This window comes from Oreochromis niloticus, linkage group LG3, assembly GCF_001858045.2.
Source record: "Oreochromis niloticus isolate F11D_XX linkage group LG3, O_niloticus_UMD_NMBU, whole genome shotgun sequence".
NCBI lineage: Eukaryota > Metazoa > Chordata > Actinopteri > Cichliformes > Cichlidae > Oreochromis > Oreochromis niloticus.
In genome coordinates this window covers 50,936,769-51,051,935 of record NC_031967.2, presented here as the reverse complement: position 1 = coordinate 51,051,935, position 115,167 = coordinate 50,936,769, and the positions used below count along the sequence as shown (strand labels likewise).

General features: G+C 41.1%; 3 protein-coding genes across 6 annotated transcripts; all 3 read right to left on the bottom strand.

Moving 5' to 3' along the window:
• Window positions 1–7,274: 7,274 nt before the first annotated feature.
• On the bottom strand, window positions 7,275–18,553 carry LOC100691574 (uncharacterized). 2 transcript variants are annotated; one of them, XM_019360264.2, is made up of 4 exons: window positions 17,339–18,553; window positions 15,244–15,582; window positions 12,745–13,095; window positions 7,275–10,242 (listed from the first exon to the last, which is right to left on the bottom strand). In XM_019360264.2, the coding sequence occupies exons 1-4, from the start codon at window positions 17,430–17,432 to the stop codon at window positions 10,064–10,066; spliced, it is 963 nt and encodes a 320-aa protein (XP_019215809.1). In that variant the 5' UTR covers window positions 17,433–18,553; the 3' UTR covers window positions 7,275–10,063. The 2 variants fall into 2 exon arrangements, with proteins under 2 accessions (XP_019215809.1, XP_019215808.1); XM_019360263.2 differs by lacking the exon at window positions 17,339–18,553 and adding an exon at window positions 16,500–17,316 and having other exon boundaries at window positions 15,244–15,716.
• A 1,100-nt stretch (window positions 18,554–19,653) lies between these two features.
• Window positions 19,654–54,868, bottom strand: LOC102082963 (NXPE family member 3). 3 transcript variants are annotated; one of them, XM_019360261.2, is made up of 6 exons: window positions 54,635–54,868; window positions 27,940–28,395; window positions 26,836–27,125; window positions 26,357–26,427; window positions 21,457–21,663; window positions 19,654–21,365 (listed from the first exon to the last, which is right to left on the bottom strand). In XM_019360261.2, the coding sequence occupies exons 1-6, from the start codon at window positions 54,683–54,685 to the stop codon at window positions 20,758–20,760; spliced, it is 1,683 nt and encodes a 560-aa protein (XP_019215806.1). In that variant the 5' UTR covers window positions 54,686–54,868; the 3' UTR covers window positions 19,654–20,757. The 3 variants fall into 3 exon arrangements, with proteins under 3 accessions (XP_019215806.1, XP_019215807.1, XP_025761715.1); XM_019360262.2 differs by having other exon boundaries at window positions 27,940–28,389; XM_025905930.1 differs by lacking the exon at window positions 27,940–28,395.
• Window positions 54,869–68,444: 13,576 nt separating this feature from the next.
• LOC112845982 (NXPE family member 3-like) lies at window positions 68,445–106,041 on the bottom strand. Its single transcript, XM_025905150.1, has 6 exons — window positions 105,744–106,041; window positions 83,089–83,541; window positions 81,121–81,410; window positions 80,638–80,708; window positions 70,466–70,672; window positions 68,445–70,377 (listed from the first exon to the last, which is right to left on the bottom strand). The coding sequence occupies exons 1-6, from the start codon at window positions 105,840–105,842 to the stop codon at window positions 69,824–69,826; spliced, it is 1,674 nt and encodes a 557-aa protein (XP_025760935.1). The 5' UTR covers window positions 105,843–106,041; the 3' UTR covers window positions 68,445–69,823.
• Window positions 106,042–115,167: the final 9,126 nt, after the last annotated feature.

The following is a 115,167-nucleotide window of genomic DNA, read 5'->3' as shown; positions in this document are numbered from 1 at the left end:
GTAGTGGTTAAACTACACGCCTTTGGAGCAGAAGATCGCAAGTTCGATTCCTGCCTGGGGCGTCTGTATCCAGTAAGGGTCCTAAGGCTAGACCCCCTATGCTAAAAGTGAGCCTACCGCAGACATGAGCGAGACAGATAAATATGAAGGCATGCCGGCTCGGACGTCGCCCGGATCAACAAGGTCCGCGTCAGGTGTTGAGGAACCAGGGCACCCTGATGACAAGTGGGCTACTGGAACAAGAAGGCATCGGTGGGCAAGAGACGAAAATAGGGCGTTGTTGGAATGCTACTACGCAAGTAACCCTGGCGGAAGGGGTTACATGAATAGGATGAGGGACCTATGGATTCTTCGATACCCAACATCCACAATGACGGCGAAACAACTAGTAGCTCAGTGTTCCAACATTCGAAAGAAGGGACTGCTATCACAGCTAGAGATTGACGAGGTACAACATAAATGCTACGGCAAGGAGGAGTCAGGACGCCAGGTCAGGGGGGAGATATCATCACCCCCACCCGAGATTGGGTACATAGCCCCAAGTGCGATAAGAGAAGGATCGTTGAGTGCCAGAGGAACTGACCTGAAGGATAGGATCATGGCCAAGCTTGAAACCTGGATCCCCCGTAGCCGGTTACTAGGTCTGCTAGATGATGTTAACGCAGCACTACGGATGATACCTACAACCACGATTACCGACACTAACAAGCTGATCTACACTACGGCAGCAGTGATCAGTGAGATGCTTGGCTACAAGTTGAACAGCCACAAGGGGCAATACCCTCCATGGAGAAGGAGGCTAGAGGGCAAGATCAAAGTAGCACGGAGGGAGGTTAGCCAACTAACGGAGTTGCAGAAAGGTGCGACAAAGAAGGTGCATAAGAAATACAGCAAGCTGTCCATACCTGAGGCCTTGGAAACTGCCAAGCAAAGACTCACAGCCTTGGCCACCCGCTTGAGGAGGTACAGGAGAATAAACCAGCTGTTCTTCACAGAACCAGCAAAGGTGTACTCTCAGTGGCAAGGGAACAATAACAGAACAGCACCACCAAGGCTGGAGACGGAGCAATACTGGAAGAGCATATGGGAGAAGGACGCAACCCATAACGGCAATGCTCAGTGGCTAGTGGATCTGAGGGCAGACCATAGCGACCTCCCTGAACAGGGTCCAGTAACCATCACAGTGGCAGATATCCAAGAAAGGGTCTCCAGTATGAAGAGTTGGACAGCACCAGGGCCCGACATGGTTCACGCCTACTGGCTGAAGAAGCTGACTGCACTCCACGAGCGTCTGGCAGCACAAATGAACCAGCTGCTAGTTAACGAGAGACACCCGGAATGGCTAACCGAAGGTCGGACGGTCCTGATCCCCAAGGACCCCAAGAAGGGACTGGTCCCATCCAACTACCGACCAATAACCTGCCTCAGTACTACATGGAAGCTCCTGTCAGGCATCATATCGGCTAAGATGAACAGGCACATGGGTCAATACATGAGCGGGGCACAGAAAGGGATTGGCAAGAATACCAGAGGCGCAAAACACCAGCTACTGGTAGACAGAACGGTCAGCCGAGACTGCAAGACCAGACTGACCAACCTGTGCACAGCCTGGATTGATTACAAGAAGGCCTATGACTCAATGCCCCACAGCTGGATACTGGAATGCCTAGAATTGTACAAGATCAACAGGACCCTAAGAGCCTTCATCAGGAACTCAATGGGGATGTGGCGTACAACACTAGAGGCCAACTCCAAGCCCATAGCACAAGTCACCATCAAGTGCGGGATCTACCAAGGAGATGCTCTGTCCCCACTGCTGTTCTGCATAGGCCTGAACCCCCTCAGTGAGATCATTAACAAGACTGGCTACGGATACCGACTACGAAACGGAGCGGTTGTCAGCCACCTCCTGTACATGGATGACATCAAGCTGTATGCCAAGAGTGAACGAGACATCGATTCACTGATACACACTACCAGGCTATACAGCAATGACATTGGAATGTCGTTCGGACTGGAGAAGTGTAGTCGGATGGTAACAAAAAGAGGGAAGGTAGTCAGAACTGAGGGGATTGAACTACCAGAAGGCAACATTGCAGACATAGAGGACAGTTACAAGTACCTGGGGATCCCGCAAGCGAATGGGAACCATGAAGAGGGCGCTAGGAAAGCTGCAACCACCAAGTACCTGCAGAGGGTCAGGCAAGTCCTGAGGAGTCAGCTGAACGGTAAGAACAAGATCCGGGCCATCAACACCTACGCCCTGCCCGTGATCAGGTACCCTGCTGGGGTAATAGGCTGGCCAAAGGAGGAGATAGAAGCCACTGACATAAAGACAAGAAAGCTCCTTACCATGCATGGAGGGTTTCACCCCAAGTCCAGCACCCTGAGGCTGTATGCTAAGCGGAAGGAAGGGGGCCGGGGACTGGTGAGTGTCAGCACCACAGTCCAGGATGAGACAAGAAACATCCACGAATACATCACGAAGATGGCCCCAACTGACAGCGTGCTCAGTGAATACCTCAGGCAGCAGAAACCCAAGAAAGAGGAGGAAGGCGAGGAACCATCATGGAAGGACAGGCCCCTGCACGGTATGTACCACCGGCAGATAGAGGAGGTGGCTGATATCCAGAAATCCTACCAGTGGCTGGACAAAGCTGGACTGAAAGACAGCACAGAGGCACTAATCATGGCAGCACAAGAACAAGCTCTGAGTACAAGATCCATAGAGGCTGGGGTCTATCACACCAGGCAAGACCCCAGGTGCAGGCTGTGTAAAGATGCCCCAGAGACAATCCAGCACATAACAGCAGGGTGCAAGATGCTAGCAGGCAAGGCATACATGGAGCGCCATAACCAAGTGGCCGGCATAGTGTACAGGAACATCTGTGCCGAGTATAACCTGGAAGTCCCGAGGTCAAAATGGGAGATGCCCCCAAGGGTGGTGGAGAATGACCGAGCTAAGATCCTGTGGGACTTCCAGATGCAGACGGACAAAATGGTGGTGGCTAACCAACCGGACATAGTGGTGGTAGACAAACAGAAGAAGACGGCTGTAGTGATCGATGTAGCGGTTCCGAATGACAGCAATATCAGGAAGAAGGAACACGAGAAGCTGGAGAAATACCAAGGGCTCAGAGAAGAGCTCGAGAGGATGTGGAGGGTGAAGGTGACGGTGGTCCCCGTGGTAATCGGAGCACTAGGTGCGGTGACTCCCAAGCTAGGCGAGTGGCTCCAGCAGATCCCGGGAACAACATCGGAGATCTCTGTCCAGAAGAGCGCAGTCCTGGGAACAGCTAAGATACTGCGCAGGACCCTCAAGCTCCCAGGCCTCTGGTAGAGGACCCGAGCTTGAAGGATAAACCGCCCGCAGGGGCGTGCTGGGTGTTTTTTATATATATGTATATGTATATGTGTATATATATATGTTTTGCTTGATTAACATGTTTTACAAGTAAGAAAACGGTGCTAAATATACAATTGGTGTTAAATGTTAATGCTTTGACACAAATGTATCTTTTAATTTTTAAAACCACATAAAACAACCTTGCAAGTGTAGTTATACTTCCAGTCATTCATAAATATCACTCTGAATTGAAACAGTTGTCCTTTTGAACCACTAGATGTCAGTAAAGTGTTTCTCCACGGCCTGCAAGCACCTTCTATCATTTATCCGAGTTTTTTTATTTTCAGCCTAAAACATTTTAAGCAGGTTTTACTTAACTTTCATTATGTCCAGGGAACCTGTTCTTATGATGTTTCTTGATCTTCTCAAGCCGAAACATTAGAAATCAGGACTATGTTAAAATAAATAAATACAAAAATCTGTAATTACTAAACAGGTAAATCAATAATTTTGATAAACCACCTGAATTAAAGCTGAAAGTCTACACTTCAATCACACGTTGGTTGTCTGATTTAAGATCCACTGTTATGGTGTAAAGAGATTAAATTTAAAAAATATGTAATTGTCCAAATGCTTATGGATCTGACTTATGAACCTCTGTTATAGCTGCCTCATCACCAGGATGTTAATTGCAGTGGTTTCATCAAAGCGCTCAGTAGATCAGAGATACACAACATGTCCTTTCCCTCTGATGTGGCTCAACAAGTATATGTGATACTGATGGCCTGTTTCTGGCATACCCATGTTGGGTTAAAACAGTTTTATTTTCCAATAACAACTCACAAAAAGCACAAACAGTGCTGTGAAGAAATATTTGATCCTTCCTGATTTCTTAGTTTTCACATTCAGATATTTCAGTTTGTCAAATAAATTTTAATATTAGACAAAGATAACCGACAGAAATATAAAATTGAGTTTTTAAATGATGATTTTATTTATTAAAGGGAAAACCTTACCTGGCTCTATGTGAAACAGTAATTGCCCCCTTGTTACAGTAAATCATGAATTAACTGATGCTGGCATGCTACTTCTCCTCTGATCAGAGTAGATGATGGACATTGATTAAACTTCAGTGTCAACTCATGACAACTATGGTAGCAGAAACACTTTTTTCATTCTTCTTCACAATACACAATGATGCAGAAATAACCCAGAATTACACAGAATTAGAGCCCTGGATGTTTTTGAGTAGCACATATTTGTATCAGTTTGTCAGGTCCCAGGGTCAATGCTTGTAAGTGCCCTGTGTTGTAAAGCAAGTTGGGCTGGTGGTGGCTAAATAAATAAAGAGTTTCAAAATTGGAGATACGCTTTGTTTAAAAGAAAAATGAGAAAGGCAAGAAGCAGAGCAAGGGGAGATGAGGAGGAGCAGGAGGAGTTGTGTCCTGTTGTTGCTGCTGCAGAAGAGACGGGAAATGAGACACAACTTCAAATCAAACTCATGGTTTAGATGAAGCTATTCAGAGGGTACAGGAAAATCGATCATGTTATAAACATGAAAGGATAAATGATGCTCAGGTACGCTCAGGATTAAAGAACATCTGCTCTCAAAGCTTACTCAGACCCTTGTACTGGAGTGAGTAACCATGGTTACAGAAAGCCTCTCTCTGTCTGCCTCTCTGAAATGCTCACCATTCATAATAAACAACCTCCGGTTGTTATGTCCATGGAAAAAGAACTTGTAACTTTATTGACATGTTTATTTATAACATTAATTGCTCCAATACATAGAAAAAAACACGGAAATAATTAAGCTTTCTCTTGAGTGACCTACAGCTAGCAAGCCATTGTTGGCTTCCATTTTGCCCTTTGATCAGAATCAGAAAACTGTATTAAGCCCTAAAGAAAGAATCTGATATTTTTAATGTGTTCAAATATGTCATTAGTTGAGTCGATGAATAAAAAAAGTTGGTAAATAATGTGGTAAATACTTAATCATCACATCAGAAATTACAGATTTGGACAGAGTTTGATTGATGCATGCTGAGAGAGGACAAAAGGAGAGCGTGCAGGAGATTGATGAGGAGAGGTGAAGGAGAGGTCAGAGTCCAGACAGAGATGACACAGTTTAGAAAGGACCATCATGGCACAATAAGGAAATAGGCGAGCAGCACAAGAAAACTTTAAAAATTGAATTAAATACTGACAACTTTTCAACATGGAATCAACAACATTGTGGTTTTAATACTGCTGCTCAAAATAAAATTAAATAAATAAATGAAAATAAATAAATTCTAGCAAAGCTGAAAAACTCAAATTGTACTGTTTGTTCATTTCAGCATCATCCTGTGAAATTGAGGGAGTAACCATGGTTACAAAAGCCTCTCTGTTTCTGTCTGTCTGAAACTCTCACGATTCATCATAAACAACCACAGGTCATTATGTCCATGGAAAATGAAGACTTTTAATTGATATGTTTATTTATAGCACTAATTACTCCAATACATAGGAAAAAATGCACGCTGCATTACTAATGTTACTTTAGAAGAAAATAATAAAGCCCTCATTTGTGTGAACTAAATACTGACAACTGGTCAACAAGCAAAAGAAAACTATCATTAACCATAGGTATCTTTGAAACACTACCTATGTTATTGTGTGTGTGTGTGTGTGTGTGTGTGTGTGTGTGTGTGTTTGATATAATTATTATTATATATTGCATATGAGGCCACTCAATTAACAGTGGAGATAAGTTAGTGACCCAACCACCAAAAATTCCCAACACCTGTGTGACAGCCCCTCCTTTATCTGATTGCCTGTGGTCACACAGAATCCCCAAGAACCAGAGCAGGTATCCTGATATGTGCCGACCTATCCCAACCGGAAAACATCAATCATGGGGATCGGCACCCATGCAGAAGAGGCCAGCTGCCCGGCCCAGGCACAGCAACTGCCTCTGCAAGCACCCTGGGCAATAAAGGGATATTTACCATAGATATTTTAAAATGAAATGCCTGTAAAAGGTAACATAAATAAGATTTTTCCATTGTACTATTAATGGCATTGTCTGTTAATGATACAGAAAATATACACAATTTAGTTTTTTAGAGTTAAAGGAAATGTCCGTACTGTAAATGTTACTGTGGATCTACTGTAAATCTATTGAACTTTCGGTTTCACCGTTTATAGAAAAGTCTGTGAACTTCCTTAAAAATGTGGATAATGTACTGGCAGAAATTTTTAAATGGATTTTGTTTTCTTTAAACAGTGCAGGCTTAAGACACTTTACCATGGTGTTTGTAGATATCTTGTGGACAGTCTGCAGGGTATGTGTTGTTGTACACATTCACTGGGTATTTTCACACCAGTGGTTTTTAGCTCTTTTAAATCAAACTCTGGTTTGTTCGTTGTTCGCCTTGGTGTGGTTCGTTTCTGCAGGTGTGAACACAGTAATCGCTTGGGTGCAAAACCAAAACAACCGCACTGAGACCCTTCCAGAAGCCTCAAATGCTATTGATTCTTAATGTCTGTACAGGTTTGCAAGAAGCTGTGAAATGAATGCAAATTCTCCTTATTATCCAGTAGTGCAGAACACAGTGCCTTCTTCCTATATTTACTTTTGTTGCTTCCACCTCTGACACATCTGGTGAATAAGGGGACTGAACATTCTCACATGGTTTGTGGTAACACATTTAAGGTCATTTGGATTTTTCTTAGTGTAAAATAAATGAAAACACAGGGAAAAGCTGCAAGTTTACCAGTTCAGCAACTGACTAAATGAACTATAGATGTGAAAATTCCTGCTTGAGTCTGCTATCTGCTTTTAATGAGGTAGTTACTGCCAAACAGCTGCTGCAGCCTCTGGAAGACACTTCAGTCCACATGTTGGAGGTTTGAGTTGCAGAAAAGAATTTGGTGTCACACACAATCAGGTACACTTGTAGTAAACGTTTTAATACATAACTACAATCACATGTTACCCAACAGTAAGTTAAACACGTTGACGAGGTCGCAACAACAATTTACAGTCACAACAACACATTTACAGCATCAAACTAACATCTGAGCCAGGACTTCTGCATAATTTTAACCCTATAGTGCCCTTTGCATCATACTCGATACATGAGTTTCTGTGACCTCTATCTCATCAACTTGATCAATACTTGCCATAATGTTATGGACAAAACTCTTTTTTTTGTCTATAATTAAAATTACTATTGTTGTTAACAAAAAACTGCCAAAAATGCCCAATGTATGGAATGTGATGCAAAAAATATATAATAAAAATACATCATACACAACATGATATAGCAAAAAAATAAATGAATAAATAGAAATGGTGGATGTCGTTATAAGGGTTAATAAACATCTCAGTTCCCAAATATCTGAAGTTTCTGGCTATTTTTTGATGAGTTGGGTGTTACAGGGTTAACAATAAAAATACATTTTCTTTAAGATTTTAAGACTTCAGCAAATAAAAATTAAAACCAAACCTCTTATTAGTGCAACGAACCTTATAAATGACAGCATTTGATGCATTTTTTGGCACATGTGAATCTCTTTGGATTTTACACTGCTGCTCAGAGAAAACACTGAATTTTAAGACTGGCCATTGCAGGGACTTGAATGAATTTTTAAAGATGAATGGTGTTTATTGCTCTTAGTCATTTTGTATTTATTCCAATTCATGTTCTGTATAATTTTCTTTTTTTGCTTATGTAGAGTTACATTGGTGTCTTTATAGAACAAATCCTGATAGAAAAAAAATTAAAAAGCTGAATGATGGCAGTCATCAGCAGTAGATACAGCACAGCTTTACTGATACAGTGACTGTGTCAATAATATTGAACTTTAAGGACACTTTCTGTAGACATGAGTGTTTACCCAGAAATAAAATTGATTTTTAAAACATTGTTTTATACTATAATTATTTAGAACAAAGTAATGTGTATTAATAAATTACCTTTTCTAAATTGTGAGTTTTCTATGTGTAGAAATGCTGATTTTGATTTAAAACCTGCTGTTACTACCAACCCTTTCAAAACATAAAATAACACGAAAGAGACAGTGTAATTATGATGATGTTAGAAAAAAATGTAACAGGAGGAAAATTCAGAGTTTTCATTTCCAGGAAAGATGATTAAGGCTGATTCACTCAAAGCTGAGTGCTTCGACGGATAGTCATGAATAGATTAACCATGGCAACAGGTAAATACTCTACTTGAGTGCAGTGGACTGAGGGCTGTGCGTCATTGTAGGCCAGCGGTCCCCAAACTTTTTTGCGTCATGGACTGGTTTATGTCTGACAGTATTTTCATGGACCAGCCTTTAAGTTGTCACAGATAAATACAACAATATTAAAACCAGTACCGGTACCGGATAAAGAAGATTTATTCATAACACACGGGAAAAGACCCAGGGAAACCGAGATAATGATAAAATTGATTAAAAAAAATAACGATAAAAACTGATAAAAACCCTGAAAACCATAAACTTCACACCCGAGCCTCAGCTCTCAAGGCCCGGTACCAAATGACTCTTGGGCCGACACCAGTCCGTGGTGCGGGTCTTAGGGACCTCTGTTGTACACCATTATTTATATTTCTTTCACAAAAAAGGGAATAACTATTTTTTCCTGTTCAGGGTTGTTTACTCCTCATTTTAACTTCATTTTTACTCCAAAGCTGACAAACCTAGACTCCGGCCAAATGATGCATTTAATTTTTACATCTAATTAATCAACTAAAGTTACAAATATCAATCAAACAAAAAAGACACATTTTGTATCCAGTTAAACCAATTTTTGTGATTTCCGACACTTATACATACATGGGACATTTAAACATTTAATGACTACATTTCAACAAATAAACACATTTTTAACATGAAAAACAGTAAGAGTGCACTCGGATCGTCTGCAGCCTGGATTTAAAAACTCACTCTAAGCTACATTTATTTTTAGGTTTTTTTTGGATGTTGGAGAACCAGAAAATTCAACCACCATTGCTACGATTGCTGTCTGCATTAGTCACACTGCTATCGTGTGTAGTATTAAAACCACATAAAGTTTTCCTGTTTTTTTTTTAAAGCAACATGTTTTTTTTTTTTCTCAGAAAGCTCAGAAGCTGCACATGAAACAATAAAACTAATGCTAATGTAGACAGGAAACACTACATGTGGTAAGGCTAATTTACTTTTCCGATCATCTACCTGCTTCTCACCCTATCCCTTGCATCCTCCTCGTTACACTAGCACTCTTGCTATCCTTCTTCACTCAATCCACAGACCTTCTTTGTGGTCTTCCTCCATCTTCAAAAGCCTTTGTCCGGTATATACACTGTATCTCCACTTTAAGTGTCCAAACGGTTTCCACTTTGCTTTTTTTTCAGTCTCTAAACTGCTCAGCCTTACCTGTTCCTCTGATATACTAATTTCTAATTTTGTCCATTCTGGTCACTCATAGTCAAAATCTTAACATCTCCAACTCTCTCACCTTCAGCTCAGCCTGCTGTCTTTCTTTGCCATCATCCTCAAATCCTACATTAGAGCCAACCCTCAATGTTTGACCAAAAGAACCTCACAAAACATGTAACATACCACCTGGGCTCTTTACAGTTCATTTTAACAAACTCTTAAACATGAATGAATTACATGAATAGGAATACATTAATAACTAAACCTAACACTGAAGAAGTTCGAAAAGGTTACAGAAAAATGTTAGTTTTTAACAAGCAGGTTGGCTGTGCATGGAGCTGCCTTATGCCAGCCAAAACAATATTTCAAAATACCTATGATGACAACCATAATTCCCATAGCAAAAACAAGTGGCTGAAAAAACACAGATGGATCACATGCTTCCAAACTCTGGCCAACCTCAAACTCTTCTTCTACTGGTTCTGTAGGTGAGAATTAGAAGAGAGGTGTCAGACATGATCTACTATTATTGCTTTATAGAGTCTCATCAACAACATGTTTACAGAAAAATACATAAAATAAAATTAAAAGACAAATAAACCCATGTTTCTTTCTCACAACAACAATCTGACACCTGTACTACAAAGCAAGCTTTGGATCTCAAAGAGTCAACTCTGGGTTTTCAGTGTTGAGCTACATTCACAGTGGATTCTGATCAATGAAAAGTCAATGACACTGGATGACTTCAGATGAGTATAGGCAAAGTAACCTTCAACACAGGTGGGTCCAGATATAATCTTTTATTGAACTCTGCGGTGAGTGCTTGAAGCTACTACCAATGAGAATGCAGTATACCACTGAGTGATGTTTGACCTGGAAGTAAATACATTTGAGGGTTACCTAGACAACGGAATTATGGGATGTGTGCATGTGACCGGTTGTCCTTAAAGCAATATGCAATGACTTAATCACTTCCAGTTTGGACGCAGCTTTAGGAAAGTGGTTCAATTCTTTTTGGGCTACAACACCATGTGAACTTCAACTGCAGACTTAAGGCTGATCAGTCAGTTCTCTGGAAAATGGCATCACAATTTCTGGATTGAATCTCTCAGATCATGTTGATAGTAAAAAGTGCTAAAAGTTTTTAAGAATGTTTAAAATCTTTATATTGCCTTTCTGAGCATCAGTAAGAAATTCAAATACACTTTATTACCTACTCCATTAGGTACAGGATGTTCAGTTGCTCATCAGTCCAAATATCTCGTTACCCATTTTAATAGTTTCAACTGAATGAAATTAGGCACGGGGAAGAAAGGTGATATGAGTGACTTTTCAGTTTCAGTTTTTCAGAAACTGCTGATCTGCTGGGATATTTCAACACAACGATATCTAAGGTTTACAGAGGATAGCCACCCTCAAGTGACACCTAGAGGAACAGCAGTTTTAGCCATTTACATGTTGGCTTCATTTTTGAACACCTATGGATTGTAACTATATTCACGAGTAGCACAAGGCAAAATCATTCTTCAGGTTTGGTTAAAACATACAGTTATGTACATCAAAACCCCTTTAATCAAATGGAACACACAGTTGTAAGTAAGAATGTCACAACTAGTCAACTAGACAATTAAACATTGCTGTCCTCGGCAGTTTGGACCCCGAACACTGCTCAAAAACGTTCATCCTTACATTCACATCTACGGCCAATTTAGAATCACTAGTCAACAAAGCAAGCAAGTCTTTGGACTCAGGACGGAAGCAAGAAAAAACCCACACAGGTACAACGAAGGCTCCCTTACGTTTAGATATGGTCTAAACGAGTACTAAATCATTTGCCAGGAAAATCCGTAATAATTTTCTGACAGTCTTAAACTGATAAGTCTGTTAATCTGCACTTTAAGACATCCTGATAAATTTAACTTTAGACTTTTCTTTGGAAAGTCTGACATATATCTGAGCATACCTACTATTGCATGGCTCTTTAATGGCAGCTTTGTTGTTTTCAGCCTGTGTTATGATTTTAACAATTAGAGGTGGGTTTAAAAAATAAATTTCCCGATTCAAATCGATTTTAGTTTGAATAATGCGATATCGATTCATTAAATCATTAAATTAATTAAATCCTGAATTGATTTTTATTCCACACAAAGATGTACACACTTTGAGTCAAGGTGTAAAGATGTATTTCCTGCACAGTGCTCTCTCTCAGTGTACCCACAGACCAGTTTACCATAAAAAAAACTGTTTACTGTATGATTTGCTTACAAGTCTACTGTTGTGTGTCTGTTGTGTACAGTGCTGTCCACCACTATTTTTCTGTTTGTTTTTTTAATGACGAAAAAGCCTAATATCTTTTACAAATTATGCCAAATTACAAAACGCTTAGCTGTGTCTCTAATAAAAACCTCTCTAACTTTGCTCTGCTTCACTTCAGCAGCATCAGGTAATGTTCATATGTTGATTGATGGCTTTCTTACATTTTTGTTCTACTGCAGAATATTTTTAAGGTTATCTGCTATTCTCCTTTTTTATCCCGAGTTACTTTGACACAAAGGAATCTGCTGTGATGCTTACACCTCTGATGAAGTCTCACAAGTGTCAGCTTTGTTTTTATACAGATATAAAAATATGGGAAATGATCAGAAGTATAATATTTCTGACTGAGTCAAAATTGAATTGAATCGAATCAAATCGGGACTTTTGAATCCGAATTTAATCAGTAATTAAAATCAGTGACGATACCCAGCCCTTTTAACAGCTCATGTTACAGTTTTCACTCTGTTTGTAAGTCACTCTGCTGACAGTGGACAGAAGCTGTATTTCTGATTGTTTAAAGCAGCTAGATTAATAAACCCAGTGTTGACTTACTGATTTAATAACCACCTTCATGTGAAACCAAACAAAGGAAAAGATAATCTGGCTATGTTGAACTTGTTTTGTAGTACAGGCTCCAGGAAGAAGATTCATTTCTTCTACAAACTCACCCACTGTCAGCTTGATGATTTTGATGGGCGTAGTCTTCAAAATGGCTGCCTTAGAGTTGCTTGTTCCTACCTGGGTGACATGACACTCGTACGTTCCATCATCACCAAAAGTCGTGTCATACAGAAACAATGACAGTTCACCATTCTCCATGTCTGTATTTACTAGACGTACACGGTTCATATAATGTGGCGGCTGAGTGCTTGGATCAGATGCATTGCTCTGGTAAAAAAGTTCTTTTTCTGGATTCAAGTCAGATCTGATCCACATCACAGCTCCAATGGATTCCTTATTTGGAACCGCGCACGACAGAATGGCAATGTCTCCAGGTGCAACTAAGACTTTCATCGGTTCTGAAAGGGAGAGGAAACAACACAGAACAGAATGGTTTACAGCTTCTATGATACCAAGCGAACCAGAATACACTGTATGCTAAATACTAATAAAATTACTGAGAATCACATGAGGAGAAACTTTTAGAGATAATTAACTGCCCACAACAAAAATAGATATCAAATATAAATTTAAACCTTTCACAGTCTAACACTGGAGAAAATGTCTCCCTTCCTCAAACAGAAACTACCTGCTCAGTATCATCGATTAATTTTAGTTGATATTGTACACATGTTACATTGCAGTAAAAAAAACAAACAAACTGAATTACACTAACATGCTCCAGAGTGGTCAAAGTATCACTCTGGTTCCTATTTTTTTGGATTATGGTTCATTGTTGCTTATGTCACTCTTAACATTTCTATTTTGTTATATTAATTTCTACATTCATCGTGTCCTTTTATCTTACAAATTACAAAAAGAGTAGTTGTAAAACAGCAAACTGATCATCTGAAGAGATTTCAGAGATGATCACAGCACAGAAAAAACTTTAGTGAAGGTTATAAAGGTTTAAGGTTCTTATGGCCTCTGACAGTGGATTCATCTCTGTGCTTGTCATACTGGAACTCAGTGAGTGTTCAGTACTATTGACTATAATATTTTATTACGGTGATTAGAGGATAATGTAGGTATTACAGGTACTGTGCTGCAGTGGTTTTCACACAGGACTACATTAGGTGAGATATGCAAAAATTGCAAAAAACCCCAAAACAAAAACAGTGCAACAAAAGGCACAACAGAACAATGCAGACACAAGACAGTGCAGACACAATGACTGTGGGTTGTGCAAAAGTCTGAGCACTGTGCAAAATGTAACTTGGTGTATGAAGGTGTGTGCTTTTGTGTGTGTATAAGATTGTGCAGATACGTGCTTGAGGTAGTGACATGTATGAAGGTGTGCGCGTGTGTGTGTGTGTGTGTGTGTGCCAGTCACTGAGGGTTCAAGGGTCTGACGACCTGGGGGAAGAAACTGTTTCGCAGAGGGCCCGAATGCTCCGGTACGTCTTGCCAGAAGGCAGCAAGGTGAAGAGTGTGTGTGTGGGGTGTGTGGGGTCGTCCACAACTGTGCTTGCTTTGCAGATGCAGCGGGTGTGATAAGTCTCTGTGATGGAAGGAAGAGAGGCTCCCTGGTAAAGGCTGTGTTATCTGGCTCTATCTATCCATGAAGCCAGGTATCACAGACCAATTAGTTAAACTGCAGGAATGTCTTAAAGACATAAAGACCTGGATGGCCGCTAACTTTCTGCTTCTTAATTCAGATAAAACTGAGGTTATTGTACTCGGCCCTGAAAATCTTAGAAATATGGTATCTAACCAGATTCTTACTCTGGATGGCATTACCTTGGCCTCCAGTAACACTGTGAGAAACCTTGGAGTCATTTTTGACCAGGACATGTCCTTCAACGCACATATTAAACAAATATGTAAGACTGCTTTCTTCCATTTGTGCAACATCTCTAAAATTAGAAATATCCTGTCTCAGAGTGATACTGAAAAACTAGTTCATGCATTTATTACTTCCAGGCTGGACTACTGTAATTCATTATTATCAGGATGTCCTAAAAACTCGCTGAAAAGCCTTCAGCTGATCCAAAATGCTGCAGCAAGAGTCCTGCTGCTCACCTACGAGGTCTTAAATAGTCAGGTCCCATTTTTCCTTAATGACTTTATAGCACCATATCACCCCAATAGAGCACCTCACTCTCAAACAGCAAGCTTACTTGTTGTTCCTAGAGTATTTAAAAGTAAAAAGGGAGCCAGCTTTCATGACCCTCTACTGTGGAACCAGCTCCCAGTTTGGATCAGGTCACCCTGAATCCTTTCTTACTTGTGCTAGATGTGTTTACACACCTTTTTGCATTTAATTATTAGTTATTATTAATCCCTGACTCTCTTCCACAGCATCTACTCCCCTCACCCAGAACTGGTTATGGCATGTGGCCGCCCCTCCCTGAGCTTGGTTCTGCTGGAGGTTCCTTCCTGTTAATATTTTTTCTTCCCACTGTCAGCAAAGTGCTTGCTCATAGTGGGTCATATATCATATTTTCTCTGTTGTATTATTGTAGTACAGGCTTCACGAAGAGGATTAATTTCTTCTACAAACTCACCCATTGTCAGCTTGACAGTGTTGATTGGCTTGGTCTTCAAAATGGCCGCCTTAGAGTTGTTTTTTCCTCTCTGGGTGACATGACACTCATACGTTCCAATCTCAGCAAATGTTGCTTCCACTATAAACAAAGACGATTCACCATCCTCCAGCAGATGTATGCGTCTCAGAGAAGGTGACGTCTGAGTGTCTGGATCAGATGCATTGCTCTGGTAAAAAAATACATATTTTGAATTCAGGTAAGACCTGGTCCACATCACAGCTCCAATTGATTGATCATTTGGAACGTAACATGGCAGAATGACATTATCTCCAGGCAAAATGTTGAGGGTTGAGGAGTCTGAAAGAGACAGAAAATACAACACTGACCAGTAAGCTGGAGTTACAGCTAATATGATACCAAACAAACCAGAATACACTGCATGCTGAATATGAATAAAATTACTGAGAATCACATGAGGAGAATAATTTAGATTCCCCACAACACAAATAGATATCAAATATAAATTTAAACCTTTTACATGTAAGAATCCATTAGATCATGTAACACTGGAAAAGATGTCTCCCTCCCTCAAACAGAAACTTCCCACTCAACATGTTACATTGCAGCAAAAAAATCCCTGAAATGTTTGGTTCCAGCAGCCTCCTGTCAAAAGCTTTTAGACCCTACATGATGCGTCTCAGATAGGATGAGTCACCCACTTCACATCAAATCTACAGGTACCATTAGAGTTACCTGTACCTGAGCTGGACTGCAGTAAACATAGTTTAAATAAAAATCACATGTGAGCTTTAGACACAAACAGGTAAAGAGTGTAGTTGAAAGTATGGAAATAATTCAAAGACAAAGCATCAATGTAATTAACAAAAGAAAAAGCCTCTCCCATCATCGATTTGCCTTAAAAGTAACTCCACAGAAAAAACACTCTTATAACACTAATAGAAAATGTACAAATAAATACAAAAATGTCAAACATTTTTCATTTTCAGACAATAAGAGAGTACACTATATTATATTGACAGAAACTAGAATGATTTCAGTTTCTGTGAACACCTGGGGAATATCACACTGAAGTCTGACTTTTGTACTTTTAAGCTTTAATATCTGTAAAACCATTAACAATGATTTGCACAGTTTAACTAGAAGTTTATGCCTTAAATATGGAAATTTGTACATAAAATCTCAATCCCCTACCTGCTACACTGTGATTTTGAGAGTCTTTGAAATCTGCTGTCAAAGATGGGACACCCAATAATTTCCAGTATCCATCTTTCTGTGTGAGCTTCACCTCTGAGAGTTCACATTCATACAGCCATGCGATGTCCCTTAATGTGTTTTTTTTAGATAATAGAATTTTAAAATAGCCTCTACAAAGAGTCATATCAGCAAAATGTCTAACAACACCCTGATACCTGCTCATATGTAATTGAACATTTAATTTTTTCAAAAAAAACATTATTACAACAGGGACCTAAAAGTTTGCATAATGTACATTGAGAAGTTTATATTTGCCTTAATTTTTTCAGGCAAATCTGGGATGATCGGGTGAGAGGTATTTAATGATCCCCAAACTGAAAATCACTTGAATTAAAAGCCTTCCCAGCCGAGAGTATCTTCACAGATCCAACAGAAACATGTCTCATCGCTTTTGATATTTTTATTTTCATGATAAAAATAAAAAAATATTTCATGATTCCCCCTTTAATGCCTATTAAGGAAAATTGATCTTGAATCAATGAGTTTCGATGAAAAGAGCAACATTGTTGAAAAGCATTCTGAGTTTTTCTTCTGCATTTGATTCAAACTGAGGCTCTGCTGATTAGATATTTTTGTCCTGGTGATTCCTGATAGATGCTTCAGATGGTTTTCATTACTCACACGTGTGAACTTAACACCTATCTGTCCTCCACCTGTTGATATTTATCACTAAGACAAAAACGCTCTGTCAAAATCCACACACTAAGTGCAGCACACGAAGTATCTAACAGGAGAAATACGCATCTCTGTATATACATGTGTCGCTGCTGACTGCAAGTCTGACATCAGACATTCAGCCAAAAGAGCTGATTTACATCATTCTAATGAAAAACCTCACCTCCAGAAGATGATGATGGTGACAGACAAAGGAGAATCAAACCCAGCACGGCTCTTCTGGACATGTTCATCTTCGTCGGCAGTAGCAGTAACATCTGAAGAGCTGCTTCTTCTTCGTGCGTTAGGGTGCTGTGAGCACTTGTACTCTTGTCTAACTGGACACAGTCTCCACTGTTCAGTCGCAGGTTTTCTGCTTCAGCCCATCTGCCTCATCCTTCAGACTGGACGCAGAGTTGGAGGTTTGCTGCTCTCTACTGTTCATCTGTGAACTGCCTTAAATCCACATTCAGCTATTATTATATGAACATTGAAAGTGCACGAAATGGGGAGGGAGACTGCACATAAGATCAGATTTGTTAGGTTTTCCATATTTGAGACACTTGCATGTTTGAAATCCTCAAACAAATGTTAATATTTGGCAAGTATAATCCAAGGAAATAGAAAATGCAGCTTTGAAATGATGATTTCATTTGTTAAGGGGAAAAAAATTATCCTAACCTTCCTGGGACCACATGAAGAAGTAATCCTCCCCCAAACCTGGTATATGGTTATGTTACTACTGGCAGGGGCAATCAAACATTAGTAATAACTGTAAATGAGTCTTTCACATCACTGTGGAGGAATTTTACCCACTCTGCTTTGCACAATATGCAGCAAACTGAGAAACCAGGAGGAGGCTAAACACTTTTTACAGCACTGTGAATTGATTTACCGCCCTTTAATGTAAGCAAGATATACTTTATCTATGCTAGAAAATGAGATTTATATGTTTAATAACGATTTTTAAAAATAGTTGAGCGTTGAATTACACACACAGACAGCAGGGGGCGTCTGTTTCTGCTGTGATGAACACCATACAAGTAAAAAGAGATCATACTAAAGAATGTTGACTGATTCTTAGTCAGTGTTTCGCAACTGTGTTAAATGTGGACTCAGACAGAATCACTCATTTCAGAGCAGAGGATAGCACTGCCTTGCATGAACTTCATAACAAACATTCATAAAGCTGCTTGCAAATCAAGTAAAGACTTCAGTTCCCACAGTTTGATTCTCCTCTGGTTTAGTTTTAGTCTGAATTTGTCGTCAGTCTGACTTTGATGATAATCAGAGTTCTCTGGTGAAATGGCCCCCATGGCTCTGAGTTGTGTAAATCAGTATTTACACAACTGACAGAAGAAGACGGCCGTAATGATAGACGGAGTGGTCCTGAACGACAACAACATCAGGAAGAAGGAACACAAGAAGCTGGAGAAATAAAAAGGCCTCAGCGAAGAGCTGGAGAAGATGTGGAGGGTGAAGGTAACAGGAACAGCTAAGCGACTGCGCAGGACCCTCAAGCTCCCAGGCCTCTGGTAGATATTATCATATAATTATAAATTATTATTGTAAAATATGTAGATTTTATAAATATCCTGAACAGAAATATTAAGTTATTTAATTGCAAAGATGGTGACTAAAGTTTAAATTTCAGGTGGAAAAAATAAATTTCCTTAATTAAGGCATAAAAACTGTACTGGACCAAAATCAGGAATGTGCATAGTGCAGCAAACAGGGGCGGTCCTAGCATGTTTGCTGCCCTAGGCTCTGCAGTCATCCAGTTTCCTGTTTCTCCTTATGAATAAAAGATACATAAGCTAAGAGTGTTTCTCAAAACTGGGTTGGTAATTATAATCCCTTTGTCTTGTTTTCAGAACACATAAAATTTTAACGAATTTAAAATAATATTCTGCATATAAACCCATCAAATACATAATATTTTAGGTTGTTCGTTTGATATAAAACTGCTTCCAGGTTTGTCACACCAACTGTTTCACTTCATAGATGCTTTTCTGATCTAGTTATTTTTTTTTCTTAAAATCTAAAATTTTACAGTCCTACTATTTATTCTAATGTGATCTATCCTGAGGTCCCAAAGAAGGATTTACTTACTTGGACTAACATGAACAAAGAAAAAAGTCAAAAAATGCTTTCAGTGTCAAGTGCTTTCAACTAGGACATTTTGTTTATTTATTATATGTCATTAATTATATATAAAGTATTGAATTATTAGCGTCAACAGTGAGAGCACATTTATTCTCTTGGCATCTATAGCTCTAGTATCTCCAGTAGCCAGAGCTGGAGATTTTTATGAATGGGAGTCACTGGTAGGATCAAGAACAAGGGTGAGGGTGGTGGTGGCATTTGGAAAAAAAGTCAAAGAGAACATATGGTATTTAATTCTGTTTTAATTAAATGCTTATTTTGTATTATTTTTTTATAATTTAACATGTACTTTACAACGGACTAAACACATGACATGCTGCGCAAAGTATTCCCTTGAGTGGGTAGTAGGTACATTTATTGTTAGTATAACTCCAAAAATGGTGCTCCTGTGTGGTACCTCACAAAACCAAAGATTTTTTATTTTTTTTCAAAGCAGTTTTATTTATTTAACTTCACTTCTGAATATATTTGGCAAGCTAATGTAACAATAATCAGTATCTATCTGTATATTATGAAAATGATTTTAAAAGATAGTCAACTCAGGACAACCTCTCCAAATATTTCATACGCCACATAGTCACGTGACATTTTCCAAACACCTTTCAGACACAAATTAGCTAGCACAATGCAAGAGGAAAGGAAAAACTACTTCACACTCAATTCTCAACAAATCATGTCTGAGATCCTTCAGTTTATTTAGAAAAAAATAATTTTCTTTAGTAATCACCAGTTCACTCCAGCTAAGTTCAGTGAATAAGAAAAAAAAACACTTTGGTTTCCAAACAGACTGCAATGTGGAAAGTGTGTGAGGCATTCTCAGACACAGAATTACAAAATTTTGCAAAATCAAGAAACAAATTCAGGGCTTGCAGTCAACCATAATAACCAGCTGGATGGATGTAAGCCATCTTGATACAGATTTGGAGGATAACTTTGGTCTGCTTCCTTACCGGCCTCTCTCCACACTGACAACTAGGCCTATTAAAAGGAAAATAATGGGTTGAACCTTCAGTGAAGCACCAAATCCGAGTGATCTAATTGGTTGACCCGCACGATGGAAAATGTTTATAAATGGAGTACTGAAACAAATCTATTGGAGATTATGTATCAGAATTTCAGGAGTGGGACCACGCCTCCAAACACTCTCCTTCCGGTTGTCATCTGATCCCCCAGTTCTGCAAGCTGTTCATTCTGTTTTTACGTACCTCACCCTCCCTCCGTGTTCTCAATTCTTTAACTTCTTTATATTGTACTGTACAATATAAAGCGCCTTGAGGCGACTTTTGTTGTGATTTGGCGCTATATAAATAAAATTGAATTGAACTGAATTGAATTTTTCACACTTATTTAGTGCATCTGCCAGACCCAGGAATCATCGCCAAACCACTTCGAGGCCTTCCCCAAACCGCAGCTCAATTCATGTCCTTACATTCACCTTTACCCACTAAACACTGTCAAACCAAAAATGAGGAAGTCGGCCCAACTAGTGAATCCGCCCTTTGGAGGACATATGTATGACAACAGAACATTAATCATGTTCTTGATAACTGGAGGTTCTGGGTGCATGCTGTGTGGCAGGTGGTGGGCCAGAACCATCTCCCAGGCATCCACCAGATGGACATTCAATCCTTTGAATATAGCCTTGAGTGCCTTTACCCGCTGAAAAGTGTACCATTCGCTGTGGACAAATGCACCAAGAATTGTTGTATAAGGTTTGGGGTTTCCAGTCCGAATGACAACCACTGTGCCTGGAGCCCTGGACAGTAGCCGTACCACTGCACTGCGGATGGACATCAGTCGACGGATGTAGAACCCAATAGGGAAAGTGTCAAAGTGTGCCCAGATGCCAAAAACTACTACAGTGTTACTGCCTCCAACCACATTGTCCAGCTCATTGGCAATATAATGCAGCTCCATGGATGAGACTCTGACAGTACGTAGAGGAGGACCGTGGGTGCGATACCTCACAAAGATGTTATTTGCATAGTCCAGGGCCATTAAAGGTCCGGTTGATCTGTGGCTATGAAGGTTAAACTCCTTTAAATCTAAAAGAATTCCAAAGAGAATAAGTTAAACTACATAAATAAAATAGTGTAAATAAAATATTGTTGTTTGCCAGGTTTGCAGAGCAGCTACCTGGCAGTGCTGCATTAAGGTACTCAAACCACTGCCCCATTGTGGAGTCTCCATACATATAGACCTGCTTTCCTTTCAGACACTGAGTGATGGCTGAGGAAGTGTTGAACTGATGAACGGTGGTGCCACCTAGTGCTCGCCACACACCCTGGTAGTAATAGCCAGAGGGTTCAGACTCCACACTGCTGCTGTTCACCTCTAACTGACCTGGTAAGCAGTAAAACAGACAATTACGTGTGTTTTTTACTTAATATGAAAAAGAAACAAACAAAGTCTATTCTTAACCTGTCTGTAGCAATAAAACTTAAAATCTGGCAAATGTACTGCTTTTTTTGTATCTTTCTAATTTTGATTTCATAAAACATCTGGTCAATGTCATTTTCTGATCTTACATAATGGAATTGTATTAAATATGTTTAGGACTCTTTTTTGATTCTCCAACCGATCAATACAAATGCACTACCCTTGAGATTAACGCATGAGTGCATGTACAGCCAGCACCCAATAAATTACCACAGTACTGCAGTAGTTTAAAAGCTACAACTAAAATCATACACCAGATACTGTACCTCCCTCTGTATAACCGCACACTTCTTCGAGTTGGCTGTGAGCTCTGCCTGCCTCAGAGACTAAAGGACCTGCAGCACATGCTGCACCCAGGTGTCACTGTGGATGATGACGTCATCTAAGTAGGCAGCATATGCAGTGTGCAGACACAGCACCTGGTCGATGAGGTGCTGGAATGTAGCTAGGGCTCCAAACAAGCTGAATCGAAGTGGGACAAATTGGTACAAACTATACAGGGTGGAGAAGGATGTTTTTTCCTTAGACTCAGGAAACAAGGGAATCTGCTAGAAGCCCTTGGTCAAATGCATTGTCCTTAAAGATCAAGCAGTGCCTAACTGGTCCAGGAGCTCATTGACCCATGGCATGGGATAAGGAACAAACTGTGACACTTCATTCCCCTTGGGGTAGTCAACACACTGCCACACTGTCAGCCTGAGGATGGTAGACTGAACTGAATCAATGTCCAGTAATTTGTACTGCTCTTTTACTATGCAAGACATGAATGAGATGCTGAATCCGGAGACGACTTAAAACGGTGCCTCCACCAAACTCTTTCCAGAAATGGTGCACAGTCGCACTGCTTAGAGATATTACATTTTTTAATCGCCAGAACTAATACAAAGTGATATTCTCATGACCTCTGGTGAAATGGCCAGATCATGCCAATGTGCTCACATGGGACCTCCATTAATGGTAATGGATGCAAAGGTGCTTTTGTAATACCAGGCTGGTTAACCAGCTAACACTTCGGGCAGAATGCCCACCACCGGTGCACATCCACTCTGATGCCTTGCCAAAAAATCTGGCCATTTTTGACTTTTATCATATCCCATATGCCTTCCCATAGGGTTCTATGGGCTGCCTGGAAAATCATTTCCCGGCAGGTTTTTGGCACTAACAAGTGGGTGTGTTGGTATTCTGTGTGAGTGTCTCGACTCACTCAATACAGTCTATCTCTAATCAGTAGAGAATGTGTAAATGTCAGTTCTGTGTCAGGGTGCACCATGTGAACATCAATTTTTATTACTTAATCAAAGGCTAAGCGTAGGGTGTCAACACGAGACTGCTCACATGGAATTAATTGATTTGAGATTCAGCTTCAGATGCAGAAAAAAACAGGATTACTCCCTGAAATATGCAAATGTGCTCTTCAGTAAAGGGCCTCCAAACAACAAAAGTCCTCCAGAAGGCACAGCACCAGCTGCTCAATTAACGGGTGAGATGAACAAATTTTAGCATCAATATACTAAAAAGAAGCAGAGCAAATACATACGAAAGTTTCAACCTGTCTCAGCAATGCAATCCCCCCAGCATCCAACATCAACATGGAAGAGAGAAAGCAATCGCATTGCTTGGTAATGACAACAACTTATCATCCTTCTGGCAAAAAAGGGTAAGTGCGCAGTTTTGCTAAACCAGAGAGACTATAGTGATAAAACTTTGTCACTGCTCAGTGACCAAAATACTTGTGAGCCCCTGAAGCGAGACCCAAGAAGTGGTTACAGGAAGAGGGTGATAGATGACATTTAGAACAAGACAATGCTGTTGGCCCGACCTCATACAACAGGCTATAAACAGGGAATCTACACCAAGTCTGTATGGTTTACCAAAGATACATAAACAGATCTGTATGATCACCTCGGTCACCTATAACATCTTCAGGTTTCTGGCTTCGATCCTCAACCCGTTCGTAGGCAGCTCTGAACACCACATCCAGAACACTTTGGATTTTCTTAGGAAGGTGAGTGATGACATTATGGAGGCAGATAAAACCATGGTCTCGTAGAATTTTACATCTCGCTTCATTTGTGTTCCAGTCCCTGAAGCAGTGGAGGTATTTCGTAAGAGATTATAGGATGACCCCACCTTAGTGAGAGGACCACTCTCAGCACTGACCAAGTGTGTTTGCTTTTAGAACTGTGTCTGAATTCCACCTATTTCACATACGACGGTCAATACTACAAGGAGAATTATGGGTGCACGATGGCTTCCCCAGTTTCACCCATTGCAGTCAATTTGTTAATGGTGAGTGAGAAAGAGAGCTCTGCTGTCCTACACTGGAACACCATCAAATCATTGGTTCAGGTATCCATCTGTTCTCTCCTGCTTATTCTTTTCAGCATCCTGGGGGGGCTGGAGTTTATTCCAGTTAGGTCGAAAGGCAGGGTATACCCTCGACCAATGTTCCCTCTAATTTTTCACGTGTCTGAGCGAACACACAAACTCCCTGAGCGATCCCTTGGACCACTGTGAGCGACACCAGACGTGTGCACTGTGGTCACACCAGCATCTAATCCATCCAAGTTACATGGTTTATTAAAATAATCAAATTACAGCATTTACATTTATGTTAGACTACTTTTAATTAACTGCTTTAGCCCACTTACAATGAAAATGTAAAAAATCTTGTTCATGACCTGTGTAGTATGTTAACACTATTGGAAATAAAAATAACTTGAACTCCAATTTTGAAAATACAACTTTCTTTCTTTCTTTTTTTTTTTCTTTTTCATAAAGCTCTGACTTGTATTATGAGTCTGTGGTCTGGAAGAGAGTCCTGTAACTCTCTGTCTGCCAAATACAGTACATAATGACCAATGTTTGGCAATTAATTATATAGTTACTTCTTCAAAAAAGTAACTCAGTTTGGCAAACAACAAAGTTTTTTGCAGCTATTTATTTTTTAATGCAGCCAAGGCATTTTTAAATAAACATTTCAAACTATTTACAGAACAATCAGCTGTTCTGCATCAAATCTGATGCCACACAAATTATTTGTGTCACTCCAAAAAATAATTTCTGTCCACTATGAGATAAAGGAGAACAACAGCCTGATACCTGCAGGCCTGACAACAGGAGATGTATCACTCCTGTAACACCTGTAACATTCAGCAGTCGCCTCATTGTTCTGACACACACAACAAAACTATTGACTACACTACACACCAACTACACACTAACTACACAAGATTTGCGCTAAACGTCGCAAATCTCTCACATCTCAGAACACCGCCGTCACTCCTAAAACTTCCCCCCGTCTCTTAACAACTAGATGCCGCGTTGTCATACCATTTTTTGATTGGTCGACATGGTACTTTTTTCGACCAATAGGGTGGGGTTTTCTTTGGTTTTGGTTTTGCTCACAAGCAGAGAGTGCTTTCGAGCGTTTTCCTTATAAAACGCCGTTTCTTCCCGCAGTAAATATAAACAACGACAGTATTCAGGAAGAAAACCAAACATTGCAGATATTTTTATCATAACTCTGGTTTTATGTGGCCTATCAACACAATTTAAAAACTGGTATAATGTCCACACTTTTTCCGTCAATTGTTCCGTCTGTCCTGCTCACATCTCCAATTTTTGTACACATTGTCATTAATGTGGCTTTACTCCACATCAGCCACGCCGCTTTGCTAGCTAAAACACCGGTGTTGGCACATAAGGATGCTGTCATAGCCTGTCAACCACGTTGATTAGCTGCGTATATACGAATGTGAATCGCATCATTGGCTGGACTATGGGATAAGGTGGCATCGTTCTAATCTTATACGGGAGCAGCCAGTCACTTACTGACTAACACTGCAAAACAGAATTGTTAAAGTGTTCATTTTAATTCAGGTTAGATTTTTTTGTGTGCAACGCTGATTTTCTGTGCGCAGAGACCGTGCCAGCAGTGCGCAATTGGGCAGCTTAGAGGGAACATTGCCCTCGACATGTCGCCAGTCTGTCACAGGGCTAACACATTGAAGACGAACAACCATTTACACACAGATTCACGCATACATTCACTATTATGGGCAATTTAGAATGACCAATTAACTGAACCCTACATACTGCATGTCTTTGGACTGTGGGAGGAAGCCGCAGTACCTGGAAAGAACCAATGCAAACACAGGGAGAACATGCAAAGTCCAGACAGAAAGGCCACAGCCATGTGTTGGAATCGAACTCAGGACCTTTTTACCTTCTTGCTAATCCACGCACCACCATGCTGCCTCGTTCAGGTATGTAGGTGAGAATCAACTCTCAGGACTTACCACGATTCACTGATCACATTTACTCGATGGACCAATACATCATGTTCACCAGGGAAAAAGGTGTCAGGTTAGCCTTCTTGGACTGTGAGGCTTCCACGAGTGATGAGGGACATTTAAAAGTTGATGTGTACTATAAACTAACCCACACAGATAAGTATTTAAAGTTTGACCATTGGAGCACAAACTGTGTCATCGCACTACGACACAGAGCGAACACCATCCCCACAGAGAGGGCAGGGAAAATACAGAGATGAAGATTAATACATAGATGTCAGCGGTAAGATTTGTATTTTTACCTTTCTGTTTTGGAAAAACAGTGACATTGGCAGGTCCTGAAGCTGGAATGGAGACTTTCATGTTTACGCCGCTGAGGAAAGTACACACGTTAAAATCTTTTCACAAAAATTGGAAAGTATTAAAATGATTTTTAAGCTAGAGACATATTAAATACAGTCAATCAAATTCAAATTTTTATCATTGTCATATTTAGGTAACAATGGCACACAACTACTAACAATGAAAGTTTTAGGCTCAGTAGGCAGCAAAAATAGCTCGAGTTATAAACTACCAATCATTAAGCTTCAGACAACATAGAGAAGATATGGAACATTTTTCCAGGTAGCAAGCTACATAGTTCCCTCTCTAGCAAATATTAAAAAGTGAGGGGATTTATTTCATGTGTTTTGAAAGCATTTGCAAAGTAGCACTTAGTTTCCCTTGCATTAATTTTTTATTTTAGTAACTCCTGAAATTTAACACTACAGGTAATTCTCACCTCTGAAAAAGCTTCTCCATGGTTGTCAGGCTTGTTTTATGTCCTCCATTGTAGGTGCTGATCCTGGTGTCACAACTCATATTTGCTGGCTTATAGCAGAACCATGGCTCACCTGTACGTAAATCTGTGTAGTTGCACACAGGTTGGGTTGGACGTAAACATACGTTGCAGGTGGTTGTTCTAGTGAGCAAGCTCGAGCGGAACTGACTCTTGAAGTAGATCCTGTCGGGTTCTTCTATGTTCACCCTGCGCAGCTCTGTGACTGCCTCACTGGGATGAACCAGTGTCACCTGGTAGAACAAATAATCAAAGTTTCAAAATTTAGGAAGTGCATATAATATGGATCTGACACATGGTACTGTTAAATATTATTAAGCAAGCCAGAGCTTCATTGTGCTACAGCAAATGTGAAGTTGTTGATATAAATAGTCCCTGCAGGCCAGGATAGGTCTGAACCTTTGATCTGGCACCAGGAAGCACCTCGTCTCCTGACGTGTCACCTCTTATTCCTGTGACCATTAGCTTTCTGTTCTGAGGCTTCCCGCATCCTGGGGAGACTGCACGTCCATGAAGCCACGCACAACCTGAGCCACTTGCACACACCTGTAGGTCCTGTGCACCTTGACCCTGAAGGTGAGCCTGAGCCTGTTTCCCATTCCAGATGAGTTCAAGCCTCCCATATCTTTTGAGCCTGAGAGTCTCCACCTCCACTGCTCGTCATCTGCCCCCCCATTATTACAGAAATATTAGTCATCACAGAGTGGTGTGCTATTTTCTTAATCACTTATCTTTGCTCATACACTTCTTTTATTCTCTAGCTATCAACATAAAAATTGGCCCTTGACCACTAAGATACACACATTTTATTTTATTTTTTAGTTTTTTTTAATTTCTATTTTATTATTGCTAGTCTTATTTTTTAATTATTATTTTTTCTTTTTATTTCATTATCATTTCAGTTGATGCAACAATAAACTTCACAAATATGGGATAAATTAAGCATTCCTATCTTAAATCTGCTAGAAACTACAAAGACACAGATAAACTCTTAGTGACTCCAGCAACAACTCCAGTAACAATACAAATTAAAAGTTTTATCATCACCTCAACCTCTGCGCTTCCTTCCCAGAGTAAAGAGAATACAGCAGAGTAGGAACCATTGAGATGATCCACCACTTGTCCTGCAACACCAGCACCAAGGGTGGGGTTGTGCAGCCGGGCAAGTAAGACGTCTCCCCCATACTTCTTTGGACGGCCCATCAAGTCATGTATTTTGATCAGGGCCTCCAGTTTATCCCCTATTTGCCACTGTCCCTCTCTCTTCCTGGGGAGAATGGTGAAGGTGCTGTGGGCTGGATCGCTGCTGTTCATAAAAAGAGGTGATGGTAAAGATGGGGTTTCAGGCCAAGCAATGGACTCTAGCAGAAGTTGTTCTTCAAGAGTCTCCTCAGGGGACAGTGGTTTTAACTTGCAGAAGTTGTGATGTATGTCAACAGGTTGAGTTACAATGGCAGCTCTTGGGTAGGGGATGATGTAGGTGGTGTTTATTTTCTTCTGAAACTGGAAAAGGGAGATAGCATGGCAGTTATATAAATGCTTCAAACAAAAGAAGTCTGTGTTTAGTTTTAAACACAACATAATGAATGATTCGTCTCTACATGCCATTTCCTGCTTGCACTATCTTACTTGCAATGTATAATGCATGTCAGCTGAATTTTCCAGAGGAAACACCCGAGGGATTAATAAAGTTTTATCTAATCTAGCTCTTTATTCAATAGTCATTGAATCATTAAAGTACTACTTGTAATATATTGTGATGGAAATTTCTTTTACGCTTATATATTGATCATATGTTCTGACAATAGTATACATATAGGTATTAGTTGTGTATTAAGGATAGCATAATTGTCACGGTTCCGGGTCAGTTTCGACCCAGCATTTTGAGTTCCTTATGTTTTGGTTTATTTTTGCATTTTGGAGTGTTTTGGGGTTTCACTGGTGTTTTGATTATTTATGATAAATTATATTACTGTGGTTCTGGTTTAAGGTTTTGTTCGCAGGTTTTGTGTTCTCATGTTTTGTGTGGGTTTAGTTCTGTGTCTAGTCTGCGTCCTTGTGTAGTGATCTCTTGTTTCCTGTTTTATTGTGAAGGTCTGCGTCTCATGTAGGGCTGCCACAATTAGTCGACTAGTCACGATTACGTCGACTATCAAAATCGTCGACGACTGATTTAATAGTCGACGCGTCGTTTGAAGCTTTGTAAGATCACAAAAGACGCAGGAATAAGTAGTAGGATTTAAGAGTGTAATAACGGACTGAAACAGAAGATGGCAGCACTGCATGTACAAGGATGCCAGCTGCCGTTACACTCCGAAGAAGAAGAAGAAGCAGTGTCCCAGAATTCATAGCGCGGCCCTGCTCAGTTTTCAACAATGGCGGCAGCTAGTTAGTTTTAATATTACTCTTATTAATCTTTCTGGGTCACAAAATAAACGTTTAACATATTTTCAGGAGAGAATGTAGCTGTGTAAACCTCAAATATCTGCTCAGTTTATCAAGACACCGCATATTTTCAAAAGCGCTCCGACGTTTTCGGAGACGTCTGTTACCCACTAGCTCGATAGCTAGCCGGGGGCAAGGCTCACTAGAGCCCGTGAGAACACCGGACTCCCGGCAAATCGTTTTCTAACCCACCACCGTCTTTCGCTACTCAGGTTAAACATATATAAGTCACTTAGATAACTTAAAAATGTTATTGTTTGGCCTTTTTTTAGTATTTTATTTGTTCCTGAGTAAATCGGTTTGGCTGAGATTAAAGTTATAGTTTATACACGGCTGAATAAACGTCAAGCAGACAACTGATTATCAGAAGTGTGAGATGCTCGAGAATATACTCCGGTGTCCCGTTATATTTTAGATAGCAAGGAGTTTATTAAACTTTACCGAAACAATCTGTAAATCTCATTAAATTTAATAAACTATCATCTTGTCTTTATTTTTAGTTAGCACATACCCTAAACACTTAAAACTGTAAGCTAATGTTATATAAGAGCAGATGCTGCTGGTGCAATAAGCTGTACGTTTTACGTCCAATGGATGCATGATCCGATTAGTCGACTAATCGCAAAAATAATCGGTGACTAGTCGACTATCAAAATAATCGTTTGTGGCAGCCCTAGTCTCATGTGAGTGTATTCAGTTTTACCTCCCTTGTCTCTTCTCGTTAATTACTTCCAGCTGTGTCCCCCATCTGTGTGTAATCTCCCTGTGTTTCTCTGAGTGTATTTAAGTCGTGTCTTCTGGCATTGTAGTTGCTGGTCCGTCTGTGTATCTACCATTCATGTTTTTGCTCTGCTGTCCATCATCATTTACCTCTGCCCATCCTCCTTCATGTTCGTGTTCTGGTTCGTGTTTAGTGGTTTAGTTGTTCTCGGTTTAGATAGTCTGCCATCCCGTTTACCATTTTTCTATTTGTGTTTTGTGTTCGATAAACCACCTTCACACCTTTACAAGTGCCTGTGATTGGATCCTCCTTTATCATCTCCACACGGCTCACTCCACTCGCCGTGACAATATTATGTTTTTTCTACTTTATTCCACACAGATGTTTTTATGTGTGTATATGCATATGCCAATATACGCATATAGATATACATACATGCATGCATGTACGTGTGATGTGTATGAGCTCAAGTCGGTGTGGCCATCTTATGACACACCAGGATGTGTAAATGGGGGCTGGATAGTTAGTGAGTCTGTAGGCGTCCCCCCAGGTGGTCTGGGTGAAAACTATTATTGTATGTTAAAGAAACGTGGTATGATAGGTCAAAAAAGTACATTTAAAAAGGGGGGAGAGGGAGGGGGAAAAAGAGAGTGGTTTTCCTGAAAATGGTTTCCTCAGCAGCGGAATGCGGCTCGGGCAGTGGCTGAAGCAAAAACTCGGGTGTGGGAGGAGTTCGGAGAGGCCATGGAAAAAGACTTTCGGACTGCCTCGAAGAGATTCTGGCAAACCGTCAGGTGTCTCAGGAGGGGAAAGCGGTGCTCTACCTGCACTGTGTATAGTGCTGGCGGAGCGCTGCTGACGTCGACTGAGAAAATTGTCAGGCGGTGGAAGGAATACTTCGAGGACCTCCTTAATCCCACTGACACGTCTTCCGAGGAGGAAGCAGAGTCTGGGGATGAGGGGAATGACCCGCCAATTTCCGGGGGCGAGGTCACTGAGGCAGTTAAACAACTCCTTGGTGGCAGAGCCCCTGGTGTTGATGAGGTCCGCCCCGAGTTCCTGAAGGCTCTGGACGTTGTAGGGCTGTCCTGGTTGACACGCCTCTACAATGTTGCGTGGAGATCAGGGGCAGTACCCCTGGATTGGCAGACCGGGGTGGTGGTCCCCATCTTTAAGAGGGGAGACCGGAGGGTGTGTTCCAACTACAGGGGGAATCACACTCCTCAGCCTCCCTGGGAAAGTCTATGCCAGGGTGCTGGAAAGGAGAGTTCGTCCACTAGTCGAACCTCGGATACAGAATAGAATAGAATAGAATTAGAATAGAATTCAACTTTATTGTCATTGCACATGTCACAGGTACAGGGCAACGAAATGCAGTTTGCATCCATCCAGAAAGTGCTTTAGTCGTGATATAGATATATTACAATATATATATTAGCAATAATAGAAATGTGTAAGTATATTACAAAAATGGGTCTATTATGGTATGTTATAATGTACACAGTGTGAAGTATGTTATGAATATTCTATAACTATAAGTATGTACAGGCTGTAGTGAGTACAAGCTATGTACAGGCTATGAACAGGATATAAATATGAAATAAAAACTATACAGAAATCTGAGATATACAGTTATACAGAATGTGAACTATGTAAGTTATAAACAGTTGTGGGATTAAAAATTATCGTATGTACAGAATGATTATCTACACAGAACTATACAGTAGTGGTAAAGTGCTAGTGGTTGTGGGTGTGTGTATGTTCAGTCCATGAGTTTAACGTGGGTCAGATGTCAGGAGGCAGAGTTCAGGAGTCTGACAGCTGTAGGGAAGAAGCTGTTCCGGTACCTGGTGGTCTTAGTCCGGAGGCTCCTGTAGCGCCTCCAGGAGGGCAGTAGGGTGAAGAGTCTATGTGATGGGTGACTGGGGTCTTTGATGATTTTCCCAGCCCTTTTCAGACACCGCTTCCTGTAGATGTCCTTTATGGCAGGAAGTGGTGCTCCGGCGATGCGCTGGGCAGTTTTCACGACCCTCTGCAACGCCTTCCGGTCCGAGGCAGAGCAGTTCCCGTACCAGACTGTTATACAGTTGGTCAGGATGCTCTCGATGGTGCAGCGATAGAAGTTCACCAGGATGTCTGAGGACAGGTGGTTCTTCCTCAGAGTCCCCAAGAAGAAGAGGCGCTGGTGAGCCTTCTTGACCAGCTTGGAGCAGTTGGTCATCCAGATGAGATCCTCGGAGATGTGGACTCCCAGGAACTTGAAGCTGCTCACACGCTCCACAGCCATCCCCTTAATGTGGATGGGTGGATGTGGGTCAGCATTCCTCCTGTAGTCCACGATGAGCTCCTTAGTCTTCTTGGTGTTAAGCAGCAGGTTGTTTGTGTCGCACCACTCAGCCAGACGATCCACCTCCTCCCTGTAGGCGGCCTCATCGTTGTCACTGATGAGGCCAATCACCGTGGTGTCATCTGCAAACTTAATGATGGTGTTGGAACCATCAGCAGGTCTGCAGTCGTGGGTGAAGAGGGAGTAGAGGAAAGGGCTCATCACACAGCCTTGTGGTACACCGGTGTTCATTGTGATTGTTGATGAGCAGCGGTTATCCAGTCGGACATGTTGGGGGCGGTTGGTCAGGAAGTCCAGTAACCATTTGCAGATGAGGGAACTGATGCACAGGAGGAACAATGCGGTTTTCGTCCTGGTCGCGGAACACTGGACCAGCTCTTTATCCTCTCAAGGATACTTGAGGGTGCATGGGAGTTTGCCCAACCAGTCTACATGTGTTTTGTGGACTTGGAGAAGGCATTCGACCGTGTCCCTCGGGGTGTCCTGTGGGAGGTGTTGCGGGAGTATGGGGTGTCTGGCCCATTGCTACGGGCCATTCGATCCCTATACAACCGTTGCAAGAGTTTGGTTCGCATTGCCGGCAATAAGTCGGACTTGTTCCCGGTGGGTGATGGGCTCCGCCAGGGCTGCCCTTTGTCACCAGTTCTGTTCATAATTTTTATGGACAGGATTTCTAGGCGCAGCCAAGTGGCGGAGGGCTTTCGCTTCGGTGGCCTCAGAATCTCATCTCTGCTTTTTGCGGATGATGTGGTTCTGTTGGCTTCATCAGGTGAAGGCCTCCAGCTCGCACTGGAACGGTTCGCAGCCGAGTGTGAAGCAGCGGGAATGAGGATCAGCACCTCCAAATCTGAGGCCATGGTTCTCAGCCGGAAAAGGGTGGAGTGCCCACTCCGGGTCGGGGATGAGTTCCTGCCCCAAGTGGAGGAGTTCAAGTATCTCGGGGTCTTGTTCGCGAGTGATGGGAGAAGGGAGCCGGAGATCGACAGACGGATTGGTGCTGCGGCTGCAGTGATGCGAACGCTGCACCGGTCTGTCGTGGTGAAGAGGGAGCTGAGTGTAAAAGCGAAGCTCTCAATTTACCGGTCGATCTACGTCCCTACCCTCACCTATGGCCACGAGCTGTGGATAGTGACCGAAAGAACGAGATCGCGGATACAAGCGGCAGAAATGAGCTTCCTCCGAAGGGTGGCTGGCCTCTCCCTTAGAGATAGGGTGAGAAGTTCGGCCATCCGGGAGGGGCTCAGAGTAGAGCCGCTGCTCCTCCACATCGAAAGGAGCCAGTTGAGGTGGTTCGGGCATCTGACAAGGATGCCTCCTGGGCGCCTCCTGGGTGAGGTGTTCCGGGCATGTCCCACCGGGAGGAGGCCCCGGGGCAGACCCAGGACACGCTGGAGAGATTATATCTCTCGGCTGGCCTGGGAACGCCTTGGTGTTCCCCCGGATAAGCTGGAGGAGGTGGCTGGGGAGAGGGAGGTCTGGGCTTCTCTGCTTAGGCTGCTGCCCCCACGACCCGGCCTCGGATAAAGCGGATGAAGATGGATGGATGGATGGTTTCCTCAGCGTGAACCGATTTAAAAAGGTGGAAGAGCAGTTGGGGGTGGAAGAAAAAGAGATATTTGTAACTAGGGCAGGGCGATATGGCAAAAAAATATTTATCACGATATTGATTTGAAAATTTGCAATAACGATATAACTGACGATATAATTGACGCAAAACAAAATACAACTCTACAACTTTTTTAGTGGAAAACAACCCCATCAATTTGTTTTTGTTTAAACAAGCAGCTGTTTATTTTAACGTGCATTACAGCCACACAAAATTCAACAGTGGTTATCCTGTTATATACATGGTTATCCATAATCATGTATATCCACAAAACTTAAGAGGTGCTTTGCAACAAAAGTGCAGTGTGCAAAATCAATAAGTCAAATAATAATATTGCACAAACTCTTGAGGAAAAACAAAACAAACAAAAACATAAATAAATTATGCTACTGCTCCTGGAAGTTTTTCTACATTTCAAGTTTTAAGATTCTTTGTCAGAAACACTAACATGTTCACAGATGCGGGCTTAAGGGAGGACCTTTGACAAGTTACAATATTTCCACCTGTGCTGAACAACCTTTCAGATGCAGAGCTAGTTGCTGAAATGCAGAGGTATTTCCTAGCTAATCTGCTGATGTGGGGAAAGTTTACTGTGTGAACTTTCCACCACGAAAGAGGATCACACTCACTGTCTGCTGGTGGACTATTCACATAACTGCTCAGTTCAGATGATAACCTCTCTGCAGTTACCTCTATCTTGCCACTAACTAGTCCCTTCAAAAAACTCCCGAGACTCTTCTTTTGCTTTTTAACAGCTCCCTGACTTGTTTGGTCACCAGTAGGTGTATGAGATGTTTCTGAAAAACCTGTGGCTGTGCTACCCTGGTGTGGGACAAGATGCTCTAGTTCACTCATGACTTGAACTTTGATGGCTTCGCTTTCGCTCTCACTGAAATATTATGTATGAAACCGTGGATCAAGGAAAGAAGCCATGTTAACAAGCCTCTCTGTGACACTGTCTTTGTAGCTTTTGTTCATGTAGTCAAGTATTGCTGTTTTGATGTCTTTGGTCAGCTCAGTGTCACCTTCTTTTACTTTTAACATGTCATTGTTAAACATCTGAAGAACAGGCTTAACACATGAAATGGTTACATACTCTTCAGCAGAGAAAGCATCTGTAAACTCTAGGAGTGGACTCAATGCAGTGCTGACCGAGTCAAGTACTTCAATGTCTTGCCATGTCAACATGAGGTGCCTTGTGGTTTTATCAGCAGCTAAAACCTGTGTTATAGCTTTTTCTTGTTTCAGCAGCCGTTGGATCATTCTCTGCTTTGAACTCCAATGAGTGCAACATTCAGTTATGAGTTTGTGTTCTGGTAGGCCCAGTTCCTTTTGGGCAGCCTGCAGAGCTCGCTGGCGCTTCCAGCTGTGGCCAAAAGCAGCAACAATCTTCTTTCCCACTCCAACTGTTCGTTCGATCCTTGGGTCCTTCACACTTCTTTCTAAAAGACATACATTTAAAAGGAAACACAGTTCATTACTCAACAGCAATATTAATGCGGTGTGGAATGTGTGACATTTAAGTTTTATGTATAACACACACAATTATTTACACACACACACACACACACACACACACACACACACACACACACACACACACAATTATTTACACACACAAAGATAGATACACACATATACACACACACATACAAAGATAGACAGATAGACAGATAGATATCTTGCAGTACAACTACCCACATTCATTTAAACTAATACAATAAGTTCTTAATCTGACGTTATAATTAACTTACCTATTGCAAAAAAAAAAAAAACAACTTACCTATTGCAATGTGCAGGCGATGTCCGAAGCATGAAAGTCTGGTCCAGTTGTTGAGTGCGACGGCTTTCACAATGTTGGCCCCGTTGTCTGTCGTCACACACACTTGTTTTTCCTCCTGAAGATTCCACGAGCTGAGGAACTCTTTTAAGACTCTGGCTATATTTTCCCCAGTATGGTCCTCGGGGAAAAAACATGTTTCAAGGCACTTGTTTTGTAGCTTCCAGCAGGGGCGATTCTAGGACCAGAGCTTTGGGGGTGCTGAGCACCCAGAGAGCTGCCCAGCCAGGCAAGATAATCTTTACTCATCACGATGAGATGTCTTCCCTGTCTCTGTCAGTCCCTGCATCCTTAAATGTCTCCAGTTGTCCTGAGTTCTCTCTGACTGTCTCCTTGGTGCATTTAAACCCCTGTTCCTCCCTGTCCTCATCGTCTGTTGTCTTCATCTCCGTTATCAGTCATCATAATTTTACCATCTCTGTGCAAGTCTGCAAATTTCTTTATTAAATCATAAGATTCTTAAATTCATCAAGTCTCTCTCTGCCTGGGTCCTCGTCACAAAACATGACATCAGTGTTTTGTACATTTTAACACAATTTAATCCCCACATTTGTGAAAGAAAAGCAAAACACTTTTTTAAAAGTCTGTAACAAAACCATAAAATCTGATAAAGGTTATTTAAATGCTGCAAAAGAAGAATGGACTGGAATTAAAAAAATACATATCCTAACCTTAATTACTGGGGGAGAATAATGAATGATGCTCATAGTGAGTAAGAAGTAAACTGAGAGCATTTTTTGGCCAGAGATTCACTTTTAATGTGTATGTATAATATAATACAGATACATAAAAATAAACTCCAAAAATAGAGTCCTTGAAATGTACAAATGTACAAAATATTGATAGAAAAATTATAAAAATGGAGGCAACTTTGCCTATGGTACAATGTATACAATGTATGAAAAGATCTGTACTGCAGATACTACTATGGATCTGCAGATTTTTTCTTTTATTTTAACCTATGTCGCCTCACCTTGAGGTTGGCAAATCTGTCTATCACTTTTTGGTAGTCAACTCTCTCAAGCAGTTTAACGGTTTCTGTTTTGCCTGTCACTATTCCCTGTCTGTTTCCTTACCTGGTTCTTCCTGACCTTATACTTTCGTTCCCCTCTTTCCTCCTCTCTCCCTCAAAAGGCAAATAACCAAACCACATGTACATCTAATAAAAGATATAAATATTGAAACACTCAACATTATCCTTTATTGGCGGATCATTTGTTCTTACACTTTTACCTGAATGTTGCTCCTGGGTTTAATATCAGCACATGTGACAAAATAACCAGCTTCTCTCATTCCAGTTCAAACAGAAGCTACGGACAATTTTAAGTTTTAGATTTTAAACAGGCTATATAAATTTCAATGGGAGCAACAGGACGGTCAAATGTTGCTGATTTTACTACAGAGCAGGACAGATTGTACGGTAGCAAACATGGTCAGAAAACACGTTTTCAACACACCAGGTTACCTGGGTGTAATGTTTTTCAGCTAAAAAGAAACATGCTCTGACTCCTAACTATATAAAGAGTAACTGAAGGTTAAATGCAGCTAACACGTCCTGTTTTAAGGCAGGCACTCACACGTCAGCTCCGCTGCGTCTCAGCCACCATCGCTCTGGCAGAAATGACGCTAGAGCCAGAGCAGGGGAGAGGGGAGCTGGAACAAACCATTTGGGGGGGGGCCTTATCTATACTTTTGTTGTTAAAATGTTCCGTCTCAATTAAGTACTGTATGCTTTTTATATTTTTAGTAGTGTGCCACACAAACAGCAAATATTGTCAAAAAAACTAAGAAGTCTTTGGGGGTGCTTTGATTCATTTTGGGGGTGCTTCAGCACCCCCAAAAATGGGCTAAAATCACCCCTGGCTTCCAGTCTTTGTCCACATAATGTATTGTGAGGCTCATGTAGGGGTCTGATGTTCAGCTTGACCACATGTCCGTGGTGGACGCAAAAAACTCCACCAAAGATAACGCATTTGACACCTCAGTGCAGATCTCTTCATATAAAGCAGGCAAGGCGACTTTAGAGAAGTATTTCTTTGTGGGTAGCTTGTAGCGTGGATCAAACGTTTTAAGCATCTTTTAAAAGCCTTCTCTTTCCACACTCTGAATAGGCATCATATCCCTGGCTAAACAATGTGTCACTGCATTAATTAGTTCCCCCCAGCGTTTGTTACTTTTGTCATAAGGCATGCAGCTATTTAAAGCTACGTCGATTGTTTGTTGAGTCATCTTCTTTGGTCTCACCACCTCGCTAGTTGAAGCGGACAACTCTTCACGTGCTTTAACGGCTTTTTTGTACTCCGAGTAGTGCTTCTGCTTCAAATGATAAAATAGGTTTGTAGTGTTTCCTCCCTTCGCCACGATGGCCTGCTTGCACGTTCTACAAAAAAAATTGTGCTTTGGTGGGTATCTGATGGACGAAAACCAAACCACTTCCACACCACCGAAGTTGCACCATTTTTACTGACCAATTCTGGTTCACCCGCTTCATTCAAAGATGCGCTTTCGTCCGTGTCATCCTCCATTTCCGCCATACTTTTTCTGCACAGTGTGTATGAGCGTATGAAAACAAAGGCACTGCACATGCGCATTTTGCCCACATTCTATCGCGATATTTCATTTTCCTATCGTTGCCGAACTTTATACCGGTATTACCGTGAACGGTATAATATGGCCCAGCCCTATTTGTAACCAACGTGACATCATGAGATTTAAGAGAAACAAAACAATAAACAAAATGACTAGCCATAGAGATCATGGGGCCCTCTGTTTCATGAAATATTTTCACCATTCTTACTGTTTTACTTCATCATAAAAGTACCACGTAATTAGTTGCATCAGTTTGACATTTCAGAAAATACTAAGTGTCTAGTCTGCGTCTTTATGAATGTCATGCTTTCTGTTTTATTTTGATATGCGCTTGTACCGGAACCGGATGTAAGTCCCAAAAAACTGAATTGTAGAACTGAAACTGAAATTATTCGAGAGCTGAATTGGACAAAATGCAGTTTCAAAGCAAATCAATTCATTTTCAAAATATAAAATTCAATTTCAATTTAGTGATGATCATTTTGAAACCATAAATTCAATTTCAAATTAGACTAATTCAAATTCAGTTTTCAAAAGCTTTCATTCAAGTTACAATTCAGATTCAATCCGAGCAATTCAAATTCAAATTTAACTTATTCAAATTCAGTTTCTGATGGCACAGATTTCTGCCCATAGTTTTGCTTTCCCCTGTCTCACTATAGCTGTGTCCCAATACAGCGACCGCATGCTTCGTAGTACGTAGTTGGGCTTCATTTTTGTACTGAGCAGTCATTTTAAGATTAGTTAGTAAATAACAATTAGCGAATGTTGTTCATGATACTAAAGTCATCTCACTTTGGTAATGTAAATATAATATGGCCAATATTAAAGTTATTATTATGATATATTACAGCAGTGAGCTTGTACTCTGTGTTAAATACTGAGCTTCAAAAAAGATTCAAGTTCCAGTTATTTAAATTTCCTATCACCTTAAATCTTCACTCAAAGAAAAGTATCTTTGACAGTGTATCTATAAATGTATTATACATAAGAGACAAATATTGTTCGTTTAATATGTTGGCATTACTAAATTTGGCTCAGTGCTTACATATATGTGTAAAAAGGAAATGTACGAGCTGTGATAAATGTTTCTGATAAATGCAGAGTAGACTGATATATTAAATATTCCTTTATTGGGTGAGAAAATCAGACCATGTCATAACTGCTTTAAGTCATACAGAATAGATATCAGAGCCTTAAACAGGCTGACTTCTGCTAAATGGGTCAAACTTGGCAGAAAGTATACAAACACAGAACATCCTCATAGAATATCATGTAACACCATAATAATGGATTGGATTTATAAAGTGCTTTTCAAGACCCTCAAAGCGCTTTACAATTCCACTATTCATTCACTCTCATTCAAACACACGTTAAAGTCCGTCTGGCTCGACACCATCGAACAGAGGCAGCAATATAACATAGCTAACATTAACAGTGCGGTGAATCCTGCTTGTGCCGTGATATTCAGGACTGCAAACCAAGCAGCATCACTGACTTTCAGCTTGTTGTGTTTGTGGATATATGACTGACTTTAATTATCCATAAAATCATCACATTCTCTGTAAGATTAAGATCAGGTCAACTAGTAAACAGCGTATATTTTAAAGTAAAGGCTTTAAAACCAAGTTAACACTGAAACTACAAACATCGCTAATGTCACATAACTTTGCTGACATGTGGCCAACAGTAATGTTTTAATGTTCTTCATTATTAAACATTGGCACATAAATAAGTGACATAATACTCAGTACTTACTTTTGAAAATTGATCGTAAATTCAACTGGAAGCCAGTATTAGGAGGCCAGAACTGGAGTAATATGTTCAAATTTTCTTTTACCAGTTAAAAATGGTGCAGCAGCATTCTACACCAGTTGCAGGCCTGACATAGCACCCTGGCCAACCCCTATTAAAAGGGAGTTGCCTGAGGTTATAAAGCATGGATGACAGTTTCAAAGTCACGCCTGAAAAGAAAAGGCTTAGCCTTCAACAGACGTCTGAGGTGATAGAATGAAGATTTCACCACCGCATTAACATGACCATCGAAACTACCGGTAAGCGCAGAATCGATTTTTACCGCAAGATTAGTAACCGAGCTCTTCAGGTAAGGAGTGAGAGCAGCAAAGTCAACTTCTGGTGTACCAGAGGAACAACTGGGACTGAATAAAATTGCTTCCTTTTTACGTTAATTAAAATTTTAAAAATTTATAGCCATCCATGATCTAATATCGCTAAGACAATCAAGCAGGAGTCCAATCGAGGAGCTATCAGAGTGACTAAAAGGTAGATAAAGCTGGCAATCATGAGCATATAGACGAAATGAAATTTTGAGTTTTCGGAAGATCGCACCTAGTGGCAGGAGATACAATGAAAACAGATCCCTGTGGTACACCACATGGCAGAGGGGCCACAGAGGATGAAGCCAAACCTAATATAGCACAAAAGCTCCTGTTAGAGAGATATGATTTTATTATTTTAAACTGGAAATTCCTACACAATGCTGTAGTCAGGAGATCAGCAGGTCATGATCCACTGTGTCATACCAGCAAAAACAAGCAATACATGTTTACCACAGTACGTTGCTAACAAAATGTCATTTATAACCCTTATAAGAGCTGTTTTCATGCTGCAAAATGGCCTAAAGCCAGTCTGAAGAGCTTCTGGGATTTGAAAATCATTTAAATAGTCATTCAGCTGAGTGTGAGCAATCTTTTGCAGGATCTTACTCAGAAAAGGAAGCTTAGAGATAGGTCTGAAGTTTGTCATAATTGAAGTGTCTGAGCCTGGTTTCTTAAGTAAAAGGTAGATACTGCGTTCTTAAACTCCTTTGGTACTTGACCAGACAAGAGGCTGGTATTGATTAAGAGCTTCCAGGGAGAAGTGCAGCCCGTCATTTTTCACATCATCTAGTCTTTATGGGCAATGTTGCTGACTCTAGTTGAGTATAATCAGTTAGCCAAGGACTGGTCTTGGGTTTACACTGTAAAGTCCAGATGAACGAGTAATCCATCTGAGGTGGACTACTCAGACGAAGGGACAAAAGTTGGTCAAACAGTGTAGAAAAATGCTCGGCAGTATCTGAGCCGAAGGCACGACAGTGTGGGACAGGTGCAACCTGTTTAATCACAGGACTAAGAGGAACAATGTCAAATAAAATGGGCATATGATCAGAGAATATCCTCGACATGTAAGTTACAGACACATAACTCATATGATAGCACAGTCCAATGTGTGACCTTGTTCTTGTGTGGCACCCTTAACAGATTGGACAAGATTAAAAGAGTTCATTAAGTCCTTAGCCAGGGGCTTCCCTGGGCAACAGCCTTGAATCCAGGATCTGGTCATACCGTGATGCACAGCAAGCAAGAAAGCCAGAAAACTCAGGAAAAAAAAAAAATATTTCTCTTATTATAACTATCCTTCATTTGATATTTCTTGTGCTTTGGAAGTAGATGTAATGAATGTATGGAAAACCTACAACAAATCCATTAATTCATTTATTTTATTCAGTGTTGGGCAAGTTACTTTGAAAAAGTAATTCAATTATAGTTACTAGTTACTACTTCAAAAAAGTAACTGAGTTAGTAACTGAGTTACAATATTCTAAAAGTGATTAATTACTTGGAAAAGTAACTATTGCGTTACTTAAAAAAACAAAAAACAAAGAACGTTTAACCCTCTGGGGTCCAGGGTGTAATTGGCCATTTTTTTACTACTCTTGATTTTCCCTCCACATTTTACCTGTAAAAACTATTTACTTTGCCTTGTTTGGTATCATTCTTTTTAGCACAACCTCACGTGCCTGAATTTACAGTCATGTTCTCATTTTGTCATACTGTACAACCAGAATTGATCTAAAATCAGACAAAAACCATAAAATCACAGTAGAAAAAGTTATATTTTTACTGTAACAACCACAAACATGTTTAATGAATCATATTTCATAACTTCAAATGCAAATATTAATTGTCAATTTTAAAATCTTATGCACAAGTTTTGCAAACAACAAATTTATTTGCATCCATTTACCTTTTACCTTGATTTTTTAAATAACCATTTCAAACTATTTACAGAACAATCAGCTGTTCTTCAATAAGATGCCACACAAATTATTTGTGCCACTCCAAAAAAATCATTTCTGTCCACTACAAAGGAGAACATCACAGCCTGATACCTGCAGGTCTGACAGCAGCAGGTGTATCACTGCTGTTTCTACCTGGAGACAGCAGTCGCCTCATTGTTCTGACACACAACACAAAACTATCCACAACACTACACACTAACTACACAAGACAACACATTAACTACACACTCCAAACATGCTAAACGTCACAAATCTCCCACATCTCAAAACTCGCGCTCTCTCTTTCTGCTCTCTCTCTCTCTCTCTCTCTCGACGTCACTCCTAAAACTTTGTTTTGTTTTGTTTTGTTTTTGCTCATAAGCAGAGAGTGCTTGCTAGCGCTAACGTGGCGAAACTATTGAGGAAAAAACGCCGTGTATATCTTGTTTATCACGACTCTGGTTTTATGTCTGTGAAGGTTCTCAGTCATCCAGGTCATCGTAGTCAAAGGAGTTTGCAAAGAAAAGCGTCTGGACTTCTTTAAGTTGCTTGAAGACGTTTCACCTCTCATCCGAGAAGCTTCTTCAGTTCTAAGGTCAAATGGCCGAGAGTCCCAGATTTAAACCCAGTGGGAGTATCCCCCCAAAGAGGGACAAAGGACCCCCTGGTGATCCTCTAATCACATGCGCCAAGGTGTGAAAGCGGGTGTGGGACCTAATCAGCCAGGGTTTCGGGTGAGCCCATTGTGAAACCTGGCCCCACCTTGTCATGTGAATTCCTGAGGTCAGATGGCCCAGGATGTGAGTGGGCGTTAAGGCGTCTGGGGAGGGAACTCAAAACTGGATTATAGATGGCAGACAGTTGGTGTCGTAAACCACCGCCTCTGTTCAAAGATGGTCGCTCACAGTGGACATAGATGGCCTCTTTCACTCCTCTTTCAAACCATCTGTCCTCTCTGTCCAAAATGTGAACATTGGCATCCTCGAAAGAGTGACCTTTATCCTTAAGATGCAGATGGACTGCTGAGTCTTGTCCTGTGGAGGTGGCTCTTCTATGTTGTGCCATGCGCTTGTGAAGTGGCTGTTTGGTCTCTCCAATGTAGAGGTCTGGGCATTCCTCGCTGCACTGTACAGCATACACCACGTTGTTCAGTCTGTGTTTTGGAGTTTTGTCTTTCGGGTGAACCAGTTTGTGTCTGAGTGTGTTGCTGGGTCTGAAGTACACTGGGATGTCGTGCTTGGAGAAAACTCTCCTGAGTTTCTCTGATACACCGGCTACATAGGGGATGACAACGTTGTTGCGTCTGTCTTTCTTATCCTCCCTCGCTGGTGTCTGATCTTCTTTTCTGTGCCTCTTTGCTGACTTTATGAACGCCCAGTTCGGATAACCGCATGTTTTCAGTGCTTCCTTTACATGTGTGTGTTCCTTCTTTTTCCCTTCAGGCTTAGAGGGAACATGTTCTGCCCGGTGGTGTAGGGTCCTAATTACTCCAAGTTTGTGTTCCAGAGGGTGATGGGAGTCAAAGAGGAGGTACTGGTCCGTGTGTGTGGGCTTCTGGTAAACTTCAATGTTGATGTTGCCATTCTCATCAATGTGCACAGCGCAGTCCAGGAAAGGCAAGCAGTTGTCCTTTGTGTCTTCCCTGGTGAACTTGATGTTTTTATCCACGGCGTTAATGTGCGCAGTGAAGGATTCCACTTCTTGTGTCTTGATTTTGACCCAGGTGTCATCTACATATCTGTACCAGTGGCTGGGTACTCCTCCTTTGAAAGAGCCAAGAGCCTTTCTTTCCACTTCCTCCATGTAAAGGTTGGCTACAATAGGTGACACAGGGGAGCCCATGGCACAGCCATGTTTTTGTCTGTAGAAGCCTTCGTTGTATTTGAAGTATGTTGTGGTAAGGCAGAGGTCTAACAGTGTGCAAATCTGATCGGGTGTGAAGTTGGTCCTGTCTTCCAAGGAGCTGTCTTCTTGTAGTCGTTTTCTGACAGTCTCCACTGCTTCCGTGGTGGGTATGCAAGTGAAGAGAGAGACTACGTCAAAGGACACCATGGTTTCATCTGGGTCCAGGGTAAGTTTCTGGACCTTGTCAGTGAAGTCGGTGGAGTTCTTGATGTGGTGTAGGGTGTTCCCCACTCTGGTTTTACGTGGCCTATCAACACAATTTAAAAACTGGCACCTTGTTGCTTTGTCTTTAAGTGGTCATGTGATTGACTTACCACGACTACTTTATTCTTCCTCAGTCAAACAGCAGCACTCGATTGTTTTGCCCCCTGAGCTCCAGGTGTTGTGCTAGACAGTGATCGTGATTACCGTCCGCAGGAGCGCGCAGCTGCTTAAAGCTGTAGCGTCCAGATTACTTAAAGCTACTTCCTGCAGCTGATATAAGATGCGGTAAGCTGAACACAGCTTCAACCGTCTGTTTGTTGAAAAATAGTAATGGACCGCGTTTCCTTGTTAGTAACTGTAACGGCGTTGTAACGATAGGAATAGTAATTAGTTAGATTACTCGTTACTGAAAAAAGTAACGCCGTTACTCCCATCACTGATTATATTCCACTTGTTGAAGTGAATCACACAGATTAACAATCTGATGAACACTTTGAAAAACTTGGTATCCAAAAATTGTACTCAAGTAAGAGTAGCATTACTTTAAAATAGTCTTGAAGGAGGATGTCTCAACTATAGAAAATGGTTGGTTGGCCTCACATCAAACGTAAGCAGAAGCTTGTCAAACGTTGCTTGTGGCAGGTCCACCTAGAGCCAGTAAAAGAAACTAAGTTTTGCAAATCGACTTTTGTTTTCTGTGGCTGTCCATTAATTCTGTATACATCCTCATTTTGTTGGAGTGAACCCTCTGTTGGCAGAAAAACGAGACCATGAAATGACATGTGACTAAGCAATTTCTATACAGTTTAAAACCCCCCAAAAAACAATGTTCCCATGTTCATAACCCTCCTGTCATGCTTTCATGTTCAACTATTTGGGGTGGGTGATGAACATGACTGGAGGGTTAAACTAGCACAAAAGAAAAATGGCAGTCACTTTTGTCCAGAAACACCACAGGTGTCACAATGCTGATTAAAACACTCAAAATTCAATGAAAAAGGTGATCATCACTTCAAGTGCATGTTCAAGTGCATAGTGTGGAGGATATCATTAGGCATCAGGTGTAAACCACAATATTTATTAGTGCTTGTGAAAAGATTTTGTTTATTATTCAAATATGCTTTGCTTGTGATTGTGTAAACTCTGAATGACGATTCACCCTGATAAACATGAAGCCTTGCCTATGCTTATCATATGCCTGTGAAGACAAGTTTCTGTGTAAAGAGGAACGGAAAGTTCCACTTAAGCAGATGTTTAGTCTAAGTATGAACAGAACGTTTTAGCAAGATATGCATTTGTCTGTTAAGCAATCTATATTCTTTAGCAAGATATGCATTTGCAATCTATATTCTGAGAACAGGCGGAGACTGCCTCCGTCTGCTGTGTCCTATATAACCTGCAATAAAGAAGAGTACTGTGTGACTCTCATGAGAGACGTTCACCCATGTACATGTGATTGATTATATTGTCTCACTGTGTCTCTGTTTTACTTGGCAGCCTTCTATTTGGGAGATTTCTCCCGACATTTCTTGGTCCTTCGGAGCCGGATGAGACAGCCTATTTAAAGCAGCTCTCACAGAAAGCGCCTCACCAGGTCCCGTCGGTGCGAGAAGCCCACGTTGAAGTCTGCCGGCAGCTCACGCACTAGGCGCGTGATAAAACCCAAGAGCGTGAATTCGGGTCTTGGTCAACGTTTTACAAGCGGTCCGCACCGTCGGGGGCTGATCAGGTGCATCTGAAGAAACCAGCGCCAAGGTAAGACAGACTACTTTGAGATAATAAAGGTTTGCGCAAAAACGAAAACGAAACTTAAAAGAAAATAGACTCGTCCAAGAGAGACTGGAAGCATTAAGCTCGTCTTGAGGACTGGTAGTCAGCTCGCCCGCAGAGGGTTGGAAGCAGTAAAATAAATATTGAGCTCGTCTAAGAATGATTGGTAGCTCCCCGAAAGGGTAAAAATAGGCCTATAAGCTCGCCCAAGAGAGGCTGGAAGCACTACGCTCGCTTTAAGGAAGCTGGTAGCGTGAACGCGCGTTGAAACTGTCTGTCTTTTATTGTCTATTTTTGTGGTGGAATAAGTTGATTTCTACAGCACAATAAGGAGGCTGAACTATTCCACTGATTTGTTTACTGTTGGTCGCTGAAGTACTGGCGAACCGAGAGGAAGGTCGTGTTTTATCACATAAAGTCGACACCGCTTTTGAGAATAGCTCAAAAGTAGAAGGGCGTGTCAGCCACCTCTCTCTGTTCTCGTGCCAGTGAAAGCGCCGCAGGTGTGTGTGTGTATTACTAAGCGCTAAATACATAAAGAAATAAATAAGTAGAAATAAACATATAAAACAAATAAGAAAATGGGAAATAAAGCAACAAAACTCACTGCTGACGAGCAGTGGCTAGAAAAGAAATGTCCAGGCGCCGGACAAATTAGTGCATATAGATGGAGAAATCCAAAGAAACTAAATGTCCCACGTGGGAGGGAAAATGCATTAACTAAATTATAAGAAACCCTCCAAGCAGAAATAAATACTGAAAAGGAAGCTAAAAAGAAATCAAACATACACAAGAGTTGTAATATTTTAAAGCATGGAAAGAGGAATGAAGTGGAATAAACAAAAGGTTAAATTAAGGTTAACTTAAATTAAAGCAAAGAAACAAAATTGGGAAGACAACCAAGCTGAATGAATAGAATGCGTGAAACCAGATAATTCACACAAAATATATCAAATAAAAAAGAGAGATGCATAAGGCATATTAAGGCTGTGTCATTGTTCAGCCAAGGGAAATGTCTCCAGCTTGGGAAGGTGTGAAGCTGCAGATTCACACAGACCCGTGATGGATACATAATAAAATATAAACTAATATACTATTGTATATTAGTAGTAAAGTAGTGTATTGTGATATACCATTGCTGTTATAAAAAAGGAAAAACAATACAATGATAACATTAATAATGACATACTATTAATAGGAAGAGGCACCTCAGTCAGTTATGATGTGAGGTGGAAGATTGTTAAAAGTAGTCTGATTCAAGCTTAAGGTTTGCTCAAACTCAGTACAATGATATATGAGATGAAGAAAATAAGGAAATAACTACACTAATAAGATAAGATAAGATAACCTTTATTAGTCCCACACGTGGGAAATTTGTTTTGTCACAGCAGGAAGTGGACAGTGCAAAAGTTATGGAGCAAAAATTAGAATAAAATAAAATAAGAATAAATACAGTACACAACTGTACAGAATAGAATAAAATAAAATACTATATACAGTAGAATAAAATATACAATAAGATAAAAATAGAATACAAATGCTATAATCAGGTGCATAGAGACACTTGACCTGCTTGTAAACCTGTCATCTTAGATGAGACTTTGTTAGGATGAAGAGCAAACCTATACTAACAACTAATAAGCCAAACCCTGTATACAACAGCTAAAGCTACAGGTTTGAGAAGCTGAATAAAATGAATTAAATATGTGGACACTACCAAGCTGATGAGCAAGTTACACATAATGATTAGGCATATGATTTACTAATGCAGATGTAATAACTTTATTCTAAAATTCAAGGAGAACAAACAAGAACAACACCTTCAGTTGTGTATTGTTGTTGTTCTCTGTGCAGTGTGCTGAGTTTTGTTTTTTGTTTCTTTTGTTTTTTGAAATGTTGCTTGAGTGATGAGCACTGTAACTTCTGAAGTAGCTCTCACCATGTGTCCTTGATGATGATAAGTCCAGAGCCAGCTGAGAGCTGGGTTATCTGTTTTGTTTTATGTGACAAGGCTGAGAAATTAAAACTTAGTTTCTTGTTTTGAAAAAAAAGAAAAAAAAAAAAAAAAAAAAAGAGAGAGGCCCCTACTCTCTGAATACAATATTCTCTTCATAACTCGGCAGTATGAAATGTCATGAAACAGTGTAACTCACTCACAGTAAATCAGCAGTATAGGATAATACAAACCTATCTAATAAATCTAATGATTTTCACATTCTTTTAACTCAGAAGTGTGATGCAAACTAAAACTACATACTGATTACACAAGAAGTATGATGTGGCCTACAGCAGTATCATGATTCACTCATTTTGATTACAGGTATAATGTAATATATGACAGCATAATAATCTCACAACTGCTACAAGCACATTTGCCTTTCTTAACACACGCGAGTGAAAGGCAGCTGTTAAGAAAATGCCCTTTTGGGTGAGACAGGCCCAGAGGCCCTGCATGCAAGCGTACTAACACACATACATGCAATGAAGAGCAGCTTACACTAGAGCACACACTATACATGCGCCTCTATATCTCACATTGGTATTAAAACAGGAAAAACTTAATAGTTTTGTTATCAACTGCTGAATTTACCCACTACTGACATTTAACTCTCCAGCTTGCAGGACAATAGGTGAAACGTTTGTGAAAACAGAGAAGGAAAAATAAAGACACAGAGAGAGTCTGGTATGACCAAGCAGTGATCAGACAATAAATTTAGTTGGTAATACAATAAATTGTGAGATGCTTTCTCCTTGATTGATGCAACACAAGTAATTTACTGTAGGGAGGAAATTCTCTTTTGTGATAATCTTTTGAACGTGCATTTCTGTTGACCTGTCAATTTAGCGCATTATAAGCTGAAATGCGGAGCGCAACTAAGAGATGACTTGATGATTTGTGAAGGAAAACCAATACTTCCAAAATCTCTACACAAAACAGCAGCCTTAGTGACACATGGAGTTACTCTCCATGCGTCAACAGGAGGGATAGGAGATATAATCTCCAAAACACTTTTACACTCTAAATTTCGAAACTTCAGCAAAATGCTTATGTAACCATTTTATTCCAACATATGGCATCCCCACTCTGATAAGATCAGATAATGGGACACACTTTGTCAATGAGGTAATCAGCAAAGTCTCTGAAGCACTAGGATTCAGCATCAAAAATCACTGTGCTTATCACCCGCAAAGTGCAGGATTAGTGGAAAGAACTAACGGCACAATAAAACAGAGACTTAGAACATGTATGGAAGAAACAGGGAGACCATGGCCTGAGTGTATAGGCCTAGTAAAAATGTGGATGAGATTAACACAGGGTTCTCAGAAACTCACACCTTTTGAAATCATTCATGGCAGACCATTTCCACTGCCAATCACAAGTGAACCTTTAGATAAATCAATCAGAGAAACTACACTAGCAGAATGGATGTCAAAACTGCTGGAAAACAAAGATATTGTTTTAAACAATAAATTGCCTTCCGAATCTTCTCCAGTATCTTGCAGGTTGAAACCAGGCGACTGGGTCCTGATCCGAGTTCTCCACAGAAAGAATTGGAGCTCGCCCCGTTGGGAAGGACCCTACCAAGTGCTCGTCACCACGCCAACTGCCTGTAAGATAGCAGAGAGACCATCTTGGATTCACCAAAGCCACTGCAAGAAAGTGAGTGACAGCCCAGACTCATGGACGCCGGCACCCCTACCCTCAGGTGATCTGACTGGTGAAGGGAGGGCTGATTGGGTATATCCCGCCCTCTGCTTCTTGCCAGTAGTCTACTCACCTGAGGACCTAGGCGTGTTTGGTCGCCATGAAGACGCTTGTTGTCCTCGTGGCTGTCCTCCTACTCTCAGCAGGACTCCTCATGTTTTTAGAGGATGGTACAGAAGACGAACAGCACCATCTACGGACGAGATGGACGCATGACAATTCACACCTCCGTGACATGACACAAGACCACATCCACCCATGGATGAATAACGCATGGTACCGCTACCTACATGACAGGACTAAGGGAGAGCCTAATAACACTGCATGTTACGTCTGCTCCCACATGCCATGCACTTCAACACATCCCACTTTTTATGGAAACTACATGAATAAAACACAAGCCAAGTGCGCTGCCAGCTTCGCGGGCATTGGCTATCAACATAAGAAAATCATCATTGATGAGACAAGCTCTATCATCTATTCACTTAACCTTCTTTAGTATCTTTCAGGGACCACCCCGATACGAGGTAATCACCGTCGAAAACGCTGGACTTGACAACGGAACGTGTGACCGGCTCTTCTGGATCAACTTCAACGTGACAAATCGGAACACGTCCATTCACTTCCCAGTGTTCTTGGACCAAACCCCAGGGAAGAACCACTCCATGTGCTACCGACAAGACAACGGTAACAGACCCCTAGGCAACACCACCAACTGTAACCAAACCGCTGCCAATGGAGAGGGCACACCTGTAAACACGTCCGCGCCCAGCAACGGCACCTACTGGGTGCAGGGAATGGCCTGGCTGTGTGGACAACGTGCCTACTTCATACTGCCACCCGGATGGACGGGCACCTGTGCCCCAATCTTCATTTCAGACCACACCTTCAGGATGTCAGCTGTAAATAGCTCTCAGACCACAAGACGACGACGAGACGTCTCCGCAGTGCAACCACATGACCCCATCTATGGCAGTGATGTGCCAGAGGAATTTAAGCTTTGGACCACCGGACAAAAGGTCCTCCACTCACTGTTTCCATGGGTGGGCACTGGAAAGAACATGTTAAGGATTGAAACTTTGGACTACCGCTTTGGACTGTTCCTGAATGCCTCGTGCAAAATCAACAATCAACAAAATGAAGAGATTGATGCCCTGTGCATAACTGTGATGCAACACCGAGTCGCACTGGACATGATTCTGGCTGAAAAAGGAGGACTCTGTATACTCTTTAACAACACATGCTGTACGTACATTCCAGATAATGTTCACTCTTCCAACATGACCGACGCCTTACGCACGCTGAAACAACTCAGGGATGCTCAGCAACAGGACTATGTCACGAACACTGAAGATTGGCTTACCTGGCTGTTGAGTGGTTCCTGGAAATCTCTTTTAATAAAAGGACTGGTTTTTGTAGGAGTTCTTCTACTCCTACTCTGTTGTTTTACTTCTTGTATTTTGCCATGTGCACAATCAATGATTAATAAAGTTGTTGCAGTTCATGTGCAGGCATACCTGACACTGCCCATGGACGAAGATGATGATAATCCCCCTGACACTGAAATGCTGTGATACACCAATGTATGACGTGCTGATTAAAAATGCGCTGCAAGAAATCATGCACAGATAATAAACCAAAGGTGTTTTAACTAGTGTGAAAGTTAAACAACAGGAGGGAAACGTGAAAAGATTTTGTTTATTATTCAAATATGCTTTGCTTGTAACTGTGTAAACTCTGAATGATGATTCACCCTGATAAACATGAAGCCTTGCCTATGCTTATCAAATGCCTGTGAAGACAAGTTTCTGTGTAAAGAGGAACGGAAAGTTCCACTTAAGCAGATGTTTAGTATAGTATGAACAGAACGTTTTAGCAAGATATGAATTTGTCTGTTAAGCAATCTATATTCTTTAGCAAGATATGCATTTGCAATCTATATTCTGAGAACAGGCGGAGACTGCCTCCGTCTGCTGTGTCCTATATAACCTGCAATAAAGAAGAGTACTGTGTGACTCTCATGAGAGACATTCACCCATGTACATGTGATTGATTATATTGTCTCACTGTGTCTCTGTTTTACTTTGGCAGCCTTCTATTTGGGAGATGTCTCCCGACAGTGCTTTAAGTTGTGTTGACCCGAAGACGACAGGAAGGGAAGAGAAACAAAGTCGTGCCTACATCACATGTGTCTCTGCTAAAAAAAAAAAAAAATCCAGATAAAGGTCAAAACAAGAACTTATGCAATGCTTAGCAGTGCAAGTCAATAGATTCTCCTTCAAAAAAAAAGTTTAGCTTTTCTTCTTTATAAACTTCTACACCTTATAACTGTACTTCTCTGAAGCAAGAGTCAGGACAAAAAGTCACTTGTGGAGAAAAGAAAAATATTAAAACGGCTTAATTACTAATGTAGTTTTTAGTAGAAAGGGGGTGATTCTGGATATGCGCTTTTTTTTTTTTTTTAAATCATCTAATTTCTAATATGGGCAAGGCCTAAGACTGTGATTCTATAACCCACGGGTGTCAAGCTCCAGTCCTCGAGGGCCAGTGTTCTGAAACTATTAAACATGTCCTCACCGTGACATGCCAAATAAAATTATTGGGTCATTAGCAAGACTCCATAGTACTTGACTGCATGCTGAAGTGGCAATTCAGCCATTTAATTCATGTGTGTTGGATTATGGACACATCAAAAAGTTGCAGTACACCGACTCTCAAGGAATCAAGCTCGACACAGCCGCTGTAAAACTGACATCCTCTTAACCACAGCTAAAAAAGAAATTTAGAGCAAACTTACCGCAAAATGTTTCCTCAGGTTAGATGTTGAGTTTTTGTCAGTTTGCTTTGGCTCACACAGAAGACACCGCATTATATAGCTGTCCTTTTGTACTCCCTTAAAGCGAAACATGCTTTGCATATGCGGCCAAGGGTATTTGTCCTCTTCAGTTTTAGCGGAGACGGTTGCTTCTGCCATTGTTTTTTTTTTTTTTTATGTTTCGTCTGTCCGTCTTTGTAGTCTGAAAGGCTTGGGCTGCTCGGCCCACCATTTTATATCTGGTCATGTGACTGCATGGCTACGTCTGATTGGTGAAAGAGTTACCGGTAGCTCCAGTGGTGGCATGATCCATTATTAGTAGTATTATCCAATATGTGAAATCAATTATTTTTTTAAAAGTAACAAGTCAAATAAGATAAGACTTTTTATGCTAATCTCAATGTTTTCTCCCGCACTACAACCCACAGTAACTAATCCATGCCCTTCTTTTGTGGACTATAACCCCATTTATGTTGTTTGTTTAAACTACTACTGCATGACTGCCAATAAAAGTTCATTTGGTTTGGCCCCTTAAACACACACAACCTTTCCAAACCTGAAGTCTTATCCATATTTCTGAGGTCGCTTCACTGAAAACAGTCAGCTCTTACTGGACCTGAGAGTAGAAATCAGTAAAGATGGCAAACCTTTGGCTCTCCTGTCCATCACCAGTAGCTCCCTATGGCCTGTCTACCACTTAACCTTTTAATTTGATGAAAGCTTTGTCTAGACATCACCAAGAACAGGATGGAAACTGGATCAATTTAACAGTGTGCGAACAGATTTGTTTGCTTAATGCTTAGTCTGAAACTGGATAGTAGTCAAAATTCATACAACAAATGGTTTATTCATTTTTAAATTCTCTGTTATTTATTTTATTTTATTTTATTGCAGTTTTAAAGCTACAGTAGCCTACTTATAATTTGAATTTCATTAATCCCACGTAAGACTTCATATGTTTAGAGCTGCTAGGTGTAAAGTTCATTAAACTGTGTGTTTGGTAGTAATGAATATAATTATAAAATTAAAGAAGATATTCAATTTAGTTATGTAATTTTAGTCACATTTCACATTAAATCGCTTTATTTATTTACATCTATTGTTAATACTAGCCTGTGACCTCTGTTATAAGGCTTAAACATGTTCTGCAGCTTTTTAAAGCAACACACGCAGCTGCATTGGTGGAAGTATGTTGCTTCAGGTGGGCAGAAGGTCAAAACAACAACTCCCTAATCAGGCTACCTGATCACTCCATGATTTTAATCAAATTTGAGCACTTTTTGGGTCTAGAACATCAGGATACTGTTGGTAAAGGTAAATAAATCATATATGGGCATATGATTAATAGTACTCGGGAGGCTTGAGGTGCCTGTTTGATTCATGCGGTAAGAGTTTATCAAACTCAGTCACGTTGATTGATTACATTTGCCACAGTGGCGGCTATAATTCCCCTAAAGCCCAATCTCAAATGTTATTTTTAGAAATATGTATTGAGATCTAAGTGATTTTACAAAACTGTTCAACAGTTTTGGCCAAATTCTTTTAACAAAAGTGATGTTACAACAGAACTAAAAGTATAGCACAATTGCTATACTTTAATCAATTCTGTAAATTTGCTAAATCCCAGTTACAGTTATTACGCAACACAGTACTGAATACTGGCCTTATTAGCCATGTAGTGCAACTCTAATCAACAGATCAACAAAACTGATAAAAGAGAGGCTAACTCACCATTTCAAACTGAATGAAGAGATGAAATAACAGGGAAACGGCAGATATCATCCTGGCAAATGTAATGATAACGATGAAACGGTAAAAATCCTCTCGTTTTGGTCCCTTCAGAAATGTTTAAACAGGCAATTTTTTAAGGCATAAATGTCTCGAAATAAGCTGCAGCTACAGAGAGTTATTCTCTCTATTAGGGAGCAACGTGCGGTCTCTTCTGCCCACCGATGTCGTCCCCAATCAATCATCAGCTTGTCTGTGTGGACACATAAGTACACAAGATGATTGATCCAGCTGATGATGAAGAGGAGGGGGGAGGGGTTGTTGAAGGGCATCTGGAGAGAACCCAGATTTTAGCAATCAAAACAAATATGTGTTTGGAGGGTGTTATAACTAAGTTACCAACTTACATGACGAGAAGTAAGAATTTCAGGAAGATGTTGGTTTTTAATGTGGATAGATTAGGCTGTAACTTAACCTCGAGATGAACCAAACAACGATGTGCAGTAATGCCTATAAGGTTAAACAAGGAAAAATTCAAGGAATAGCAGAGATTTATTCAGAGATTTGTGGTGTGTGTTGTTTGGCAGACCGTTTACTGTCTTTTTACCATGACTGTGCCAAATTATTACAACAGTAGATATAAACATTTGTTTTTCTTCGCTTACTGTGTCATAGTCTATGTCACGGACCCGGCTCTGGGGACTCAGGGTCCGTGAGCAGTGGGGACTATGAACGTTATTAGTGTGAATGCTTGAAAAGCATTCACAGTATTGTTGTTGTAACTAGAAAGTGCATTTTCTACACATCTTTTTAGAATAGAATAGAATAGAATAGAATTCAACTTTATTGTCATTGCACATGCACAGGTACACTGCAACGAAATGCAGTTTGCATCCATCCAGAAGTGCTTTAGGCGTGATATAGATATATTACAATATATATTAGCAATAATATAGATATGTAAGTATATTACATATCTTTTTATTTATTACTCTTTTTATTTTATGTTTTAAGTAAACATAAAATCCACACAGTGGTAAAAGAGAACTGTATCGTGATTTTTGAGTAAATTCAAATGAAAGTCCAAGGTGGTGACACAGTTTAACACATACAAATAATCAAATAAACACATTAGTCCTTTTTGTGAACATGGATAAACAAGTATCATTAGTTTACAGCATTGTTCAGCCACTAAATGCTTTTTTACACAGTGTTTTAACCTGGGCTCAGACACAAAGTCACAAATTTAGTTAGTCCCTGACTTTGAGTTGTGTTTATGACTAATTATTATACACAAGGCTTTATCTATCTGAACTCTTAAGGACACAAATATTTAACACTGTTTGTGTTGCTGTTCAGCAGTTTAAAATGTTTTAGATTGGATTACATGGAATGAATTTGAGTTCTCTTGGGGTTTTTTGTCTGTGTTTCGTTCTTAGCAGATTTTTTTTACATACTGTAGAATTCCAGTTACCACATTTCTGGTCATATGACATCCCGAGTGCCCACTTAAAACAATCCACACAGTTAATTCAACATTAAAACAAAATAAAAATATGTTGAATAAATAAATAAATAAAAGGTTTGCTCTGGGCAGCACGGTGGCTCTTGGCAGCACGGTGGCACAGTGGTTAGCACTGTTGCCGCACAGCAAGAAGGTCCTGAGATCAATTCCACCATCAGGTCGGGGTCTTTCTGTGTGGAGTTTGCATGTTCTCCCCGTGTTTGCGTGGGTTCTCTCCGGGTACTCCGGCTTCCTCCCACTGTCCAAAGACATGCAGCTTGTGGGGATAGGTTAATTGGATAATCGAAATTGTCACTAGGAGTGAATGTGAGTGTGAATGGTTGTCTGTCCCTGTGTGTTGGCCCTGCGACAGACTGGCGACCTGTCCAGGGTGTACCCCGCCTCTTGCCCTATGACAGCTGGGATAGGCTCCAGCGCCCCCTGCGACCCTGGAAAGGATAAGCGGAAGCGAATGGATGGATGGATGGATGGTTTGCTCTGTGATGAAATATTAAATAGGCATACATTGTACAGAGCTCTAACAATCAAAACAATCCTTTAGCCTGTTGATCAGAGAGAGGCAGTCATTATGTCCATTTAAAACCTGTAATCAAAGAGTACAATGTTTCTATCAAACTATAAAGTCCCATATGATCCTCATCATGTCCAGTGACTTCAGAGTGGATCCTCCCTGTCATCCGGCCAGTGTTTGATGTGTGGCAAGCAGCACAGAAGCAGGATGGCTGAGGACTTTAAAAGAAGATCAGAAAACAGGAACATGTTGTTAAGGGTTCAGATATTGAGGAGGAATCCAAAAATAATAACCACTGATCCGGCCGGGTGCAATTAGACGACATTTTAATGAATACACATGTGGAGTCCAACACTTGTGCAGATTCAGTGTTGAACTGTCTTACAATAGTCAGAACAAAGACTTTATAGGGTTTCTGTTGCCAAGCAGACTCAATACAGCATACGTCAATCCAAAACCACAACCGTTCCGTTGACAACTTTTAACATAGTTTAAAAAAGAACATTGTCTTCGGCTCGAACCCAGGTGCTTCCTGTCACCATCCTGCCCAGGCTTATCTTCTGGAACATCAGGTCCACGTTCTGCACAAACTTTCACATAGGCAGGCACAATTTTGCAGTCGCATGATTAAACTCTTACCTATATAAATGAGTCTAATACTGTGTGTGTGTGTGTGTGCTGTCCTTTATTTCACCCTTCACTTCATCAGCTAAACCTTGTAACCTTTCCACCAGACAGAAGGCCAGCACGTACACAACTGAAACTATGTGTGTAATAATCTTGACTTACATGTAAAATATATAAAATGTATAAAACAAATGTTTCAATCTAATACAACTACTTAAAGCTTAATCAAAGCTTAATCAAAAATATAAATGCATAATAAAATGACAAACCAACTCAGACTGCTTTCAGTTTCACTTCAGCAAGCCTTGCAGAAGTGTTTCCTGTCTCATTTTGGCACAGAGTATATTTCCTGTCCCTGCAGCTCAGTTTCTCACCCACTGAAAACTTCAGTGTAAGAATATAAAAACATTCAAAAGCCTTTAAAATTATAAATTCAACTCAACAGTTTAAAGTGGTTCTTCTTGGACCTGTAATAAAAGCTTAATTGGGTGCCAATATGTTTAAACATCTAAATGCAATATCAATATTAATAATTAATGGAATAGTAATAATGATCATAAAAAATAGCAGCAAATAATAGCAGCATAATATTTTACCACTCCGGACAATGTGTAGTTGTAAATGTAAATATCAGTGATACTTGTCTTGTCAAAGGGAATAAAATAATGAAAAGGTTAACTTACACACTCATTTAGGGAGGATCTTGACACTGCACAGAGGAGGCACAGTCAGTCTGACAATGATGGTGATCTCCAGGGATGTTTTCCTGCAGCAACATTCCTGCCAACTGGCCATATGATCCAGAGTAGTTGGTTTGTAAGGAACAGAAAGGTGTATATGTTAGGTAGTGTGCACTTAGAGCTGGTCCTAAGAAACAAACACATCCTGTAATAAACTGAATACCTTTAGTAGTGCTGCTGCAAATATAAGCCCTTCTATCATGAGTGGTTTCAAAGAAGGTGTTTTGTAGGCTCAGTCACAGAAACTGTGCAGTCTGTTCAGTCCTGAGTGTCTCAGCTCTGAAGGGGATGGATCACAGAGGGAAACACCTGAGTACAGACATTAAAATACACTCAAAATAACACTCCTAAGGTCAAGTGAAAACACAATTTAAACACTTTACAAAGAATTAATACATGTTTTCATGGAAATAATGTCATTAACCCTTTTTGTTGTGAGCAAATCTCACCGACTGCTGTGGGACAAGCTAGAAGGGAGACTTATCACAGAATCTCTCCTGTGCTCCAGATGTGAAGTCTCACGCTCTGATTGTACGGCGATGAAGATGGTGATGATGAAGCCTCTCTGATCTGTGGCATTACAGTTTCTGGCTTCTATGTGCTTCACACTGTTGGATTTTACATGTGAAGCTTGGAGAAGACACAGAACTGTGTCTCTCTTAACAAAAAAAAAAGAAAAAAAAGAAAAGAAACCTAACAACCTCCCACCGTAACCCCCCATTCAACTCCCACCTACTCACTCCACTCAACTCCCCAGCCTCACACCATCTAATGTCTATACAAATGTAGGGTATCAGCTAGTAACAAAAAGCAAGTATGTAGTACATATGTAACACTGCTGAAACATTTCTGGCCAGAAATGTGCAGTTATCAGCCAGTGCATTTATCAACCCAGACCCAGACCCACCCTGATAAATGCACCGGCTGAAACATGATAAAAGCTCAAAAAAATGTATGTTTCATCGAAAGATTTGTCCAAAAATATAATAATATACTTTTGAAAAAGTTTAAAGATCATAACAAACCAAAATCAATAACATTTTTGTAAATAGTATTTCAAAATAGAGGCACAAATAAACTGGCTTAACTGTCATTATTGCTGTAATTAGGTTTTTCTTTTTTTTTTTCTTTTTTTAAAAAAAAGCAACCTTTAGTCTGTGTTGCTCTCTCAGAAACAAGGAAGAATCTGTTGAACATTTATTTGTTGTGTGGGCAATCCTCTGGTCCACCTTCCCTCCCTCCCAGCCACAGTGAGACTGGGGCAGCCTGGCAGGATTTTGAAGCCTGGCTGCACAGAGGAGATGCCTACACTGTTCGTTTTAAACTGCTATATTTGATTTTTCTGACATTCATAGATTACTGTAGGTGATTTTTAGATTTTCTGTAATAAATAAAATTGTCATATTTTATTGATATCATTACTTAATTCATTTAATTGTATTTTACATTAAAGAATTCAAACATTATACTGCAATGCAGGGCGTTTTTTCTTAAGCCAACTTTTAAATATTGCTCTATTTTCTTAAGTCATTCAGGAACAAGGTTATTATCGTTAACGAAAACTAACGAAATAACGAATAAAAAACATTTTCGTTAACGGAAATAAAAATAAAAACGAGACTTTGCAAAAAAAGGAAAACTAACTAAAACTGAAATGACCGTTCACAAAACTAACTAAAATTAACTGAATTTATAGAGAAAATGTGTTTAGTTTTCATTGATGTGTATGTGTCTAGGGTGAGAATGAAGTGTAGTTTCCAGGTTATGTTCTTGCTGTGCCTCATTATGCCAGCAGGTGGCAAGTACCTCAGTCGGGTCGTCTGTGTTGCCGCTCCGTCCACGCGTAGCATCATGTCAACAAAAGTCGGGAGAAAGCGCCAGAGTCCAATTTGGGATTACTTCGAATATGATAGTGTTTTAGATAAAAGCAAGTGTCTTGTAATGGAAAGAGATAAAATATGTGGGACATTTTTAAAGGGGAAAAATCCCACAAACCTTAAATTGCACTTGAAAAGTTTGCACAAGAAGGCTAACCTAGCTTACCTTGAGAAGGTAAGGGAGAATGCCCAAGCCTCATGCCCAGAAACAGAAGCTAACCCCAGGCAAGGCAGCGTGATGCATGCTGAGACAACCCCACAAAAAACATTAATGCAGTGCTTCCAACGGCGACCCGATGGCTGCTGGTTGGTCAAATCGCAGGAACATCACAAGCAAGAGGAAGCGTTGGTGAATATGTTTATTGAGACTGGGATATCTACACAACTGTGTGAGTCAAATGCCTTCAAAAACTTTAGCAATTCACTTGAACCAAAATTCCGAACACCAGGAGCTGCAAGAGTTAATTGTCTCATTGGGACCAAGATGGATATAGCAAAGCAGAAACTGAAAGAACTAATAAAAGAAGTGAGGAAGCTAACACTGTGTGTAGATGGCTGGAGCAAAAGGGGATTAACAGCATCTTTCATGGGTGTGTCAGCTTGTTTTTACCACACACCTGGAGGCCAGGTCCACCATGCTTTGCTTAACCTGCACCGACTGGAGCACCCACATACTGGTGAGGCCATTGCCCGCTGCATTGATCAGACATTAGAAGAGTGGGCTGTAGGGAAAGAGAAGGTGCTGCTCGTTGTAACCGATAACGGGGCCAACATCGTCAAGGCTGTACGGCTTCTTCAGAATCGCAGGCGAACTGATGATACCAACGGTTCTCGGGATGAGCAAAGAGCTGCTGGAGAGGGCCAAGATGAAATGTGGATGGAGTCTGAGTCGGAGGAGTCAGACACGGAGTGTGAGGAACGTGGAGATTTTGGTGACTGTTTTTATAGGAGCAAACACATTGTCAATTCTTTTTCTTTTTACTCATGTAAACCGTTGCATTAATCAACAGCATTTGCAGCTATAATGTTAGTTTCCTAGTAAATTTTCTGATGCATGTGAATATATGGATGAAATCTACTTCCTACTTCCTCTTCCTCTGTAGCTATATTGCAGACAGCATATATGTTGCAGAAAGGCTGGAAATGGAAACTAGCTGTAGCTGGTAAAGATTCACTATGTTTTTGTAAACGAAAGTTCCCCAACTTTTTTTATTTAAACTAAATAATTGCAATGCTGTTTATGCTTTATTCACATAAAAGGCTGCCCACATCATTTGACTCACAATCCCCAGTAAAAGCTTTAATCAGTGCTTCTGCTGTGATCCTACTCATGGCTATGGGGATAACACTATTAAGAAGTAAAATGTATTGAAACAGGTCTGCTTACTTAAGAGACCTGCAGCACAGAGCTAATGTCCATAGTTTACGAAATAGTTTTTATTAAATCAAATACATACCTCAAGTGGAAATATAACAACATTTTTAGACTATTGCTTCTATGTTTATAATGTTTACACGTTTTATAACTGTCTGTTTTGTTTTTTTAAGACCTTGAGCTGCAAGAATATGGGGAGAGCAGCAAGTTCCACAGAATGCCGTGCCTAGCACACACTCTCCAGCTCACAATCAAAGATGCCATGAAACACCCGACTGCTGATTCAGTCATAACTAAAGCAAGAAAACTGGTGCATGCTGTAAGAAAATCATCAGTGGCAAATGAAGAAATGATCAAAAGGTGTGGCAAAACTCTGATCCGGGATTGTACCACTCGTTGGAACAGTACTTTTGACATGTTGAGATGACTGCTAGAAACCCGAGCTGAACTAAACCAACTGCTTGAGCAGCTGAAGATGGATACACTTCTCACAAGTGATTGGGCCAAGCTGGAGAACCTTGTCAAGCTGTTTGAACCCTTTGCCATTCATACAGACCAGCTTCAGAGTGACAGCCAGTCACTCTCACAAGTAGTGCCATGTCTGCTCAACCTTGAGGCACATCTGCTGACGAGTCCTTTTAGGAATCCTTTAGCTCAAGTGCTTCTGAAGTCTTTAAGGAAACGGTTTGCTGGTATTCTTAATCCTGATTCCACACAGTTTGATGCTACACCAGCAGGAGCCTGCCTCCTGGATCCAAATGTTTCACTGATGCTTCAGTCACCAGATACAGCATCGCTGATGAAAGCAGCAAAGTCCTTTGTGCAGAACCTGGCAGCTCAGTATAACCCAGGCACTACTTCTCAGGATGATGTTAACACTGCAGAGCCCACTGAAACTGTAACAGGGGTCCCTCCTAGTGTCCTTCAGAAATACCGCTTCCTTGCATCTCGTATAGAGCTCAACTTGTCATATGTAAATCAAGATGGTCTGTTTACTGAGATGGAGAAGTACATCACTGAGGTCAAACAGGGTGTGTTTAATGAGACACTGCTGCATTTCTGGAAAGCAAGACAGGCTGTCTATCCAAAACTTGCCCCTGTAGCTCTAGATCTTGTTAGTGCCCCTGCTTCACAAGCATTTGTGGAACGCATCTTTTCTGTGTGTGGACTCCTGTCATCTGGGCTGAGAAACAGAACAACCACATCTCTGGAGCAGCGAGTTTTCCTTAAGATCAACAAAAAATTGTTACTTGACTGATGTACCCTGATGTACCTCTCCTTTTTCACCCACATGCACACTTGCAGTTCAGTTCAGTGCTTTTTTTTGCTTTTTTAAAAATATTTTACTAATGTATAACTAAACACTTAAAAGTTACTCATGATGGCTTGGCTTTTGTGTTGTGTTATTGTATTGCTAGTCAGTTGCAGTGTTTTGTCACAACTGTAATACCAGCATTGAATGTTGGGCTTCCTAATGTTTAACTTAAATTTCATCCAAGTTACTTTAGAGTTGGCTAAGCTCTGTTTATCTACACTACCTGCTTTTCAGATGCTGTTGTAAATCTGTCTACTAAATATTAAAGCCATATATCTTTTATAGTTGCCTGGTATCATTGTTTGTTCATCTGCCCTAAATTAATATTTTTAAAAAAAGAACCCATAGGTTCCCCATAGGGGGAAATGTGGGTTGTCTGTCTCTATGTGTTAGCCCTGCGACAGACTGGTGACCTGTCCAGGGTGCACCAGGGTATGGTAGCTGGAATAGCAACCTATCCAAGAATAAGTGGAAGAGGATGGATGGATGGATATGATGAAACTGGGATTTTGTTACACTTAATTATTTCCATTTTTTTAACAGTCTTGCCCCTAGTATGTAGCTCGTATTGCAAACAAGACTAAAACTATAACTATAACTAATAAAAACTAAACTGAAACGAAGGATTTTCAAAAAATAAAAACTAAACTAAACTACCAAACAAATGGTAAAAACTAATTAAAACTGATATAGAATTGAAAATCTGAAGTCAAAACTAAATAAAAATAAAAACTAATGAAAATTGCAAAACTATTAAAACCTTGTTCAGGAATATAAAAATTACTGTATTCAAAGATCTAGATCATGAATCATCACAGGACAATACACAGTACAGGGAGTGCAGAATTATTAGGCAAGTTGTATTTTTGAGGAATAATTTTATTATTGAACAACAACCATGTTCTCAATGAACCCAAAAAACTCATTAATATCAAAGCTGAATGTTTTTGGAAGTAGTTTGTAGTTCTTTTTTAGTTTTAGCTATTTTAGGGGGATATCTGTGTGTGCAGGTGACTATTACTGTGCATAATTATTATCAACTTAACAAAAAACAAATATATACCCATTTCAATTATTTATTTTTACCAGTGAAACCAATATAACATCTCCACATTCACAAATATACATTTCTGACATTCAAAAACAAAACAAAAACAAATCAGCGACCAATATAGCCACCTTTCTTTGCAAGGACACTCAAAAGCCTGCCATCCATGGATTCTGTCAGTGTTTTGATCTGTTCACCATCAACATTGCGTGCAGCAGCAACCACAGCCTCCCAGACACTGTTCAGAGAGGTGTACTGTTTTCCCTCCTTGTAAATCTCACATTTGATGATGGACCACAGTTTCTCAATGGGGTTCAGATCAGGTGAACAAGGAGGCCATGTCATTAGTTTTTCTTCTTTTATACCAGGGGTCCCCAATCCCAGTCCACGAGGGCCGGTGTCCCTGCAGGTTTTAGATCTCACCCTGGGTCAACACACCTGAATCACATGATTAGTTCATTACCAGGCCTCTGGAGAACTTCAGGACATGTTGAGAAGGTAATTTATCCTTTTAAATCAGCTGTGATGGATCAAGGACACATCTAAAACCTGCAGGGACACCGGCCCTCGTGGACTGGGATTGGGGACCCCTGTTTTATACCCTTTCTTGCCAGCCACGCTGTGGAGTACTTGGACGCGTGTGATGGAGCATTGTCCTGCATGAAAATCATGTTTTTCTTGAAGGATGCAGACTTCTTCCTGTACCACTGCTTGAAGAAGGTGTCTTCCAGAAACTGGCAGTAGGACTGGGAGTTGAGCTTGACTCCATCCTCAACCCGAAAAGGCCCCACAAGCTCATCTTTGATGATACCAGCCCAAACCAGTACTCCACCTCCACCTTGCTGGCGTCTGAGTCGGACTGGAGCTCTCTGCCCTTTACCAATCCAGCCACGGGCCCATCCATCTGGCCCATCAAGACTCACTCTCATTTCATCAGTCCATAAAACCTTAGAAAAATCAGTCTTGAGATATTTCTTGGCCCAGTCTTGACGTTTCAGCTTGTGTGTCTTGTTCAGTGGTGGTCGTCTTTCAGCCTTTCTTACCTCGGCCATGTCTCTGAGTATTGCACACCTTGTGCTTTTGGGCACTCCAGTGATGTTGCAGCTCTGAAATATGGCCAAACTGGTGGCAAGTGGCATCTTGGCAGCTGCACGCTTGACTTTTCTCAGTTCATGGGCAGTTATTTTGCGCCTTGGTTTTTCCACACGCTTCTTGCGACCCTGTTGACTATTTTGAATGAAACGCTTGATTGTTCGATGATCACGCTTCAGAAGCTTTGCAATTTTAAGACTGCTGCATCCCTCTGCAAGATATCTCACTATTTTTGACTTTTCTGAGCCTGGCAAGTCCTTCTTTTGACCCATTTTGCCAAAGGAAAGGAAGTTGCCTAATAATTATGCACACCTGATATAGGGTGTTGATGTCATTAGACCACACCCCTTCTCATTACAGAGATGCACATCACCTAATATGCTTAATTGGTAGTGGGCTTTCGAGCCTATACAGCTTGGAGTAAGACAACATGCATGAAGAGGATGATGTGGACAAAATACTCATTTGCCTAATAATTCTGCACTCCCTGTACACACACATTTGAAGTGTATCTCTGTCCAAAAAATGCACTGAGGTTACTTTTTACTCACTATGAGCATCATTCATTATTCTCCCGCAGTAATTAACGTTAAGATATGTTTTTTTTTATTCCAATCCATTCTTCTTTAGCAGCATTTAAATAACCTTTATCAGATTTAATGGTTTTGTTACAGACTTTTCAAAAAAGTGTTTTGCTTTTCTTTCACAAATGTGGGGATTATGTTAAAATGTACAAAACAGTGATGTCATGTTTTGCGACGAGGACCCAGGCACAGAGAGACTTGATGAATTCAAGAATCTTCTGATTTAATAAAGAGATTTGCAGACTTGCACAGAGATGGTAAAATTATGATGATTGATAATGGAGATGAAGACAACAGACGATGAGGACAGGGAGGAACAGAGGTTTAAATGCACCAAGGAGACAGTCAGAGGGAACTCGGGACAACTGGAGACATTTAGGGATGCAGGGACTGACAGAGACAGGGAAGAAGTCTCATCGTGACGTGTAAAGTTTATCTTGCCTGGCTGGGCAGCTCTCTGGGTGCTCAGCACCCCCAAAGCGCTGATCCTAGAATCGCCCCTGGTATAATCCAAGGAAATAGAAAATGCAGCTTTGAAATGATGATTTCAGTTGTTAAGGGGAAAAAAATGATCCTAACCTTCCTGGGATCACGTGAAGAAGTAATCCTCCCCCAAACCTGGTACTACTGGCAGGGGCATTCAAACATTAGTAATAACTGTTGATGAGTCTTTCACATCACTGTGGAGGAATTTTACCCACTCTGCTTTGCACAATATGCAGCAAACTGAGAAACCAGGAGGAGGCTAAACACTTTTTACAGCACTGTGAATTGATTTACCGCCCTTTAATGTAAGCAAGATATACTTTATCTATGCTAGAAAATGAGATTTATATGTTTAATAACGATTTTTAAAAATAGTTGAGCGTTGATTTACACACACAGACAGCAGGGGGCGTCTGTTTCTGCTGTGATGAACACCATACAGGCAAAAAGAGATCATACTAAAGAATGTTGACTGATTCTTAGTCAGTGTGTCGCGACTCTGTTAAATGTGGACTCACAGACAGAATCACTCATTTCATCACAGAGGATAGCACTGCCTTGCATGAACTTCATGACAAACATTCATAAAGCTGCTTGCAAATCAGGTAAAGACTTCAGTTCCCACAGTCTGATTCTCCTCTGGTTTAGTTTTAGTCTGAATTTGTCGTCAGTCTGACTTTGATGATAATCAGAGTTCTCTGGTGAAATGGCCCCCATGGCTCTGAGTTGTGTAAATACTGAGGAATGTCACCATTCCTCAGTATTTACACAACTGACAGAAGAAGACGGCCGTAGTGATAGACGGAGCGGTTCTGAACGACAGCAACATCAGGAAGAAGGAACACAAGAAGCTGGAGAAATAAAAAGGCCTCAGCGAAGAGCTGGAGAAGATGTGGAGGGTGAAGGTAACAGGAACAGCTAAGCGACTGCGCAGGACCCTCAAGCTCCCAGGCCTCTGGTAGATATTATCATATAATTATAAATTATTATTGTAAAATAAGTGGATTTTATAAATATCCTGAACACAAACGTAAAGTTATTTAATTGCAAAGATGGTGACTAAAGTTTAAATTTCAGGTTGAAAAAATTAATTTCCTTAATTAAGGCATAAAAACTGTACTGGACCAAAATCAGGAATGTGCAGAGTGCAGCAAACAGGGGCGGTCCTAGCATGTTTGCTGCCCTAGGCTCTGCAGTCGTCCAGTTTCCTGTTTCTCCTTATGAATAAAAGATACATAAGCTGAGAGTGTTTCTCAAAACTGGGTTGTTAATTATAATCCCTTTGTCTTGTTTTCAGAACACATCAAATTTTAATGAATTTAAAATAATAATATTCTGCATGTACATCCATCAAATACATAATATTTTAGGTTGTTCATTTGATATAAAACTGCTTCCAGGTTTGTCACACCAACTGTTTCACTTCATAGATGCTTATTTTTCTGATCTAGTTATTTTTTTCTGAAAATCTAAAATTTTACAGTCCTACTATTTATCCTAATATGATCTATCCTGAGGTCCCAAAGAAGGATTTACTTACTTGGACTAACATGAACAAAGAAAAAAGTCAAAAAATGCGTTCAGTGTCGAGTGCTTTCAACTAGGACATTTTGTTTATTTATTATATATTATTAAGTATATATAAAGTATTGAATTATTATAGCCAACAGTGAGAGGACATTTATTCTCTTGGCATCTGTAGCTCTAGTATCTCCAGTAGCCAGAGCTGGAGATTTTTATGAATGGGAGTCACTGGTAGGATTGAGAACAAGGGTGAGGGTGGTGGTGGCATTTTCCCTTTGGAAAAAAGGTCAAAGAGAACATATGGCATTTAATTCTATTTTAATTAAATGCTTATTTTGTATTATTTTATTATAATTTAACATGTACTTTACAACGGACTAAACACATGACATGCTTAGCAAAGTATTACCTTGAGTGGGTAGTAGGTACATTTATTGTTAGTATAACTCCAAAAATGGTGCTCCTGTGTGGTACCTAGGGCTGTGCGATATGACCAAAATCTCATATCCCGATATTAAGACATCTATCGTCGATAACGATATAAATCACAAAAATGTAACATTTTCTGTAAATTCTGTGAATCTCAGGCAGCTCGACTTGCGTGAAGTGTTTCCAGCTGGGCGTCGCGTACCTGGAGTCGAGTGTTTTAACAGATGCATGAAACGTTACATTTTTAGACATAGGTTGTAACGGCCGCCGTTTTCTTTGTGAGTATTTATTACACAGCGTGCTGCGGGGAAAAGCCTGTTCTAATGTTTGAGTCTAAGGTTTATTTTTTAGCACCTGACAGCTCTTTTTTGCTTCTCATCCGTAAATACTCTGCATCTTTCACGTGATTCAGTTTATTTTGAAAAGTCTCAACAGGATCTTGAGCTTTATTGTGAAAGGTTTATGTGGAAAATAAACAAGCGGACAATGAAAAAATATTGCTGTAAACAGTTTATTTTGCGACACCACGAAACAAACGATAGCGTAAAATGAAACGATAGACGTTTTTATATCGTCATCCGATATATATCGTTATATCGAACAGCCCTAGTGGTACCTCACAAAAACAAAGAGAAAAATATTTTTTTTCAAAGCAGTTTTATTTATTTAACTTCACTTCTGGACATAATTGGCAAGCTAATGTAACAATAATCAGTATCTATGTGTATATTATGAAAATGATTTAAAAAAAATAATCAACTCAGAACAACCTCTCCAAATAATTCATGCACCACATAGTCACATGACATTTTCCAAACACCTTTCAGACACAAATTAGCAAGCACAATGCAAGAAGAAAGGAAAAACTACTTCACACTTAAGTCTCAACAAATCATGTCCCAGATACTTCAGTATACTTAGAAAAGAAAAAAAAAAAATCTTTATTAATCACCAGTTCACTCCAGCTAAGTTCAGTGAACAGGGAGGAAAAAAAACCTTTGGTTTCCAAACAGTCTGCAATGTGGAAACAAAAGAAGAAAGTGTGTGAGGCATTCTCAGACACAGAATTACAAAATTTTGCAAAATCAAGAAATAAATTCAGGGCTGGCAGTCAACCATAATAATCAGCTGGATGGACTTAAAACAATAGAGTTATGTTGATTGTTCACAGCCTGTTAAATTCCCACTGATCCTGTTATCCAGCAGTTTTGTTTGCTTAGCCTAGACAAGATGCACACTTAGTATCAAACAAGGAGGATAAATAGTTACAAATCATAAGATCAGTCACCTCAAGGTGCTTTATATTGTAAGGTAAATACCCTACAATAATAAACAGTGAGAAATCTCAACAATTAAATGGCTTCTACGAATGAGCATTTGGTAATAGTGGGAAAGAAAATCCCTCTTTTAACAGGAAGAAACCTGCAGCAGAACTAGGCACAGAGAATGGCAGCCATGTATGGCTGGTGGGGGGATCGATAAGCTGTGACACAGATTTGGAGAATAACTTTGGCCCGCTTCCTTACCGGCCTCTCTTCACACTGACAACGAGGCATATAAAAAGGAAAAATGGGTTGGACATTCAGTGAAGCACCAAATCCGAGTGATGTAATTGGTTGACCAGCACAATGGAAACACATAATTATATAAAATCACATTTAGAGACAGCATAATATTTTAGGTTCTTCCCATCTTAGGAACACACTGGAACATGTCAGCTTTGCTGGCTGTTTTTCATTTTTACCCCCTCATGTTACTATTTTATGTTTGGTGTAATAACTAAAAAGTAAAACTGAATTTTTGAAATGGATTTTGATTTAATATTATGAATACTGAAAGAAACAGAAAATACAAAAGGGATAACAGAATTGTTTTTCCCTCAGTAAATATAAAAGCATTAATATAAAAGCCCCAATTGAAGTCTAAGGAGAAGCCAAGAGTTGACATCACAGTGGAACTGTGAAAACCGGAGCAGTCTTCATAAACTGCACTGTGAAGAGTGAAGTAGATAGATTAGATGAGGATTGAATATGTTTATACATGGAGTACTGAAACACATCTATCCACCCTTGGGAGAACATATGTATGACAACAGAACATTAATCATGTTCTTGATAATTGGAGGTTGTGGGTGCATGCTGTGTGGCAGGTGGTGGGCCAGAACCATCTCCCAGGCATCCACCAGATGGACATTCAATCCTTTGAATATAGCCTTGAGTGCCTTTAGCCGCTGAAAAGTGTACCAGTCGCTGTTGACAAATGCACCAAGAATTGTATAAGGTTTGGGATTTCCAGTCCGAATGACAACCACTGTGCCCGGAGCCCTGGACAGTAGCCGTACCACTGCACTGCGGATGGACATCAGTCGACGGATGTAGAACCCAATAGGGAAATTGTCAAAGTGTGCCCAGATGCCAAAAACTACTACAGTGTTACTGCCTCCAACCACATTGTCCAGTTCATTGGCAATATAATGCAGCTCCATGGATGGGACGCTGACAGTACGTAGAGGAGGGCCGTGGGTGCGATACCTCACAAGGATGTTATTTGCATAGTCCAGAGCCATTAAAGGTCCGATTGATTTGTGGTTATGCAGGTTAAACTCCTTTAGATCTAAAAGAATTTGAAGGGGAAGTTAAACTACATAAAGAAAATAGTGTGAATAAAATATTGTTGTTTGCCAGGTTTGCAGAGCAGCTACCTGGTAGTGATGCATTAAGGTACTCAAACCACTGCCTCATTGTGGAGTCTCCATACATATAGACCTGCTTTCCTTTCAGACACTGAGTGATGGCTGAGGAAGTGTTGAACTGATGAACCGTGGTCCCACCTAGTGCTCGCCACACACCCTGGTAGTAATAGCCAGAGGGTTCAGACTCCACACTGCTGCTGCTCACTTCTGACTGACCTGGTAAGCAGTAAAACAGACATATGTGTGTGTATCTTTACTTAATATGAAAAACAAACAAACAAAGCCTTTCCTTAACCTGTATGTAGCAATAAAACTCAATTAAAATCTGACAAAAGTACTGCTTTTGTTTTTATGTTTCTAATCTTCTAATCTGGTGAATGTCATTTTTGATTCTTGCACAATGGATTTGTATTCAATATGTTTAGGACTCTTTTTTGATTCTCCAACCAATCAATACAAATGCACTACGCTTGAGATTAACACATGTGCATGTACAGCAACACCCAATAAACTACCACAGCACTGCAGTAGTTTAAAAGCTACAACTAAAATCATACACCAGATACTGTACCTCCCTCTGTCCAATCGCACACTTCTTTGAGTTGGCCGTGAGCCCTGCCTGCCTCAGAGACTCGAGGACCGCAGCACATGCTGCACCCAGGTGTCACTGTTTATGATGACATCATGCAGGTAGGCAGAATATGCAGTGTGCAGACACAGCACTTGGTCCATGAGGTGCTGGAAAGTGTCTGGGGCTCCAAACAAGCTGAATAGAAGTGGGACAAATTGGTTCTGAACTTCCAGTATGATGGCGCCTGTGTTTGGCTCTTTCTGCTCTGTTGTTCTCATTTTGTTTTAATGATGTATTTGCTGCCTTGGTGTATGATTGTCTGGCTTTGCTATCCATTTGATCCTCTATGATGCCTCACGATTTCTCTTCGACTTCCTTCGGCATTTTCCACCCTCTTCCATCAGCTGGATCCTCGTCGGGCAATTTCGGCGGATCCTCTAGACCACGGAGAAGGAGAGGGAGAAGAGGAGGTATTCAGGTAAAGCTCAGGCTTTACTGGCGGCGGGGTTTGGCTGGTAAGTGACGCCCAACGTGACTTGTCTCCTGTGCTCAGAGAAGCTCCATGGAGGGGGACTTGTTTTCCACGTCCCTGTTTGGATACGCTGGGCCCGGCTCTTTGAGACCGGCCTGCCTGAGGAGGGTTTATCCAGACTCTTCTTTTTACTTCCCTCGGTGAGTGGATTCTACGAGCGTGATGGTTCAAACCCTGAGTATCTACGTCCTTTAACTTGAGCCTCCGCAAATACGGAGGCTTCTACTTCGCTGAATATGGCGTTTTCTAACACTCGATCTCCGTCTAATAAATCATTCTTGTTGATTTTATATTATCTAAAAAACTGGATTTTTTAATTCCTGGCTGAGACCTGGCAGTGGGACATAGACTATTTGTCATTTGTTGAACTCTGCCCGGATGGCTATACTTTTATTACCCAGCCTAGAGTTTCTGGTCGGGGTGGTGTTCTCGCTGTGGCTTTCCAGGACTGTTTCTCCTGCCGCTCCGTGAAAATTGGACATTTTCTTTCGTTTGAGCTGGAGCTGCTTAAAATTGGAAACAAGGATCCGTTTTACTGTGCTGTGTTGTATTGTCCACCTGGCTCAAATAGGTTATTTTTGTCGGAGCTCAGTGACTTCTTATGCTCGACTATGAAGTTGTCTAGGTTGCTCATAGTTGGGGACTTTAAAATACACACTGATGATGACTCCGACCCTTTTGCCGGAGATTTTATCAATATTATGGACTCATTTCATTTTGCTCAGCATGTGTCTGGTCCTACGCGTAGCAAAGGTCACACACTGGACCTTGTTTTTACTTTGGGTTTAAATATTGATCTTATTTGCTCTGAGGACATTTTTATTTCTGATCACCATGTTATTGTTTTTAAACTGTCTTTTAATGAGCTTTCCTCCCCTGTTCAAAGGAAGGTTAGCTCTCGTATCTTAGACTCCTCCACAGCGGAGAAATTTGCGGATGCTTTTAACCTACAGCTATCTCCTCATAATGATGTTGACTATTGAACCAATCTTTTGAATAATTATTACGTTTTTATTTTAGATGAAATTTGTCCTGTTAAAACGAGGAGAGTTTCTGCCTGCAAATCTCCTCCTTGGCTAAATGACAGCACTCATTATCTAAAACATTATTGTCGTAAAGCGGAGCGCACGTGGAGGAAAACTCACCTAACTGTTCATCTCCTCTACCTAAAGGACCTTTTAGCTTCTTTTAATAATGCGATCAGAGATGCATTAAGGGCTTCCTATTTCTCACACTTGGTTACAAAGAACAGAGGTAATCCTAAGGTGCTATTTAACACCATTAGTGGCATTGTTACTCCTGCTCTTCCTGCGTAAGAATGAATTTTTCTCATTCAACACCTGTTATGTCTATCTCCACCTCATCTCGGCCTGTCATTTTGGATACCTTCTCTCCTGTTCTACTACCTGAGCTGGCAAAACTAGTGAATTCAGTGAAAGCATCCTCTTGTCCACTTGACATTGTACCGGCATCATTATTCAAAAATGTCTTCCAGGTTATTGGTCCATCTGTGCTCACTCTAATCAACTCTTCACTGGCGTCTGGTATAGTTCCGGTTTATTTTAAAAATGCTGCTGTTCTCCCACTTAAAAAAAACCTCAGCTCGACCCCTCTCTTTGGAGCAGCTACAGACCTATCTCTAAATTACCGTTAATTGCTAAGCTTCTAGAAAAGGTTGTAGCCAAGCAACTTATAGCGGCTCTGGACAAACATAGCATTTGCGATAAGTTTCAGTCCGGCTTTCGCAGAGCTCACTCCACAGAAATAGCCCTTATTAGGGTCTCAAGTGACATTTTGATGAGCAGTGATGCGGGAAAATGCTTGGTCCTACCTATGTTGAACCAAACATCGGCTTTTAATAATAATAATAATAATAACAATAATAATAATGGATTGCATTTATATAGCGCTTTTCGAGACCCTCAAAGTGCTTTACAATTCCACTATTCATTCACTCTTACATTCACACACTGGTGGAGGCAAGCTACTGTTGTAGCCACAGCTGCCCTGGGGAAAACTGACAGAAGCAAGGCTGCCATATCGCACCATCGGCCCCCCTGGCCCCTTTTGACACTGTTGACCACCACATCCTCCTTGAAAGGCTTAAACATTGGGTTGGTGTATCAGGTACTGCCTTGGAGTGGTTCTCCTCATATCTACATATCCAATCTTTTTCTGTGGTAGTCTCCGATTTTAGGTCATCCTCTACCTCCCTTACTTGTGGTGTCCCTCAGGGTTTGGATTTGGGGCCTTTATTGTTCTTAATATATCTTCTCGCCCTTCAGCATATAATGGGCTCTTTTGAGAACATTTCTTATCACTGTTATGCTGATGATATTCAGTTGTATTTTCTGTGTATGTTAAATCTTCTATCAGGGATTTAGGTGACACTTTTGACTCGACTCTCAGATTGGATGGGCATCTGAAATCTCTGGTTCAGTCTTGTTTTTATCATTTAAGAAATGTGGCCAAGTTAAGTCCTATTTTATTTCGCCCTGAACTGGAGATTGCTACACATGCATTTATTTCCTCACGCTTGGACTATTGTAACTCTTTATTTATGTGTCTAAGCAAAGGTTCTCTTGATAGTCTGCAGGTTGTGCAAAACACTGAAGCTAGGCTGTTGACAAAATCCTCCAAGTATTCACATGTGACACCATTGCTATTTCAGCTACACTGGCTTCCTGTTGAATTTAGAGTACATTTTAAGATCCTGGTCATGACATTTAGAGCCTTGCATGGACTGGCACCTCCCTACATCTCCAATCTGCTACAGCCCTATGCCCCTAGCAGGTCCCTGAGGTCATCTGATCAGGGCTTACTTGCTATAAAACAGACTAAGATGAGAACTAAGGGTGATAGAGCTTTTGCCACTGTGGGCCCGAGACTGGAACTCTCTCCCTCATACATTCAGAACTGTGGACTTGGTAGTTGTTTTTAAAAAACAACTCAAAACTCACCTTTTTAAAACTGTTTTTGGTTAAATTTTTGCCTGTTTTACATTGTCTGTTTTACCATTTTATTATTTTTTATCTTATATGCAGCACTTTGTGATTCTGTCCAGAAAGATGCTATATAAATAAAATTGTATTTATTTATTTATTATTTATTTTGGTACAAACTGTACAGAGGGTAGAAAGATGTTTTTTCCTTAGACTCTGGAGACAAGGGAATCTGCCAGAAGCCCTTGGTCAAATGCATTGTCCTGAAAGATCAAGCAGTGCCTAACTGTTTCAGGAGGTCATTAACCCATGGCATGGGATAAGCAACGAACTGTGACACTTCATTCATCTTGGGGTAGTCAATACACCAGCCTGTCCATCTGAGGATGGTAGACTGAACTGATTTAATGGCCAGTAATTTCTACTGCTCTTTTAGTGTGAAAAGACATGAATGAGATGTGGTATGCTAAATGCGGAGACGACTTAAAATGGTGCCTACACCACACTCTTTGCAGAAATGGTGCACAGTTGCAGTGCTTAGGGATATTACATTACTTAATCGCCAGAACTATTACAAAGCGATATTCTCATGACCTCCGGTGAAATGGCCTGATCATGCTAATGTGCTCAAATGGGACCACCATTAATGGTAATGGATGCAAAGCTGCTTTTGTAATACCAGGCTGGTTAACCAGCTGACACTTCGGCCAGAATGCCCACCACCAGTGCACATCCATTCGGATGTCTGGCCAATTAAATCAGGCCATTTTCCGCTCCAAAGTTTTATCATATTCCATATGCCTTACCATGGGGTTATATGAGCCACCTGGAAAATCATTTTCCGGCACCAGCAAGTGGATGTGTTGGTATTCTGTGTGAGTGTCAGGATTCTATCAGTCTATCTCTAATCAATACAAAATGCGGAAATGTCAGTTCTGTGTCAGGGTGCACCATGTGAGCATCAATTTTTATCACTTAATCAAAGGCTAAGCGTAGGGTGTCAACACGAGACTGCTCACATGGAAGTAATTGATCTGAGATTCAGCTTCAGATGCAAACAGGATTACTCCCAGAAGTCTGCAAATGTGCTCTTCAGTTAAGGTCCTCTGAGCAACAAACGTCCTCCAAAAGGCACAGCACCAGCTGCTCAATGAACAGGTGAGATAAACAAATTTCACCATCGGCGTGCTAAAATCTAAAAAGAAGCAGAGCAAATACGTATGAAAGTTTCAACCTGTCTCAGCAATGCAAAGCCCCCAGCATCCAACATCAACATGGAAGAGAGAAAGCAATTGCATTGCTTAGCAATGACAACAACAGTATCATCCTTCTGGCAAAAAAGGGCAAGTGCACAGTTTTGCTAAACCAGAGAGACTATAGTGAGAAAACTTTGTCACTGCTCAGTTACAAAATACTTGTGAGCCCCTGAAACAAGACCCAGGAAGTGGTTACTGGAAGACGGTGATAGACTGTCTGAAGCAGTTAGAACAAGACAATGCTATTGTTCGGACCTCATACCACAGAGGAATCTACACCAAGTCTTTATGGTTTACCGAAGATTCATAAACCAATTGCCTGCATGATCTACTCGATCACCTATAGCAGGGGTGTCAAACTCAGTTGCACAGGGGGCCAAAACTCAAGGCACACTTTAGGTCGCGGGCCAAACAAGATAAACAATGTTTTTTAACCTCTTAAGCCCCAAGGGGGTTTCTGAGCTTCCTGCTCGAAAATGTAATGCCCAAATTTAATTGATTATTTCTCTGCAATTACAAACACTGTCCTTACAATCTTGGTATCAAAATAAAGCTAACACTTGTGAGATTTCATCAGAGGTGTAAATATTGAAGCAGATATTACTGTGTCAAAGTTACTGAGACTGGAACACAGAAAAAGTAAGTACATTTTATCCTAGCCTAATTTTTTTTTTTAATTTTTAGCATATAACCCTTTTAAAAATATGCCTCAGATCACATTTGGTTCCAGAATTTCAGTAACCAACATATAAACATCATCTGTGCAAAGATTTATGTTTCTAAAGTAAAACAGTGAAAAATTACAGCACTGTCACTACATGAATATCCAGACGTTGTACAAAAATGTCCAATTTTGGCACACAATTGGACACCATGCCAGTTGAATTTTTTTAGGTATTAAAGAGCAGAAATTAATTCATTTTATTAACAGGCCTAAAAATGCTTTTTTTAAAATATAGTTTTTGAAGAATTAACCACACATTTACATGGTAATGGCCCTTTTCTGCCGTGCGCATGAAGCGTTTAATTGGTCTCTGGCTCTTTAAACTCAGAGGGGCTGTAACTTTTGTTTCTTTTGGTCAATTTGCATGATTGACACCTCTTTTTAATCATTTTAGCCAATAGAATCAAAGTAATGATGCCATGTTCACGTTACTTCAACCAATCAGACGTTGCGATGCCAAAATCCACGTGGGCCCAAATTTGCTGCATGTGGCGTCTGTCCAGTCACGTGTCTGTAGGTGGGTCTAAAATGGAGGTTGTTGACGGAAAATGGCACTGATGCGGCTAGGTAGGCATAGTAACTTCTGATAATCACGTGGCTACCGGCTACCGGCGAAAATAACGGAGGAAATCGGGACGGTAAGCCAATCTCTGTGTTAGCGCATTTGCGCCGCTGTGTGTTTTTGTGGTCTTCTTCTGTGGCTCATTCAGTGAATTTTGGTCAGAGCGTGGTGAAACTTGGTGTGTGGAGTCAGTGATAGCTCTGGAAGCTAACCAGCCTATCTTTAGCTGGTTATATGAAGTCTGGAGAATTTCTGGTTCGGTTTTGTTTGTTTAGCGGTCTTCTGCGCATTTATGTAACTGCTCGTTTAATCATGGCTTGTTTTCGATGTGTTTAGTGGTTGTAGAAATGGTTTATATGACATTTTAGCTGAGATTCCAACACGTTCTCACTCCCAAAGCGTAACATTTTACGCTAGGTGACAAATCGTCAACATATTACGTTTTCGGCTACCCACCACGTTCCTAAATGACGACCTCGGAAAAATGAGGAAATATGAGAACTGTCTGGACTCAATCTACACATGTTCGCTCTTTTTCTTCAAATCACTTAGAAACACGCTATTTAACGTCATTAAAGTCCTGGTTATGGTCAGGAATAAGGTTATGGTTAGGGCTAGGGATAAGGTTAGGCTTAGGGCTGGAATACAGGGCTGGAACGTCTATTACCGCGGGAGCGCCATTGCACTGGATTTCAGCCATAACCCACCGCGTACCATAAGAACGCCGAAGGTCTCCTTTCGCCTTCCTCAGGAACGCCGCGGGACGTGACAAAACGTCGGCATGTTACGGCTCGGGAGTGAGAACGGGCTGGAGATTCAGAGGTTTTTGTGGACACCACACATGTCTGGACTTATATTTCTCACCCCGTGTTAACGTGATCTCCTCCTTTTTGCCCCCGGTACCAAGGGCATGGGGCTTACGTTTAAACATAAATATGAATAAAAACAGACAGGAATATAATTCCAGAACAAATACACTTAAAAAAAATAAACTTTAACTTTAAATATTTTGCTCCTGTCAAAATTATGCAAGTTAGAAATATGAACATGCTGCCAAAAGCCCCAGAAAAAAATAAATGAAAGCATGCACAAGGTTTGAGCGGCATGTAGAGGGAGCTGGGGCATTGCTTCAGGAGTGGAACTAATAAACTATGCGGGCCATTCAGTGTCGTACTTTGCCTTGAGTGTCCCATTACACTGCAGCTCCATCTGAATCTGCACTGGTGCAGTTTCTCTTTTTGTGCTTCAAAGTCACCAAAGCGCCGTGCGAACTCAGTGCGCTCAGTTTATCAGCAAAGTGCGCATTTGGGAACACTGTTGCGCTGACTTGGTTCAACATTACTTGGCAACAGGGAAAGTGAGGCAGGTTGCACTGGTGCATTTGTGACAGCTTCACTTGAAATGCCTTCACAGCATCATACATGTCCATGAACTGACAGGTTTCCTTGCTGAGCTCAAAAACTCAATTGAGAACTTTTCCCCAACTCAGCCAACGGACCTCTGTATGATAAGAATTGTCGGCAAACTCTGAATCTATTTCCCACATAAAAGACTGAAATTAACGGTGATTTAAACTTTTATTTCAGATAAAATTTACAGTTTGCGTTACAGTGATCATTAAATGCTCCATTTTTAGGATTTTACCACACAGCCTTTCCTGGTGTATGATGCAGTGATATGCTGATAACTCACCAGTACAGTTCTCCTCCTGCATCTTTACTAGATCCTACATCCTGCTGACTAGTCCGCTTTTTTCACCATACAACACCAGCGCTCCATCTGTTGTCCCAGGGCAGTTTCATGTCGGTTACACTTTGAAATACGTTTTCAAAAATGTCTTTTCCTGTCATTGTACCGTGCATCGATTTAATGTCCAATATTTACACTCCACGGATGAAGATGGCCAGCTGTGCAATGTCCATCATGTCTGTACTTTCATCCACAGCAAGAGAGTATGCAATAAAGTTTTACAACTGTGTTCTTAAATCAGTGGCCATCTCACAAACCCGATCAGCAATCGTATTTCTCCTCAGGCTCACATTTGCCAAAATCTGTGTTTTGTCTGGACACAAGACGTTGCACACCTTCATCATGCAGCTCTTCAGAGTGGTACCGGGCTGATTTGGCTATCTCCTCTGCTACAATAAAACTTGCTTTCACAACAGCTTCACTTTGTGATTTTGCTCTGGTGAAAAACGTCTGCTGAAATGTCAGATTCTTCTTTAGCTCTTCTACTTTCTGTAGTTTTTCAGCTTATCCTGATGTTTTGTCTCATAGTGCCGTCTTAAATTAAATCCCTTAATTACAGCCACATTAGCTCCACTAATAAAACACACGGGTTTACCAGCAATGTCTGTAAACATATATTCAGTCACCCACTGGCATTGAAAGGCTCTGCTTTCAGAATCAACTTTTCTCTTCGCCATTGTGCGCGGCTAGCTTCGCAATAACAGAAGTTTGACTTGATTGACACGGGAATGTTCCCAGGTAGCCTAGTGTTGGGCAAGGAGGCTGCAGCGCTGCATTATGGGATCTGTAGTTTGTGTGTTATTAGCACCTCATATCGCCGGGCCATGCATAACAATAATAATACATCTATATAAAATGATCTCGCGGGCCAGATATAAATGTATGCTGGGCCGGATGTGGCCCGCGAGCCTTGAGTTTGACACATGTGACCTATAGCATCTCCAATTTCTGGCTTTGATCCTCAACCCATTGGTAGGTAGCTCTGAACACCACATCCAGAACACCTTGGATTTTGTTGAGAAGGTGAGAGATGACGTTATGGAGGCAGATGAAAACATGGTCTCGTACGATGTTGCATCTCTCTTCACTTGTGTTCCAGTCACGTAAGTGTTGGAGGTAGTTCGTAAGAGATTACAGCATGACCCCAACCTCAGCAACAGGACCACTCTCAGCACTGACCAAGTGTGTTTACTTTTGGAACTGTGTCTTAATTCCACCTATTTCACATACCCCTTGTATGTAAAATAGTCCATCAAACACATAGAGACAAGCAACCATTTGCACCCACATTCACACCTATGGGCAATTTAGAATGACCAATTAACCTAACCCCACATACTGCATGTCTTTGGACTGTGGGAGGAAGCCACAGTACCCTGAAAGAACCAACGCAAACACGGGGAGAACATGCAAACTCCAGACAGAAAGGCCCCGGCCTAATGGTGGAATCGAACTCAGGACCTTCTTCCCTTCTTGCTGTGCTAATCATCGCATCACCATGCTGCTTCCTTCTGGTATGTGGATGAAAATCAAATCTCAGGACTTACCACAATTCACTGATCACATTTAGTTGGTGGACCAATACATCATGTTCACCAGGGAGAAAGGTGTCAGGTTAGCCTTCTTGGACTGTGAGATTTCCATCAGTAATGAGGGACATTTAAAAGTTGATGTGTACCATAAACTAACCCACACAGATAAGTATTTAAAGTTTGACCATTGGAGCACAAACTGGGTGTCATCGCACTACGACACAGAGCGAACACCATCCCCACAGAGTGGCCAGGGAAGATATAGATATGAAGATTAAGATATAGATGTCAGCGGTAAGATTTGTATTTTTACCTTTCTGTTTTGGAAAAACAGTGACATTGGCAGGTCCTGAAGCTGGAATGGAGACTTTCATGTTTACGCCACTGAGGAAAGTACACACAATAAAATCTTTTCACAAAAATTGGAAAGTATTAAAATGATTTTTAAACTAGAGACATATTAAATACAGTCAATCAAATTCAAATTTTTATCATTGTCATATTTAGGTAACAATGGCACATCACTACTGACAATGAAAATTTTAGGCTCAGTAGGCAGCAAAAATAGCTCGAGTTATAAACTACCAATCATTAAGCTTCTGAAAAAATAGAGAAAATATGGAACATTTTTCCAGGTAGCAAGCTACATAGTTCCCTCTCTAGCAAATATTAAAAAGTGAGGGGATTTATTTCATGTGTTTTGAAAGCATTTACAAAGTAGCACTTATTTTCCCTTGCATTAATTTAGATCTGATTTTAGTAACTCCTGAAATTTAACACCACAGGTATTGCTCACCTCTGAAAAAGCTTCTCCATGGTTGTCAGGCTTGCTTTATATCCTCCATTGTAGTTGCTGATCCTGGTGTCACAACTCATATTTGCTGGCTTATAGCAGAACCATGGCTCACCTGTACGTAAATCAGTGTAGTTGCACACAGGTTGGGTTGGACGTAGACATACGTTGCAGGTGGTTGTTCTAGTGAGCAAGCTCGAGCGGAACTGACTCTTGAAGTAGATCCTGTCGGGTTCTTCTATGTTCACCCTGCGCAGCTCAGTGACTGCCTCACTGGGATGAACCAGTGTCACCTGGTAGAACAAATAATCAAAGTTTTGAAATTTGGGTCTTACAGAAGTATAAATAACATGGATCTGGCACATGGAACTGTTAAATATTATTTAACAGAGCTTCATTGTGCTACAGTAAATGTGAAGTTGTTGATATAAATAGTCCCTGCAGGCCAGCATAGATCTGAACCTTTGATCTGGCACCAGGAAGCATCCAGTCTCCTGAAGTGTCACCTCTTATAACAATCATAATAATAATAATAATAATAATAATAATAATAATAATAATACATTTTATTTAAGAAAGTGCCTTTCAAAACACTCAAGGACACTGTACACAAGCAATAACAACAACAAACATATCAATTTACAGAATAATAAGGATAAAACGTTGAGTAAATAAATAAAATAAATTAAAGTAGCAGGATGGAAAAGTTTATGTGGAATAGGCTATTGTGAACAGGTGAGTTTTGACTCTGGACTTAAAAAGAGGGAGGGAAGTGATTATTATTAGTTAAGTATGAGTGGAGTTGTGTGGCGACTATCTTTTCAAGAATTTTTGATAGAAATGGTAAATTGGAGATAGGATGGAAATTATTCCTGTGACCATTAGCTTTCTTAATCTGAGGCTTCCCACATCCTGGGGAGACTGCACGTCCATGAATCCACGCACAACCTGAGCCACTTTCACACACATGGGTCCTTGTGTGCCTGAGATCACACACCTGTGGGTCCTGTGCACTTTGACCCTGAAGGTGAGCCCGAGCCTGTTTCCCATCCCAGATGAGTCCAAGCCTCCCATGTCTTTTGAGCCTGAGAGTCTCCACCTCCACTGCTCATCATCTGCCAAGTTTCCAAAGCCACATAATTTCCTTAGGGATTAAGTAAGTATCCTGAACCTGAAGGGATTCTGCCTCCTCCATCATTGTTGGCCTCTGGCTATAATCCCAGAGCGTCATCTCACTATTATTTCACTATTTTATTTCACATCTCACTATTATCTCTCTCTCTCTCTCTCTCTCTCTCTCTCTCTCTCTCCCTCTCTACACATATATATATATATATATATGTGTGTGTGTGTGTGTGTGTGTGTAAATAATAGTGACATGACCCTCCTGGGCAGGAGGGTACAACAACTCGGTGGAGGGTGAAGGTAACTATGGACCCTGTGGTAAGTGGAGCGCTACATGCAGGGAACAGCTAAGATACTATCTTTTATAAGAATTTTTAGCATTGGTGCTTTAGCATAACATCAAGTATCTAGTCATTAAGTGTTCCTTAAAGCAAGTCAGCTTGAAACTCACCTTAGACTAAGTACCTCATTATCCATAGCTGTGAAATATTGCTACTACAGCAATATTAGTCATCACAGGGTGATGTGTTATTTTCTTAATCACTTATTTTTGTTCATACACTTCTTTTATTCTGTAGAATGTGAGGCCCTTGAATACTAAAATACACATATTATTTTATTTAATTTTTAGCTTTTTTTTATTGCTATTTAATAAATTACTAGTCTTATTATTTTTTGTTATTAATTTTTTCTTTTTATTTCATTATTATTTCAGTTGATGCAACAATAAATTTCACAAATATGGGCTAAATTAAGCATTCCTATCTTAAATCTGCTAGCAATTACAAATACATAGATAAACTCACAACTCCAGTAACAATAAAAAATGATAAGTTTTATCATCACCTCAACCTGTGTGCTTCCTTCCCAGAGTAAAGAGAATAAAGCAGAGTAGGAACCATTGAGATGATCCACCACTTGTCCTGCAACACCAGCACCAAGGGTGGGGTTGTGCAGCCGGGCAAGTAAGACGTCTCCCCCATACTTCTTTGGACGGCCCATCAAGTCATGTATTTTGATCAGGGCCTCCAGTTTATCCCCTATTTGCCACTGTCCCTCTCTCTTCCTGGGGAGAATGGTGAAGGTGCTGTGGGCTGGATCACTGCTGCTGTTCATAAAAAGAGGTGATGGTAAAGATGGGGTTTCAGGCCAAGCAATGGACTCTAGCAGAAGTTGTTCTTCAAGAGTCTCCTCAGAGGACAGTGGTTTTAACTTGCAGAAGTTGTGATGTATGTCAACAGGTTGAGTTACAATGGCATCTCTTGGGTAGGGGATGATGTAGGTAGTGTTTATTTTCTTCTGAAATTGGAAAAGGGAGATAGCATGGCAGTTATATAAATGTTTCAAACAAAAGAAGTCTGTGTTTAATTTTAAACACAATATAATCCAGAGGTTCCCAAAGTGTGGGGCCCGCCCCCTAGAGGGGGCGCAGAGCCATTACAGGGAGGGGGGCGGTATGAAAAGAAAAAAGAAAAAAAAAAGAGCGCTTGGACACTGTGGACAAGTTTTTGACGGGGCTCCCACATAAACGCAAAGCAGGAGATGAAGCATCGCCAAATATGTTTTCAAACCAACTTCCTTCCAAGCCAAAGACAGGAAAATATGATGAAGCATATCTTCCCTTTGGCTTCACCTGAACAAGTGCCAAGGTAGGTCTCCCCTGCAAAATTAGTTTTCCCTGCATCGGGAGCAGCGCTGGGCTCTCCAAATCACAGACAAACAGTATCCCACATTCTTGATTTTTAGTTCACAAACACTTCTTGTAATAACTACTCCTGACATTTTGGACATGTTAGCTCTTTATACAGTAAAGTTACAGCGGGATACAAATAATATCAGGCTGATCCTGCCGTAATTTGTTACCCCCGGTTCAAATCACGGTCAAACAGTATCCCACAGCTGTTTATGTGTTTAAACCCATTTTGCACAGAGAGGCATTTTTTGAAAAATGTATTGACAGCAATGTTGAATATTATTACACAGGAAAAAAACCAACTACACGTAAAATAATAACACCGTGACACCTCTGCCTTTCTAAATGGAGGGACAGTAACTGCGTGTGTATATGTAAGCGTGTAAAACCTGAAGATAGTCAGATTAACAGAAACAGTATTTTGTCTCTATCTGCCATTCTGCAATTCATCTCATGTAAACAATAACGTGGCGCACAGCGTGACGTGAAAAGAGGCACATACCTTTGACGTTGTGTGACGAACTCTGAAATCCTCGTCCACACATAAACTTAAAAAAGGAGTTTTAAATAATCTCCATTTTCGGTGAATCGCAACGCCGTTTACGTGTTGACGAAAAGCCCAAACGCATAGAAACAGCTGCGTTTTCAAAAATACCCGTGTAGGTGTGGACGCAGCGTAAAAGAGTTAGTAGTATATTTTATTACTACCTGTAATTTATTGCCGTTTACTTGTATTTGCTTAATTGTTTACTAAATGTTTGAGGTGTGAAATAAACCGCAATGGAGCAAAATATGGGTGTGTGTGTTTGGAGGATGTGTTTGGGGGGGGGTTAGGTTGTGGGGGGGCGCGAACATTTTTCTTGTAAAAAAGGGGGGCCTGGCAAAAAAAGTTTGGGAACCACTGATATAATCAATGATTCCACTTGACATGACATTTCCTGCTTTCACTATCTTACTTGCAATGTATAATGCATGTCAGCTGAATTTCCCAGAGGAACCCACCCGAGGGATTAATAAAGTTTTATCTAATCTAATCTAGCTCTTTATTCAATAGTCATTGAATCATTAAATTATTACTTGTAATATATTGTGATGGAAATTTCTTTTACGCTTATATATTGATTACATGTTCTGACAATAGTATATATATATAGGAATTAGTTGTATATTAAGGATAGCATAACATGTTTTTTCTACTTTAGTCCACCCAGATTTTTTTATGTGTGTATATGCATATGCCTATATATGCATATAGATTTACGTGTATGCATGTACATACATGCGTACATACATGCATACATGTACGTGTGTGTGTGTATGAGCTCTCGTCCATCCAGGTGGTCTGGGTGAAAACAATTTTTGATTGTATGGTAGAGAAACGTGGAATACAGTGTATAATAGGTCAAAAAATTAAATTTAAAAAGGGGGGGAGGGGGAAAAAGGAGAGTGGTTTTCCTGAAAATGGTTTCCTCAGCGTGAACCGGTTAAAAAGGTGGAAGAGCAGTTGGGGGAGGAAGAAAAAGAGATGTTTGTAACCAAGGTGACATGAGATTTAAGAGAAACAAAACAAGAAACAAAATGACTAGCCATAAAGATCATGGGGCCCTCTGTTTTATGAAATATTTTCAACATTTTCACCATTATTACTTTTTTCACTAATCATAAAAGTACCATGTGTATAGTTGCATCACTTTGACATTTCAGAAAACACAAATGGAAAAAGTTATTATTTGTTGAAATTATCCCAGAAGACTACTAGTATCATACATTTGGATAATTTTGAAAATAAAATACCATAGCATGTCATTTTGAATTCATTGTAAGACAGCATATTCAGTATATAAACATCATTTCTTGTTAATAGTCATAGTTGTTTTACCTGACAATATTATTTATTTATTATTATTCATCTAAACACATTCAACCTGAAACAGTTTTCTAGAATGTGTCCCGGCACTGGGTCTGGTGACCCTGTGTTTGTGTTTGTGATTTAAATTGTATTCTTTGAATAATTGTTTTCTGTTTGTGTTGTATTTATAGTTTCTGGTTTTCTGTTCTGTTTCTGTGTCTCCCCTGTGATCCTGGTGTCATGTCTCTAGTTTAGGTTTTGTACTGTATTCTTTTTATATCATTTTTTTTTCTCTGTGTGTTTTATGCTTGTCTTTGTTCTCTGTCACTATACCTTTTCTGTGTTCCAGTTATTTTTGTCTCTGTACTTCATGTTTCCTCTGTTCCCATGTCTTCCATGTTTCCACATCTCAGTGTCTAGTCTGCGTCTTTATGAATGTCGTGCTTCCTGTTTTGATAGTCACTGTCCTGTGTGCAGTGTGTCTAGTTTTGCTTTCCCCTTGTCTCACTATGTCTGATTTGTCCCAGCTATGTTTCCTGCTGTTGCTCTTAACCTCTCGTTATCCTGCCTGTGTATTTTATTCCTCAGTCTTTCCCTGTTTGTTAACCATCAAACCTCCTCAGTGCTGTGTGCTCTTCTCCCATGCACTTAGTTTTTTTCCTAGTTCTCTGTGCCAGTTTAACTCCCTTGTTATTTCATGTTTCTATTTTCTTGTTTAGTTTTTTCCTAAATTCAGTGTGGAATTTTCGCAGCAAATGAAGCTGCCGTTTTAAGCTTACTTTTCCGCGTTCCAAGTCTTGAATTTGTGTCCATCCTCCTGTCTGCCACACAGTGTAACCATGACAGACTGAACAAACCATGACTTGAAAACATACATTTAAAAAGAAATGTTACACTCTGGCACAAAGTTAAATGCCAGTGTGGAATTACAGGGATTATTTTACATAACCATCATCTTATCATTGCAGTAATTATCATTTCATCAAAGTGTTTATTGAAGCTGCTTGTCATGATCCGGTGTCTGTGACTCCGTGTTTATGTTTTAGTATTATTATTATTTTACTGTGATTTTGGTTCTGTTCTCCCTGCTGTTTAGTGTTGTTCTGTTCTGCCGTCTACTCCTGTGTTAAGTCCGCGTTTCCTAGTCTGTGTCTTTGTGTGTATGTATTTCCGGTTTTATTGTGAAGGTCTGTGTCTCATGTGAGTGTTTTCAGTTGCCTCCCTTGTCTCGTCACATTAATCACTCCCAGCTGTGTCCCCCACCTGTGTGTAATCTCCCTGTGTTCTCTGAGTGTATTTTAGTCCTGTCTGGTGTCTTTGTCGTTGCTGGTTCGTCTGTGTTGTTTCCCCTCGATGTCCCTGCGTCTCTCCGTGTGTGTTTCCTCGGACCTCCCCGCATCTGCGTTCTGGTTTGTTTTGTTAGTATGACCCAGTTTAGGCTTTAGTTTCTTTTTCCCAGTACCTTTGTTGTTCGTTGTCCTTCCTTCAATAAATACTCACCTGCACCTGAGCTGCTGTTTTGGTCCTAAAATAATTCCACACGGCTTGCACCCGCGAACCGTGACAGCACGAACCAGCCACCATGGACCCAGCAGCAACAAATCCGTCCGAGGAGCTCCGGGACGACGTCACCTACAATGTGGAGAATCTTCTCGGCCTGTGGCTGGAGCATCCACCGGAAGAGCTTCGCCGCGCAGTGGAAAGCCGGCTACAACGGCTCTTTTCCTGCCTGCCATGGCTATTGGAGTCTCTTTCTCCGACCATGCAGGCTTTTCTCCGGCACACACCTCACCTTCTCTCCGCCACCCCTGCCTCGCTGCCCGACTCGTCGGAGGTGAACTTGCCCGGCTCGTCGGAGCCATCTGCGGGGAGAAAACGCCGATCGCGCCGCCGGCACGCCACCCCACAGCCGGACGTTCGGACTTCTAATTCGCCGGCTGTGGTGAGTGAGGACTCTTTTCCATTTTCGGACTGTTTGACTGTTCATTCAGGGGCTGTGTTCTGTGCGGCAGATAACGATAGGAACGGCTTATCGCCTGCTCTGCAGCTCTCAGCTCAGTTAGCTGCCCCGCAGTCATTCTCAGCTCAGTTAGCTGCCTCGCAGCCTCCCTCTGCTCATTCAGCGGCCTCGCAGCCTCCCTCTGCTCATTCAGCGGCCTCGCAGCCTCCCTCTGCTCATTCAGCGGCCTCGCAGCCTCCCTCTGCTCATTCAGCGGCCTCGCAGTCGCCCTCAGTGCAGTCTCCAGGGTCGCCCTCAGTGCAGTCTCCAGTGCTCCCAGCTTCACCCTCAGCCCAGTTTTCTGGTGTCACTCCACCGCTGCTTTCTGAATCCTGGCCCTACAGGAGAGGCAAGCAGCGGCGTAAGAGGGATTATGTGGTGGAAGACACTGGGCTTACTCCACTGCAAGCATTCGCTTTGTATTTGGGACTTCCAAGTTCTGAGCTACACAAACTTCCCACCTCCTTGTCCCAGCCTCGCTCCACCACACCTCCTCAGTCTCCTGTGCCACTCTCAGCTCAGTCTCCTGTGCCACTCTCAGCTCAGTCTCCTGTGCCACTCTTAGGTCGGTCTCCTGTGCCTCCTGTAGTTCAGTCTCCTGTGCCTCCTGTAGTTCAGTCTCCTGTGCCTCCTGTAGTTCAGTCTCCTGTGCCTCCTGTAGTTCAGTCTCCTGTGCCTCCTGTAGTTCAGTCTCCTGTGTCTCCAGTGCTCCCAGTTTCACCCGCAGTCCAGGCCCCAGTGCCGCCTGTGGTTCAGGCTCCGGTGTCCCCCGTAGCTCCGTCGCTCATTCCGTCGCCAGTCTCACACACTCACTTTATGCAGGGAGAAAGTCTGAGTTCCGCCCAGGGAGTTTCTCGTGCCTTAGCTGCTTCAAGCACCGTAATGCACTCCAGGGCCTCCCCAGAAGCTAGGTTTCATTCCCCAGCTGTTACTGGATCCCTGAAGATTAAGCAGCCCTCAGTGAACAACTTCGGGTCAGCGCTGTGTGAGCAGAACCAGTGCCCAGCACAGCACCCGTTGCCTTCGTGTCTGCCAGAGGACTCCGTGCCTGCTGGCTTTGTGATGGCTTCTGCTGGAGGGTCCAAGGGGCCCGTCCGGCCTTCATTTCGTGCCTCCGCTGGAGGGTCCAAGGGACCGCTCCGGCCTTCGTCTCAAGTCTCCGCTGGAGGGTCCGAGGGACCGCTCCGGCCTTCGTCTCAAGTCTCCGCTGGAGGGTCCGAGGGACCGCTCCGGCCTTCGTCTCAAGTCTTCGCTGGAGGGTCCGAGGGACCGCTCCGGCCTTCGTCTCAAGTCTTCGCTGGAGGGTCCGAGGGACCCGTCCCGCCTGCAGCGTCTCCGGCTTCCACGCCGCCGCCAGCTGCAGCGCCTCCGGCTTCCACGCCAGCTGCAGCCTCACCGTCCAGGCCGCCTTCTGCAGCGCCTCCGTCTCCGGCTCCCACGCCGACGCCTGCTGCAGCCTCACCGTCCACGCCGCCGTCTGCAGCGCCTCCGTCTCCGGCTCCCACGCCGCCGTCTGCAGCGCCTCCGTCTCCGGCTCCCACGCCGATGCCAGCTGCAGCCTCACCGTCCACGCCGCCTGCAGCGCCTCCGGCTTCCACGCCGCCGCCAGCTGCAGCCTCACCATCCTCGTCTGCTGCAGCGCCTCCGTCTCCGGCTTCCACGCCGCCGCCTGCTGCAGCGCCTCCGTCTCCGGCTTCCACGCCGTCGCCTGCTGCAGCGCCTCCGTCTCCGGCTTCCACGCCGTCGCTTGCGGCCTCTTCATCTCCGGCTTCCACGCCGCCGCCAGCTGCAGCGTCTCCGGCTTCCACGCCGCCGCCAGCTGCAGCGCCTCCGGCTTCCACGCCAGCTGCAGCCTCACCGTCCAGGCCGCCTTCTGCAGCGCCTCCATCTCTGGCTCCCACGCCAACGCCTGCTGCAGCCTCACCATCCACGCCGCCGTCTGCAGCGCCTCCGTCTCCGGCTCCCACGCCGACGCCAGCTGCAGCCTCACCGTCCACGCCGCCTGCAGCGCCTCCGGCTTCCACGCCGCCGCCAGCTGCAGCCTCACCATCCTCGTCTGCTGCAGCGCCTCCGTCTCCGGCTTCCACGCCGCCGCCAGCTGCAGCGCCTCCGCCTCCGGCTCCCACGCCGCCGCCAGCTGCAGCGCCTCCGCCTCCGGCTCCCACGCCGCCGCCAGCTGCAGCGCCTCCGCCTCCGGCTCCCACGCCGCCGCCAGCTGCAGCGCCGCCGCCTCCGGCTCCCACGCCGCCGCCAGCTGCAGCGCCGCCGCCTCCGGCTCCCACGCCGCCGCCAGCTGCAGCGCCGCCGCCTCCGGCTCCCACGCCGCCGCCAGCTGCAGCGCCTCCGCCTCCGGCTCCCACGCCGCCGCCAGCTGCAGCGCCGCCGCCTCCGGCTCCCACGCCGCCGCCAGCTGCAGCGCCGCCGCCAGCTGCAGCGCCGCCGCCTCCGGCTCCCACGCCGCCGCCAGCTGCAGCGCCGCCGCCTCCGGCTCCCACGCCGCCGCCAGCTGCAGCGCCGCCGCCTCCGGCTTCCACGCCGCCGCCTGCAGCACCGCCGCCTCCGGCTTCCACGCCGCCGCCTGCAGCGCTTCCGTCTCTGGCTTCCATGCCAGCTGCCGCCTCTTCATTCACGCCAGCTGCAGCCTCACCATCTACGCCGCCAGCTGCAGTGCCTTTGTCTCCGGCTTCCACGCCGTCACCTGCGGCCTCATCGTCTCCGGCTTCCACGCCGTCACCTGCGGCCTCATCAGCCTCGCCTGGTCCAGCCTCCGAGTCTTCAGCCTCGCCTGGTCCAGCCTCCGAGTCTTCAGCCTCGCCTGGTCCAGCCTCCGAGTCTTCAGCCTCGCCTGGTCCTACCCCGTCGGGGTCCGCAGCTGACTGGCCACCTTCCAGGCCACTGGCCAGGCGACATCGCCGTCGTGGGCGGCCCCCGGACCGCCTCCACCTGGGTCGCCGCCGCTGCCGTCCTCACGGCCGACCCCCTGAACTGTGCCCACGTCGGCGCCGCTGCCGTCCTCACGGCCGGCCCCCTGAACTGCTTCCACGTCGGCGCCGTTGCCTTCCGCACGGCCGGCCCCCTGAACTGCTTCCACGTCGCCGCCGTTGCCTTCCGCACGGCCGGCCCCCTGAACTCTTCTGTTTTTGGACTCTGTTTTCTTGTGCTCCGGTGTGTTTCTTTTGGGGCTGGACTCGCGTTTTGTTTTCTGACTTTCCAGTGCTCCTGTTTTGTTTTGCCTCGAGCCCTCCGTCCTGCGCCCCCGCCGCCCACCGCCCTGGTCGGGTTGTTTTCTGTTTGGCTGTTTTCTTTTCTTGTTGGGCTGTCTGGGGCCAGCCTTTGGGGGGGGGGTCCTGTCATGATCCGGTGTCTGTGACTCCGTGTTTATGTTTTAGTATTATTATTATTTTACTGTGATTTTGGTTCTGTTCTCCCTGCTGTTTAGTGTTGTTCTGTTCTGCCGTCTACTCCTGTGTTAAGTCCGCGTTTCCTAGTCTGTGTCTTTGTGTGTATGTATTTCCGGTTTTATTGTGAAGGTCTGTGTCTCATGTGAGTGTTTTCAGTTGCCTCCCTTGTCTCGTCACATTAATCACTCCCAGCTGTGTCCCCCACCTGTGTGTAATCTCCCTGTGTTCTCTGAGTGTATTTTAGTCCTGTCTGGTGTCTTTGTCGTTGCTGGTTCGTCTGTGTTGTTTCCCCTCGATGTCCCTGCGTCTCTCCGTGTGTGTTTCCTCGGACCTCCCCGCATCTGCGTTCTGGTTTGTTTTGTTAGTATGACCCAGTTTAGGCTTTAGTTTCTTTTTCCCAGTACCTTTGTTGTTCGTTGTCCTTCCTTCAATAAATACTCGCCTGCACCTGAGCTGCTGTTTTGGTCCTAAAATAATTCCACACGGCTTGCACCCGCGAACCGTGACACTGCTGGCATTATGTTATAATTTATATTATAGGGGTTATCATAATCAAATATTAACATGTTTATTACAGGTGCAGTTATAACTACTTTAAAATGATTGAGTTAAATATATGTATCATAACTCATAGGCTGAGTACATGGTTACAGTAAAATAGTAGCTGAGCAAAGGCCTGAATGTATTCAGCTTCTTGTTGCATTTGAGTTTGCTTAGTTACAGGTGACGTAAGGATGTCCAGCCCATGGTGACCTCAAAGGCCTTAGGTCATCACCATATTCGGAAGAGGATGCCACAAGGAGGAACCTCTGTGTTTGCATTTAATTCTTAAAATACATGAATGTTCTGTACATGCAAATTATGTGTTTGTAAACGCAAGAAGGGGCGTTACAATACCCTGATGTTATAAAAGCAATCTAGAGTGTATTTTGGGTAGAGATGTACAACTGCTTTGCAGTTTGCACCTCTCCACGCGGCGTGCATTCATTAAAACCAATTGTTTGAACGACCTCTTCTGGACTATCATTGTTTTACTCTCATCCTCAATTTCGAACCCGTAACATTTGGTGCATTGGCCGAGGGTTGAGGGAGAAAAGGTGGAGGTTGAGACTGAGAGGGTCCAAGGTGCTCAAACAGGCAGACACGAGTCAGTGGTCGAAGTGAGTGGACATAAGCCGGCTTATTCAAAGGTAAGGCACTACCTGTTGAATTATTTCCAAACAGTGCTGAATTGGTTCTGACAAAATTGAAAGTCTACTCACTGAAAATTACTGGTAAGGGTCTGTTTTGATTTTGGTGAAAATCTCATGAGAATTGAAGTTGAAGTAATGATAATGTAAGGTTAAGTGACAGTACTGATTAAAGGAAAAGCAGTTGGACTGCTACGAGGATTTAAATGCAGTTGGACTGCTAAGGAAAGAGAATTTAAAGTAGTTGGACTACTGAATTTAGGAAATAGGTCATTTGAAATCTGTATATGGTCATACAGTTATAATTGAATACAAAGCTGGGCTTGGGCATCAATAAAGTGGGTTGGTGGTTTCATAGGATGTCTTTAAAACGTAATTAAATTCATGTAGAACGGAACTGTGGAAAGTTCTAGGAAGTGCATCGCTCAGAGGTAACGCTTGCCGGAGTCAGGGACGCTTAGACTCCGTCCTCTATGAGGGATAGTCAGTTGGTCACTGTGGAGCTTGGGGCACTCCAGAATAACTAGTGGTTGGACCACTTTGCCGTTTGGAACGGTTTATGCACTTTTTTGGGTAGTAAAGGTTGGACCTTGGGCGTTGGACGCTTTTAAATTGACTTAGGAACTTTAGCAATTAGACCAGACACAGGTTGGACCTGATACTGGGTCATTGATTATCAAAAACTTGGAGTTTGTCCCTTGGAGGGTTAATTCAAATTTTGTCTAAATTATGTAGGTTGTGCAATTTAAGGCCTTGTAAATATTATTTAATTTATCAGACGTCTCTGTGTTATAATTTTTATGTTTGTATATAGGCTCTGTCTGCCACGGGCACTGCAGCAGGCTGGTTATTTTGAGAGTGTGTCTGTGTCTATGTAAATGAGATGCCTGTGACTTATTTAGAGTGACATTTCCTGTTTACGAATGAGTGGCTAATGACTGACTGCAGAGCCAGGGTTTATGACGACTTCAATCCGTGTTTTAAGGGAAGAAATGCAGTTTATGTTTATTATATTTGTGTGACTGTTGTTGATTATGATAAGTATTTCATGATAACTGTAGAATATGAGTATGGGGTTTGCTTGACACGTGTCTGTACTAGGTAAAACTGTGTAAGACTGATAGGAAGTTTATAGGGACTGCTACACATGGCTGATGCCTGTATTTAAGACGCTGGAGTTGTTTATTACAATATTGTAAGTAAAGTTTTATTTCTTGCCATGACTGTATGACTTTTGCGGGGTTTTGAGATAGGATACATAAACTGTTGATACTTAAGACCGTTACCTGGGTTCTGAGAAGTGAAATTGAATTTGAGATAATTTAATTAATAAAGATGTCTGTAAGCGATGTGTGTTTTGGGGTGTCGAAGTAAGATGTTTTAGGATTTTTAGATGGGTTTTGTTTCAGTTTGAGATAATATATACAGTTACATTTTCTGTGTGTGTGTTGTTGAGTGACAACATGCGCAGTTTAAATTGGGCGCTGTTCCTTCCTCTTTTTAGTTTCAAAACACAAAGGCTGTTAGATTAAAATTACTGTGAGTAACGGTTTGACTTTTGACTAGGGAAATAATATGCTTACTTTTGGGTCTATGAAGATATTTGACCTTGACTGATGTTATGAGAGGTTGAGTTTATTTTTCTGTTTAAAAACACATAAGTATATGCACTTAGTACACCCACTCAAGAAATGATTGTGTGACTGATGCTACAAAACTGACCTAAAGAATGGTGATGTGTGAAAGAGCGTTATTAAAATGTGTGTGTGGGACAGGAAATGCATGCCCATAAAAGGAACTGAGTGTGTACAGAAAGAACACAGAGAGATAGATGAGTTAACTCTAGGCACATGAAGCAAATGAAGCCTTTAAGAAAAAAAATGCATATATTACTAATTATATGGTTTAGTGTGTCAATACAGGTGGGCGTCTTTCAACTTTGCAACCTTGAGTTCAGCAGCAGAGGACCAGATTAAAAGAATTGGGAGAAAATAAGCCAGTCTTTGGCTCGAAATTGTGCAGCTTGAGCTCTCACTTTGTCCTTCACCCCGAGAAGACACGTAAAGGACAGTCAATTTCCTGATGAAGACCGATAGAACATCGTGGACGTGAAGAAGTAACGGAAGCTAAAAGACAGTGCAGGCGAAAGCAGTAACACTGACAACGACTGATGAGTCCAGCAGCATGGAAGAAAGCACGTGATGCAACATGCATGCGGGTGAAGAACAGCGTGATATGTCTGCTTGAAGGCACTGACTGTCATATTTGCCAAGCTTGGAGCAATCTTGGAAGAAAAGACTGAAAAGATGGATGCAGAAGAAAACACAGCAAATGAAAATAAGACTGAAGGAAGAGGAAATACTGAAAGATCAAAACAGAGAAGAAACAGACTGTGTTTGCTGGGGCTCTGAAGCCTGAACAGGACACTGTGAATGGAAAAGGACCAGTGAGAGATGAAGCTGGACGAGTTTGACTGCGAGAAGATAGGAGATGATTGGATTGAAATTGAACCCTGAACTCGTGATAGTTTAGGGATGTCCACCACATCACAACAAAGAGGTAAACAATACAAAAGGTAAAGATAATCAAAATAACTGACAATTATATTAATGAATAGAAAACACACATATACCAATTGTTACATGTGAGATTATTTTTGAAACGAATCAGAAGTGAGATAGTTTGAATGTAGAGCTCAGTGAAAAGATGCATTAATTAAATATGAATACATGAAAATGCAATGAATACATAAGGATGCAATGAAGAAAACAGCTTACACTGCATTTACATGACCACATAATGCAAGGAAGAACACGCTTACATACATGGCATAATTGGTATTTCTGACCAGAGATAGAGAAATGGGTCATTTAAGCATTTGTGATAATAATGAAAATGTCTTAGTTTTGTTATTTTTAGGGGCAAGCAGACCTGGACCAATTCTCCAGAAGCAGCAGTCGGAAGAAATTACAGGTTAACATGAATGGATATGTTAAGGCAAGTTTCTGGTTGAATTGTTCACAGCATGATGTGTCCAGGAACCTGAAAGCAAGCCCTAACTGCTGAGGGAAGACCAGGAGGGCTGTGATTTAAGGTGGGAAATTAAAGTTTGGGTTAGTAATTCGGGGAAGGAGAAAACTGACTCTTTAACTGGAGAATGGGAAAGTGTCTGTGAGACTGTGAAGCCATATATGTAAAAATAACACACACAAACATACCCAATGAAGATCAGCTTGCTACTTGTATGAGTGATAGAATGGTGTGAATGTTTAATAAAGTGATTAAAGTGTTTATAAGAGTGACTCAGGAGTGCTCTTGCACTGATTGATCAAAGTAAGTGATTAGTATAGAAAGAAAATGAAAATAATCGAATAATGTGATAAAGTTTAAACATGTATTTATTTTGCCAAGTTAAATTGTTGAGATATGGCTGAGTATGGAAAAAGTTTGAGAGCTCGTGTGAATGTGGACAGAGGAGCTTGCTGTGTGTGTGTGTGATTGAGGCCTTAAAGGAGAAGTTGACTGTTCAGAGGTGTAAATTTGATTAAGAGGTTTATAAATTAGTGTTGACACATTGTTATAATGTGTTTATATCTTAGGCTGAATCTGAGTATGGTAAAGTGCCTAAAGGGGGATATTGTTGTGTACGAAACGGTGCAGCTTTTGGCGAGGTTTTCAGTGTGTCGAACGGGTGAAATTTCAGATTGTTGAAGATTTTTGAGGTTGTTGTTTTATTTTTAATAGAGGGAGTTTTGATAAACATGGACATGTCTAAAAGGGCCCATAGTTTCTATAACAGTGCACTTAGAAAAAACCTGTCAGGTGATTTTGTTTTGTGTTTTGATGAGCTAATAATCAGCTCTCTTCTTCTCATTTTTGTTCTAAGCAGGCCTGCAAAAGAGTGGATAACAGCGCTGAAAATTCTCGGTGACCTTCTCCAGATTACAATAGGCAGAGGAGAAGGCTAACTCTCTGTCTAAAAGGATTGCCGCGAGCCAATCCAGTCCAAAAGCAGAAAGAACTATTTTCTTAAAAACAAAGTAAAACAAATAAATGAGTTGATGTTGCTGAGAGTGAAGACTGAATATTTGCGAGATAGTCTCCACTGTCAGCAATACCTGATGGTAATGCGTGTGAGTGAATGTGTGGGAATGGACAGGTGAATGGACGGACCAGGCAGGCCATAGGTTGGACCGACTGGACACTGACAAAAGACTGGACTAAGGTTGGACACATGACTGATAATTGTTCTGTTTTAACTTTTCTGTTATAACACAGGTTGGATCATAAGTGGAGAAACTGAGTATAAAAGGTGATGTTCTGGTTAACACACAGGCTTTTGTTTCTAGGACGTTCCAAGGATGCAGGCTGTGGATGGAGCCAAGAAAGGATTTGACATGATGATTAATTTGATTTCATTCCTTAAACACAGGTTTGAAGGGCCGGAGCATGTATGCCTAATATGATATGACTAACTTTTTTCTTTTAATTTCCTAAGCTCGAGTGAAGGATTTTGAGTTTGTAACACATGAGATGTGTCACAAAAAGGGGGGGTGTTAATATATGCGATTAGCTACATGAAATGTGTTCTTTTAGGGTTACTAGGCAAATGTCTACGTGACCTTTACCTAACAACCTTTGTGATGATAAACTTGTTTACCGACTTGCTCTCTTGTAGAACATACAGACTTAGAAAAGGGGAACTTCAGCTCTGAGTTTTGAGAATAACTCTGTTAAGTTGACAGGAAACACGTCGGAACAGCCATATAGGGCAAATGTGTTGGAGCTTGTAATTAAATGTGGGGCTTGAAAAGAGGAAGTAAATTTGGTACAGGACGTACTTGAGATGATCAGACGAGAGAAGGAGAAGGTCAGGAATAGTTTAAACTAAGATTGAGAAAGTAAATGGGGTGAAAGGGGGTGTAGCTTCAGGGCAGTTCACAGCCTGGCGTAAACGCAAGGTGCTGTCACACAGCTTAAGTTATTTGGTTGACTTATTTTATGACAAAATAATAACAAATAAAGAACAATACAGAATCCAAATCTGAACCAAAGAACAAAATAGTGAAATGTGGATTATTGGGTTTTTCTCTGTATATATGAAGCATTCGTAATGTGTATCTGCTAATGAAGGCTTGTAGAGGCCAGTTTATACTCACAAACGAGTGCTCAGCCAGACTGAAAAACAGGAAGCTTTAGTGCACAAGGCATATTAATAAAAATAGACACAAAAAGAGGAACTCCCCATATAAACAACGTTCAAAAATGTGTGAAGTATAAAGTACCGAAATAACACTATATAAGTCACCGTTGATGATTCTAATGTTAGAGAGCTCTTGCAACTGGCGTCTGAGCTGTGCAGAGGTCGATCTTGGTCATAACAGTGATGTCTCTATTTACAGGTTGAGTTAATTTTATACACAATGCGTAACTGTGCTTGTTTAGAGTTGATGTTCCGTCCAAACAGGTTTTAAGCTTCACTGGTGAGAGTGTCCAGGTGATACATGTTGAGGGAAGATGAGAACATAGCAGGTTAATTGCACGCACGCTTACAAACACACATGATTTATATATAGGCCAGGCCAAAGGCCTGGACTTGATGTAGCTTTTAACTTTACAGCTCCTAACTTGTAGGAATGGCGGGGAGTGTAATGAATGAATGCAAAACATGCTTACAGACACAAACATGACAGGGGTTTATTTTACAGGGTAAAGGTGGACCACAGGTTGCTTTGTTTCTGCTTAGCAACTACTGAGGTAAATGGTGTTAAAGATAAATATGAACAGGAAATGTGTGAGGGTGAGCCGGGTGAAACAAAATGTTGTAGATAATGGAAACTTGTCTAACGGGCATTAACAGTAACCTTGGCATGTTATGTATATGCTTGAGGCCAAAAGAGGCGTAAATCCAGATAGAAAACTTTGAAGTGTGCTTTTTAGCGGAGATTTAGGCTGACATGGGGATGGTGTGCATTTTACTGGGGTTGTGTTTAATAAAACTAAAAGCGTTGCTCACACACATAAAGAGTATTGAGATTAAATAAAGTTAATATAATGGATAGAGCCCAGAACAGGATAATACATAAGTGAAATCAAATGTAAAGTTTGATTTCGCTTTTATTGGGAAACAATCAGGCTAGAAATGTGAGTAACCTATGTTTAAACTGTGAAAACACTCTCCACATACATAAAAACTGCGCAACTCTGAGTGGGCAATGTAATGAAGCAACTGTTACATATCTGTATTAAACTAGCCAACATAGACTCACCACAAAATGATGTAGGATGTTGCCCTGCAGCGGGGGCAGAAAATCATTTGCAAACCAGGGATCTTATGTTGATTATTATATTCTTACTTATGTACACACACACACACAGAAGGGAAAATTTCAAAACAAAACAAAAAACAACTTCGCTTAACCTGTCAAGCACAGGAGCAAAATAAAAATCTCTTTGGGCTCTGTTAAAATTTCTTTAGTAAAAGTGTAAAAGGCCAAACCTAGGAAGTTCGGCAAACAGGAAAGTTCCTTGAGTATCAGGAGTTAATAGTCAGGAAACATTTCTCACATTAACGCCTTATATCTGACAAACCACTGATAGATGTAGATTGACATACAAGTGCACATACATACACATGTGAATTTAGACATTAAAAGTGTAGAGGTATGTACACACAGATTGGCAAACCGGTACAGAGTCTAACTGAAGAGCTTAACAAAGTAAACGTGGCAGTAGGGTTTGTGATTTGGCCTGATATGATATTGTGAACCAACTTTGAATAATGACAGGAACCTGAGATGAACACAGTAAGTTAGTAAGGTGTAGCAGAGAGAGGCTGTTTGTTTTTATCCCTTACAGGAGAAGATTTCCACTAGAGAGGGACCCAGAAAAGGAGCAGGGACCACTTAAGCATGAAGTGTTTTCAAGTGGGAGCTGGTGTTTTATTGCTGGACCATCTAGAGGACATGAGGTTGTCGGATTTGCTGAGTCAGGGGGCGGCTAGAGAGGGTCAGAGCGAAGGTAGTGGACCTGGGAATGGTGTAGTGACGTCTTTGGAAGACGTCAAGAGAGGGAATTGTGGAATTACAGGGATTATTTTACATAACCATCATCTTATCATTGCATTAATTATCATTTCATCAAAGTGTTTATTGAAGCTGCTGGCATTATGTTATAATTTATATTATAGGGGTTATCATAATCAAATATTAACATGTTTATTACAGGTGCAGTTATAACTACTTTAAAATGATTGAGTTAAATATATGTATCATAACTCATAGGCTGAGTACATGGTTACAGTAAAATAGTAGCTGAGCAAAGGCCTGAATGTATTCAGCTTCTTGTGGTATTTGAGTTTGCTTAGTTACAGGTGACGTAAGGATGTCCAGCCCATGGTGACCTCAAAGGCCTTAGGTCATCACCATATTCGGAAGAGGATGCCACAAGGAGGAACCTCTGTGTTTGCATTTAATTCTTAAAATACATGAATGTTCTGTACATGCAAATTATGTGTTTGTAAACGCAAGAAGGGGCGTTACAATACCCTGATGTTATAAAAGCAATCTAGAGTGTATTTTGGGTAGAGATGTACAACTGTTTTGCAGTTTGCACCTCTCCACGCGGCGTGCATTCATTAAAACCAATTGTTTGAACGACCTCTTCTGGACTATCATTGTTTTACTCTCATCCTCAATTTCGAACCCGTAACACCAGCATTCAGACATTAAACAGACCTTGGCAGAACTACAGAAATTCACCACACTGACATCCATGCTCACTACAAGTGTTCCTGGGTGTTCTGTTCCATCTTGCTTTGTTTTGTATCCTGCCTTATGTTTCAACATATAAATAAATAAAATAAGGTAGCTTAGACCGTAGTCTCCCGATCAAAATTCAGGAATCACCCCATAAAGTCAATTTACTACGACAAAAATAGTCTTAGTGAACTTCTGGATAGGGGAACGATGGCCACGAAACAAAAAAGCAGGAAGACCACTACGCAAACGACAAAAGAGGCAAATTTGCTAGCGCATGATGTCGCTACTGTTAGCTCCGGCGAAGACACGTCTGGTGAAGTTAACACGGAGGAAGAAGTGACGAACAAAATAATACTTAAAGAACTACGTGAATATCGACAAGAAATAAAGGCAGAGTTCACAAAGACAAACGCTAGATTGGATGAAGCTGAGAGCAGGATTGAGGGAAATGAGAGGAAACTACAAGATATGGAAGAAGTGTTAACAAGCCTGCTGCGAATGCAAGAGCAGTTACAAGAGAAGTTAACAGACCAGGAGTGCCACTCGAGGAGAGAGAATGTGAGAATATACGGAATACCTGAGGGAGCAGAAGGAAACGCAAAAGCAATGGTAGCGTTTATCAAGAAAGTCCTCAAAGAAAATTTGGGAATCCCTGCCTCTACGGAGATGCACATTGAAAGAGCGCACTGGGCCCTGGGTCCGCAGCCTCCACCAGACGTGAAGCCCAGATCTATCCTTGTTAGATTCCAGAGTTTTAAAATGAAGGAAGAGGTGATCTGTCTGGCATGGCAGAAAAAAGGTTTCACTATGGATAATCACCTAATTAGCATCGACCATGACTACGCTTCAGCAATTCTGAAAAAGCGGAAGGAATATGCTGAAGCCAGGCGTGCACTGAAGGAAAACAAGATACGTTTCCAAACCCTGTATCCAGCCCGTTTGAGAGTACATTACGAAGATGGAAAGATAACGTATGATACGGTGGAAGAGGCAACAGCGGACATGGCGAGTCGGGGACTGACGGTAAAAGTGATTGAAAAACCAGTGTCACTTTGGGAGAGGATTCAGCGAGGAGCATGGCAGCCTGTGCGAACAAGGCGAACTTCGGAGGCAGCGAAACCACGCAGCTTCAAAGACAAACTGCAAGCGTTCAGACATTCATCACCGGACAATACAGGTTAAACTTAATCCTAACTACAACAAATGGACTTTAGTAGTGATAATTGAAAGTTAAGACAAGATAAAGAGCCACACTTAACATAAATGTGTTAAGTAATTTGATCGAAGTAAAGGGACAAAAGGGGAGAGGACCATCATGACTGTTGCCACAGTAGAGGGCCCTGCAACTCATTTTAGGTTGGAGGCTTTCCCTCGGACTTGCTACAGGTCAGAAAGAGGACCGTGTGGGTGGAAGTCAGAAGAGGGAGAACTGTTAAGTGTTCACAACTTTATTTATTTATTTTTATTTTTTTATTTTTGGTGGCAATTTTTGTTTTACTATGTTTACGAGGCAGCAGCTTATATGAAGTGGGGGAGAAAGGGGGGAATTGTAAGGTGTGAATGCAGAGAGAACCAATTGAATTAATATCCTTTGATGTAAATGGAGTTCTAAATCCGGTCAAAAGAAGTAAGATTTTGTCTAAATTAAAAAGGGAAAAGGCACAGGTGGCTTTCCTCCAGGAGACCCACCTGAGTCAGTCAGAACATGATAAATTGAGAAGACAAGGTTTTAAAAACGTATTTTCGTCTTCATACAAGGGAAGACATAGGAGAGGAGTTGCTATACTTATTTCAAATACAATTAATTATGAATATATATTAGAACTACAGGATGGGGAGGGAAGGTTTATAAAAATTACGGGTAAAATTGAAGGTCAGGAAATGACGTTTATAAATGTGTATATTCCTCCGGGATGTAACTGGACAATATATAAACAAATATTTGATTTAATGGTGAATTCACAAGGTCTGGTAATCTGTGGAGGTGATTTCAATATTAGATTGAACCCTAAACTAGATGTGTCTGGAGCATCTATTAGCTCAAATGCTCTTACAAAAAAGCAGGGACTATACCCACTACTCCTGTCCCCATAGGACTTATTCTAGAATAGACTACTTCTTTATGTTCAGTAATGATTGTACTAGAGTAAAGGAATGTAAAATTAAAACGATAGATCTTTCAGATCATAGCCCCATTTCATTGTCTTTGAGTTTAGAGAAAAAAGCAAGGAAGGTGCTGTGGAAACTGAATTCAACTATATTAAACGATCCTATACTAAAACAAAAGTTAAGAGAAGAAATAAAAGATTTTCTTGAACTAAATGATACGGGGGAAGTGTCACAAATCATATTATGGGACACCCTAAAGGCAGTAATGAGAGGAAAAATAATTTCAATGACCTCCCATCTGAAAAAGATAAAGCTGCAAAAATTAGTCAACCTTCAGGCAAAGTTAAAACAACTACAACGGGAAGATGGATACAAAGGTAATTCTGAGATAAAAAAAGAAATAAAAAAAAATACAGGTCGAAATCGATGAAATTTATACGCAGGAAACTCAAAAGAAAATTATTTTTTTAAAGCAGAAATATTATTAGATAGGAAGCAAATCCTCTAAAGTCTTAGCCTATAAACTGCGTAAACAGAGACTGGAAAACACAATTCTTAAAATAAAAAACCCACAAACAAAGATAATTGAAAATCAATTAGAGAAAATTCAAGAGAGCTTTGAGTTGTTCTATAAAGAACTGTATACCCAACCACAAACAACGGATGAAATAAAAATTGATAATTTTTTGAACAAATTAAAACTACCAACTTTAATGAATCTCCAAAATGAAAGTTTACTCCAACCACTAACAACCAAAGAACTTCACCTGGCAATATCTAAATTAAAAGTAGGCAAGACTCCGGGTTTGGATGGGTACACTGCAGAGTGGTACAAAAACCTTAAAGAGGACTTGCTTCCTATTCTATTGAAAACATTCAACTGGATTATGCAAAAGGGTAAATTACCCCCCTTCATGGAAGGAAGCAGTTATCTCCATCATTCCCAAAGAGGGTAAAGATAGGACAGAATGTAGCAGTTATCGACCGATTAGTGTATTAAATTTGGGCTATAAACTATTCACAGCAATTCTGGCACGGAAATTAGAAAAAATTTTTACCTGACATAATAGACCTGGATCAGTGTGGTTTCATCCAACAAAGGCAAACAGTGGACAATATAAGGCGTTCCCTACATGTTATGGAACAAATAAACAGAGATGGGGTCCAGACAGTGTTGGTGGGACTGGACGCTGAGAAAGCCTTTGATTCAGTCAGATGGCTTTTTCTTTATAGGGTACTGAAGACTTTTGGTTTCCACAATAAATTCATCTTAATAATACAATCCCTTTACGATAAACCAAGGGCTCGCGTGAAAGTCAATGGAGATTTATCTGAATCACTTATTCTAGAAAGAGGGACCAGGCAGGGTTGTCCAGTCTCACCACTTTTATTTGCACTTTATATTGAGCCTCTTGGTCAGTTTATAAGAAACAATACCAAAATTAAAGGTATTGTAGTTGCTGGTGAAGAACAAAAAGTTGCAATGTTTGCAGATGATGTCTTGGTCTTTTTGAGGGAACCTGAAGAATCATTTGAGGAGTTGATGTCCTCTCTATCCGTCTTTGGAGAACTGTCTGGTTATAAATTAAACCTAAACAAAACACAGGTAATGACACTAAACTATACAGCATCTAAAACTTTACGAGATAATTATAACATAAATTGGGAAGCTGAAACACTTAAATACTTGGGAATAATTCTAACTAAGAATATTTCTAATCTATCACAAGTAAATTATGGTCCCTTGTCACAGGCCATAAAATTTGATTTAGACAGGTGGAATCTGGTGCCTTTCTTAAATTTAAATTCAAGGATATTAGCAGTGAAAATGAACGTACTCCCAAGACTCCTCTATTTATTTAGAATTTTGCCGGTTGAAGTAAGTCAAACACAGTTTGGGGAATGGGACAAATGGATTTCGCGCTTTATTTGGCATGGGAAAAAACCAAGAATTAAATTTAGATCTTTACAGTTAAACAAGGCAAAAGGGGGGGCAATGCTCCCATATTTACAATACTACTATTACGCATCTCAGGTCATCCCCCTGCTGCAATGGTGTAACCCTAATTTGAAAGCTAAGTGGAAATCCATAGAATTCGATAGAACCCTAAATTTCAACAACAAGCCTCAATTGCGGATAAAAAATTGGCAGACCGTTTAGAAGATAAAGGACCATGGATAAGCCACACTCTAAAAATATGGAATAAAGTGACTAAAATATGTGGTAGTGAACAAATACTAAAAGTATTTAGATGGTGTGCTTATGACACAGATTTTAAACCAAATGAAAGTGATAATAGATTTCAGTCCTGGATAGAGAGTGGACTAACAAGATTCCATTCCTTCACACATAAAGGGACACTACAGAGTTTCCAGTCTTTACAAAGAAGAAATGGCTTAAGACAAGTAGATTTCTTCAGGTTTCTTCAAATGAGGGGTTATTTTAACAAACATTGCAATATCCCAAACCCAAATACGGTTGAGTCAGAAATTTTTAAGATAGTTAAATTAGCATATGATAGTTCTCTGAGAAAGGCAATCTCCAAACTATATGATGTGCTCCTTCAAGCAAGGAAGGATACTACTCAAAATGTTAAGATTAAATGGGAATTGGAATCGGGGATCAGTATAACAAATGAGAACTGGGAGAGGATTTTTAATTTTCATTGGTACTCAACAAGTTCTTTATCTTGGAGAGACCACTGTTGGAAGAATATTATTAGATTTTTCAAAACCCCTCATCAAATTAAATATAAAAATGGGACAGCGGAATGCTGGAGAAGATGTGGATCAGAAGAGGCACATCATTATCATATCTTTTGGGACTGCCCCAACTTAAAAAATTACTGGCTGGGAATTCATAAAACTCTGTGCGAGGTTTTTAAGATAAAATTTGACATCAATTTTGTAAATTTGTACTTGGGCTTGGTTGCTGGCTTGGTCCGGGGAGGGGACACAAAACTCTTACAAGCGCTATTAGCGGCCAGCAAAAAATCAATAACCAGAAAGTGGTTAAATCCAACTCCGCCAACACTTGAGGATTGGTTTAATGTGGTTTTTGAAATATTTAAAGTGGAAAAATTGACATTCTTTTTAAAAATTCAAAAAGACAAATTCTACAAAATATGGAATAAATAGATTAGCTTTGTGTCCCCCACCCGCCCTGAATTTAGGTAAGATCGGCCCTGAATTGGTGTATCTCCCATGTATCGTACAATGTCAGGTTGACCCTCAACTTCATAATATGTACCTAATGTAGTCTTTGTAAATAAGTTAAACATGCTGCATTATGTAACACACTGTCAAGCCACCGAGTTTATTTGTTTTTTTTTTTGTTATCAGATTGTAAAACAAAAGGACTAAGAAAAAGGTGTTTTTTTTTCTTTTTCTTTTTTTGACTAAATAATATCAATGTACTTTATTGTAACAAGTCCTTTTTTTAAATTCAATAAAAATATAATTAAAAAAAAATAAAGAAATAAAGAAAAAAAAGTTCTCACCTCGAGAATGTCCATGACATATATCATTGAGATGAATACAAAGACAGCCAATAGTAGGAAAATGCAGCCACATTTCGGAAGGTGAGAATAAACCTGCATTTTAGAAAGTGGACTTATCGTGATGAATGAACAGTGAACACTGGCTGTAGCACACTGTGACTTGCTCAACTAGTTTTGGATTTTTAAAAAACAAAAGAGCATTTCATGGTCTGGTTGAACAATAGTAAAGTAGCCTCTGTGCTCCTCCTTGGGATGGAGCCCTTGTGGTTCCTCCCAGGACTCCCACCTGATGTCAAACAGGTTGATATATAAGCTACCTGTCTGACAAGATTACCACTCATGACTCGTATTTAATTGGATAGCAGTTCTGAACTCTAAAAATAGCAGTTGTTAAAAACAGTTGTCAGACATGCATGTACGCATTAATTTGCTCATCTAACTGCACTACTATTGCTGCTCCTAATCTCTGGAACAATCTGCCCCAGCACATTAGAGAGGCTCCTTCATTGTCTACTTTTAAAACACGTCTTAAAATCCATTTTTACTCCTTGTCTTATGACACAGTATGACCCTGATTTTATTGTTTCAGTTTAATTTAATGTGCTGATTTTATTATTTTAAATTTAATACTAATAATCATTTTATCATTATTTAATCATCTTTTTTTAATTCTATGTATCATTTTTGGCATGTCAAGTGTACAGCACTTTGTTTTCACCTGGGAGTTGTTCTGAAAGTGCTATATAAATAAATTGCTTGCTTGTTTTCCACACTGATGTTGTATATTACTCAAAGTCACTAAATGCTTATTACTAAATGCATGTCAAACAGAACACAATCCCACTGGCTGTTTCCATAAATGAGACCATTTCCCTTTTTCATTTTCTTTTACCAATTAAAAACGGTGCAACGGCATTCTACCCCAGTTGCAGGCATGACAGAGTGCCCTGGCCAACCCCTAATAAAATTGAGTTGCAGTAATCCAAGCGTGAGGTTATAAAAGCATTGATGACAGTTTCCACGTCACGCCTGAAAAGAAAAGGCTTAACCTTCAACAGACATCTGAGGTGATAGAATGGAGATTTCACCACCGCATTAATGTGGAGATCGAAACAAAGCCCAGAGTCAATTTTTACCCCAAGATTAGTAACTCAGCTCTTCAGGTAAGGAGTGAGAGCAGCAAAGTCAATTTCTGGGGTACCAGAGGAACAACTGGGACCGAATAAAATTGCTTCCGTTGTATGTTCATTAAAATGTTAAAAATTTAGAGCCATCCATGACTTAACATTGCTAAGACAATCAAGCAGGAGTCCAATCGAGGAGCTATCAGAGTGACTGAAAGGTAGATAAAGCTGGCACTCATCAGCATATAGATGAAATGAAATTTTGAGTTTTCAGAAGATTGCACCAAGTGGCAGGAGATACAATGAAAACAGTACTAGCCCAAGAATGAATACACTGTTTAAGTACACTTTTTTCGTATTGCTTAGTTTTTTAATTTTCCAATAAAAACAGTTCATGCTTTGTGTACACCACATGGCAGAGGGGCCACAGAGGAGGAAGCCAAACCCAACTTAACACAAAAGCTCCTGTTAGAGAGAATCCTTTAATCCTTTAATTGTCCCGGAAGGGGAAATTTGGATGTAACAGCAGCCAGAAAGACACATATACAAACAAACAGGACACAGGACACAGAACAGAAACATACACAATTTTTACATATTTACATCAAGGACAATGGTTACCAAAAACAGTACTGTACCGTTACTTATTAAATTAAATACAGATAAGAGGCAAACCCAGGTTGTAGTGGGAATCAGTTGATAAAATAGTGCAAGTTACAGCGCTGACGTAAACCTCTATGTTGGGAGCAGTTCTGATTGTACAGTCTGACAGCTGCAGGGAGGAAGGACCTGCGGAAACGCTCCTTCATGCATCTAGGATGCAGCAGTCTGTCACTGAAGGAGCTCTGCAGTTCAGGAACATTTATATGCTTGGGGTGAGAGACTGTCCATCAGAGATGTTATTTTGGCCAGAGTCCTTCTGTCTCCCACGACCTGCACTGGGTCCAGGGTGCATCCCAGAATAAAGCTGGCCTTCCTAATGAGTTTGTCCAGCCTCTTCCTCGCAGCTGTCGATAAACTGCTGCTTCAACATACAACACTGTAAAAAATGACAGATGCCACCACTGAGTCATAGAAGGTCTTTAAAAGCGCTCCCTGGACTCCAAATACAATACAATACAACTTTATTTATATAGCACATTTAAAAAACCAGCGGTACACCAAAGTGCTTTACAATAGAAACAGGAAAATTAAGACATGATTAAATAAAAGACTGTTAACAAAGTACCACATATGTCAGCAGGTTGAGGGCACTAATTATACAGGATTAAAAGGGAATATAAGAACAAAGTTACTAAGATCAGATATAACTAAAAGATAAAGTACATAGATAAAAAATTGACCCAAATATAAAATAGGGACACTAACTAGATGGAAAAGCTAGTTTAAATAAGTGAGTTTTTAAACGGGATTTAAAAGATAAAATGGAGTTTGACGCACAGATAGCAATGAGAAGGTTGTTCCACAGGTTAGGTGCAACCAGGGTAAAAGCACGGTCACCCCTAGATTTAAGTCTAGATCTAGGCTGAGCCAAGAGTAATTGGGCTGAAGACCTGAGGGACATATGGACTAAGGAGATCAACAAGATAGCTAGGGGCTAAATTATTTATAATTTTAAAATGTTAACAATATTTTAAATTCGATATGATATTTTATGGGTAACCAATGCAAATCAGCAAGATCAGCAAATCACCCTAACCGCCTCAGCAGGTAGAGTCTGCTCTGACCCTTCCTGTAGAGAGCATCAGTGTTGTGGCTCCAGTCCAGTTTATTATTCAGGTGAACACCCAGGTACCTATAAGAGTCCACTATCTCAATGTCCACTCCCTGGATGTTCACCGGTGTCAGTGTGGTGGGTCTGCGTCTCCGAAAATCCACCACCAACTTCTTGGTTTTCCCGGCGTTGATCAGCAGGTGGTTCTGCTGACACCAGTCTACAAAGTCCAGAGTCCACTGTCTGTACTCTGAGTCGTCCTCACCTGTGATGAGGCCGATTATGGCAGAGTCGTCAGAGAACTTCTGTAGGTGGCAGCGTGGGGAGTTGATGGAGAAGTCTGCAGTGTAGAGGGTGAAGAGGAACGGTGCCAGCACAGTTCCCTGTGGGGCCCCCGTACTGCAGACTAGTGTATCAGAGACACTGGTAGAATCTCGTAGTTGGGGTTGTTAACTAAGATACCGTCATTAAGAAGCGGCACAACTAATGTGTCTATGCGAGCTAATTTGCGATGTGCACCGCTGGCCCAGCCATTTATTTTTTAATGCACCTTCTGAGATTAATTCACTGCGTGTCGTGCCCAGGGCTGGACTGGGACAAAAAAATGGGCCCGGGCATTTTGACTAGAGACCGGCCCATCAGGTATTATAGGAAAAGCCATAAAGTCTTTGAATGAAAACAGACGCTGTTGTGACAGTGATGTACATCGTCTTGTTGGTATATGTATGACTTCTATACATTTTACATCAGATACAAATTTTGGTTGTAAGATTCAGATAATTATTTAGTAAAAGCGAGACATTTTAAATGAGAATAAGAAAGAAAAGTATTTCTTTGTGCCCCCCTTTTCCCTTTTAATGCCCTACCTGGCCCCCTGGAAAAACCTTGCTAAACTCACCCCTGCACAGTTACCAAAAGGATCCTGGTGTTATTTGTCTCTCAGAAACAGTTCATAACTTCCCTTCAACTCATCCATGTCACCTAAAAGGTAAACCTGTTTCTCCATCACCTGTTCAGCTCTGATGATTCAGTAAGGACATTTCCTGGTTTCATCTTCATGTTTCCCTCTCACCAGATATACAAATCAACATCATGACCAGCAGCTTTATGGCTGTGGCTCCAGCAAAGATCAGCTGATGCTAGTAATTAATATTAAATCAATTCTAACAACAGCTGATCAAGCTTAAACGTGCTGCTGTTGTTTAGCGCGACATCCGCTGGTTTCCTCTTTCTGGCGCAAAGTGGGCGATAAACAAACGAGAGAAAAACCGATCAGCTGATCACTGATCAGTTACATGATTGAAGTAGCAACAGGAGAGGGAGGGGGAGAGAATGAGAGAAGAAGAAGAAGCTGTGCAGCATAAAGACACAGAATAACTTGAGTGTAGCTCCACGTTGTAATAGGTCCTTTAAGGCAGTCTTAAATTTCACCATGTAGTTTGAGTCATCATCGGAGACCTCCATGGTGTGATGCAGGTGACAGAAAGCACATAAAACCACTGAACATGAGACATGCGTCTCACCTCCAAGAAGCTCAGTCACAAACCTGTAGTAGACAGTTCAAGAAAGTAATTATTAATCTACACAATAACTGACAACTATAGAGCTTTTTCAAGAAATGGTAACAATAAGTTAAAAAATAGTTTTATTTTCCTGCATGGCTCAAGGACAGTCGCCAGCTTTTGGAGTTTTACCAGCTCTGATGGAGTTAAAACAAAAGCACACTAGCTTTTGCTTTTGTTTATCTAAAGCAGCAAAAATAGCCTCTTGATTCTTCATTAGACAAGAAGCCATATCCAGCGTTAAATTCCATCCGTGGAAACATACCCACATAGCAAAATTGGTATGGTCCGGATCTAGCCAACACAATGTGCTTACACATGGCCCACATACTGCAAAGAATGACAGCCCTTTGGTGGCCCAGATCTGGTTTGCCAGAGGTGGTTGCAAGAGGTGCTTGCCCAGAACAGTTTCAGCTCTGGTCCCAGATGTCAGACTAATGTGTACCTTAATCAAGCCATGTAATAACAACAACATGTGCCAGAACATAACAGTGCAAAAGTAACATGACGAAACTCTGTTCAGACAGTGAATGGACTGATTCTTGTATAGCGCTTTTGTACTCTCTTGGATTACCCAAAATGCTCTATACAACATTTCACATTCACCTAATCTCTCTAAACTGAATGCTTCCTAACTACATTCATACTCTTGACAGGCAGACTGGAGGAGCCAGAGATCGAAACACTAACCTTCCGATCAGTAAGTGCCCTGTTCTACCTCCTGAGCTACAGCCACCCAGTGGTAAACATGAGTAAACCCTCAGGTTTTCGATAAAGTGTACACTCACAAACCTGTCAAATCTGCATTTGAAACATTGGTTACCATAGCCGTATAGTATTGCAACATGGCAGTTGGGTTTTTGGACTATAACAGGAAAATAGGAACATAAATAGTGCCATGATTGCCAGACCTGGCCCACATCTGGTTGACATACACCCTGCCATGACACCAGTCAGAAGTGCCAGTTTGATGCCGGATCCGGGCCAGACCTGTTTTCTACGAGCCTGGGCCACATAAACCAAACCACAATCGGGCCAGTGGTGGCATGCCAACACATGAACAGTGCCATCTACACCAGGCCTGGCCCATATCTGGATGGCATACCACTTACCATGCCAGAAGTCAGCCAGCAGTGCTGGCTTGACACCAGATCTGGGTCAGACCTGTCTGCTATGTGGGATCCTGTATGAGTGGCTCTTTCTGTTGCCCCAGTCTTGTTTGCTCCTGGTGTAGTTCCTCCATATTAGCAGGGCTGTCTGTAATGCATTTAATTTTGCTTGCTTTTCAGTGTCATAAAGCTGTTGAATTTTACTTGAAATAGTCTTTCGGCAAAGCAGTTGGAGAGTTGGATCACCTGACCCTAAGTGTAGCACATTTTCTAACCCCTATTTTCTACCACTGATAGTGGTCTACAGTCCAGAGCAATCCATTTTGCGAGAGAATTTGTAAGTTTGTCCGTTGTTGACTTACTAATTTTGGTACTGAAGCCAGTCATTTCATCAAGTTTGGGCTGCCGAACTGGAACTGCTAGTGTTAACAGCTCCTACAGTTTCTGTGTTTGCTGCAACATGTTTTGCATTTAGATTTTACCGTAAGTTTGAAGTGCTTCGGTGGTATGCAAACTCCTTTTTGCATAGTTTGCACAAAACCACGCTTTTATCAAAGCGTCCATCGGGTAGTCTTTTGAAATGAAATTTGCCTCCGATCAGTCCTAGCAACGCGTTTTCTTCTGATTCTTTGTAGCTCTCATGCGTGCATTAGTGTAATTGGTATACCAGGAAATCGTGCATTAACAAAAGTTACCCTTTGCTTGGAATGCAAAGTGTGATTAAATGCATTTTTTTACGTGTTTTTTTTTTTTTTCAAATTAATTAATCGCAATTAGTGGGTTAAATTCCCACCCGTAGTTCTAACCACTAGTACCACAATAATAGATTCATAATTATAGCAAGCATGCAGCCCAGCAAGTTTAACTTATTAAAAGCAGATGCAACTTATAATTCAATCTGTCCTGACATCTAAACTGTTTCGCCCAGGGCTATCAAGTGGGTTTTGAGACAATAAGAAAATGAGTCATGTGTTTTTCCAGTTTAGAAGGCTGTAATTTTCTTCACCCTATCAGTATTACCCAGCAGGCAATGCAGAGTTCAGTTGGAGCCAATGCGTGGGGGGACTCACCCAGTTCTCACTACCTTTCTCTCCTACTGTCTACTTTGCCTACTCTGGTAAAAAACCAGGGCCTGAGAAGCCACTGTTTTGCACATGTCAACTACCAACCTCTGTATATTTTATATATTTTATTTTATTGTTTACTCTATTTAATTTGTAAAATATGTATATATATATATATACACACACACACACACACACACACACACACATAGAAAAACATATTTAGTATACACATCCAGTAATGCATACACTCTTATATTGTACATATATTTATTACTCTCAGATTTAGCCATCCTTATATTTTGCTTGTTTCATGTTATTGTATTTTTGCACACCTCTGTTGCTTGTGAAGCTCGCACACAAGAATTTCACTCACATGTACTGTACCAGTGTACCTGCACATGTGACGTGACAATAAAAGTGATTTGATTTGATTTGATTTAAACCCTGTACATGTGTTTATATATTTTAGATGCCATTTTGTGCACCAGCACTCAGCCTGTGCCTGAGATCTATACCTAAACTGATCTGCTTTGCAAGATCATTTTGGTTTTAAAAGCAAACTAAAAGTTGCAAAAACGAAATCTTTGAAAACGTTGTGCTGAAACTGAAAAGTCTGAAGAAACACAAAATCCAAATACCCTAAGCATAACCCTGAAATCGAGGAATAATCCAGGCATTCTTCAGTGACTAGGTTTATTTTTATTGCCTGAACAGTAGGCCCCAGGAGTCTGTTACCTTTAAAGGGCTGGATTAACCTGTAAGAGTTATTCACACTAAAGACAGAGGATTAATTCTCAGGTTTTACCTTTATTGTTTCAAAGGGTTAAAAAAGGAATGTGGGGACTTCACTGCAAAATGTTTTATTTAAATAACTTTGTTCTGATATTTGAGAGATGGGTTGAGAATAGAATGAGCACGCCTTGGCCACCAGCTCCCTTTTCACATTCCTGCAGCCTCCCACACTAACCTGTCAAGGTCAAAGTTGGATCATGTCTTTTCTCGTGTGTGATTTTTTATTCTAAAAGGAAAACTATCATTAAGAATGGATTTACATGTTCTGCTGAAACTATTTAACATTTCCCTAACCATCCTAAAAATCATGGGTATGGGGGGCAGAGAACAAATTTAACTCCACTTTAGTGACTGATTGGTTCCAAAACATAAAAGAAAATAAGTTTGTTGAGCAACGGTAACATATTTAACATCAACTGAAACCAAATAATTAAATAATATTGTGGGCCCACAAACACTCTCACCGACATACACACCTTACCTGCAACAGTCTTTCTGTTAACAAACACCTCGTTGCAGGCCTGAGTCGTGGCTCGGGTGCGTTGGGACCTAAAACAACATGGCCGCTTGACTTGTTGCCAAGCAGTAAAAATAAAAAGTACGTGCACACAACAGTACTCACGCCTCCAGGCAGTTCAAAGGATAGTGGGGGAAACTGGGTTAAGGCCACCAGCAGGGCGCGGCGGCAGCACTCACAGTTGCCGTATCCACGTGCTCCCACGTTAAAACATAAGTTCAACACACCAGTAGAAGGGACCTCTCTGGCTTGCCAACAAGACATCCGTCTCCTCCTACCAAATCACACAACCCGGCTAAATGCCAGTTCACATGCTATTACATTCTGTCTTTGCAATATTAGCACTAGCTAAATACATGAGTAGAGAGCAGGACATGAGCTAAGCAACATGCTAGGTTAAGCTAGTGGCTAATCGTGGCAATTGGTTAGCCCGTTTTACACGGTAACTTAAAATACAAGTCTCAAACAAAATTCACATTTACCTCACGGTACGATACAACTGTTTTCCACTCCAGTTAACTGACCATCAACCTGAAAATAAGTTTGTCGCCTTTCTATGAACTCTGCTTCCCACGACACAGTTGCTCATCTCTTCCTGCAGAGTGTACCCGGCTCCCCACTTACCCCTTCCCTTCTACCTGAGACTACTTCAGGGTTGGCTGGAGCTGTAGTGCATACCAATAACATTATAAAAAAAAGTAATAACATACACCTCAAAATAAAAATAAAAAGTCTGTGCATTTAACTGACACTTATCACATACCTAACAGACGTTTGTATACATTCTTGAACACAGTGCACATTTGCATTTAACCATCACAATAAATGAACTATTTAAATAAATGAGCTATTTATATAGCTAGGGCTTCACAGCTAACTGATTTTCCCTTTAGACACTGACAGGAAAGTCAGGTAGGTGGTTTCTGAGCTAGGCATGGAAGAGAGCTATGAAAGATAAAAATATACATTTACAAGCTTTTTAGCTTCATCTGGTCAACTGTTTATAACCATAAATGTCCAATAAGCCAATCACATTTAAGTAATACACTGGATTGAGGTATGTCATATCAATGTCATATGTCATATAGTACAGGGAGAGTTGTAAAACTGACACCCCGTTACGACAAAACTGGCACACTTCTGAACGTTATGCATTGTTTTAAAAAGGTAGAAAAATTGTGAAAAGTTACTAAAACCACTTAAAGTTTTTCACCCATCTACCATAAGGCAGGCAGGGTGAGGCTTCAGAGTAGTTAAGGTGGCACAGAAGATCATTGGCTGCCCTCTCCCCTCCCTGATGGACACTTATTCCTCCCGCTGCCTCAGCAGAGCAACAAACATCATCAAAGGCAGCTCCCACCCTGGTTTTGACCTGTTCAACCTGCTGTTCCCAGGGAAGCTCTGCAGTTGCATCAGCACAAAGACTGACACTAAAGAGCATTTTTTTCCAAAAGCCATAACCACCCTGATCTCACACACGAACTGACAACATAGTTCCACGTCCCAATCCTAGGACTTCCCTCTATACACACAGTTCTG

What these genes read in the sequence shown, in the direction of transcription:
- LOC100691574 (XM_019360263.2), bottom strand. Translation starts at nt 16,699, where the DNA reads ATGTTTTTTTTGAAAAAATTAAATGTTCAATTACATATGAGCAGGTAT. An exon ending in CAGAAAGATGGATACTGGAA is followed by an intron (nt 15,717 to 16,499) that starts ATTATTGGGTGT and finishes TGTTGTGGGGAA; the next exon opens with TCTAAATTATTCTCCTCATG. An exon ending in CACTGTCAAGCTGACAATGG is followed by an intron (nt 13,096 to 15,243) that starts GTGAGTTTGTAG and finishes TCTCCCTTTCAG; the next exon opens with AACCGATGAAAGTCTTAGTT.
- LOC102082963 (XM_019360261.2), bottom strand. Translation starts at nt 54,685, where the DNA reads ATGATATCTGCCGTTTCCCTGTTATTTCATCTCTTCATTCAGTTTGAA. An exon ending in TCTTCATTCAGTTTGAAATG is followed by an intron (nt 28,396 to 54,634) that starts GTGAGTTAGCCT and finishes TCCCTTTTCCAG; the next exon opens with TTTCAGAAGAAAATAAACAC. An exon ending in CCTTAATGCAGCACTGCCAG is followed by an intron (nt 21,366 to 21,456) that starts GTAGCTGCTCTG and finishes GAATTCTTTTAG; the next exon opens with ATTTAAAGGAGTTTAACCTT.
- LOC112845982 (XM_025905150.1), bottom strand. Translation starts at nt 105,842, where the DNA reads ATGCAGGTTTATTCTCACCTTCCGAAATGTGGCTGCATTTTCCTACTA. An exon ending in AAGGAAGCACACAGGTTGAG is followed by an intron (nt 81,411 to 83,088) that starts GTGATGATAAAA and finishes TTGTTCTACCAG; the next exon opens with GTGACACTGGTTCATCCCAG. An exon ending in ATGGAGAAGCTTTTTCAGAG is followed by an intron (nt 80,709 to 81,120) that starts GTGAGCAATACC and finishes TACTTTCCTCAG; the next exon opens with TGGCGTAAACATGAAAGTCT.